We start from the raw sequence: 132,771 nt of genomic DNA, 5'->3' as shown, positions 1-132,771 counted from the left end.
AACAAATATTGGAAAAATCAAATACATGCTTTAGGGACTTTAATTAGAATCCAAGGCAATGAAAGATAATATTTAAGACTTCTTTTTTCCCACTTTGGAGTGTCCCAAAGGCAAAGGAATCGGAAACATGTGATGAGACCTTAAAAAAGTCCTCTTAAGCCATTGTTCTAGTTTTGGAAAATAAAGGGTCTTTTTGTGATCCCTCTTACCACATGTCCCCTACCTTTTTAACAATCTCTTGCTGTATGATCCCTCTAATCACATGGCCCCCTACCTTTTTAAACATTTTCTTGCAATGTGATCCTTGCTATCACATGGCCCCCTACCTTTTAACAATCCCCCTTCCCATTTTCTAAGTCCCTCCAAGCTAAAATGGGGACATGCAACCACCACCAAGGCCAGCTGCTATGCTACCCTTCATTGTATGTAGAAAATGGTGGATCAGTAAGTTTAATATGGAAAACATATTCAATTCACCAACAGGCAATTATGCTTAAGAGTACTAAGGTTTAGGAGATTGACTGCTTTGGACTCCTGTTTGTCACACCCTATTAAATTTTCGTAAAGAGTATGGCCTGAAAATAATCTTGTTCCAAATTAACATTAGTTTACTGTAAGGATATATACTCAATTTTTTTGTGCTGTAAGACATAGACCTAGCTGCTTGCATGCACTTTATATTGAAGTGTTAGAAGTTGGAACCTGTTTGAGAATTTTATATTTTAGCTCCTTATGTTATAATTATAAGAACTGAATTCAGAAAAATTCAACCAAAAACCCATGTTTGGACAAACCAAATGAACTATTTGCTTGGTGCAATCGGAAAAATCAATAAGCCAATTAATACAGATTCAGAGAAATTTGCCCCTAAACTCATGAATTAAGAAATGTGGTTTCCCAGCCAAATAAACAACTAGCAAGCCAATATTGTTCCCAGTTTCATAAAAATGCTAGAAACTTTGAACTGCTGAAATTTATCAAAAGATTATGAATAAGAACAAAACAAATACTGGGAATGGGTGAAGATTGAAATGAGACGCCAAAAAATTGAAAAATATTGGTAGAAAAGCTAGATGGAACTTCAGCAAAGTGTTGTTATCCAGCATGTGCGGTCTGTGCTAGGACAATATATGAAAGACATAGAGGGTTTTGTTATGTAATGAAAGGAAAATTTGAAATGGAACTAGTACAAGAAGATGGGGTCCTAGGCTAAGAGGGAAGAATTTTGGACACTAGAGTGTACAAATTGTCTTCAAATAGGAAATATGTAGTCCAAATGTCTCCCTCTTGGACTACACAAGCTTTAAGTAGGACATGTAAGCTGCCAAAAGAAAAACCCTAGAATGAATTTTTTTTTTTTTTTTTTTCCAAGTCCAGAAGGGACTGGATGCTCCTTGCCTGGGGACCCAGACCCCTTGGCCCTTCAAATTCAAACCTCACCCATCTCATTTCTTCCCTCTCTTCCATTCTAGTTGCACTTTATCAAACTCAAATTCTAACCATGGATTTGAGATGGGGAAAGATTTGACATTGAGATGTATACTAATCCAATAATCCCCTATCAGTACTTGCATTGAAGATAAATATACTAATTTGTGGAGGTTTCGATATTTCTAGCCCACCCTAGAGAATACTGATACACTGCTGCCAAAAAAAAAAAAAAAACACCTCGAATTTATTCTCAAATAAAAGTTTTCTATCAAACGTATTTCTTAAGTTAAAAAAATTTCAACAAATATAAAACTATTTTTATCAGAAATGGGTTTGAAACAGGCTCTGAAGATATTCCTCTCACCCCAATAATTGATGTTCTTTAAGGAGAGAGCCCTAGGAGAATGGGATATGGGGATGTTGCTCGTTCACCAATATATATATGGTGGTAGGATGACGCTCCCCCGTCCTGACAACTCCATTTGTGAATGCTAATGGCTTGATCAAATGCTGTGGGAGTACTGCAGTGAGATGACTAGATATGAACATAGTGGGACTATACTTTTTTATTTTTCAATTAAATAATGGGGGGGAGCCACCAATGATGTTGGGATATTCATATAACAAGAATCCTTAATTCCATGGTGGGCTTGACCCTTGGGTGTAAACTATCAAGAAAAACGCACATACCAAGCCACTGGTTTCTGAGGGGCCCTTCCTTTTTCACATTTTAATTTCCTTCCCAGGGATCTATGTTTTCAAGGGCAATAAGTACCGGATTGAATATCACATGCAGGGTAGTGCCTCGGCTGAGGTGGATACTCAGGACCACTGGAAGAGAGCGGGGCATTGTCATTGCTTCTGAATTCCCATTAAACTTTTCCCTCCCCTACCAAATTCAGTGTTTGTATCAACTCTGATAGAGAGAGAGAGAGAGAGAGAGAGAGAGAACAAACAAGCACTGGCATGGATTTCATTCAAGCTCCAAAGTTGCAAGGTTTTCCTCGAATTATCAGCAATAATACTTACATCATAACTTGTTTACTGGCTTGTCGTGAGTTAGGAATTTCCGATGCAACCATGGATTGGGTTTAGCATAAATTGGACATACTGATGGATAGGTTTGATTCGAGTTAATCTTTTCATCTACCCAAGCTGCAATCATATAAAAAATGCTATTGGTGATTGTATTTTGAGGATTAATTTTATTTTTTTTCTTTGTTTGTTTTCATTTTCAAAGAAAACAAAAATGTTTTTATTTTTTTGAAGAACTATGTTTTTAGAAAGAAAAAAAAAAGCTAAAAAATTAAAAGACACCACTTTACTACTATAGAATTTTATTTTATTTTTTACAAAAAATATTTTCTAAATAATTGGACAAGAAAATAAACAAAATTTACAATCATGACATAAAAGAAATATGAATAAACATAAAAGGAATACAAATATGAAAAAAAAAAAAAAAAACCCCTCTATTGAGAAGAGGCCATGTAATTGTTGTTTTCTTGTGCTAACAAGCTAATAAAAATCTCACATTTTCTTCTTAAATTGTCGTTTTCTTCCCACACAAACTCTAGGTTTGAATCAAAGGATTTTTTTAATGAAATCTTATTCTCGATCCTATCATTCATTATATTCTCATTATGTTTTTTTTTCCTTCTAATTTTGTTGGCATTCCCTTACAAAACAATCATTATCTTCCTATTAGTTTGATCAACTTTTTTTTTCCCTTATTTTGTCTAGTTGGATGAAAACTATAGGGGTAATTTTTTCACTGATCATAACCAAGGATTAAAATATCATGAGTTACTTCAATATTAGTTGTTGAAGAAAGTTTAGGCAAAAAATATAGTATGATTGAAATAAGGATCAGAACTAATTGAATTTTATAAAAATATGAAAAGAAAATTCAGACTAAAAATATCAATAGGCTAAAGTTGATTAAAGCTTATAAAATATAGAAAAAACTCTTATCAATAATAAAACAAATAATAATACATATATTAAAATTATTTTATTAAATATATATGATATAATTAGTGTTCGAGAATAATATATTAAATTATTTGTATATAAGGATATAAAAAAATGATTATATATGTATAATTATTTTTATTTTAAAAATTTTATAGTTTTATTTATAAATTTATATTTAATGAATATATATATAAGTTGTATAGGCTTTCTATATTTTTGTGAAAATCTAATGAAAAAAATTTGGGAAATAATTTTCTTTTCCTTTTTGGCTTTTTCTTTAATATAGATTGCTACCATGGCTTTGGTGTTACCCCAATTGATTTGACTCCTATTTTGATTTAGAAACTAAAAGTCTTTTCTAAGCTCAATGAGAGGCTCTATACCTATTTGACTAAATTTGTCAAAAATATTTATAATTTACAAAAAAATTAAAAATAAAATAACCTTAAAATAGAAGCTAGGCAATGTTACATCTTGTAGAAATTATATGCTAGTTTATTTAGGAATTTATTTTATATTTGACAAAACTTTTACAATAATTTCACAATAGACCTCTCAATTTTCAATAGAGAGTGGTGTCTAAAGCTTTATGGCCTTAATATTACATTTAGAGTGTGCTAGAAAACCTTTGTTCTCAAAATCATATGTCTAACCCTATCAGAGAGGAATCAATCGTCATCTTAAAATAGTATTCCTCCCATGAGTGAGTTTGCTCAAAAGAATGAGTTGAATCTTAAGGAAGAGCATGCACAAGTTAGGGCACTCTACACAAGCTATGGATATTTCATGCCTTGAGAAAGGACTTCAAAATTTACCTTACTTTGGAATATGGATGAAATACAAGTAGATATAATTGGAATACAATGGTAGTGAATACCTAGTCTATTTGGAATAATTGTTGTTGAATTGAAGTACTACTACACTACAAGGAAAAATGTACAAGATGAGTTAAAAGTAGTCATCTTCAGTTAAAGATTATCATTCTCAAAAGAGTAATCTTTCTAGTAGTTATTTTTTTAGGGAATCTTTTGATAACCATTTTATTAAGCCAATAATGACTTTTTTTTTTTCTCAATTTTATTTTTTTAATAATAAATATTTTTTTACTGTCATCTTTCTTTTATGATGATTATTTTTTATAATCACTTCTATGAAATGATGAGTTATTTTTTAGTCATTATTATTGAACAATGATGAGTAGTTTGAATGGTCATCTTTACTAGTTATTATATATTTTTTATTTAATATATTTTCTAGTATTAGTCATGAAATGATGTCATCAAATATTCAAATTTTAATTAAAAATTGGTAGACCTATTGTTATGTTAGGACCTATTGCAATATTTGGGACCTATTGCCAAATGTCATTACATCTTTATGCTTTAAATTTAATTAAAAAAAGTAGAATATAATGAAATAAAAATATATTAATCCATAAAAAAAAAACAAGGAAAAAATAAAGAACATAGAAAATGGTCTATCAACAAAGAAAATATAGCAACATAACATATGTTTCATGATTCGTAATTACAATAAGACATTCCAAACATGGAAATATGATCTATAAACCAAAAAAAAAAAATATTGTTAATGTCTCATGAAGATTTGTTGCTCTAAATTTTGCTAGATAAACAATCTACTTTCTAGAATTTGTGAAACTTGTGATCTTCCATGACATCAAGAATTTGTTAGTTAATCATTTCCCTTGTTGGAAATAGTCCAATGAAACTTTTTTACTATCGTGGAATTTGTGACATTAACAATACACAAACTAAAAAAGCATAATCAATCAATGATGTAAAAACAAAAAGTAAGTCACCATCTAGTGTTATTTGAAATGAGGACTACTCATAATATATTCATACTTGTTGCAACTATAGGAGAGACACAAAGAGGTCAGGGAGTAAAAAATAAAGGGAAAAAAAAAACATAATGAATTGATATATATGATCTATCCACTCCCAAAGTGTAACAAGGCCTGTTTCACCAATGTAGTTGGTTTAACTGTTCATGACATACAACTTTAAGTTAAAATATGAGTATTTTCTTACCATTTTTTACTTCTCTCTTGGAGCAAGTAATAAATCATTCAACTTTTATATCTTCTATAATAGCAATATCATGAACATCAATCTAAGCAACCTTTTATCGCATAGATAATCATTGAAATAGCAATTTGAACATTACCTTAATTGGTTCAATAGATAGATAGATAGATGGATAGATAGACTATTTCTACATTAAAAAAAATATAAAACTAAGACAAAACAATATATAACACTTGATTGTTGATTGCAAATTTAATAATGAACTACCATCAACTAGTCACATTTCTAATGGTAAGATTGAGTAGAAAATAAATCAGCAAAAATCTCATTATTTTTAATAGAAAATAAGACTTATTGAAAAGATGATGAAAGTACAAGAAAGAGGACTTCTCTATAAAAAATAAGTATAGGCTTGTATTTTTCACGGGCATCTCCACTTAATGGTGAAACTCGTTTTTTATTATGAAAATTTATTTCGAAAAATTTGAAACTATCAATTATTTTTGCTTATTTTTAAAGAAATAAAACTTTAAAATAACTCTTTTTTCCAACTGAGTATAAATCTAGGAGTCAGGTTACTTATTGAGAATATATCATAGCGTATCACCCCTTTAATAGACCTTGGATCATGGATACCAAGAAATAAAAATAACAAGGCATAATGATGAGAAACAAGAAATTGACGATGAATATATGGGCTATTTACATCAAAAATCCAAATGATCAGGGTCAAACAAATAAAAATAACCCAAAAGCATAGCATACATATCAAATAAATCAAACAATCAAATTAAAGAGAAAAAAATTGTACCTTAATCATTCCTAAAACAAGGGAAATGAGCTTACATAGAAAACATGGATCAGTTCACAAATGAATTGAGAGATTTAACATCAAAGTAAGGACCACCCAACATGTAGAAGATATATACAACTCAAATCAAAGATAAAAAATAGTTAAACTAACATCAAGAAAGACCGAGTTATATAAACATGCAAATAGATCATAATAGAGCAACAAACATACACTTACAAAATAAATTCAATTAAAAGGGTTAAAGGGTAATCATGCTACAAGACAGAGCTTATTTAATATATACAAGATGCATACAACTCTAATTAAAAGCCAAGGAAGGCTAAAAGTGCATTAAATAGGACTAATTTAACAAGATACGCAAGGGGTGAAAAAACAAGGCAACACACTGATGTGTGAATAGTGGACTTATTCAATAAGTCTAGAGATGAGATTAAAAATCAAGGCAAAATTATACAACATATATGAGGTGTCTAGAACACATTTAAAAGCCCAAGGAGCGCAAACATACACCAAATGCACAAATTTCACTAAACATCCTATAGCTTAAAAACAAGGCAACACAGTGAACATGCATGAAATTGAATTATTCAATAAGACTAGATGTGAGATAAACATCAAGGAAAAAAATTATATAGCATATACAATATGTCTAAAAAACATTTCAAAAGCCAAAAATCCCAAACATACATCATATGATACAAATCTTATAAAACATCTCACAAATAAAAAATATGGCAACATTTACGCATGCAAATATTAATTTATTCCACAAGCATAAAAACGAATTTTGCAACAACGACAAAGCTCCCAAGTTTATTTAAGTTATCTAGATCAAAGTCCAATACTAAAAAATATTTAAAAATGAACGAATTGAGACTGGTTCACAAAACCACCTCAACATACAAAAACAAGATAGTAGACAAGCACTTAGAAAAACCATATCATTCAACAAGCTTGCAAAATAATTTTTTAACAAGCAAAAATCTTTGACACGTTCAAAACATCTAAAACACATCCCAAGCCTCAAAAATAATATAGAACAAGTCAAAAAGTTCAATTTTATAAAAACACTTTGAGAGTAAAAAATAGGGTAACAAGTAGTCAAAATTTGGAAATCAGGATACAGTCTTAAACATAAGCTCAACTTATTTTACATAGATAATCCAACATCCTAGCCCTCGAATGAAAATAGGAAGAGCCTCATAAGGGTTGGAGATATTCTCATTATTGCGAGGATAGTTCATGTTTTCAAAATTAAGAAAAATTGAAAATGAAATATTTAAGAAATGAGTGATGTTGGCTAAAGATTGAAGTTATAGGTTAACCATAGGGCTCTTACTTCTTCACAACCCTCAAATGAACATAGAATTAGGTTTGCATAAGACATGGAAGGCCTAAGTTGCACTCAAATTTGGAAAAGAGGGATTAAATTAATGCATAGAAAACATCCATAGGAAGGGATGCTCTCATGTGGATTCAACCAGTATGTGCCAAAGAACATGACAGCCATCGATACATGTAAACTAACCATGAATTTGACCATTAGTGATCATGAAAGGGAATTCACAAGAACTGAAAAATTGTTCTCCAAAATCAGTTTTAAAATTTTTTAAAAATCACAAAAAATTAAAAAAAAAAAAAAAAAAAAAAAAAAAGAGTAACAATCCATATTTTCAAGCAAAAATGAGACCTAACATTTGGCCATGAGATCGACCATTAAAAAGAATTTAAAGTTTGGTTAAAAATAAAATGAAATTGAGATTTTACAATTATAGTTTTGAAGAAAAGGCCAAAGAAGACATAAAAAAAATGTTCAAATAGCATTTTCTAGGAAAAAGGTTTTGGCCACATATGGCTCTCAACTTTCTGTTCCAAAATCAGTAAAAATAAAATAAAATAAAAATACCTCCAAAAATTATAACAATAAAGAGAAAACCATGACCCCAACCTAAAAGAAAAAAATTGACCAAAGATCATTAATCAAGATTAGCCCAATATCATGTTTCAACTCAATGGGCTTCCCAAAGGGAAAAAAAAAACTAAGAAATAAGCAACCTAACAAGGTTTGAAAAATGATTTTGACAAATGAACAAACATCTAGCAAACACCTAAAATGACAAAAATGAAGCATAGTGTGGACCCCGCACTTCGGCTCATGTGTTTTCCACTCGATGGCGAGCTCGAATTTACTTTGAAAATGAATATTTTATTGATTAAGAAAGTGACTTGGAGTCGCCACTTATTTTTGTTTTATTTTTTAAAGGGTAAACAAAATAAGAAAGAAAACCCTAAGTGCGACTCCTTATTTTGGAAAAGGTGATCTACAAAAAACTGGATCGGGTTCGGGGGTCAGGTTACTTATCGGGAAGGTACGATAAAGACCATAGCATCCCTCCAAGTCCCCAAAGTCGGGTCTCTACTAATAAAATGAAGCTGACGTGGCAATTGACAAGTAAATCAATGAATATCTTGAATGATCATGCACACATAAGAATCGAGACATGCATAGACAACGATTAGAGGGAAAATGGGTACATACCTGGGCAACGAGCCACCATGCGCTATCAATAGAGAGGGTTAGTGCACAAATTTAGGAATAATCGCATGTATGTCAGAGAGTAGGGTAAATCAATCATGTATGATAATCAAAGCAAACAATCAATCAATCAATCATAAAGTCACCTATGTAAGGCTCCCACCACAGCCGGTTTATTTTGCATGAATTAATATCACAGATTCTATTATTCCGGAATTATGAAAATTTTGTTCATGCTTATTAAAAACAAAAGGAGCAGAAGATTGTTTGAAGACCAGAATGGAATTAAGCTATTTGAGATAAAATCGGATATTTGAAATTCATTTGAAAAATTGGAGTCTCGAAAGTTATTTAAAGAAAATTGGGATTTTAGAGTTTATTTGAAGATCGGACTTTCAGGAATTAAATGCGGGAATGAGAATTTTTAGAAATTAAATTTGAACGAGGTTGGAAACTTTGAAAATGATTTGAGAGTTCGGGATTTTAAATGAGGGGATAAGTGGATGAGTGAATAAGTAAAGGGATGGAATAATAATGATGGTGAAGTAACAAAGTTTAGGTAAATAATTGCAAAAGATGGAATTTTAGAGATTTGAAGATGTGAATTTAGATATTGAAAACTTAAGAATTTATTTAGAGATGAGATCTTTGGTATATGAATAACTGAATAAGCGAGTGGATGAGATAACATTAATAACGAGAATAATCATTAAACGGCGATATATGGACGACGGAGCTTTTGAGGTTGGAAATTAGATTTGGAAGTCGGGTTCTGATGAATTGAACTTTAACGATTAGATTAAATAGATAATATGGAATAATAATGCTACTTAATGGAAACAATATTTTAAACGAATAGAAAGTGAGTAGTGGAATTTTTAGGATTGAAAAATTAAATTAAGACATGAGATTTTTGAAGAATTAGATTTTAAATAACTAAATGAATATGGGATAATAACTCTAATGGATGAAGATGAGATTTGAACTAATTATTGAAGCATTAAATTAAGACATGGTTTCCTTGAAAGATTTAGACTTTAGATAGCTATATAAATATGGGACAAATAATTCTAAATGATGAAAATGAGATTTGAACTAATTATTGAAGAATTAAATTAAGATATGTGATTTCTTGGAAGATTTAGATTTTAAATAGCTAGATAAGTATATGATAATAGTCCTAATTGATGAAAATAAGATTTGAACTAATTATTGAAAAATTAAATTAAGACATAGGATTTCCTTGAAAAATTTAGATTTTAAATAGCTAGATAGTATATGATAATAGTCCTAATTGATGAAAATGAGATTTAAACTAATTATTGGAAAATTAAATTAAGACATAGGATTTCCTTGAAAGATTTAGATTTTAAATAGCTCGATAAGTATATGACAATAGTCCTAATTGATGAAAATAAGATTTGAACTAATTATTGAAAAATTAAATTAAGACATAGGATTTCCTTGAAAGATTTAGATTTTAAATAGCTAGATAAGTATATGATAATAGTCCTAATTGATGAAAATGATATTTAAACTAATTATTGAAAATTTAAATTAAGATATGGGGTTTTTGAAGGATTAGAATTTAACTTTAATGAGTGAGATTTTAAAATATGATAAATAGATGCGTACGGAGTAATAATAATAATTAACAATCATAATGTTTAAACTAGTGAAATTGAATAGTATAAATTTCAAGATAAAAAATATAATTAAATATAATAATTTGTCTTTTAATTGTCTTTAAGATGAGTTAAATAAATTGGTAGAAATAACAAATAAGAGAGAATGATTGAATTAATTAATTATGGATATTAAAGGTTTTTAAGAGAATTATTTGGATTTGGGCAACCTAATGGGCTAAATGGATGTGGGCATGGGCCAATGAGGGTGGCTAGCATAGGGGGCATGGGGCCCTTCATCAACATGCCTGGGTTGGGCTCCAACTCAAGCCCAAAACCGTCACCAAGAGCTTGGGTCTGGGCTCCAACTTAAACCCAAGTTCAAGGCCAACATGGGCAAGCCCAAGGCACCCATTCTTAACATCACCTTGGGTCGGGTGCTTTAACTTAAGCCCAAATCAATTCTCATCATGGGCAAGCCCAAGACATCATCTTAACATCAACTTGGGTCGAGTGCTTTAACTTATCATCTTAACATCAACTTGGGTTCGGTGCTTTAACTTAAGCCCAAATCAATTCTCATCATGGGCAAGCCCAAGGCATCATCTCCTTCATGGCTTGTCCCTCCGCCTGGATATCCTCTTCAGAGGGAGGCTCCCAATGCCGATGGCACCATGGAGAGATGGGCAGTGGCGGGAATCCCGTGGCATCCAAGAGATGTTGCCGCCATGGCGTCTAGAGAGGGAAGAAGTGATGGGGAAGATGGGTGGGGGTGGCGGCCATGCATGGAATGTGGGGTGGTGATGAAAGGGAGATGGTATATTGGTGCGTGACAGTGTGGGTATTGGGGGTGAATGATGAGCATGGTAATGGCCATGAGGAGGTTGTTAAAACAGAGCTTCATTGCTCTCCAAAAAAAAAAAAACGAAAGAGATAGCAGCATCTAAACCATAACTATGAACCATGAAACAAAACATATGCTCGGATGATATTTACTTGAAACTATTAAGAGAAAGAAAAAAAAAAGATCATATACATCAAGTGAGTCCAAGAGCCATGGTAAATATCATACCTCTCCCTTCTCCTCCTTTCTCTTTTCTCTCTCTCTCTCTCTCCCCCCCCCCCCCCCCCCCCCAAATCCTCCGCCCTCCTCTCAACTTCTTCCTAACCTCCAAAACCCCCCTGTCTCTCTCACCCACTCTCCTGTGTCCTCATCAGCAGGCATGGCTCCTCAAATTATGGCCATCCCTGCCCTTTTTTTCCCTCTGCAGCTGGTCCTTTTTGGAGAAAAGGGGTTCCCCCTTGTTTTAAAAAGAAATGCCAAAGAAGAGCCAAAACTCTCCCCCCGGGTCCCCCCCATAAAAGGGGTCTACACATAGTAACTTAGAACCCAAAGATGAAGAGAAAATACCCAAAATCAACCATATGGCTTTGCAATATCCATAACCTATATAATCATCATATCAATAATCAATAAATAGACGAAAACAAATTAAAAATAATCCCAAGAAAATGAAATAAATAAATAAACTTACCAAAAAATCTTCTCTCAAGTGAAACACTTGACTTCTAGTAAGTATCAAACTTGTTCTCCAAGCTAAGCATTCTTCAAATTTCTCAAACTTTCTTTTCTTCATCTTTCTCAAAACTTGGGCAAAGTTTTACTGCTAAAAATGAGTCACAAGATTTATAGGCCAAGGAAGTGTGGAGATTTTGATACATGTCATCATCTCCACCTCTGCCCAAATTCTTCTTCCAAACTCTCAAATTAAAGCCCAACAAATGAGACCCAAAGCCTCAAGTTTAGGCCCATAAAAACTCTCTTAAAAAACCAAAAGAAAAAAAAGAAAAAAAAAAAAGAAAACAGTTAAAGGGTTTATTTTATCCAAATAAAACCCTATCTAGGCTCCAAACATGTTGAAACTTTGGGGACTCCTAAAATATTTATAATTGAAAACTTTAAAGGCTCCTAAACTACATGTGTTTTATATAGACTAATAGATGACATTCAAACTTCATTATTTGACATAATTCCATGAACTTGATTAGAAATATACTGCAATCAATTGTGGATGGTTATTATAGTGTTTTTTTTTTTTTTAGGTAAGACATGTATATTAGAAAAAAAAAACATTAAAAAATAACCCAAGAGTACACATGAAGTATAGAAAGAGTGTCAACATTACTAACAAAAAAAAAAAAAAAAAAAAGTCTAACAAAAAAATAGCACCCATCAACAAGCTCTTAACCAAGCCATAAAATCTATGGTAGAGGAGTAGCTCAAAACTATAAACAATTTGGACCAAGCTCGCAGAGTACAAAGAAAATCTACAATTGATGATTATTAATTATTATAGATGAATATCACTTTGTGACATTGATATAAAATACATACAATCAATCATAATGCATTTAAACTTACTTTAGACAACAATGAGCACAAAATAATCAAATTTTGATAAATAGTAGGCAACCTGTTTGTGTTGAATCAAATGATTATAAGCTTAATGTTCATCTACACAAATAATTTCTTAAAATTACAATATTATCTTCCAAAATAACAAAACAATATTGAGCAATGAAAGTGTATTCCTATAATTAGCAATTTCTTTACAAATGTATCTATTCTTCTTCTAAGCTTTTAATTAATAAATAATTAAATCAATCAATCAAGGGATGAAATAATCATATTCACTAGAAGAGGAAGAAAAAAAGTACATTTCCATATATTCATGAAAAAAAATAATCATAAAATAAGAACTCGAGTTTATAAAATACAAATTTCAAATAACTATTAAAAAATAATTAACATTATATGTATTTTTTTAACAAAGATATTACTTTAACCATTAGTATCTTTTAATTAATGATAGAGGTACTATATTTAACCATATTAGGTACTACTTTGATCAATCATGAAACTTAAATAATTTTAAAGGGTCCCATTTTTATTTTTATAGGAGTACATGAAAACTCGGTTTTTTCAACCAAACAAAAAATACTAATAAGACGGTAGATCACAACAAGACTTAAATTTCAAAATTTTGACTTTTTTAGCAAATTGATGCTTGTGGGTTGTTGTGTTATATTCTCTAGCATTCATACTCTTTCCAACCTGGGGAGATAAATTATTTTGAATTCACAAGTTTGGTAGTTTTTTTCTTACTAATAATCATATTTTTCAAAATTTTAAAATAATAATAAAAAAGTAAAAATAAAATTTTGTTTTTTCTAAAAAATAAAAATATATATATATATATAATTATAGTTTGATATTTTATTTTAAAAATCTAAAAAATAAAATAAATATTATTTTATAAGATAATATACCTTATTAATATTCTAAAAATATTAAATTAAGTCAAGTTAGAGTTTCATTGTTTGAACCTCAAATGGAATTTAACCTTAATCGAATTCATATTGGACAAACTTAGCATAGATTAAACCTAACTATTTAAAATGATTGTACAACGTATCCAAATGTTCTCTTGACCCAATAAATTGGGATAATTCTCCTTCATTTCCCCCAAAAGAAAGCACTCAGGCCTGATGCACAGCACATGAAATAAGCTAAACCACCCCCTTTTTCTGAGGTCTCTCCTTTCACATCAAAATCTCCACACCTCAAGAACCCTAGAAACCCAAAATCTAAGGAACAATCGATTTCAATCATGGCCACATTTTCATTTCCTAGTTTCTCTTCAACCGTTTTCCCTTTAGTCTTGTGGTTCCTAGCGCTATCTGCGAAACCCATTTCCGCTTTCTCGTTCCAAGATTTCCAAAAGACCAGCGTCGATTCAGAAATCGCCCTTTACGGTGACGCCCGGATCAGCAATGACGGTTCATCGGTCACTCTCACGCCTCCATTGGCCTCAAGTTTTGGCCTTCTGGCCTACAACAGGGGCTTCAGGCTTCTTGAAGCGACGTCGTTTTCTACGGACTTCTCGTTCTCGATCTCGCCCGACAACGGCGATGGCCTCGCGCTCGTTGTGTTGCCTAATGATTTCGCCTCGAAGTTGGACTCGAGTGTGTTTGGGCTTTCTAGGAAAATTCGGTTTCTGGGTGTTGAATTTGACACTTCAATGGACGAAAATGTAGGTGACCCAAATGGGAATCATGTGGGAATTGATGTGGGTAGCCTCATCTCTGCGAGTGTTAGGAATCTTTCTTCAGCAAATTTGCTTCTGAACAGTGGGGTGAAATTGAGGTCGTGGATCGACTACAATGCGAATTCAAAGAGATTAAAAGTTTGGCTGGGTAAATTAGGGAGTTCCAGGCCGAATGATCCCATCCTCTCGTATCCCATCGATTTGTCGAAAATGTGGAAGGGGGAAGAGGTGTTTGTGGGCATAAGCGCATCCAGTGGTAATTCATCACAGACAAGCAGTGTCTACTCATGGAGCTTCCGGTTAAGGAGTGTTCCAAACTGGTTGCATTCTCAGCCTGTTGATCCGAGGCGTGAACGTGGCGAGCCTCTTAGGATGCAGAAGAGTAGTGTTTGTCCTTTGACAGTTCTCGCCGGAGTGATTTTTTCCACTGGGTGTTTAGCATTGATGGCATTTGTTTTGCTGTTTGTCTGGGCAATCTTTGTTGCGAGGCACACAACGGTAGCAGCAGCCGCAACAGAAGAAGAGTATCCCAAATTCCCTGTGGATTTCAGGTATCAAAAGATCGATGTTGTAGACACCAAGGATGTCAAGTAATGTTTGTGAATCTGTGTCGGTAGCCCTGAACATTGTAGTTTATGTTGTTCTCTGATGAATGAGGGCGACTTTCTTGGGGTTTTAATTGTGATCTTGAAACTGTGTTTCTGAATCTAAAATCCTTGCCATGTATAACTCTTTCTAAGCTATGACAAGCTGACAATCTAACACTTAAAAACACTTGGTTGATTCCTCTATGATTGTTATTATCATTATTATTGCGTTTGCCTGTGATAAGTGAATTATCCTCTACCCAACAAAGAAGAAAACAAGCCTGCTCTGGAGAGATTTCATTAATTGAAGTACTCTATAGCTAACCAAGGATGGCTTCTCCCCACAAATAAGTAAATAACGCTGCAACCTTGTTACAGGGAACCATTACACCTCTTTGTGTTATCTGGAGTTTCTTAGAGCTCTAGCATATACAAGAGCCTTAACATTGTCCTTGAGTTTCTGTATTTCTATTTCAAGTATAAGAATTTCTTGGAGTGATAAGCTGATAGGATTTATGCTCTGCTAATGGGGACTTAGTGTTCTTTTAAAGCTTGTAATATTCAAAGTAGCCAAGGTTCCCCATTGGTGAGGGAGAATGCTAGGATGTATGATAGAAGCACACAGTCCTGGGTTCCATTCAAGTCGTTCGTTGAATGCTCTGGATTACCCATATTTTCTGGTGGAGATTTTTGTTTTTTTTTGTTAGTTGTAAACATATTTCAGATCCCTCAACCCACCCTGTCTCTATCACAAGAAGAATATTTAGGCAGTATTTGAAATTCGAGGCCAGCTTGATGACATGATTATCCATATGATTAAACATTTTCTAAGCCTGGAATCTTGTGGCCCCAATTATGCTTACGAGTTCTTAGATGTTCATAAAGGCTCTTACAGGAAAACCATTGAAGCCTCATCCGAGTAACTAAAGGAAACACACACTTGTGTTGGTTTGGGGACAAACCCAACCCAGTCCTCAATCTCATTCCATTTCTAGTCTAGCCTCTGGCCGCTCCACTCCCCATTTAAACTCAAACATTAGGTCATAAATTTTGGTCTTTCTGTCACGGACTTAGGTGGTGTTTGTTTTTTTACTTAATTCTAAATAGAAGCTTAATACTTAATAATGTTAAAGATTAGGTTGTTTGTTTTTGTATTATTTTATTTCTATTAAGTATTAAAAAGTAAAAAAAATCAATATGTTATTTTTTCTATTTAGAAAAAGCTATATATTTTGGCTTTTTCTATCTAGTAAAAAGTTTATAATAAGTCATGAAAAAGTTGAAAAACAAACAACCTAAATTCTAAAACTAAATTGCTTTCAACAAAAAACCAAAAAAACAAACACCACCTTAGTCTTTTCTTAAGGTCGTGCAGCACTTAGACAAGTCAAAACACTTGATCTTGCTATGTTAGTTGTTTTAGAAGGTGTAGTAGGCAACTCTTGAAGAATGAAAGCTTTTATTGCTTAAAAGAAACTTTTCAAGTGCTTTAGAACTCACTTGCTTGGTTGGTGTCTTGGCTAAATGAGGCTCTCACTTATTTATAGGCACCAATGGAACTCTCTAAAACCTTGTAGGGTTTCTTACAAATTAGGAATAATCTAAAAGCTGCTACACTAGTTTATGTACAAGGATATATACGAGATGACTTTCGAAGATTCTATAACACCCCACACTATTCCAATGCTCTTCTAACCAAGTGTAGAGATGTGTGAACATCTTTAACCCTCTCTAGAAGCTTTCATGCTCTTCCACTTTGTAGCTAAGCGGAGATGTCTCCAGCATCTCTAGAAGCTTCCCACCTCCTGTATAAGCCCATGGGGAGGGTAACACTTCGCTCACTTAATTCCTGGAAGGCTGGAATTGGACCGACTCCCCTTGTAACACATCGCTCACTTAATACCTGAAAGGCTGGAATTGGACCGAACCCTAAAAGGGGAAGTCTCTTCCTGTTCCCGAAATAGGGCCTCTCTCTCAACCCTGCCATCATGTAGTATGGTGGGGTGGAACAATGATCACTGAATGAAGTTGTTCTTTTATTTTATTTTTTATCACCTGCATACACATTATTGGATAAATTCAAAGGAAGTTAACATATGTAAAAGTGTTTATCATATTCAAAAAAATTTCTGTATACTAGCTTTGCTGTTAAAATTATAAAACCCTTTCAAAATAATGTAAAACCAAAGAAAGAGTAAGCGAGCATGATTGCTGCAATTGTAATTACACTTTCCTAAGCTTCTTTTTTTAAAAAAAAATTATGATAAATAAAATTTAAATTCAAAAAATAAAATAAAATTCTTTCACATTTAGATTCTGTTTGATCACATGTTTAAAAATAATTTTTTTTTAAAAAAAACGAATAATTGTTTTTAAAATTTTCTAACATTTGACTTAAAATAATTGTTAAAAATAAAGTGAAATAGAAAATAATTTTTAAAGAATTACTCATTTTTTTTAAAATCAAAAGAAAAGCATAAAAGAAATCTTAAAAAAAATCATGTAATTGATACATAAATTTTTTAATTAAACAAATAAATTTCAAATCAACTTATACTTGATTAAATAAATTTTGAATTACATTTGATTTATATTATATACAAAGAATTTGCAGTGTTTTTACAAAACCAAAGTGAAAAAATTATTTTTTAAAAACAATTTATCAAACCCCCTTATTTTTATCAAAAACTAAAAAAATCAATTTTTATTTTATTTTTTTTGCTTTTTAACTTAAAAACGGTTTTTAAAAACAAACAGAAAACATACCTTTATTTATTTATCTATTTTGCTTTTCATTTTTCTAATAAATCAAATAAAAAAATTTTAAATTTATTCAAAAGTTCTCTTTTTCGTTACTTTAATTGGTTTCATACCATATTTATGGAATTACCATAATTTTTTTTGTAATCTCTTTATTATTGAAAGAATAATGGTTAGGCCTCTTGCTTCCCAAAAATTCAAGTTCTCTGGGTATGGGCCTGCCTGCAAGTTGAAGACTCGCATCTTTAACGTGTCTTTGATTTATTCCATGCTCCAATGTTGTCGACACTATTTTTGGCATTATTGCACGTTTATTCCATCTCGGAATTATAAAAGCATAATTTATTAATATCCTCAAAATAAATTGTAAGTATATCATATAATAAAATTTATATATTGATTAAGTTAATGTCCACACGTCACCATACCAATTATATTTAAAAGATTTTTTTTATTTTTTATTTTGTTCTTTTCCTTCTTTTATGGGCGCCATCACAAAACCTTGATGAAAAAGCCAATGAGCCTAACCTTATTGGTCACGTGAGTTGACATCAGTAGTGGTTGTAACAAAAAAAGACAAGTCACTTAGAAGTAAAATAAAAATTAAAACACGTGTCTCTCATTAGGGCATTCACAACTTTAATGGTTGTTAATGCAATTGAGAAAAATAATAGCATGGTAACTTTCCTAATTCTATAGAGGTCATTGTCGATGACAAAGCCATGCACTACCTAGGGGGCCAAATGCCCTCCCTGAGATTTAGCTCCCCTTACCACGCTACATAAGAAGTTTGGTGCTATTTTACCATCTGAAATAAGTTTCATATGATGCCCCCTCTTTGCTCTTGGTCATTGTAATCAAATTAAGATTCATGATAAAAAAAATAAAAGAATAAAAAAAATAAAAATAAAAACAAGTCAACTGATAACCTAAATCACTTCAAAGTATATTAGCAGCTAATTGTTATAAGCAAAAATTGAATGTTGATTATTTTTAAGTACTTGCACTTGTGATTAGTGAAAACCAAGTTAATTTAATTTGAATATACACTCATATTATGGGGTAATGAATAATTAAAGAGCAATAATAAGAGATCGAGAGAAGAAGATTGCAAATTCTTTTATAATGGTTCGGTAAACCGCTTATGTCCACTCTCTTCAAACTCCTGATGACGTGAGGGTTCTACTAATTCCAAAACCAAAACTATAAGCTTTCAAGGTCTACACTTGAATTCCAAGATTCTAATGGACCTTTACAAACTATTCAAGTGATATGCCTCATTGGAACAAACTTTCTCACAAAGGTTAATGAAGGCAAATTTATGAATTTCAATCATAGTAGAAATTAGGCTCTCAATACAAGGAACAATTAGGAGGGATTTGAAGATGCTCAAAAAAAGATGTTAGGATTTTAGCTATATCAACCTAAGGTTAAAACAAATAGGAATTGAGTAATCTAGGTTTTCCTAATAATAACATTCTTATAACAAGTCCGGTTACTTTAAGTCTTCATGACATCTCATATCTTTAAGGTATTGATCTTCTTTCATAATTACTTGAGCTTTCTTTATATTTTCAAAAGTGAACATAAAGTGATTAACTTAATTTGAACTATTATTAACCTTAATTTTGTTTTGTGTTCATCAAATCTTGATTAGAAGAATCCTTGGGTTAAGAGTTAGATTTGACAACATTGAATGATTATTTCTCTTGCTACCCAAAATTAGGGGAAAAAAAATTAATGAATTTTGAACAATCTACAAATTAAGTGAAAAAGGAGAAGAGAAAAAGGTTGATATATAAACTAAAAAATATTATGTATGAATTGAAACAAGCCTTATAGCATAGAACATAGATGCATTGATTTCTATTTTATTGGGAACAAAATTTAAAATGCCTTCACAAAGACACTTTGTAATTCACACTTTTATTATATTTCTAATTACAAGTAAATGATTTTGTTATTATTGATAATAATTTGAATATTTCGTGAAACTTAAAGAAGTAATAATCAACATTTGATATTAAAAAAAAAAGAAAAAAAAAAAGGCATTCCAATATATTTAATGTATTTAATAATCATGTCAAAACCAACGTCAACTTTTTATATTACATGGATAACACGACACAACCCCTTTAACTCCTTTAATAAATGTGTGAATTTGGGTTGTGTATGAATTAACACAAATAACCCATTATTTTGATTCTAACCAATAACACGATTTTATTCTGATTTTAATCGTTAACATAATTTTAACTCATTAAATCTAACATAACTATAAGCCATTTAACATATTCAAAAACTAATAGTTGCTTTAAATTTCTTGTGTTTCTTTATTTATTTTAATCTTAATAATTTATTTTTAAATTTTTTTAATTATAATGTGTTTATAACATAAAAAACAATTAAAATTCCAATTTTATGCTTATTTATTATTTTAATTAAATAATTTTAATATTTACAATAAAATATATAATTTTACTTTAGTCAATCATTTATTTATTTTTTTGACTATGTGATAGTAATAATTAATTTTTATAGTTTTCAAATATAAAAATTTAATAATTAAAATAGTCATAAACCAGTAAGTTATAAATAGATCATTTTGACATGATTAAGTAAACAAATTGAACAATCCATCTCAAATAATTATTAAATAGGTTATACAAATTGACATAATTATGATATAAATATAATTATTAAAATTTGATTATTTCTGAATCCTATGGTTTCTATATATATATATATATATATATATATATATAAAAGGAGATGCGAGTTGACATTATTATAATATGAATATGATTATTAAAATTTGTATTGTTTTCTAATCATATTATCATATGTTATGTAAAAATTGTGAACATAAGGGTCATGTACTTGCTGAGTGATTGATTTTTTTCCTCAACTTTTATGAATTCATTTTTTCTCTCTCTTCATATTTCTCCCCAAATGTAGCCAAAAACTACAAAATAAACACCAATTTAATGAAGGGGTTATAGGGAAAACCAATCAAACTTTGAAGAGAGGGTTGCTTCCGTGATAGCCAATAGGTCAGATGATGTCATGTGGATAAGTAGGATGCGTTGTTGCGTAATTCCATGCTTGGAATCTTAGGGGCACCATCTCCTTTTTGATTTCGCATTTATTATATGTTGGAATCATAAACGCATGATTTAATATCCTCGAGATAAATAAAATTTCTAAACATGTGACCAAAATAAAAAGAGGGAATCTATTGTTTGAAAAATATGGATGAATTCAAAATCTAAAAAATTTTCATGAAAAGTATATTTTAAGGAAAATAATTCATTAATTATGCATTAAAATAGTAATTTGTGTATGCTTCCAAGATTACCCTTTAAATCAATTGAAAGTGGGTTGCCACCTAACAGGTATACTTGATTATACCTTACGTAGGTAACTATCAAATCACTTATTACCATTTTAACTTCTACATTAAATATATCACTCAAAATAATAATTTTTATTTAAAAAAATAATCATATTAGGAACTAAAAGTACCACTGTGGATATAAGACATTAATTTATTTATCACTCATTATCATTTCAGTCTTTACATCAAATATGTCATTGAAGATGATAACATTGTTTTTATTTAAAAATAATAATATTAATAACTAAAAATATCATCATAAATAACATAAAGTACTAGCTATTTAGTTTTTTATTGTCATTGCAATTACTTTGACAATGATAATTAAATAATATATATAAAAAAATATACATAATACACGTTTAAAAATAAAGATAATTTTCATGGTTTAAATTTTTAATTAAACAAAAATGTATTTTTTTTTTTACATATTTAATAAAAACATTATTTTTTCTTTTCTATTATTTTTAAATATCAATGTATTATGATGAGAATTGTGAGTTTATATTAAAAAATTTAATACAAACACTCTTAAATTTTTTATTTTACCTAACTTCAAATATTAATTTTAAAATTAAATACTCTTAAAAAATGATCATTACTAATTTTTTATTGAATGAAATTTAAGGTAAGTTAGTATTTTTTTTATATTATTTTTCTGTTTTTATTTTGAAGAAAACAAAAAATTTAGTTTTAAACACACATGGATGTGTTTTTTTTATGTTTAATATTCTATAAAAAAAAATAAAAATTAAAAATATGTAGAAAATGAGATCCATAATATATATATATATATATATATATATATATTTAAGATTAGGATTAGTTAAAATGTTAGTATTTATTTCTTTATTTATTAGATTATTAATTATTATAGGTGAATATATTTTTATATTTAAAGTTAATTTGTTTTAATTCATTAATTACACATGATGTTAAAATAAAATTTTAATAAAGAAAATGAAAAAAATAATGAATAAATGAATCATACTTTTAAAAAATAATTTTTTTAATTAAGTAGATTTTTAAAAATAGGGAAAATGTGAGAATTATTTAAAATAAATCAAAATTAAAAAACGTTTTACAGCAAGAGCCACGAAGAGAAGTGGAATGGGAGAGTTGGCTTATGGAAGGAAAAAAAATAGGAAAGGAGGGAGTCAGTTGACTTTGCTTGCTTGGGTGGCAACCCACCTCTCTGGGAGGGTAATCTTGAAAATACGTACAAAATAATTATTCTAGCGATTGAAACCCAAGGAACTTTTTTGGGTTTTGAATTCATGATTTCCCCAAATAAAAATGGCAGAAATTTCAAATTAATTCCTAGAGAAACGTGCCCACGACAAGTACTTCGCAGAAATAATTGAATCTTCGTATGAAAGTAATTGAAAATGGCATTGAAGAACACGTTTCTTGGGTTTGCCTAGAAAAGTCAACCAAGGTGGATTTGAAAAAAGCGACATGCACGTGTGTACAACTTGCATAGTTACGTCTCTTGGGTGGAACAATGTGGATCAATGAAGAAGTAGGCGGACCTTTCTGTTTTTAAATTCCGTGGATGGTTGGATAACTTGGATTCCTAATTGTTGGGGAACATTGACTCTTCATTTCATAATTTTTTTAATGTCCCCTTAGGCCACAGTAAATTTTTCACTTTGTATTCTTTTAAGATTTTAAAGGTATTTTTGCGGATATTTACAAAGACTAATTACCATAAATGATTTAAAGTAGGATTAATCAATTAAAAATGATAAAAATATCCTAAATTTGTAAAACCAACCTTTTCCAATTTTTTAATTTGAAGAGTAACATATTTTTGATATAAATATCCTTCAATATTTTTATTATTTATAATATATTTTAAAAGAAATGGTTACTTTTGTAAGAAAAAGATGAGAGTACTTTTATTAAAATTGGTGTTTTTTAGGTTGAAAAATGATGAAGGATTAATTTTTCAAAATATGAATCCATTTTAATCGATTATCCCTTTAAAGTAATATTAAAATTAATCTATTTTAAAATATGTTCTCATCACATTACAAGTTTTTCCAATTTTGTAGTTAGTTTTTAGAATGCACACGGCTCCCATATTTTCTCTAAGGAGTACCTATTTTAGTAAATTACATATTAAAATTTATTTCCATTTTAGTTAATTATCCCATTAATAAATTGAAAATTAATGCAAATTCACATAGACTTTCAAATTTGTCCTTTTTATCATTTAGATCAAAATAATACCATTTTGGAAATTGCCCGTAATAAGGAAATTAAGATTTTCTATATCATGTAATCAGTAATAAAGGTGTATATTATTATTATTATTATTATTATTATTATTATTATTTAAATAATTATAAAAAAAATTTGTGTGTAGATGATCTTGGGCCCACATCACGAAATATTTATTTGCTTTTTTATTTTATATCTTTTTCTTTTTTTGGATTGGTTTGTTTTTCTCCAGCCACGGAGCCACGCAAGCGGTCTTTCTTTGTCTCCATTAGAAGAAGAGAAACGAAGTTCATCTAACAAGCCACCTAGGTGGCACTCTCTCAGCCGTCGGATGAGGAGAAGAGATAAAAGTCGAAGCACCGGCGGAGGAGGGCGATCAACCGACTCCACATCAATCGTATTCGTATTAGGAAAAGATCAATGTATTCGTATTAGGAAAATTCAGCGAGTGGCTGTGCAGCCGAACCAAAAAGGCAGATTCTGAAAATAGCGAGCTGTGGGTACGCGATTGGGATTCACTCAGGAATTTTACGGTTGAAAGTGAATGCTGCATTTAAGGAAAGAGAGAGGCGCTGGCGATGACATATCAACATATATCGGAGGCCGGAACGCTCTTGGCAGCCGAAGAAGAAGAAGAAGAGGGAGAAGAGGCTGTGCAGGAGCTTATGATGGAGGGGCCTAGCTCTGAGTCTCGGGCTCCGAAGGCAAATGGTGAGGTGCATTCGGCGGTTGAAATACCAGAGACGGCACATCAGATCAGCAAAGGTTTACTTATTCATTTATTTTTTCTATTTCCTCTGTTTGGTTGCTGAGAAAGTTCATTTTCTTTATTGCGTATTTAGATCTGGTGATGGTGTTTTCTGGTGATATGTGTGGTATTTGGGATTAAGTCACAAGGAGACGGTGCATGTGTATTGATATGAAGCCATATTTTCATGGTCAAGGCCAAAACAGCTGATAAGTTGAAGTTTTTTTAGGCTTTCTTTTAGGACTTGGTGGTTTTGTTTTCTAAGTTTTATGCACTTTTTGTTTAGAGGTGTGCTCGTGCTCGATACAATTCAATGGAAGTCAGTGAACAGATTTCTTTTGGTTTATCTTCTGCAGACCAGTAAACTAGTGAGTCCTCCTCATTGAGGCAATAAGATTGTAGCTAGTTGCTTGATTTTGAAAATTTCTCATCATTTAAAGTTAAAGTGGTTTATTGAGGTTCTAAATTCAGTGTAATTTAAAAGGATAAATTAATCGATTCTCCTAAATTTGATTTTGGATCCATGAATCTTGAAGAGGTGTGTTTTGTTACTGATCCGTTTGGTTGCTGAGAGATCAGAGGAAAGGAAAATGAAAAAAAAAAAGTGGAAATGCCAAAAGCATACTTTGAATCTTGGAAAGAACAAGGAAAAAAAAGAAACATGCTACAGATTACTTGCAAACCTTCTCTAGTTTTTGGCATTTCCCTTCTTGCTCCTCCTTCTTTCTGAAATTAAATTGGTGCTAAAATATTAACTTGTATTTCTTTTGATAAGAAAATGACGTGATCCAATCAGCTGTGTCTTGTACATTTGTTTTGCTTTTATTATGTTAAGCCTTTTGATAGCTCAGGAGCTAAAATGCAGAAAATCTCAAAACTTAAAATTTCTTTTCCTCAGTTGGATTAGTGACCACCCAGAGGCAAAGATTTTTTATTCGGTAAAAGTTTGTGATGCATGGTTATGTGCACTATTTCTTTATCTTGACCCCTCTTTCAGAGTAGTGAAGGAGAGTTTTCTTTGTTTTTGAGCGATATTTATATTTAGATTGTTTCATTTCCTATAGTAAAAATGCTGTTCAGTTATTCTCAATACATTTATTACCATTTTTTTTTTGGGAATTTACAGATTCATGGCTTCAAGTCGGTTTTGTCCTCACCACCGGAATCAACAGTGCTTTTGTTTTGGGGTATTCTGGGACAACTATGGTTCCTCTTGGTTGGGCTGGTGGTGTGATTGGTTTTCTTTTAGCCGCAGGAATATCACTTTATGCAAATTCTCTCGTTGCCAAGCTCCATGAATTTGGTGGAAAGAGACATATTAGATACAGAGATCTTGCAGGATATATATATGGTATGTATGAGCAATCCAAAGGTTCTTGCCTGATGTCTTAAACTTGTATGATTTACTTTTATTGATTTCATTTACTTTTCTCTTTCAGGTAAGAAAGCATATACTCTGACTTGGGCTTTGCAATATGTAAATCTTTTCATGATTAATACTGGATTTCTCATTTTGGCAGGTCAGGCTCTGAAGGTAAAATCAATTTGAAGAAGTTATTTTTAGTCTGATTTAACCAGATCCATATGCGCACACTAATTGACATATTTACTTCATCATCTCTTTGAAGTGGCAAATCCAATTATCTCTATTATATAGAGAGGAATCTCACTTTCAGAAGAGTTGCATCTAATAATTTCCCATGCTATCTTCTAGTATTAAAAAGTTTCCTGCCTTTTCCCTTGGTTAATGTTTAAACATTAATGTACCTAGATATGAAGAAGCTAAAAGTTTCACCAAGTCTAGAAGTGCTTCATTTATGAGAAATCTTGCTCTGTTAGCTTTTATGATATGGTCTATATTATGATTTAGGATTCTATGAGAATTTTTTCCCTGAATCTGCCAGACATTTTCTATGCAGGCTGTCTATGTTCTTTTTAGGGATGACGGTGTCATGAAGCTCCCATACTTTATTGCGATTGGAGGCTTTGTATGTGCCATCTTCGCCATAGGAATCCCACACTTGTCAGCTCTAGGGATTTGGCTGGGTTTTTCGACATGCTTGAGTCTAATATATATCGTTACAGCATTTGTGCTGTCACTTACAGATGGTAAGATCTCAAACTGAATGCTTGGTCTTGGAACAACTTCTTATTGTATGGTTTCCATGATGATATGCACTTTAAAAGACAAAGCAAAATCCAATTTTTCCAAATTACAATTTACCAGCTTCTATGGTCAGTTGGTTGCTTATTATAAAGTCAACTTATTAGTAGTTTTCTTTCTACCTGGGGCACATTTCCAAAGCATAAAGAAAATTAACAATGGTATAAAAATGGAGAAGGAAAATTTGAACATGGAAAGGGGTCATAGTTGCAACACATTTTGCTGAGCCTGCAGATATCATCACCACGGTTGAGTTTGTGAGAGAAAATAACATCCTTTCCTCAAGCCAAATCTGTTATTGACTAAACTATGTTTTCAAGTGATCCAATTTTTAGAGTAAACTATATTTTCTAGCTGTCTGATTATTGAGGCATTACCAAATCCCAATTCTGCTTGTTTGGCATATCTTATTCTTAACCATAGGATACATCATCTTATATCTCATAGTTGTATGCTATGAGAAATGGCCGAATATAAATGTTTGGAAAACATGGTTATATGATTTCATGAGGGCTATATTCAGCAACGTGTATGATAATGAAAGAAGTAGGGCTCATTTGGGACAGCGCATTGTTTTTAACATCGGCTGAAAGCTAAAGCAGAGGCAAAGTCTTTCTTTTGAAAAGGTGATATTAGTATTGTAAAATTTTTATTAAATATGAAATAACTTCATGTATTAGCCAAGATAGAGCTTCTACAAGAAGTAATATTTTCTTGACTTTCATATTAAGTTCTTTTTTAACTCATAAGTCGTTTTAACAAAATTCGGTAAACAGATCAAGAAGAAAAAGAAATGTTTTTTCTTCTCAGAAATCAATCCAAGCAAGGCCTTAGCATTTATTAACATAAAATTCCTTGATGTATACCTAATGAGGTCATGGCTACTCTATGTACATGGTTATTGGTTTTAAGTGCCTGTATTGAACTAAGCTACACCCTGAAATGTATTAGTCTTTTCTAAAATATAAATGTAAGGATCATAAACTGTTCGCTTATGTTTCCTTACACTGTTTTTTCTGTTTAATTCCTGTATTGTTAGCTTGGGCAAATATTTCTGTAGAGTTAAATTTTCATCAACAATGTTTGCGCTGCTTTAGGAATTAAAGCTCCATCTAGGGATTACAGCATCCCAGGAACAGAAGCAAGCAAGGTCTTCAGTATTATAGGGGCAGCTGCTAATCTTGTTTTTGCATTCAACACAGGAATGCTTCCTGAGATACAGGTAACCTGGAAAGCTACCCATGGGTTTCCTATAAATGTAGAAATGTCCTGTTCACCTCTCTCATTTTTCCCACTAAATTGAGTTATGTTTTGTGACTGCAAACTCACAATGCATTGTGATATCAGCAGGAATATGAAATACACCAGCTTTTACCTTTCACTGATTTAAGATTTATTGGAAGTTGTTGAATGTGGTTATAGCATAACCACAACAATCTGTTAATGACCATAGGAATAATATTTCATTCAAACAATTTTTCAAACCTTAAGTTAATTTGTGTTTCTAGGGAATCTCAAGAGCTCTGCTTGAATGTAGTTTGGTGATATAAATTATGATTCATTAGCAAGGCTAATGCAACTTGTAGATAAGTTCTGGACATTTGTTTGGAACTTGTTATTGCCTAATTACTTGGTCAAGTTGGCTGCCCCTCCATCTGTCATCTTAAATCTAAAAATCTGCAAAGTTTGTGAAGGGAGTGCTTTTTTATTAATCTTTCAGGTTTGAGAACTTTTTGCATCAGTTTTCTCTTGAAAATTGGAAAGCAAAAACAAAATTTCTAGGTTGTGTTGCTTCTTGTCTTGATTTTCTCCCAGTTCTACACCTGATATCAAATTAACAAATAAATTGGCACACACTGAACCCCTCAAAAGAACTTAAGTTTCAAATTTGGTCTAGAGTTTTCTGATTGAAATATGAAAATCATGTTTACCACCTCTGAATTCCAAAAGATAATGGAAAATTTTCTTGGTAGTACTTTTCGTAGAACTTGACAAAGACCATATAGTACACAATTTTTATTTCTCTTGCTCTGTTTTCTCTCTCAAAATTCTCAGATTCTACAGCATTTATTTTTATAACAGGCAACTATTAGACAACCTGTGGTTAAGAATATGATGAAAGCTCTCTACTTCCAATTTACTGCTGGAATTCTACCACTGTATGCTGTTGTTTTTATGGGGTATTGGGCTTATGGATCAACAACATCAACCTATTTGCTCAATAGTGTCTCTGGTCCAGTTTGGGTTAAGACAATGGCCAATCTTGCTGCCTTCCTGCAAACGGTTATTGCTTTGCATGTACGTAACCTTATCTCTTGATTTTTTAGCTTTTGATCATCTATCAGTTAATGGTTGTTAGGATTTGCAAATATCAACTATTTCTTTCTCAGTGAAATTGACAATTATTGCCTGCTTGCCTTCCATTTTTTTCATACACATTAGGAATTTCACTGTCTAAATTTGTTTTTATTTGATGGAATCTAACTTTTTCTTCCATCTTTGGACTTTCTGATCCAAAATTTGAAGGCCGAATGGCTAATTTGAGATTTTCTTGTTGGTGTAAATCAACTGGTGGGTTCCAACCATTTTGTCATGCAGTTAGATTGAGGGACTTGAAGAACATGTGAAGTCAATTATATTTTTCTTCTCTTTACTTCTGGAAGGAGAGTTTTACATTTAATACCTAAAAACCGATGCATGATAGGTCCTGTTAATTTATGCTGCCCTTGTTATGACGACATCTTGAAAACCAATAATTGTGTTAATGGACAAATAATTGGTTTAGTTTCATGAATAACCAGTATTGTTGATATGACATAATTGCTTATAGATTATTTGTTTTTTCATGTCCCCAAATGAACAGCATTTCTCCCTGACTACATTTTCACGCTGCTCGTATGTAGCTATGCCAAGTTTTGATGTCTTTCACACACCTTGTGTCCCACCTTCAATTTAATGCCATCATAACTTGGTGCTTTTTGTGACTGAAGAAGTTGCTTGTTCCTCTGAAGATCCTCACTGTATCCTTAAAACTAGAGTAAAAAATTCATGAATCTCACCGTTCTGAGTTTTTAGAAGAATTTAACAAAGAAACCAGTGATGTCTTTCACATTGTTATGCCCCACCTTAATATATCATAAATTTCTTGCTATGTTTAACTGAATAAGCTGATTGGTGTCTTATGAAAACCACAACTTACCCTTAAAAGAGGATGAAAGACAAATCCAAGGATCTCACTCTAATTTAGGTTTTTAAAAGTATCAATCTTATGACTCTAGTGTATTCTCCAAGACATGTTATAAGAAAATACGATATATATTAGCTCAGTTTCTAGGTTTTACTTTTATCATCTATACATAAACTACGCAATTTGCAATCACAAAGAACTTGAAAATCACAGCAGAGGGACCCAACCTAATCAACGATTCTTGTGAATTTGTTCAGTTTCAGTCTTTTTACCTTTATATTGCATAATTTTGTCTTCTATATCTTAATTTTATTGATACTTGTGGTTTGTGGAATTCAGATTGATCTCTATACAAAAACTATTTACCTACTTCTACTCTAAATAAATATCCTGCAAGATTTTGGTTGATTTCATGTGTATCTGAAAATTTTGAAGATTGTATCTGGGTTTCAATTTTTTGAGATCTCCTCTTTTTATGTTTTTTTTGTAGTTATATCATATTTTCCATGTTTATAAGAAGAAAGATTTAATGGCAAAAGTAAATCAGCATGGCATTCTGTAATCAGGAATCATAAGCCTTACAAAGACATAATTGCAGCTTATATGAATCCCTTGCAAGCTCTTTCCATTTAAACTTCAAATGCTTTCTTTTTGTAGATATTTGCTAGTCCAATGTACGAGTATATGGACACTAGATATGGTATAGCAGGAAGCACTTTGTCCTTTCGGAACTTGTCATTCAGGATTCTAGTGAGAGGTGGTTACCTGGCCATTAACACACTTGTGTCAGCTATGCTGCCATTCCTTGGAGATTTCATGAGCCTCACAGGAGCCATTAGCACCTTCCCTCTTACATTCGTCCTTGCAAATCATATGTACGTTGTGGCAAAGGACAAGAAGTTGAACTCCTTACAGAAACTCTGGCATTGGCTCAATGTGTGTTTCTTTGGTTGCATGTCTATTGCGGCAGCAGTTGCAGCCTTGAGGCTCATTGCTGTGGATTCCAAAACTTACAATCTCTTTGCCGATCTGTGACAATATTTAATGTTTATATATCGGCCTCCTTGTTCGCCTAGTAAGTTTTTATTTTATTTAAAGCTTCAAAGCTTTAAGCATATGCAAAGCTGTTATTAAGCTCCCTTTTAGCTTAAAAGTTTTAATGATAGAACATGCATCCATGATCCCTTTAATGTCACAAATCCATGATTCTTTAGTGGATTTATATAGTTTATATATATATATATATATATATATATATATATATATATATATATATATTTTACAGGTCAGGGGATTGCATTCTGGAAATTCTATATAATGCCAAGTAATTGAGTTCAATATAGTTGGATGTTAATATAGATTGAAAAGAAACCAGAGCAGGCGGTGACACTGTTGTCATGCCCTTTGCACTGCCTCTTTTGGAGGGACCGTTTATTCAAAACTCCTAAGCTATGGTTTTAAATTTTAACCCATTGATTTTCCTTTCCGATAATAATTTGGGTACTGCCTTTTGCTTGACCTTGATAGTCCTAGAAGCTGCAGCATAACAAAGGAAACTTTTCAAAATGACACCTGCATGTTGGCATAACAAGAGGATTTCAATTGCGGTTGTAAATTATTGTATCTTTTGAAATGCAAATGGAAAGATTTGCTAGGCCATGCCTCCAGAGAAGCTGGCGGACTTCATATCTGGGAATAATTCATAAGATACCAATGCCACTGTCATGATGAACGAGAGTGCAGATACTTTGAGTAAATGGACAGTTTTTCATCAAGATTTTATGTCCCATTGGAGTAAAGTGAGCCCAGTTGAATCATCCAAAAGTATATTTAGACAGAGTCTGCTTTTTTGGCACTTTTAGAATGGGTCAGGAAGATTTCTCAAACACAAGCAAAATCACGTTCCAGCTGGATTATCTGCCTGTACATTGTCTCAGTTTCTTATAAGAGACCCCGAGGAAATTTCATTAGTACAAATTAGAATCAATCTTGATGTTAAGCTTTACGAGAAAGTACGGTTTCTAACAAATTATTTTTAAAAACAGTTCTTTAATGTTTTATAAAACAAAAAATCTATTAAAATATAAAGAACATGTTTGATAATTATTTTCAAATACAGTTTTTTCTTATCCATGACAAAAAAACGAAAAAACATGTTTGTCAATGAAAAACAATTTTCTATTAAAAAAAATGTTTTATTTTAAAAAATAAAAAACGCATGTCTAGTTATTTTTAGTTGTTTTAATTTATTTTTAAATTCTATTTAAAAAAATAACTATACAAATATGAAGCATGATTAAAAACAAAACTTTACGTATAAAAGTTATTTTTAGAATCGATTCGAAAACAAATAAAAAAACTTGAAAACAACTCAAAGATATTATATAACAACACCATGTGTTTTGTTTTTAAAAACAGAAAACTGTTTTATGTTTTTGGATTGTCAAATGTGTTGTCTGGTTTTTTTGTTCTATAGAATAGAAAACTATTTTCAAACACAAACACCAAATAAGGCCCAAAATTCTCCATCCATTTCATCACAACATTAGGGAACATAGACTAGTCCCACTTTAATGCACTATATTTATCCATTACTTCCACGTACAAATCATAGAAGTGAAAACTTTAGGTAATCAATACCATGATAATGCTATATCTAAATTTTTAATCACAGTTAGGTACAAAAGTGAAATTAACAATACAAAAGGCCAATACATAAGGCTTCATACCTCAACAAAGTAGATGAACCAATGGATGAATAAATGTGGACAAATTGAGGCAAGAAGCAGAATAGTGATACCTCAACAAACTCACTTGCAATTCATAGGGTGCAAAAGTTGTCTCAATGGCACAAAAACTAACAACCAAATCAACAAAGTTCACACCCCAAATAAGTTGTTACAGCTATGAAAACAAACTTATAATGGCTGCCTACTGTAGAAGGCATTTCTGGCAAAGGAATTCCCCAATGTTCTGAACCAACTGCTTCTGATCTGCCAAAAAGATGTGTTAAGCAGATGCCCATCAATCTGGTGGACCCCTATGGAATGCTGAAATGATTAAATGAAACAGAAACATAAAATTTTTTATCGATTCTGCAAAGCAAACTCAAAATTCATCACATGCATGGGAATTTTTTCATTGAAGGCCATGAAAAGGAAGATGAGCACCAACACAAAACCAAAAACCAATGTGTTTCACCATGGGTGTGAGTATATTCCTGCGCCCAGTGTTTGTGTGCTAGTGTGTGTGTGTGAGAGAGAGAGAGATAGGGCGGGTGGGGGGAAGAGAAAATTACTATCATCATTGGTAGCAGAGAGAGAATTGCTGCAGACATACACTATCATCATTGGTAGAAGGGGAAACAGGGTGATAATTACTAGGAGAAGAGAAAAAACCATCAATAAAAATAAATAAATAAAAGTTCCTTTGTTTGCCATGCTAAATTGCATTTTTTCTCAGCAGCGCTTAATATTTTAGAGTAAAAGTCACACTTAGATAATTTCATGCACTTAACTTCCTGATTAATCTGTTAAAATGCTATTCTGGCACCAGATATATGCTTTTAACTGACAACCAGTTAAGGATCATATCTTGAAAATCAAAGTGAAGGCACTTTTGCTCAACACCAGATAAACATTTAGCTTGAGATCAAAAGATTAGAACCTATCAGTTACTAAAAGTTCTTTAAGATCCCCATGCAAAACAAAACAGACTAATTGATGACCTGAGACATTTTTTATGGAGCAAAAGTTTCATGGCTGTTAAAAACCAAAATTCTGAAACCCAGATAATATTGCTCAGCTCCCAAACTTAAGAAAATACCTATACAACCTGTTTGAATTTCACAATCAACAAAAAACACACTTCTCAAGTACCATAGTTAAAATTGTGATTTCACAAAAAGCCTAAAAATGGAGAAAAATGTTCTTTTTCATCTCAAACTGAAAAAGTAAAGTCCACCAAAATTAAAATACAGTCATCAGAGACAAATATGAAAAGCTCATACATGTATGTGTTGCGTGTTCATCCTACCTGCAACAACATCACCCAGACACCAACTTTATGATGATGCAAATGGAGTTCAGTAGTATCAGAGGAACTCGTAAGTACTGGGTTGCGTATATGAGACCTATAAGCTGCCCCTTAAATGACTTTGTTCTGCCCCCTGAGACTTCTGAGAAACTCCACCCTCTAGGTGCCAGGAATCGGTCTTCATTTAATATTGCCAATGCATTTGCAATGAGCAGACAGCCCTCCAGTAGAGTCCACAAACCCATATCCTGAGTAATAAAGGTTTATCAATCAATTCTGATACAACCTTCAATGAGCATCAATTTAAAGATATCCTTGCCCTTCACCAGACTTTTGTTTTATTGGGATAGGGAGAACAGCTAAAACGGATTGAGGAGTTTTCTGCACATATATACCTAACAGGGAAGACAATTAAATAAAAATGGAAAAAGTTAAGAGTACTTCTCCAAGCACTTAAAAATGAAGTTACTGCAACCTTAATCAATTTTGTTATGGATTTGGACATGAAATTCTCATGAGCAATGAACAAGTGTGATGGCTTTATGGGATGACAGTCTAACAGCAGCTACCATGGATCAATCAACCCCTTCACCATGACAATAAGCAGCACTTACTCATTTTCATTAAGTCAGCAAAGCATACCGCAAAGCAAGGATACAAGTAGTGGTTCATGTATTTATTTTATAGGCAGGAAGGAGGTAGCTTTTAAGATTCTCCTATATTTAAGTATAACTAAATTTCCAAGTTTTCTGGGAAGATGCGATATCTTATAATTATGATAGATTTACAACAATACATCATCTTGTCCTGAGCCTATCTGATATATGTGTTGGCACACATCCATATGTGTCCTTGAACATATCATAATTTGTTAATGGAGAGTAGATACGCATGTTATAAATAGGTATTCATTCACACATCTATCTAGGGATTCCATGGCTCATGTTCAATAGGCAAATCCCAATAAAATTGGAGAATCCACTTTGCATAAAAATATAGGCAAGTTATGTGTCCATGCAACACCATTTCCAAATCATTCAGTTCAATGATGTGTTACTCAGGGGATCGGTATTCATCGTACTGAGAAGTTCACCAGTTGTGTTTATTGGATCTACCTAATTGAAATGGATATGAATTGTGACAAATCCTTTCTCAGAAAGAAACCCACACATCAATCCACCATGAGGAATATAATTACCCTGAACAAGCAGAACTAGGACTCTTCAAATTTCCCTGAAAGAACAGAAATCAACACATGTTTGTGGGGTAACAAATCACCCATTTTCGATCTGTTTGCATCAATTCAGCTTTCTATGATTCCAAGACGAGCAGTTGATATATGCCTAAATTGTAAATTCACTACCAAACACATACAACTCAAACCTCTTCGCATAAAAACACAATCAATTGTATACAAATTTTATTATGGAACCCCATTCCGAATACATTATGGATATGGAACCCCATTCCAAATCAAACCTCTTCACTCGATCATCATCCTCTACAGCATAGCAAATAACTAGAATCTTCGGTAAACATACGTCAGATGAAAATATTACACCAGCAGGCACTACTAAATCCATTGATTTAAGATTCGATTTTTATGTGTTTAGTTGCTGACCAAATCTGGGACTCCAAACATACACTATAACTCAACCAATTGAGTTGGGTATTTCGATTCTCCATAAACCCCAAAAAAATAATTCAAAACCTTCCTTATTTTCTGTTCTTTTTTCCCTCCCTCTTTCTCAAAAACCAAACGGATGGTAAAGATTTTCCCAGAAGAATAAAAAAAAAAAAAAGAAACAACAACAACAGCATGTGAATGAAAGATTTCTACATACCTCAGAAATTCGTGGGAAATGAATGTAGGAACGTCTGGAATTGGAAGGAGATCCGAGTGTGGGAGAAGAAAACAAGTAGATGGCCTTTTTGCCCAACCCTTTTAACTGAGTCCCTTGTTTTTAGTGGGCTTTTTGGTAAAATCAATTTTGAAGGAAATTTCAAATTTTATTCTTTTAGTGGATGAGTCCTCCAAATTGCTCCAAATTGAAATCCAACCCCACTTTCTGGGGAAAAAGAAAATTATTATTCATTCTAAAAAAATTATAACCAGAGGCTTGCCCAAATTAATGGATAGCTTAAACAAAAATTTAAAATTAATAACTAATTTTACATACCACTTCAACTATATTTTATTTATTTAATATTATTATTTTATTTCTCATAAATAAAGAAAAATGGTAACAGTTCAATTTTTAATTTTTCACAATTGGAATTTGAAATGTAACCCAGAAAAAAGTGGAATTTAATTTAACTCCCCTGTTCCCACTATTTTGTAACCTTGTTGGATGGGAAAAGTGGAATGACGAAAAAGGGCAGTCGAGGCGAAAAACAAAATAATAACACCGTCTCTCTGCTCTCGCCGGTGCTAACGCCGACGATTCCAACTGCTCCACGTCTCTGGTCAGTCCTCTGTCTTGATCACTCTCCTTCTCTCCCCATATTGTCTCTGTACCGTATTTTTGGAGCTCGGAAAACTTATTCATCTTTAGCATCTTTAATTGCGATTAAATTTCTCAACTTTATAAGATTATGCCTTTGTTGTGATTCAAGATGGTTTTGTCATTGTGGGTTAAAATTCTCTATTTGGTTTGCGGGAAAGCGTGGGAAAAGAATAACAGGCTACAATTGTTTGAGATTTGAAGATTTTCTTTCTTTGGCAGTTAATAGACCTTGTAAATTTCTCATTGAATTCCTGTTATTTCCAAACAATAGAATGAGAATAGGAAGCAGCAGTAATTTTTTCTTGTCCTTTCTTGCTGTCTGGGCATTGTTTGGTAGCTTGGAAAATGAGAAAAGAATTAAGCAGGTTGATAGGGCGATGAGCTCAAATACATTTGATTTCTTCGCATCTCTTTGACATTTAGGGTTTTGGTCTGGTTTCACACGGGTTCAAATACTTCAGATTTGGGAAGAGCTTTGTCATGATCCCAAAGCCTTTGATCAAATTAGGGAAAATAATTGTTAAGACTTTCAATTTGTTGGATTTTTGTATCTTAAAAATGGGTCTAATGGATATGAAATTGATATTGACTGATTGAATGGGAGGAATGTGTTTTTCAAAGCAGTTGAAATAATTAATGTGTTTTTTCCCCTCAAACTCACTTCCCGTGTTGGTTGTTCAGAGATATTGTGGAGCAGAGGACAATTGAGTAAAAGTTTTTTCCCAAGCACTGGTGAGACCAATCAAACTACAGCTGGAGTCCAATTCTCCTGCGTGGTTAACTGTTCTTTTTCTTCATATAATCAAGGTTTTTTCTTTGCTAATCTTGTTTTGTTTTGTTGTTATGTTGTTTTTTTCAATGTAATATTGATTTGAGCTCTGTTTATGCTTTTGGGTTATGGTTTTTTCTTCCTCCTCCCTTTCATAGGTAAAGGATGGCAAAAATTAGAGATAGAACTGAGGATTTCAAAGATGTGGTCCGCCAAACAGCACTTTCTTTAGGATATAACGAGGTTTGTTAATTCTGTGAACATCTCTAAGATGTGTTTGTGTTTGTTTTTTGAGACACTAAATTTTTCCAAGTGAACTTGTTGAGGAAGGGGGCTGATGTTATAATGTTGTTCTGCATAGTTGACGAAGTCATATATATTTTTTAGACAGAGTTACAGATATCTGTTAGAATGTTGTGTTTGTGTTAAATCAGAACAACCTTAACATGGTGTATGGGCTATGATTATTTTATTGCAGGTTCAATGTTTGAAAATCAATTCTTTTTGTTACTGCATGGTTAGGCTATGTAAAGTCTTGATCTGTTGTAACGTACCTGTAGGGTAGAGTTCCCTTGTCTACTAAAGTATTGAATATGTCACTGATGACGGAGAAACCTATCATTCAGAGATATTTGTGAGGAAGAGTGATGATACAGCGCTGCTTATTGGTAATGTGATGATGATATGAGAAGGAATTTGATGTATTTTCATGAATGGCTGTTCTACATATTTGGAAACCAGTCATGCTGTACTCAAGTTTGTTGACTTGAAAGTAGTGATAATGTTGTATATGGTATTAGAGCCACTACCAGTTGAAATCTAAATATAAATTGTAATATGTCTAATAAACATCTAATGTCTTTATGCAATGAAAAAGCGTATTAAGTTGTTCTGATGTACTTTGAACCGTTCTGTGCATAAACTATGAAAGCTTCTTTACTTGTCCTGTTAAGAGATTTCGATGCATAATTTTGTTAGTTTGGAAACTATTTCTTCCAATATTTGCTTAACTCCTAATGTCTTTTTTTCTCTGCAATTTGATTGCTTTTGACAGTCCAAAATGGCAGCCATACTGTCGTCTTTCATTATTCACAAACCTTTGCAAAGGACATCTTTTACCAAAGCTGCCCTAAAGACGGTATATGCACTATTGCCACCATATTCTTCTGATTTTGAGGAGTTCATTGGATATCAGCTTTCCAAAATAAATAATTCAAGATTTGATTCTTCTTTTTGTGAAGAAAGGAATTGTTTCAAAACTTATGACCACTTGTTTGGCTAACATATTCTGTTTAATTTGTTAGCTTGAAAGCATCAGAACTTTGGAACAGTTCATCATGCAGCATCGGAAGGATTATGTTGATATGCACCGTACAACTGAACAGGAAAGAGATAGCATTGAACATGAAGTAAGTTTTGGAATCAAATCCTCCAGGGCCCTCTGTTTTATATGAAAGAAGGCATCATGCATTTTTAAGTAAATTTTTTTACTTCATTTATAGATACGATAGGGTATAACTTGTTTTTGCATGGGTGGATTTTTGTATGAAGCAAACAATGATGATTTCGTTTTATGGATTATGCTTAGTATGGTCAAACATAACTTCTTCTTCTTATGTTTGAAAAGGCTTTAAAATTTCACAATGGATTTTTTTTTTTTATCCCCCAAGTTACTACTCGTGTACCATAAATTAACTCTTCTTGATTTTCCCTGAACTTTTTCCTTGCATCAATTATGAGACTCTTACAAGAGGTAAGTATTGAGGGGAAAATAAGTAATTAAACTCTTCTTGATGCCTTCTGAACTGTTTCTCCTATTTAGAGTTGAATGGTTACGAATATAAGAACAAATATATTTGACATGATTATGCTAATCAATGCTGAGCATTTTTGCTTTTTGTCAACCAATTAAGTTTCTCTAGTGTTCAGCAACAAACATGAAACTGTACATTCATAGTCTTTACTAAATCAATTTTTTGCAGGTCACTATTTTTATTAAAGCATGTAAAGACCAAATAGATATTCTCAAGAATAGTATAAGTGGTGAAGAAGCTAACTCAAGGGGCTGGCTTGGCATTAGGGGTGATCATTCTAATGCTGATACTATTGCACACAAACATGGGGTGGTATGCCTTCTGTCTCTCTTATGTCTCAAGTTATTTATCGACTAGTGAATTTTTTGTTGTTGTGATCTTGACCATTTGCTTAAACTTGTTCATTGTTTTGATTAAATCAAATGTTCATTTTTCACCCTATAAGGAGCTTGATGTGGAAATTTTAATAATTCTTTCCACCTCTGATTATGATGGTTGTTAACCTGATATACATTGTTGACCTATTACTCACAAGTTTTGAATCAGATCAATAGCTTAACATGATATTAGAGCACTGATTAAATAGGGGTTCTCAGTTTGAGTTTCCCTATTTGTTTATCACCCAATCTGTAGCTTGTGGGTTGTTTCTCCACATGCGGGTGTAGGGCCTATACAAGAGAGACAGTGTTAGGGCCTATATTCTTGTTATTCATTACCTAACTGCTTAAGGTTTTGGATCAAATTAGAGTAAACTCCTTTAATTTATCTTTCTTCGGGTAGTTTTCTCATGTTTAGGTTGAGTCTGGGTGAATCTTTCACATTTTCCATGATAAAGATTGAAACTATGGTGCTTACATGGTAATATATTTCTTGTGTGAAATTGACAATTTTTTTAAATCAAATATTCATTTCTGAGCTGATCGAAGCTGTGCTTCCAAATAGCCATCGTAAGATGGAACATGGAACACTGCTAAATTGTAAGTCTCCAATTCTTCTCCTTCTATACTCTAGGGTTAAATGGAGTGCCTATGTAACAATAGCATGTGTAACAAGGCTTGCATATTTGGGAATATCCATGTCATAGAAATAGATTAAAAAAGAATACAGGGAAACTTCAATTGGACTTGTGGGGCATTAATCTCTTCCCTTCTATTTGACATGCCTGTTGTGTACGGATAATACATACCCATTCCCATTCCTTTCATATGTTGTCTTGGGTTTGTCACATGTTCAACACATTTTGAAGTTTTTTCTTGCAACACGGTTGTAATATGTGCTTCATGGTCCATTTTCGATTTCATTGATTGATTGGGTTGTAAGTAAGGTTTTTTTTTGTTTTTTCTTTCCCTTTGGCCTAGTTGCCTTGTATACTTCGTGTATACTTTCAGGTGTACTTCAGGCTTTCTTTATACAATTGCTTTTACTTATCAAAAAAAAAAAAAAAAACCCTATCAAAAGGGAAAAGAAACTGCTATACATGTTAGCAGGACATTTCAACAGTGTGTACATAGTTCATGTCTCTCATACTACTTTCTTGAACTGCAGGTTTTGATTTTAAGTGAGAGGCTTCATTCAGTAACAGCCCAGTTTGATCAGCTAAGAGCTATACGCTTTCAGGATGCTATTAATAGACGGATACCAAGAAAAAAAATGAAACGGGTGTCCAGTTCAAATGCTACAGAAATCCCTAAATCTATCAATTCAGAACTGAGGGAGCCTGATGAGCCTCAGCCAGAGCCTCTTAGAGTTCAACAACAACTCTTGGATGATGAAACACGTGCTCTTCAGGTGATGGGCATATCGGTTGGCTGAGTAATCCTTTTATAAGTTTCTCAATGCATGCAGCACCTCAATTCAATTCTGGGTGTGGGGTCCTTGTATTAAAGCTGCTTGCTGCTGTACTTATGCAGGTAGAGTTGTCTAGCCTTCTAGATGCTGTTCAAGAAACAGAAACTCAGATGGTGGAGATGTCTGCATTGAATCACCTCATGTCCACCCATATTCTGCAACAAGCTCAACAGATAGAGCTTTTGTATGAGCAGGTCAGAATCCATTTTGTTGTTTGTATTTTTGGATATTTATATATTTAACATTATCTCATGTTATTTAGAGGCCTCTGCAACAACTAGTATTTATTCAAAGGACTCGTATCCTCTGCAACAAATTTCCAACCCTCCCTGAAACTTGAAAGAAGCTTTTTTGACAATTGTAATTTGTAGATGTTAGTGTCTTCTATTAGAATTGAAAGGATTTCCAATTCTAGAACTACCATGACTGAAGAGGCAAAAGATAACAGGAAGTGCAGGATTTCAATTGGTGATTTTATGATCCCCTATTTGAACCGCTCAAAATGATAGATCTCTTTGGCTAACATTTTCTTCATGTCTGGTATTATGTTATGCCTCTATAATACACACTGTTGTTGTTGGCTGCAATTGTTAGTATAGGGATCTTACCTTATCATGTGACTTCTTGAAAGTCCTAGTCCACTTTTTGGTGCCCAACTTATCCCAGAACCTAACTGTTTCTATGAACTCTAAAAATCACTTTGGTCTGAAATAAACAATTTTACTTCAGTCCACCTGCCCACAATTTGTTATCGCAAATCTTGGTGACAAAAAATCCAAAGTAATCAGAAGCCATAATCCTTTATGAAATGTCTTCAGTTCATCTGGCATGTTCAGTATCAAAACTGAATACAAAAGATCCTACATTCAAATTGTGGGAGGTATTGTGGAGTCACTCAATATAGCCATCTTGTTGCTGTGTTAGTTTTGACTACCTAAAGTGGGAGGATGGCAAAGATGTCATGGACCTCAGGCCAGCCTATTTGCGACATTATGCTTTGTGATTCAAAACATTTTGTGGAAACCTTCTTTCCATCTTCTTGATAAAGGATCAAATGGCTGGGCCTGATTAATAACAGATCCCTAATTAGAAGTCTCCCCTAGATAAAAAAAATTTCTTAGGAAACAAAAGAAAGAATAAAAAGGGTAGCAACAATGGAAGCCCTAATTTTCTAGAGTTCAACTATAGTACCTGGGTATAAAAATATGTAAAAGCTAGTTTTCAGGTTGAAGTTTCTCTTCTTCTGTTCTACTTCATTTTATTGAGGACCCTGGCCTTAATAGGTTGAATAAAGTTGGTATATTGCATGACTTTTGTGTGGAGTCATGAAAATTGTTTTTGCTGCAGTTTTTCTTTATGGTAACTATGAGTTGATTAGAATCCAACTTTTGAGCTTTGGCATATATTTGTCGAAATATCAGAACTATGCACAAGAAGCAGGGTTTTATGTTCACACCTCTTTGTTTAACAGGCAGTCGAAGCTACATCAAATGTGGAGCTTGGTAACAAAGAGCTGTCTCAAGCCATCCAGCGAAATAGCAGCAGCAGAACCTTTCTTTTGCTTTTTCTATTTGTACTTACCTTTTCAATCATCTTTCTTGATTGGTATAGTTAAGTGGTTGATTTTTCTTGGTTTATATGTCCATCATTTTCATCTTTTCTGCGTACTCCAAGAAAAGGAAAAAGAAAAGAAAAAGGAGGAAATCCCATCTTTGCCTTGTAGTGTTCGTATAGCCCGGGGATATGATACATGGGTGGAATGAAATGGAAAATGGATCTAGAATTTAAGTTATTTCTATTTTATTTTCCAGTGATTTTTGTATTTGAGATTAATTCACACTATCTCTTCTATTGATACTCTTTGAATCAGGAGGAACCCATGGAGATGGGTTGTGAATTAATAGACCTCCAACCGGCTGTATTCTGATTAGAAATTGCTTTCATTTCCACACTGAAAATTATCACATTTTATCTTGGACAAAAAATATGGATTTATTGAAAAAAAATTATATCTCAGTATTTTTAAAATAAATTGTTTTGAATTTGAACTTTTAAAAATTCTTATATTCTACATGAAAGTTATTATTATTATTATTTATTTAAAGAGAGAAAAATAGAAAACTATTTTACATTATTTTGCATTTCTTGGTGGGATTGCTCATAAATTAAATTATTTGTAGGTTACATTTGGTTCCATCAATCTCTCTTAGACTTCTTGCTAGGGTGATTACTCTTACATAATGTCTTTATCAATTGACCCACAAATTACGTTGGGCAACCATGATTATAAAAAATATAAAAACTTTCTCAACAAAATTCATGAAGAGTGAAAAAAAAAAAAACTATTGAACAAAAACCCAACTACTATGTACCTCTTGAACTAATCTAATTTAGGTCCATCTCCCTCCCAAGTTCTGCTCCTTAGTATACTTTAAAAAAACAAAAAGAATGAAGGAGCTATAACCACTCAGTGATTTTACTCTCTAAGCAAAACCCAGCTGCTGCTGAACGAGAGAAGCGAAAATTGTCCACCCACCTCCGTTCACCTGCAACAGAAGCCATGGATGTGGTGTACGTAGTTTAATTTGCAGCAGATTCAACACGCAGGTCCATTTCCTATCTGCTCAAACCTGCTCTATAATAAGCCTTCTTGCTTGTTACATATGCACCCAGGTAAAGGATTTGCGTAAAAATTCTCCTCTTGTTTTGGTGATTCTCCAGGCATCCTATGGTATGGTGCTCCAGTCCTGTTTGCATGTAAGGACCTCACTTTGGACGAAAACTTCTCCCAAGACAGCGTACCGTTGTCCAATTTATCAATCAGTCTCACAAAATTCCGACTGCAATCATATAAAAACATGTCAGATTATCAGTTCTAATGGAACCCTTCATTTTATAAAGGACTGGAATAATGGCTGATCATTTTTGTAACCTACGTGTCAGGGTTGATCGTCTTCCGAAACCCTTCAAACCGCCTATGGCCCTGCACTGCCTTAGCCATATTCCCATCATAGGTATACACAAAGACATCGCTCTCAACTGCTACAAGATAGTCCAAGGCAGCAAGCTGATTCTGGCGGTTCTTAAGAAGCGCCAACTCCTCCTCTGTGGCTAAGTTGGAATGTGAGAGTACATTTGGGTACTTGGACTGGATTGCGGAAATCCCATTTTTACCATAAATCTTTCCTGCAACTATGTATATTTGTGTATCGGATGGGAACCCCATTGCCTCAAGAAAGACAGCAGCCTCTCTTGGGGTTATGGGGCAGCCCCCTTGGAGTCGCCTAGCCTCGCCGTCGATATCTTTCTCCTTCCAATGCTTGACATTATGCCTCATAACCTTGAGCTCCTCAGCATCTTCTGCAGTCAGATTGTGAGTGCAACCGGTGAAAGCAAGCATGTCCTTTTCATATCTGTAATCACAATCAAACCATCATGGTTAATGAAATTAAACAACAAAAAACTACAAAATTTTGAAGTCACCAATAATGCAGTCTTTTCTTATTAGGTACCTTAAATGGAGAGCTATATATGGCTTGTTATCGGTTCTAAGCCTGTCTACTAACTTCATTGCAATATTTTCGATTGTGTCAGTGAAACGGAGTGCATCATACATTGCCCGGCATCGGAGCCTTTGGATTGACTTGGAAAGGTAATTGTTTGCAAGGCGGGAATCGGAGTGTGTAAACTGAATCACCTTGTGCTTCTTCAGTAATGAAACTATTGTCTCTTTGTAATAACCAGCCTGCATAAGAAATAATCATTTTTTTATAATAGAATACCACACTCTCCATATGTAGAAGTTCTAAATAATTATTTTCATACCTTGGACCAGGAAACTGGGGGCTTCTGGAGGGGCTTCACTGCTGCATACTCTGGTGGGAGAGACTCCACTATTTCAATATCATCTTTTAGAACCTCTTGAAAGTGGTTCCAGTTGAAGATATCTTTAAAATCACTGAGAAAAAAAAATCATTTTTAGAAAACATGAATACAAAGTTTTGTTCCTCCTTCTTCTTCTTTTTCTTCTTCTTACCTTGAATCTGTCCAGAAGGAATTGTGATCAAGAGAAGGATAAACCAGGGTTGCATTCATGATTTTTGCTATGGCTACCATGTCACTTATCTACATTTCAATCGATCCGAACAAAGAGAATCAGGTGACAAAAGACAGAATGTGAGAGAATTTGCAAGGAAAAGTTTACCATGCTTACCCCAGTTCTCATTTGATTCAACCCACCATTAGCATGAATTAGAATATAGCCATTCATGACAGCATCACTTCCTGGAAATAATCAAGGAAAAAGAGACAGAAAATAGTAAATAAAAAGTGGATTGAATTGAATTGCACTGGTACTTGGGAAATATCGGAAGTCTTGAACATACTATTTTCATTAAATGGACGATTAATACATTTATAGTAGTCCCCACTGTTGGGCTTAGTCCAAACATCTGGATTCTGATCATGATCAGTAGCAGGAACAGAATGAAAAGTAGGATCGCCATCTCCTGAAAAATGAGACGCAAACACCACACAACAATAAAAATTAAGTCAATAAAAATCCATAAAAGCATTGGTCAAAAGACCAAGAAAAATCTCGCCATACATTGATTCAAGGCATTCGCTTTGAACCCAAAAAGCCATTTTTTTTTTTTGTTATTTTGTTTTCTTCAAGAGAATAACTTTGAGCATGAAGCAAATATGAGAGAGATAGAACGATTATCTGACCAACATTGTCTCGGATTATGATATTATGAACCACTGAAGATTCATACACAGGCTTCTGAGGAATAAGAAAATCATTCTCTACCACCCCACGAAAACTCGTGATGAACGACACCCTGGCCACCAAGGAGAACGACGAAACCATTATCAGGCCCCAACAAATCCAAAAGATTTTGCGCCTCTCCGCCTTAAACTCCCAAAAACGCATCCTCCTCCGATAAACAGCGGCATTGCGTATTGCAGAGCTATCGTTGACGTCATTCACATGGCCGCTTTCATCTGCAAATTCCGTCACGCGCCTTCTCGTCCCCGTCCCCATGGCTTGCGAAAGACCAGCATTGGCACCGCCAGAGCTGTCTCCGCCAGACGACATCTCCACCAAAGAAAAAAAATGGAAGAACCAGATGGAATGGAGAATTGTTTGAAAGAAAAATAAACCAGAAAGAGTGGGAAAATGATAGAAAAAGAGAGGAAGGATTAATAGAATCTTCCCAATAGATGGTAACGGTTTTCTCTCCATTTCTATCCATCTTATTTTTATCCTTTTTTTCTTTTTTTTTCTTTTTCTTTTTAAAAAAAAACTAGATATATTTTTTTCGTTGAAAACATTTAGATCTTTGCCGTCCTGAATATATGGCGAGACACTCTCTCTTCTTCTGATCTTTAGCTAAGAGAAGGAATTTCACAAACCGTTTTTTTATATTATAACAATAATATTATTATTATTATTAACCACTATACTCTTAAAATAAAGAGATAAATAATTTCAAAAATAATTGAATTATCTTTTATATAAAACCTTATCAATTTTTTTTATTATGAGAATCAAATTTTAAAATTTATGATTTTGTTATTTATCTTAAATTTGAATTTTGTGATTTGAAAGTTAGTTAAGAAATTGATGAAGGCTAAAGACTTTAAGGATGATCATTTTTGGAGTTCTTGGTAAAAAAGCTTATCTATTTTTACATGGATTTAAGAAAACTTTTAATTTAAATAATTAATGGTGTATCTTAAATAATTGGTACATCTTAAATAGTAAATAATACATTTTTTTTTAAATGAAATTATATCGATTAGTAGGAATGTATGTTATGGATAATGGATGGATATTGTGTAATTGAGAACGTGTTTGGTAATGATTCTTTAAAATGTTCTACCATTTTTAATACTTTAAAATTTTTACCATTTAAATATTAAAAATATTAAAAACACTTCATAAAATCATTATCAAACGTATTCTAAAAGCTTATTTGATAATGATTCCAAATAATATTTATAATATTTCTAATACATTATAAATACTAAAAATGGTTTTTACCATCACTACCAAACACAATTTAAATTATTATTAATAAAACATTCTTAAAAGAATTTGTTTCATACCATTTTCATAATACAATTCAGATGCATGAAAATTAAGATTCTAAGTAAATATAAGATGAGGAGTTCAAATTATCACTCAATAAAACTTCTTATTTTTGGTAACAAGATAAAAATGCACTAATTTTAACAACACTTCGTAAAAAGGGACTAGAAAATAAATTTTACAATTTTAAGAATAATAATTAGTTTTATAGTAATATGGAAGCAAAGAAACATAATAAAAAGAAAAAAAAATCGAAAAGCATATAATATCATTTGCATAACTAAAATTTTATCATTCAAAAAGCATTAAGACTTAGTTTGGTAACTATTTTCAAAAATAACTTTTGAAAGTTGTTATTTGATATTTTATTGAATAAAAGTCTATTTGGAATCTAAAATATTTTTAACATATTTTTAATATTATTGAATAAGTTTTTAAAATAATTTTTATATTCAGTACTTTATTTTTAATCATTTTATATGTTTGTATAATTATTTTTTAAAACAATCCTTAAAAGTAAGTGAAAACAATTATAAATAATTAAAATATGTTCTATAAAAACATAATATTTTTTGTTCTTAAAAACAAAAAACAAAAAACAATTTCTAATTGTTAAACATGTTTTCTTGTTTTTTTATTCTAGAAAACAAATAATTGTTTTTGAAAGCAATTGTCAAACAAGCCCTAAGAAACTCTACCTTGGAATTTTTAGGTTATAAACAATTTTTAATGAATTGTTATATAAAAACAATATGAATCTTGTAACAAATTTAAGATGTTTTCAATTGTTTTTTTTTTTTTTTTTGAAGTATTTTGAAAAACAATAAAAAATATAAAGAATAGAAAAATAATATTTATATTCCACGAAGACTTGGCTAAGGAAACAATAATTAATATTTTAGTTTCCAACAAAAAATTTTTGAAAACAATTAAAAACTATTTTTAAAAACCATTCTAAACTAATTAATAATTATTTTAAAAAATGTTACCAAATAACATTTATTCAATTCAAAAAGCCAATTATTAATGTGATCTCACCGTTGGTAGCTTAGATATTGATTAGTAATTAATTGATGTAGAATTTCTTTTAGGACAAAAATTTAAGTACCTAGGCACAAAAAATAAACAATAAAGTGAAATCTCAAATGTTTTATTTGGTAAACATTCTTAAATATGTTTTAAAAATAATTTTTATTATTATATTTTATTTTTAAAAACAATCATTAAAAAATAAGTAAAAACAATTAAAGATATGATTTAAAAATACTTAATTTTTTATTTTTAAGAAGATAAACTAGAGAACAATTTTATAGTTGTCAAATGCGTGTTTTTTTATTATAAAAATAGAAAATTATTTTTAAAAATAGTTTTATAATTGTTAAACTTGTTTTTCTGTTTTCTTTTTATATAAAAAAATAGAAAATTGTTTTAAAAAACAATTGCAAAACATGACCTAATGCTTTTAGGAAGACTAATAAAAGACTTCAAAATTATCATGCTACAACATGATGAAACTTTTCTAGAGTATAAAAAATGTATAGAAATCATAACTTAAAATTGTGACTAAAATTATTTGTATATTTTCATAATCTAAAGTTGCTATAACTTGTTATATATTTTCATTCCCTAAAATTATAAATAAATGAATTTACATATATCATGAATAAATTATTTATAGTGTAAATTTCTAATATTCTTTCATTGAACAAATAACATAATAAATGATTAGATTTAGAATGATTTAATAATGTTTTTCATGTAATAGTTTTTTGAGGGTGTCTTTATCGATCTTGTTGATTTGATTTTTGTATCCTTGAAAATATATGATAAGATTTAGATTATTAAATAAATTATATTAAAACATATAAAAAAAATTATGTTATAAAAAATAAGATTAAGATATAAAACAATAAGATCGACTTAGTTGTAAAGTATAAGACCTAAAATATACATGTGATATTTTTCTTATTAATTTTACAATACTTTAATAGGACTCTAAAAAGTGCAAAATTCAATTCTTTATTAAGACTTTAAAAAATACATATAATTTTAAGGGCAATATGGTAATTAGCTTTATCCCAAATTCCTAACGAAAGAACAACATGGAAGGAAAAAACTTAGGCTATGTTTGGTTTTCAGAAAATTTGAAGGAAAATGCAAGAGAAAGAAAATACAAAGGAAAAGTAGAGGAAAATAAAAAGTGAAGGAAAATAAAAAAATAGATTAAAAGTTGATAAATTATTTTTTTTGTTACTTCAAACTCATTTTATTTATTTTAACTCATCAATATAAAGATTAAATAATTTAAAAATATATAAGTTTTTAATTAATTTTAATCATATTTGATTATCTTTGATATTTTTCATAGGACAACCAAACATAAAAAAATCATTTTCTTTTACATTTTTTTTCTTTCCTTAGTATTTTCCGGAACCAAACATAACCTTAAGGATTAAGAAGCAAACCAACCCAAGCCCAAGTTCAATCCAATCTACTAAACCTGGGCTGAGCCAGGCCCGTGCATTGAGGTGTGGCACAATTCCCATTGGGCTCAGCCCTAGTGGACTTGGCCTGTAATTTCAATAACTGGGCTTGACCCTTATAGTAAACCTTTTTGGCACAAAATCAGCCCATTTAATCATTAAGATTTATTTGGATATGTTTATTTAAGTAATTTAACTCTTTTTTTTTCTTTTCAACTTTGAGAAAATAAAAGCTAATTTTTATAGAGAAAACACCCAAGAGGGTGGAGTGTGAATTAGGTTTTTTAAAAAATCGTTTTCAAAACACAACAATTTCAAGCAAATGAAACACAAATATAAAGAAATGAAGTTAGAGATAGCAAACTTAGATTTTATAATGGTTCAACATTTCTTTGTCTATGTATACTCTCTTCAGGCTCGTAATCGAGTGAGGTTTTCACTATACTTGAAGTTTCAACCAAGTTTTTAACACATTTACATTTAGATTCTAACTCCAATAGGTTTTTATACGATCTTTTCAAGTTTCTACTCATTTGAAGGTTTTAACACCCAAATATTGAATCTCTCAACCTAACTCAATAAATATAACTTAAATACTAGGAAGAATTGCAAAGGTGCACTAAGAAATATGCAAATGGAGATTTAATGCACTAAAGAAAAAATAAGAGTTTTTGAGTCAAGAACAAGTATGTAAACAAGTAAATGTAGATGTTTTCTTACTCATAAATGAAGTGGGACTCTCAATTTATAGGTTTTTAGTCTTGAAAGCCAAAAATGCTAAAAAAACAACCTTAATCGGTTGAGTTGAGAGTCAATCGATTGACTAATCGTTAGGCAATAAACATATAGCAGGTGACCGTTAGGCCTTGATTGGACCTTCACTGGGAAGGCATATCTCTCGACCAAGAATGCAAGGCTAGTGAAAGAAAAAAAAGATTTTTTACATCTCTCGATCAGACCTCGACCGTGAAGGTGTAACTGATTAATCGGTACCTTAACCGATTGATCCAATTGTTCAGTACCTCAATCAGTTAACCATTTTTGTTTCGAAAACCTATATATATATATATATATATATATATATATATATATATATTTTCTCTTATAACACTTAGACAAAGTTTTTAGGTAAATTAATATGTCAATTTTGAAACGATTTGTCTAAAGTTCATTTGATAAAACTCGAGTTTTGATGGAAATGTAACTTTAATGCATAAACTGAATTTTAAAAGATGTATAAAAAGATATGAAAATCTTAAATGTACCCATGCATTCAACTTACATATATTTCCTATGATTAAAAGGTCTTCAAAATATCTTAATTTTTCATCCATTGAGTCATTTAATGAATTTCAAACTAACATTTGAAAATCTCTATAATTCAATCCGATTAGTAACTTAACTATGATTTGTTATCATTTAAACGCGATTAAGAGAACCTTGGGCTAACAAACTTGAAAATGGAAATAGGAAATTGTTTTTTTTGTTATACTAAAAAATATTGTTACCAAACTTAAAAATTAAAAGGAAAAAGCCGATGTTTCTAAAGCATACCCAATTGGCACCATATTCCATCACTATTAACATAATCCGATTTACACGAAACAATAGTTTCCAGCCCTCAGCCCAGTTAACGCTGTTACATGGGCCTATCTCAGAGCCGGCCCAGACCAAACGGGTCCGTTTGCCTGAAACCCTCTCTATAAATACCTAATTTCAACATTGAGAAACTAGGGTTTTGGGTTTCTTCAAAGCAGGCGTAGCTGGTTCCGCCAAAGTGAGAGAGAGAGAGAGAGAGAGAGAGAGCTCGAAGGCTGCTGAGAAGATGGTGAAGGGACGCCAAGGAGAGCGCGTTAGGTCTGAGATCTATGGTTTCTTCTCATTTCCTGCTTCAATCTTCTACTTTCTTTATTCATTTTGCCAAAATCTCTACATTTTATTTATTTTTTGCTTATTTGTGTTGTATTTTTGTAATCTCTACAGGCTTTATGTCCGAGGAACTATTCTTGGATACAAGAGGTAACAAATAATTGCTGTTGATTTTGTTCTATGTTTGGTAACTGAGAAAACAAGGGAAGACGAAAAACAGTTATTTTTTTGGTGGAGTCGTAATTGTTTTTGATTCGTAATGCTTTCTCGGTATTAAAATGGAGGGTGATTCGTTATTGGTTGTTGTATGGTGATGACCTAGGTCGAAGTCGAACCAGTATCCCAACACCTCTTTGATCCAGATCGAAGGCGTGAACACCAAGGAGGAGGTGGCGTGGTATTGCGGCAAGAGAATGGCGTACATCTACAAGGCCAAGGTGAAGAAGGACGGATCGCACTTTCGTTGCATTTGGGGCAAGGTCACCAGACCTCACGGTAACAGTGGTGTTGTCAGAGCCAAGTTCAAGTCCAATTTGCCTCCCAAGTCCATGGTAATTGAAGAGACCTGTTTATAGAATATTGTACTGTATGCTTCTGCTAGGATTAGTTTCTGACTTTCTTCTATAATTATGTTGTATTGCAGGGAGCTAGGGTCAGGGTTTTCATGTACCCAAGCAACATATAAGGTATGTTCATTGCTCTTTCATTGTTTTGTTGATTGGGTCTTGTAATTTTATTGAACTAATCATGCATTGAAACTGTTTGTTCTTTTACCTCTTATGAAATATGGATTCATGCTAAATAGTGTTCACTTAGAAATTGTAGTCATATGATAAAATATCATATTTGCATGTTCGAGTTTGAATGGAACGTTTTTCTTTGTTCACAAAATTAATGTTTGTTTTGCATAGTAAGTAAACATTCTCTATGGCACCTATTTTGTAGGCTCTTTTTTTTTTTTTCTTTCTATAGGCAAATAAGAAATATATACACACATGATCAATGCATCACTGTCAAAGTGGTGGACACAGAACATGGTAACTATACAAGTGTGAAAGCAATAATAACTAACCTATAACCACAACTCTAATCATGAACTAAGTACACAACCACTCTATAAAATCTGTCAAGGATAGGGGACCCCATTTGACAATCAACTAGGAGATGCCCAAAACACCACAAGTAGAAATCAGAAATGAGAGAGTCCTTAAGAGCTTGGTTAGTGGGTTGCACTCCTTCAAAGGTTCTCTGGGTGCTTTCTTCATTTTGTCAAAAAAGGCAAAGAGGTGCACCTATTTGTAGGCTATGTTATTTGGGGCTTCCTTTGGGTGCTCCGCACAAGTCGGTGACGGTTTGGGACGGTATGGAAGAGAGGATGCGCAAGAGACTTGCCTTATGGAAGAGGCAATTCATTTCCAAGGGTGGAAGAATCACTCTCATTCGGAGCACTTTGGCGAGTATGCCAACCTACCTCATGTCCTTAATGCGTATTCCAAGAGTGGTTAAATTAAGAATTGAGAAGATCCAAAGGGATTTCCTTTGGGGAGGGGGAGCAATGGAGAAGAAGATCCACCTAATAAATTGGGGTATTGTTTGTTCTCACAAGAAGAAGGGTGGGTTGGGGATTAGAGACATCTCTACTCTTAATAGGGCCCTTCTTTGCAAATGGAGTTGGCGGTTTGCGGTTGAAAGGGATTCCTATTGGAAGCTAATAATTGGCACAAAATTTGGGGTTGATAGAGGAGGTTGGAGCACATGCGGGAGTAGGGAGGGATTTGGGGTGGGGCTTTGGAAAGAAATCAGCAAGGAAGGACTGTTGTTGCTTAATAATGCTTCTTTTTCAGTGGGGGATGGAAAAAGGGTGAGGTTTTGGAAAGATACTTGGTGCGGGAACACTCCTCTTTGTGAGGCCTATCCCTCTTTGTTTGATTTGGCGGTTTCTAAAGACGAGAGGGTTGCGGACTGTTGGGACGCAACGGGGGAAGAGGGTGGGTGGAACCCCCGATTCCTTAGACCTTTCAATGATTGGGAGATGGAGGAGGTGGAGAGTCTCCTTCTGGTCATTCAAGGAAAGAGGTTGATTGCTGGTTTGGAGGATAGGTTGGTGTGGAATGAGACGAAACATGGGATTTTCACTGTAAAATCCTGTTTCAATTTTCTGGACCATAGCAGTGCAGTCCCGTTTCCATGGAGAATTATTTGGAGTACGGTTGTTCCTTCCAAGGTGGGCTTCTTTGCTTGGGAAGCTTCTTGGGGGAAGGTGCTCACTCAAGACCAACTAAAGAGGAGGGGCTGGAACTTAGCTAACAGGTGCTCCTTGTGTTGTGTTGAAGAAGAGACGATAAATCACATCCTTATTCACTGTTCTAAGGCGAAGGTTTTGTGGAACCTCTTGTTTTCCCTATTTGGTGTTAATTGGGTCCTCCCGTTATCGGTTAGAGACACTCTATTAGGATGGCATGCTCCCTTTAAGGATAAGAAGCATTGTAAGGTGTGGCGGGCAGCTCCTCTTTGCTTATTTTGGATGATTTGGAAGGAAAGAAATAGGATAGTTTTTGAGAATGAGGTCCTATCTGTTCAAAGGTTGAAAAATTCCTTCATCTGTAATCTCTTACTTTGGGCTAATGCTTCCATAGTTGAAGGGCCCTTGTCCTTGTTTAATTTTGTGGACTGGTTGGGTTCTTGTTGAGGGCTGGTAAGGGGTTTGTCTTTTTTGTTTCCGGTTTTTTGTAGGCGTTGTTTGTATACTCCCTGTATACTCTGGGTTGCCTTTCGTGCCCCTTTCTAATATATTTCTGTGCTTTTATCTATCAAAAAAAAAAAATTTGTAGGCTATGTTGCATGATATATGGTTATAAGGTTGTTTCTCATTCATAAGTCTTAAATTATAGGACATATATTTTATGATTAAATATCAACATTGCTTCATCGTCTGATTGGTGTACTTTGTGTAAGGTTAAACAGTGATTTGGTGGGAAGTAATTTTATCTAAATAATTCATACTAAGTTTTTTGATGCAATTTCTTCATTTTTCTTATGTTCCCTTAATCTTGGGAGAACACCAATGAATAATAATACTATGTATGGGAGAACACCCATGAATAATAATACTATGTATACCCCACATAATTGCTTTTTTGTGGGATTTTGACTATTTGATGTGCATTTTCTAATGTTCCCTTTCAGTGATTGGGTTGTTATTTCGTTTAACTTTGTGTTGTTTTCTCCTTGCAGCTGTTTGAAATCATGGGTGGTGCCAGATAGAGCTCATTAGGACTTGATGGGATATGCAATTTATATTTGCCTTTTTTGAGTTAAGTTCAATGTTTTTGTGTCATCTGAAGGAGAACCATTTTTGTTTGTTTAGAATGTTCAATGGAAACATTACTCAATTGCTCACTAAGTTCAGTCTGGGTTATTCAAAATTCTTGCACTTGACATTGAATACTTCTCATGATCTAAACTTATTTTACTTAATATGGATTGAAGTTTGCATGAGACTGGATTGACTTTCACTCTACCTCAATGATATGTTTAGGGAGAGAAAAGTTCTTATATCTTTTAGTAAGAATATAGGGTTTATGAATCTAAATGTTCGATATGGTTCTGGAAAGGATGAAAGAAAATGGAAACCTGAAGTATAAGGAAATTTTTTAATCTTATTTGTTGTCAATGGATAAAATCAAAGGAAAGAAAATTAAATTATTAAGGAATGCAACATTTAAGCATTTTTTTTCCATGGTGTTTTTATTTTCACCATTTTTTCTTACTTTTCTACTTTCAAAATGTAAATAAAAAGGTAGTCATTAAGTTTCTGTGATTGTAAGGTACTTCCCTCTCCTAAACCGGCTTGAGATCTCGGCTTGCAGCGAGCTTGTTCTGAAAGATTTTAGAATCTACAAGAGATCATGCGAGGTTATGTGTGGGGTTATTTCCCATCCCATTGATGAAAAACAAATTATCAAATCATGTGTAAGGTGGCGCTTTGGGGGTTATGTGTTTTACACTCCGAAAGGAGGAAGGGAATTAATTGCAAAGTGAAGGGTAAGAGGTATAACATTTGGTTTAGGGAAAGGGAGAGATGAACTCTGTGGGCGACCCTCGCCTGGTAGATAGGTACATTCTAAATGGTGGAAGGAAACAACAGGTGGGGTTGCCTCTTTTTGCGAGAGGCGCTCTTCTTCTGCCAAAACAGAACAGTAGTTGAGGGTGGGTTTAACAAGATTCCCTTGTTCGCTGGCCTTGGGTATACACGGAGTGATGAAAAGGAAGATGGGAATCCGGAAGTTCCATCCTTGGTGGGCAATTTCAGCCTCTCCCCCTTAGATATAAGGTTTTGAATGGTAACTGCTTTTTTGGATCTAAGAATGTGTTCGAGAATAATTTTAGAAAGTATTTTTTGATATTTTTAACACCTATTTTTTATTATTAAAAATATTAAAAATGTTTTTAAAATCGTTATATGGGATTTAAGTTTTTGAATGGTAATTGTTTTTTGAAAATAATTTTTTAATGTTTTGTAAGATTAATTAAAAAAATTTAACTTTATTTTAATATTGTTAAATATATTTTAAAATAATTTTTATAACCAATTTTTTTTTTTACATATTTGTATAATTATTTTTAAAAATAATAATTATTAGATAATAATTGAAAGCAATTGATAGATGTTTATGAAAATATCGTGTTTTCTATTTTTAATAATAAAAAATAGGAAATAACTTTTTAGTTGCCTAAATTTACCATTGTCTCAACGCAGGAGAGCGGATGGTTTTCTGGTTACGTATCCTTCTTAATGGAGGGAGGGGATGGATTTTCTGTACTAGTTTTAACAGTCCCAGGCGTGGGCAACAACAAATTGATGTGCCCGCTTTCAATTCCAAGCCAGCCCGCCCGGCCGCTCGCCCATCCCTCCCTCTCTTCCCTTCCCCCAAGCCGATGATTCTCCATAGCCCATTAATGGAGCAGTATGTTTCTATCCTTCCACAGCCCTGCGGCTGCAAAAAGTCTTACAACTCTTACTGAAGTGATGGACCTTCCCTGCTCACAAGGCCCGAAGGCCCAATTACTTTCTTGAATCCCAAGTCTGTTGGGGGGGGGGGTTCCCTCCACGTGTTCAAGTTCAAGACCCCTTGGCTGTCTAGGACAAGTATGTAACTCATTTGAGATCATTTCGTCCAAACCAAGATAAGTTTTGTCTGGTACTAGAAGTGAGAGGGTTCCCTTCTCTTACAGGTCAGACAGAATCAACAACCTAAACTCTTAGACGGGATGATATGTCTAATTAAGCTTTTAAGACTTTTAGCATGCATGATCAATCACGCCTGACATCTGAGCAGCCGATGAGACTCCATTTAGTCCACAAGTCTACATCAATTAATTGCTACACATAATCTCAAATGTTGACAAACTAAATGGACAGACAAATGCACGATCTGATCTTGACACGTTAGCAAATGACACCTATCAGTCGTCCTTAACTGAAATGATTGTCCAACCGCCCTATGGACATTCATCATTACAGAAAAGGTTAGAGTGCATAGTCAGCACTACAGTGGTAGTGTCATAAACTCTATATAAACCTTTCAAAAAGCACGAACAAGGTAAGCGCATATATACACATTCTCTCCCACAAAATAGTTAAAGCTACTCTTGTTTGACTTAAGCTTTGAAGGGGCGTACTCGGACCATCCGTTCGAATATCCTTTTGTGTAAGAAAGAAGTCTGTCTAGCTCTAGTACAGTTGGACGAATTCTTCAAGAAACACGAAGAAGAGAATAAGTCTATCTGACTTCAGCGAAGCTAGACGGACCTGACTCCAGTTAGCTTAGCACCAACAAAGTTGGCCTAGGACATCAATTTTGAAGTGAAATGATTATTTGGAGTTTGAATGATGTGCTTTTGTTGAACATGTTCAAATGTAAGTTACTTTTGGGCTATAAAAATACTAGATTACGCGGATTTAACCTTTAACTTCACATTGCAGAAAGGCTGAATTGCTTATCTTGTGTAGGAATCAAAAGCCGCCCTGAGGAAATTCTTGATCCCCAATTTTTAATTTCACAATTTTATATTTAATTTAAAAATATAAAATTATATAGTGTATAATATATAAATATTATTTTATTAATATTTTACTTTTTATATTTTTAATTTAATAATTTTAAAATTTTTATTCCTTTTTAATCCTATTAAATTAATTGAGATTATAATTTTTATTATAAATAATTACAAATATAATATATATTATTATAAATACATATAATATAAATGATATGAAAATTACCCAGAATAGAGTATGTGGCTATGCCTTGCATAGATATGATAGAGACATATATGATATATAGGTTGTAGACATATTTCACATTAAGAATGGGTTATTCTAACTCAATATCGTTAAGAATTAGAGTTAAAAACCTTCTATTTGTCAATATAAATATTGATCAATTTCCATATTAGATATATTGTATAACCCTTTTAGCGTGTTGATGGACATGACATAACATTCATACTACCCTTTGATAGGAATAGAACTTTAAAAGGAATTATTCTCATCGGAACATCTTTTTCTCGAATTGTCCCCTACAACATGTTGTGGTCCTCACCATGTCGCATGTGACTTAGTCATCTAATCAGACAGGTTTCCATCTTCGATTTGGGCTTTCAAAAATTTTTTCCACCCCGCCTATGAGCTCGATTATTCATCCTTTGCGCCGTGCCCTAAGTATACGCTATAAAGTCCTGCACTAAAGAACAAATTAAAGTTCAACATTGATGGCAAAAGTTTGGCAATTAGATGCCACCGGAAAAGGAAATACCAGGGCTGCAAAAAACTTGGGAGTTTACTTGACAAAATGAGGTTGGCTACCATTTCACTTCAAGTCAAACCACTTGAAGTTCTTATGACCATTAGTATGTTACTTGAAAAAGCCTATAACACTTGATAACATGACTTGAGTTGATTTCTAGCGATTGCATGACCATTTCCCTTCACTTGAATTCTTCCAAAAAGGGAAAAGGATGATTGGCAACATTGCAAATCCGGGAAACTCTTTCTTCAAAAGACATGCACAAACTGGTAATTTTTTTTACCTCCCTTCTTGAGTTGTAGCAAACTTCAGAAGAAAGAAAGAATATGCAGAATGATAGGGAAAGTGACTTGGATTTTACTATGCATAATGTACGGATCCTTTATCAAAATTGGAAGCTACTAGGCTCGCTTCAAATGTGAAAAGAAGCCACTTTACGTGTATGCTTTATTAACGTATGCCTCCATTCATATCAAAATTATGGCCCCCTGAAAGCCCGACTCGGTTTCTGTACATTTGACATATTTGAAATTCCTTCATTCATTACTTTTTATAGCCTCCTGTTGCCCATCAAGCGGCAGCTTCTATTTTTTATGAAGTATCACCAAATAATCTGCATGTAGATTTTGTATACACTAAGGTGATGTTTGGAAGGTTGAAACGGAGAATGGTAATTAGAAATCAATTTCATTCCCATTTGATGATGTGTTTGGATTGTTTATTACAATGAGAATAAGAATAAAAAATTATTGTTATAAAAATCAAATTTTACTATTATTAAGATTTTGATTCCTCACTTTTATACGATACAATTGTTAGAGTGCATGATATATATCGTGAATCCAAATTTTATAAGTTTTTTAGGAAATTGGTCATTTAGCATGATATTGGAGTCATATTTAGTATTTGGTGGGAGGTCGAGTGTTCGAACCTTAAGACTATATAAATTACTTATTCAACAATAAAACAATTTTCCTTTATTTTTTGGTACTAAGCGGTCATTCAAGTCCTTGAAAAGTTATCGTGAATTAACTTTATTTTAAATCATAAATGAATTCATGAACTACGTCTTGGTCTGAAATTGGTTTTTGACTACAACAAGATTGTTATATATGCATTTGAAATCTCTAAAAGATTATTCAAGAGATTATAACTTTTATTTTTTTATTTTTTAGTCATCATTTTTCATTTTTTTTTTCAATGATAACAAAAGTCATTGTTCTTTTTTTAAAATTTTATATCTTATATACCTTATTAACATCAAATATCATGTTAAAAATGTTTTCTTTCATGATTTCACTGGCAAAGTGACAAATTTATTATTGTCAATCAATTATTAGTATCATAGTATAAAACTTTTAATTCTTTCATCGTTCTTAATTTCTTTAACAAGTTTTTTATCTATTTGAGAGATAACGGAAAACCCTAATGCTACAAACTAAGGGAATTGTTTGATTTTGTCATAATAAAAAATTTGTGATGTTTAGCTTGATTGAAATTAATATAAGATTGGACTTTTGCTTTCCTCATTATCCTTAATTTTTTCAGCAAGTTTTTCTCTACTTAAGAGATGATAAACAACAATGACGCCACAAACTAAGGGAATGATTTGATTTCCTTGGAATAGGAAATTTATAGTGTTTAATCAAACTAGAACACTAATGCAGGACTTTTTAAAAGGAATGCACGGTTTGTAAAGGTAAATCAAATCTTTTATGACATTCAACCTCAAGCCTCCTCCCCTCTAATATGACGTTGAATAACTAATTTTCTTAAAAATTTAGACTCGTAAAATTTAAGCTTATAATGTATATCATATACTCTAGCAATGATGATTCACCTTCATTCTCATCCTCTTTCAATTCATATTTCTACTTATGAAACCTACCCCTGATTCCTTTAATGGGAATGCAAAAACTGCTTCCACCAAGCAATATGTGAAACAAGATACTCCTATATATGACATAATAACATTAATCAATGAAGATGGGGGGTGGAGCTCAGCCTTCCAGGATATAACCTCTTCTGAAGCCTAGTGCACTGGGTTCTGGGCTTTGGTAGATTCATGAATGCATTTTATGAGGCCAAGAGGACCTTCAATTTGGTGTAAATGACTGAAAGACTGTTACAAGTTAAAAGCAGTGGCCTACATTGTTTATGAGGTAGCCATTTATTAATTAATTAAGGCATATATTTATGATGAACTGCAGACATATCAGGTACTCCATTCAACTGCATTTGCTGCTTCTCACACCATTTAATCTTTTGCTCATTTCTCATTTAGTGGCTTTAAAGCCATTAATTACTATCATCTGCAACAGTCATATTGCTTTGTTCCCCATGAATGATCTGACAAGATACAAATCACAAGCTTTAGAACCTATTTTGCAACTGTTTTCGAAAACAGTGTTCTGTTATTCATAACAAAAAAGAAAAAAAGAAAAAAAGAAAAAAAAAAAGAAATGTTTAACAATGTTTTCGGATAATATCTTTTAATGGTTTCTTATTATTTTTACTTGGTTTTTTTAGGATTGTTTTAACAAATAATTATACAAACATGTAAAATGATTGAAAAATAAAATATTATGTATAAAAATTATTTTTAAAACATATTTAAAAATATTAAAAATATGTTAAAAATATTTTAAATTTTCAAACAAGATTTTATTGTACCAAACATCGTAAAACATATTTTGAAAACTGATTTCAAAAATTATTTTTTAGAATTGCTTTTTAAAAGAGTTACTTAGGGTCTTAGTCTTGTTTGATAACTGTGTTTTTTTTATTATCTAGAACAAAAATAATAATAATAATAAGAAAATATGTTTGATAATTATAAAATAAAAAAACTGTTTTATATTCTAAAAAAAAATGAAAAATAAGATGTTCTTTTGGAAAATATCTTTTAGTTGTTTTTATTTTTTATGGCCGTTTTAAAAAATAAATCATTACATATAAAAGTTGCTACTAAAATAATTTAAAAATATAAAAAATAAGTTAAAAACATTATAGGTTGTAAGAAAACTTCTGTTTTATAAAATATTATGAACAATTTTCAAACACTAATCCCAAAATTATTTTCAAAAACACTTTTCAAACAAAAAAAACGTTTCATAAAATTACTATCAAACACAGAGTTCATGGAAAATAAGTTCACATATTTTACTTTAATTAAAAATTAAAGTGGAAACCTAGGTTTGGTATCATAAAAACTTTATTAAACTTAAAAAAAAAAAAAAAAAAAAAAAAAACCCCCTTTTTAGAAGTGGAACCCTTGCAAAGTAAAAAGGGTTTCAAGATTTTTGATAGATAATCCAGGGAATATAACGCAAAGCGTAAGATTGAAAAGAAGAGGGCCACATGGGCATATTGTTTATATAGCGTGGAACAAACCACGAGGTCCGTACCTTCAGAGCCAAGCTATTTGGTTCCATGATTTTGGAATGAATTATTTTGTTTTAAATCATGCCATCACATGGTTTTATTTTGACGTGACCAAAAAATTGGGCCCTTAGGGGGCGTTTGGTATGTGCGTTTAATTTAGATAAACCCACCTCCACTCCTCTCTTTTTTCAGTCCTTTTTTTTCCTCTATCCCTATGACCCCAGATCAGGCTCAATACTCCATAAATTAACCTAATTTTAAAATGCAGCATTGATGATACAACAAATTAATAATCGATACTTTATTTGAATATTAATAAAATAATTCACTCCTTAGCATATTAATTGTCAAAAATCAATGAGGATTTCTCATTAATATCTAGAAATGGATGTTATGACCATTTTTATATGATGTTTTTCAGTTTTTGTATAATAAAAGTTTGTTTGAGAATCTGAAATGTTTTTAAATATGTTTTAAAAATGATTTATATGTCTAAGCTTTATTTTCAATTATTATGCATGTTATAATATTTTTTAAAACATCTCTTGAAAAAACAAGTGAAAATAATAAAAATTAATTAAAAAATATTATTTAAAAACATCACGTTTTTTGTTTTTAAGAACTAAATATTGAAAACAATTTTTAGCCAAACGTGTTTTTTGTTCTCTAAATAAAAGAAAAAACGTGTTTGACAATTAAAACTGTTTTCTATTTTCTGTTTTTAAGAACAAAAAATAAAGTGTTTCTGATAACATATTTTAGTTATTTTATATTATTTTCACTTATTTTATAAAAACTATTTTAAAAAATAATCATACAAATATGTAAAATAATTAGAAATAAAATATTACAAATAAAAATTATTTTTAAAATATTAAAAATATATATATTTTCAAAAATATTTTTGTTTTATAAAATATTAGAAAATAATTTTCAAAAATTATTTTTAAAAACCATTTTTTAAAACTATTTTTTTTAAGACAATTACTAGACGATTTTTTTTTTTTTTTTAAGAACAAAAAATGGAAAACATTTTATGATTATTAAATATGTTTTTTATTTTACTTTTTTTTGAAAAGTGAAAAGCTATTCTTACAAATAGTTGCCAAACATACCCTATCTTTTTTTTTCTCCTTTTTTAAACCAATAAATGTGAAATCTTAAATATTAATGTTTTTTTTAGTGAAAATCATGTGAGATGTTATTCTCCTTTTTTAAACCAATTAATATAAAATCTTAAATATTAATGTTTTTTTTTTTGTGAAAATCATGTGAGATGTTATTCTTATTATTTAGATAGAATGATTCATAATGTTAGATTTTTCTCATATTCTTTAAATTATTTGCTTAAAATAAAGTAAAGGAAAAAAAAAGTAATTTTGAATAATTGATGCTAAATATGTCATTCAGTTTCGCGTTGGAGATAATATTTAAGTATTTCACGAACACTCCAAATCATCAATGGTGGTTGACTTTTTAGTCGTCTGACTCATCCTACAACCATTGGATTACATGTTTGACATCACGCACGCCCAATGGTTGGACTCATTCATGACATTTGTGGATCAAGTGGGTCCCGCCATATGCCATTTCAACTCACCATTTGCAAATAAATCACATGGCCCAGATTCACAAAATCCCTTAAAAGAATTAGACCACGTTTGGACCGTTCTTTCTTTCTCATTATTTATTCCCCACTTTCCTTCTTCCTGGTTTTTAGCTCTTCTAAGTGGCGCGAACTGTGACAACCTTCATCGTCCTCCACTTATAAATAACACAAATTTTTATTTTTTTTTATTTTTAAATTTATATTGTGGTTCACTGCTTAATCTGATAGCTTCTAGGATGCTTCCTTCGTAATTCGCAAAAACAAATATATTAAACATGTTGGAACCATTTTTGACAAAAAAATTTTGTTTTTCAAAATAAAAAACACATTTGAAGATAAAAAATTATTTTTTATTTTTTATTCTTGAAAACATAAAATAATGTGTTTCAAGATAATATTTTTTAATTATTTTCTATTATCTTCTAAAGACTATTTTAATTATTTTCTATTATCTTCTAAAGACTATTTAAAAAAATAATTGTACAAATATATAGAATAATTAAAAATAAAACGTTATATATAAAAATTATTTTTAAAACATGGTTAAAAATATTAAAAATAAATTAAAAACATTTTAAATTTTTAAACAAACTTTTGTTCTATAAAAATTAGAGAACAATTTTTAAAAATTGTTCTAAAAAACAATTTTTTAAAATTGTTTTTGGCAACAATTATCAAATAGGCACAACGCTACAATTTTAAAAGGCATTTTTCACCTTGGAAATGCTTTTGAAAAAAAATTATGTATTTTACAAAATTTAAGAAATATTTTTAAAAATATAAAAAATCACTAGTATTAAAAAATTACCTATATATGTTTGGTTCCCAAAAAAATCGAGGAAAATAAATTATTTTTATATGTTTCTTCAAACTCATTTCACTTAATTTCCTCTATTATATAAAGATTAAATAATTTTAAAATATATAAATTTATAATTAATTTTAATTATATTTAATTTATTGTGAAACAAAATACGAGAAAACTATTTTCCTTTACATTTTTTTTTCTTTTTATAGTACTTTCTCATAACCAAACATGACTTATGCTTTTTGGAGGAAAATATTTAAATAAATAATTATTTTAAAAATATTTTTAGGAAAAAACACTTTTATTAAAAAATACTTCGAGTTTGTTTTGTAGTAATTCAAGGAAGTCTTTTTAACTTAAAAAACGTTTTTGAAAAAACACTAGGTGTTTGACAAAATTTTAAAAATACTTAAATTTTTTTTTTAAAAAAAATCACTTATAATGTTGAAAAATTACTTATAAGTTGTATTTGATTCTGAAAAATTTGAGAGAAAATATGAGGGAAATAAAATAAAGAAAAAAGTGGAAGGAAAGAAAAAAAGAAGAAAAATAAAAAATTATTTTTATGTCATTCTTCAAATTTATTTTACTTATTTTTCCTCTATTATATAAATATTAAATAATTTTAAAATACATATATTTTTAACTAAATTTAATTATATTAATTTTCTTTTATTTTTTCCTAGGTGAAATGAAATATGAGAAAATTATTTTTTTACCATTTTTTTTTCTTTCCTAAATAATTTATGAGAACCAAATATAGTCATAATGTTTTCAAAAGAAATACCTAATAGATGATTTTCCTAAAACTATTTTTTGAGAAAAATATTTCTACTAAAAATCAACTCACGCCTTATAAGTCACATGCATTATTTATGATCCTTGTTTTGGACCCATTTGAAACCTTGCTTATGAAGTGCTTTTATGCTTTTAGTATTTAAAATTATTCTTATAGCATAAGCTTTCATAAACGTCTAACATAACAAAATAATGATTTTATTTTATTAAATAAATGCTTATTCCTAGTTTAAAAATCACTTATCTCAAAATCATGTCAAGTGATTATCCATATTTTTAAATTAATATGTTTGGTTTCTATGAAGTGTTTAGGAAAAAAAGATTAAAAAATAAATGTAAAAGAAAATGAATGTATTATATTTGGATAAAAACATTAAAAAAAGAAAAAGGGAAAAAATTATCCTATCATTTTTTCCCTTTTTTCTTGAGAAAATGTGGGGAAAATATATTTCTTAGTATATTTATGTTTTTCTTTATATTATATTTGGTTCTCAGAAAATTTGAGAAAAAATGTAATAGAAAAAAAAAAAGGAGGAAAAATGAAAAAAATAAAAAAATAAAAAAATAAATTTAAAATTAATAAATTATTTTTAGATATTATTTTAAATTCATTTAATTTTTTAAAATGAAGATTAAATAATTTAAAAGTATATAAATTTATAATTAACCTTAATTATATTTAATTTTCTCTAATATTTTTCGTAATACAATTAAATATAAAAAAATCAATTTTTTTAATATTTTTTTCCCTTTCACCATAAACCAAGTATAACCTTAATTTTTTGAATAATGGAATAATTTTGTTTTATATTTTTCATGTTTTTTTTTTTTTTTGAAATTCAATGGGGTTTATGTCTTTTAATTTTTAAAAAAGGAAATGATTTCAAATATTAGAAAGTGATCATTTCAAAATCATTGAAAAAATGATATTGGGTTGATTTTTAGTAATTTCCTCAATTACCAACATTAATTTATTTTCAGCTAATATTAGCATCGTATTTAAGAGTTTTTAATTATTATAATATTTTTTTTTGAAAATAAATAATTATAAAAAGGGCAAAAAAATTTTCATTTATTGGATATCGAAAATAATGATGAATTATGGTTTTGTAAAAGGAGGAGGAATAGAAGTCAACATAAAAATTTGGAAGTAGGGAAAAAAAAAGAAGGGAAAAGGAAAAATTACAGGAGAAACGTTGATAAAAATAATAAAATATAACAATAAGAGAGAGAAAGAGAGAGAGAGAGAGAGAGGCAGAGAGGGGGAGAGAAAACGAAGCCCAAACGCGTTCGCACCCGCCTGCTTAAAGAAATTGCAGATGCAAAAACGTCGTCGGTCGTCCTCAAAACTCTCAATCTCGAAATTTCTCTCTATAAAGCTCTCTCTATTATTTTCTCCTTCTTCTTCTCTTTATCTAAGCATGAAATTGTATCAGATCCATGGCTTATGAGTTTGATCAATCTTCTTCGTGAATTCGCTGAAAACCCTAACAGATCCATGTTCTCATAGTTTTCGTTTGGCTGCCTTTGACCAAAACCCTAGCCTCTCTCCACAATGAAGAATTCCAGCCGATTCTTCACGATCGGCCTCGTCACTGCCTGGTATTCGTCCAACATAGGGGTTTTGTTGCTCAACAAGTACTTGCTGAGCAACTATGGCTTCAAGTACCCGATCTTCCTCACCATGTGCCACATGACGGCCTGTTCTTTGCTCAGCTACGTCGCCATTGCCTGGATGAAGATGGTGCCCATGCAGACCATCCGATCGCGGGTCCAATTCATGAAGATCTCCGCCCTCAGCCTTGTCTTCTGCGCCTCCGTTGTCAGCGGTAACATTTCCCTTCGCTTTTTGCCGGTTTCATTCAACCAGGCGATCGGGGCCACCACGCCGTTTTTCACTGCGGTCTTTGCGTATCTTATGACCTTGAAGAGGGAGGCTTGGCTTACGTATGTTACTCTCATTCCCGTTGTCACTGGGGTCATCATCGCAAGCGGGGTATGCCAGTTTATTTAATTCTTTGACAATTTTAATGCTTTGTTTGGTTTTCGGGAATATTTTATGGGAAGGGAAGGAAAAGGATCGAGAAGAGGAAAATTTATTTTAACGATTTTGTCTCCTTCATTTCTTTGCTTCGTTTTTCTGATAGCCAAATGAAATATTTTGTTGTCTGAGTGGGTTCTGGGATTGATTTGGTTGGTTGTAGATGTTCCAATTTGGATTTTCTATTTGTAGTTTGAGTGCTATTTCTGCTGCTGAAAGGGAATTCTGGGAACTGCGGAGGAAAACATATACTTACGGTCTCTTTGATAGCTGATAAATTGCTACAGGAAATGGTTTTTTTTTTCTTTTTATTTTTTTCAAAGAAGGAAAATTTATGTAGGACCTGAGAAAAAAATTATCTCTATTCAACTGGCATAATATGATTATTGGACTAAGTTCAGGGTTGAGGTTTTTTTTTGGAGGGGTTATTCTTTTATTTTTGTTAATCGAGAGTCACTGCAAAAACAAAATATATGATTCAAAACTCCAGTTTTCTTCTTCCCCTTCAGTTTTCTGAGTTTTATTTTCAATCAAATGCCAATATTGTCATTTTAGTTTCAAATGATGAAGATGGGGATGATGATATCTTTGACGTTTTGCTGACATCTTTGAAACTGTCAATTGGATCGCTGGACTCTTCTGAATCTACCTTTTTTTTATATAAAGTAACTCTAGTTATTGCTGAAACATATAATAAAGTTTTTGTCAGAATACCACTTCCCCAAGCAGTTTCTTCTTGCTTTTGTTAATTAATGGATTTCTAAATTATCTTATGGTGATTGAATGTATTCTGGGAAAAATATCTGGAATAGGAATCCATGTTCTGTAAAATCTAGCCCCAGTAATTGCTGGAACATATAAGAATTTCTGTTGGGAATTCTGCTTCCAATCAGTTTCTTTTTGCTTTTGTTAGTTAATGGATTTTTGCATTGTTCATGGTGGTTGAATTATTTCCCATCAAACCATAATTATTCTGAGTCTTGTTATCCTTATTTTTATGTGGAAATAGGGTGAACCAAGTTTTCATCTATTTGGGTTTTTAATGTGTATTGGTGCTACTGCTGCAAGGGCACTTAAATCAGTGCTTCAAGGGATTCTGCTTTCTTCTGAGGGGTAATGACCATTTCTTGTCCACTCTTACATTGTATTCCATGGAAATTCAGGTCAAATCTTTTTATTTTACTTTTGGATCCATTATGAAATTGGAAATCAGTACTGAGAGATGTGTATTTTTTATTCAAGGGAGAAGCTGAATTCAATGAACCTGCTTTTATACATGGCTCCAATAGCCGTAGTATTTTTACTTCCTGCCACACTCTTTATGGAAGAAAATGTGGTTGGTATCACACTAGCACTTGCAAGAGATGATATAAAGATCGTTTGGTATCTGCTATTCAATTCTGCCCTAGCATATTTTGTAAATTTGACCAATTTTTTGGTCACAAAGCACACGAGTGCCCTAACTCTCCAGGTATGCTTCGGTTTCAGATCTTCTCTTTTCCCCTTTGTCATTAAACAAACACATTTTGCAGTTATTGACACCTGGTTTAGCTTCAGTATTTGGGCCATAAGAAACCAATGGTCTTTTTCCTAAAGAAACTCAAAGCTAAGGATGACTATTTACGTCCAATTGTTATGATGTCATATGGCGAAACTGCATAGTTACTAAAATCCAAATATAAAGAAAATTCAAACAGCTTTTAAGATGTCGGTTTCCATGCTTTGTTTGGCATTGTGCAGTTAATGCGTTCTTACAGTGGCGTATGTTGGACTAAGTTTTTCTTTTTATTTAAAGCAGTCCTCCATGACCTGTAAGTTCTTGTGGCTCAGCAGAGTGGTTGTGACCTTTAGGTTCTACAAAGAAAACATTGGAGAGCAGTTAAACATCTGACACTTTTGGATAATCTTTGCATATAATTTCTAAAAATATTCTTGAATAGGTGAATCTCAGAATGAAGCAAGAAATCAGAGTGAGTTATGAATCTTAGACATAGTGGAAATGAAGAATAGGAAAACCCAGTTAGTCACAAGGAACAAAACCATAAATTCCTGAATATCTGGTAGAAAGATGCTATAAAGTTCTATCCACACTCTACCTATAAGGCTAGAAATTTTTTTAGAAGCTAGAGTATCATGTAACCAACAAGTGTAAAGGAAGTGTAGTCATCACTAGGACTAGTTGTGTATGGTATTGGTTACTCAAAAACTTGTATTGATGAACTTCCATTAGTATAGAAACATTTCTTTCTGTGCCCCTTTTTGTTAGGCACTTACATCAATACATTTACCCTATTTGCATATCAGGGGAAAAAAATAGGAAAAATAATATCTTTTGAGGTGGTTATTACTTGTTAGTCTCTGAATTTTATCTGTTCAGGTTTTTAGGTTTGGACTGTTAGGGTATGAGCTCACAATTTATGTAAGTCTAACACCATTCAGACGTGGAGAGACAAATCTTTATATGAGAAACATTAAGCTATTAATTAACTTAAAAGCTTAAACTGTTAGGCAGCAGTTACGTATCACAGATAAATATAAAATAAATAGGAGAAGGGGACTTGAACTCTTTGGTTAATTATAACTCTTATACCATGTTAAGGTACTAACTTTCCTAAAAGATTAAGCTGTTAAGATATAGGCCAACAATGCATATCATGCTAACAAAAAAGATGTGCCAATAAGGAAGGGCTTAGTGATGAAACAAGGACATTTCATCTGCAATAGTGTATCATGCATGTGGGCTGTATTTTATGGGCTATATATGTTAGTTGGAATGAGTTGTGGGGTTTCTTCAGACACATCATTGGAAGTCCTTTGGGCAAATGCTGAGAATGTTATGATTTGAAGGTGGATTGAGTGTTGGAAGTTTTCGGTTTAATCTTTCTATGGTGCCCTTAATGAGAAATTTCATTTCCTAGGAAAACCATTTGGAGGCTTTCTGCTTCTCTAGGGGTCATGTATTTTTCCTTGACTATGACATAGATTAAGATCCTTACCATGAATCCTAAGAGAGGATTTGGTATAATCCCAATTGATGCATTACATATAGATGCTGGGTGGATCGATGATCTCTTTTTTCATTACCTTATGGATTTAGAAGCCTGGTTTCACATCTTGTTTCAATTTCTTACATCTTTGATTATGCCAAAATTCATGGATTATCTTCTTCTTCTTCTTCCTCTAGCCATACATTTATAAAATCACATCCTTATTCTGGTTCCATGAAATGGATATTACTGAAACAGGATTCTTTCTTCTTCTTCTTCTTCTTCTTCTTCTTCTTCTTCTTCTTCTTCTTCTTCCTGCAGCTATACATCTATAAAATCACATACTTCTTCTGGTTCCATGACATGATCTTCTTCTTCCATGAAATGAATGTTACTGAAATGTGACTCTTTCTTCTTCTTCTTCCTGTGGCTATACATCTATAAAATCACATCCTCCTGCTTCCATGAAATGAATGTTACTGAAATGGGATTCTTTCTCCTTCTTCTGGTTCCATGAAATGAATGTTACTGCAACAGGATTCTTTCTTCTTCTGTGGATATTTTTTTTTTAAAAAAGAAACTTTTTTAAACTAATGCAATCCCTTTATCCCCTCTCTGGATAAGAACTCATCTGATGTTGCTGGGGATAACTATACTTTCTATTGATGGCCTTGAGGCCTGGATCAAGTGGTAAAGGGATGGAAAGGGTTTGGGGGAGGTTCCAGGTTCAAGCCCCAATGGGGACAAAAATTTACCTATCACCGAAGAAAAAAAAAAACTATACTCTATTGATTTTGTTTGAAGCATTAGTTTGATGGAAGATTGGAATTAGTATTTGAGAGAGATATAGCTTTCTGTGGTTTGGTGAAGAAGTGCTACAGAACCTGTTTAACAGCTAAAAGTTTCCTTAGTTGCAGATTGGAATAGACTTGATGGTTTTGTAAATATATCCATTATCACTTCAGTACCTAGAATTCACTCCATTCTTCTTTATTTCTAGCTCAGAAAAAGCATCTTTTTCTTGGCTGTAGTTTAGATGGCATAAAGCTTTTCTGCCTCTTGCTACTTTCTTTTGTAACTGAAAGTTGGAGCTTACTGTCTGATTCAGCACTTATCCATAGAGATGATTTCTTTTGGATTATATATGTGTGTGTGTGTGTGTGTTTGTGTTTGTGTTAATTTTTAGACGGACTATTTTCTTCAAATTTCCTATTCTTTGGGTTTGTCGGTTCCTATTAATTTTCGTATTGTATTGAGGTAATTAAGTTAGTTATGATTACAATCGTTTTCTTTCTAGGATTTTTTAAGTTTATAAATGCATTGATTTAGTAAGGAGTGAAGAGATTTGCTTGTTGTTAATGAATAACATCAATTTTAGAATTCCTTTTAAGAATTGGAGTGAAGAGATTTGTTATTGTTGTTAATGAATAACGTCGATTTTAGAATTCCTTTTAAGAATTATGGTCACCTATTATTCTTAATGTTCTTTCATTATTATCAACAAAACTACAGATGCCTAGTTTTTTGTTATTTACTTTAAGAAAATCAACTAGTTCTAGAGGATGGTTTCCTTCATTGTTATTCAACTGTTCTGAACCGCACACAGCGGCAATTGTTAATAGTGTGTGGGGTAAGTGATATTAGAGTCAGAATGCCTGCTGCATCACCACCTGAGTTGCATTGAAATTTGGAAGTCAAGTGGGGCAAGGCAAGATGACCTTAGTTGAGGATATACAGATCTATTGGTGGCTTATGGATAGAAACAACTTACCTAGTAATATCATGCTACTCTGCATCCGTGGCATAAAATTTGAAATTTTTTATTTTATATGCAGTCCTTGCTAATATACCATTTTGTAGGTCTATAAACAGCTAGTGTTAGATTGTGGGCTGGGAGTGAATTTATGAGGAATTGTTTTCTCAGGAGAAAACTTGTTATTTAAATTTTGGAGATTTCTGCCACTGATCTTGAATGACCCCTGCTAGGCAGTTTCTATGCATGTCATGTAAAGATCAAGTAATATATTGTTTTCTTGCTAGGAACAGAAAATCAAAGTTTAGTGAATCCCACAGGGTTACAAGTTGAAAGGCTGTTGTCTGCATCACACTTTGCTGCCCCCTCTACCTTGTTTTTTAGCAAACGCCTTAGAACCCAACATTTTTTTTGATTCATGAAAAAATGAATCATTTGATTTCTGTATGAAGGCTATCCATTGTTATGAGGGAGAATACCTCGAGTAGGTTATCGGTTTAGCCATTCTGTGATTGTGTGTGTATGTGAAGTTTGTCCCTTTCTTTGTCTTTTTCTCATTTTTACCTTTTCTATTTTTTATCAAAATCTACAAATGCTTCCTTTCATCTTTTAAATTTAGATGTCTTTTTTGGGGTATCGCAGGTCCTGGGAAATGCAAAAGGGGCTGTGGCTGTGGTGGTCTCAATTTTGATCTTTAGAAATCCTGTCTCAGTTACTGGCATGCTAGGTTACTCTCTCACAGTGTTTGGCGTCATCCTCTACAGTGAGGCAAAGAAGCGAAGCAAATGACAAATTACCGTGGGAATACAAATTCTGTCTCTGTTTTTCTTTATGCAAGGACCGGGGCCAACCTCCTGGAGGCAAGTATTGGTCGGCCCTGCTCACAGTTGGTGTCCTTGGATTTTGCCCCCTCTCAGTTCTATTTTTTTCCCTGGAAGCCCTGGGTGACCGGCTTCCATCTGTATCAGCAACAGCCACCAGAGTAGCCCAGAGTAGAAAACTTCAATAAATGACTGATTTTTCTCTCTACTTCCCCAGTTTGGGTTATGGAGGGATATCTTTTTCCGTTTCTTCCCTTCTTTTTTCTTTTCCTTTTTTTTTTTCTTACTCTTTTTATTCTTTTCCAAGAAAGGGTTGTAGAATTGGGTCTCCACACAATCAGTCTGTTATTAACATTTGTCATATTGATTAATTAATGAAAGACACTCATAATTTTACCATTTCACTAATCTCATGCGTTAATGGCTATTTCCTTTTTCTTTTCTTTCTAGCTTCCTCCTTGCTCGGGAAAAAAATTACCATAAAATATGAAGAAAGGCCACACAGCAACATGGCAAATTTGGACAATGACATCCTCCAAATCCTAGAGCCCAGGCAAGGTTAGTAAAAAGAAGAGTCTAGCTGTTCTGGATATGGCTTCCATGTTGTAGAATGAGATTAACTAGATTAGGTAGAGAGACCTTTAAAATACAGGTGAAAAAGAATCTTATTCTTATTTTTCTATATATATCAAAAGGATTTTATTCACTTTTCAAGAAAAGGTATTGAGTAGTTTTATCTAAATTTTGCTAACTTTAGTTTTTGACATTTTTTTTATAGGTAAAAGAGTACATATATTACTATACATGAAATATACAAAAAAATGTTCAGTATAGATGAAAAGTTTAAGAAACAAAAAACCTCTTTCCTTACTTTATGTTCAACTTATCTACAAAATTAAATATAGATGTTATGTGGTCCTCTAGATACATCTAAGTCCAATTAATAAAAGTAAATACAAAATTGAATTTGATTGTTTGATTGGAGTGCTCAACATCATTGAAATCCCTTTTATTCCTTTCCTTTCGAAGAGTTCATAACAAGCATAAGGGAATGACGCTCCATGTTTTTTCCATTTTTTATAGAATCATGTCAACCTGACATGCTACTTTTAACTGAAGAAGACATCACCTACTCCACTCAAAAAAGAGAATAAATTAGATGTCACACCATTCATCATTGATCCTTTGTAGCAATGCAAAAGTAAGTGGTTTTTTTTGTTTACTCCTCACCTTTGTAAGAGTAACACTTAGAAGAGTCCAACACCTCATTTTAAGTTGGTCAAGAGTTAGAATTCTACCCAAGACGCTTCCCAAGCAAGGAAATTGACTTTCAATGGTGCCCAAGTGTTTTATGCTAGACTAGTGGGCAATGATTCTCTATATCCCTAGAAAAGGAACAATAAAAAGATCTAATTGACAATTTGTCGTTCTTGGATTCATTCCTATTCAGTTTGTCATCCACTTCCCTTTTAATTGACAATGACCGTAATTTTTGAAAGAAAATCTTCGTTTCATTAAGTTCTCAATCATTGAACTATCTTAAAAAATAAGGGTTTCAATCACCCCCTTTCTCAACCTGCTCCTATGTCTCCGTCACCTATCCATTTTGGTTAGAAGCAAAAGAGAATAAGTTCGTTCAAGTAGACTTCTAAAATTTGATCCTCGCTTCACAAGTCTTTCTAGAATTTAAACATTTTCCCATTCCCAACTAAAAATGGAAACCTACTTGTTATACCCTCCATTCGTTTCCTGACTCCTCTTTCTCTCCGAACTTCCCTATCATGCTTTCTAAAGTTTCCTTTTCTTTAACAAAGCTCCCATTCTATTGACCATACAAGATCTTATTTAGGATATAATGATTACAAATTCCAATGCACCCATCCTTCTTTCCCAAGCAAACGAAGTTCACCAAATAAGGTCTTTTCTCTACCACGCCACCTCCCATGAACAAGACAAAATTAATACCCTAATATAATGTAGTATTTAAGTTGAGAAATATTTGATTAAAATAGATGAAATAATTCTCAAATTATGAATATAACCGTATCCATGTTTTTCCTTGAAAAATTCTTTTTTTTTTTTTACATAAATACTTTTTACCATTTCAAGCATTTACATATAATTTTCAAACAAAATGTTATTTTTGTAAGAAAATAGCGAGGACATTTTTGTCAAAATGAGATAAAAAAAGAACAAAATATTAAATTTCAAAATTTGGGTTTTCACTTACCATTTTAATCAAATAATCCTTAAATTAAATTATTTATTTTATAAAATTAAATAGTTTATTATATCAAATTATTGTATTAAATTAATGGATTTGATATGGATGAGATTAATAGATACAATTTATTCCTATGCATAGCGAGGTTGAAACTTTTATGGGCAAACTTTCTTTAAAATTTTGTGAAAAAACTTTCTTTAAACTTTTATGAACAAACTTTCTTTTAACCTGTTAATATTTTAATTAATTTATTTATTTATTTCTTTTCCTTAGTGCAACTCAACCTAACGATACATATCCCGTCTTAATTTAAATTTTGACTTTACACCATGTAATTCATCTTATCTAACCAACTTTAATTTAACTATGTTAAGGTTGAAGTCATCCCACATCGAAAGAGGACAAAAAGGGAGAGCTTTCTTGTCATTTCCCTCCAATTGGGAGAGGGATTGTAATCTTGTTTTCATAGTAGATATTTTTTTTTCAATTTTATCAAGGTTTCCTATTTTATTTACTTATCCCATATGCCCTAATTACTCCCTTTATTATTTATAGCACCTTTAAAAAAAGAAAAGAACAAATGATAACAATAATAATAATAAAAAAAGTGTTATAGTTAAGAATGGACTTATTTGATAATAAGTATAGTAAAGAAAAAAAAATAATATATATATATATATATATATATATGGAGAGTTACGCAACTGCTTTGGTTGCTTGAGGGTGGAGCCGGCAATGCACCTGAGGCTCCAGTTTTCTCTTCTTCTATCTTAGCACACAAGTAGAATCTGATGCATCCCATCTCTGCAATTTTGTAGACCGTCATAGGTTGATTCGGTTACAAGCTAGAGTCACTCGGCTTCCCAATGGAATCGCCTTTGCAAAGGAATTGACTTATCTCAGTGCAAAAATGCCAATGCAGTTAACTCCCTTCTCCATTTCTATACTGGTAGCTTCTTCTGGCTGCAAATTTTTTAGGCCAAAAGGAATTGTAAATTTGTACTCCATTCAAACCACCCATCAGTTGCTCCTGGATTGTCTTTCCAGAGAAGATTAAACCACCCACGCCTTGTACAGAATTCAAGATTACGCTCCAGTGGTTCATGCTGAAATAGGAATTCAGATAGTCTGTCTTTTGATTTTTTTGAGAGAATGATACCACAAAAATTAAGCAGGAAATCCAACTCATTTCCCTCTGCAGGTCGGCACCAAAACGCCGCCGTTTTGCCAAGGGCTTTAACAATTCCTTTCTATTGAGCAATTCCATTGAACATTACCCCTAATAAATTGTAGCACACAAATGGCTTCAATCAACCAAACCTACCCGTTGAACGTCTGTCGGCTACGCGCGCCCACTTGGTTTTCTGTTGAGGGCCCAGTAAAGGTGGTTGGTCAACACATCTTATCTACATGATTCCTTCATCATTATGTTATTCTGCCTTTTTGTAAGTTCCTCTATTTTTTTTAGAACCATGAACCACAAACCACCGTTATAAAAAGACCCTCCTAATGTTGTACATTCGCCATCACACGAGGGCCGAAGACAAATAAATGCAAGCAATTTTTATTTATTTTGTGGCTATGGCCAACTCATTTGATACTCTTTTGATATGTATGAAACAAGATAAACCTTTGTGTTTTCCTGCTTTCATTTGTTCGTTTTTGCAACGGCACAAAACAGGAGCTAACAACAGTCACTCTTGGTAATAAAGTTCATTTCACAACTGTGGGAATGCACATTCCCATAAATCAAACACAGAGATGACAACACGGATGAGCAGAAAACAAGGACAAGAGAACAGTATCGTCTTTGACAGTTTCTCACCCTGGAAATCATGGCAAAATCTAAAGAAAACACACCCAAAAACAAAACAAAGCCATGTAATTAGAGGATAAAATATTGTTATGGAGTTCAAGCATCAGGAACAGAGGCTGCTGAGCGCTTCATTGATGCGGACTTAATTAGATGGTTGTAGCTTCCTTTCTCCTTGAAAAGCTGGGCAAAATGGTGTTTGCAATACAAAATGCCCTCAAGGGCTGCATAATTTGATGGGGATATTGGGCAGCCACCATGGGAGCACTTGAAACATGATTTGTGATAAGCCTGGCTCTCCACGGTTACCTGAAAATTTTGAATATATTTCATATAATGCTAATCAAAGCAAATGAGCATTTCCAACAATATTTTCATTTTCAAGGAAGAAAGCTTGAATAACATAATTTGCACTCTGTTCTAAAGAATATGAAACTACAGACACATTAAAATTTTCACTCAAAAACCTGACATAAGATTTGCGCTTTTTTAAAGCTTTAATCACTTCTCTTTGTATTAGTAGAAGAGATAATTTGAATTTGTATTTTTTTTTTTCAAATAAATTCTGCCCTTTATTTTGGATTGATAAGCTGGAACTGAAGATATAACAAGTTTGCAGAGCAACAGCACTCAGTTGAGCTATCATCTGTCAGTGTTGAATCAGCAAACATGTCTTTTGATCCAATTTAAAAGAAGATATATTGTGATTGCTCCATTAGCTCACTTCTCCATCACTTTGGGAGCCACTCTGAACCCATACGTCATTTTCTTAATCTAAGGACTTAGCCACTAGTCTATCAAATAAAAAAGCAGCAGCAGCATCTCCTAAGTCTTAAACTGACAATTTAGATTTGGTTACATGAATAGCATTTGACTCTATACCTCTTTTTGATGGATAACATTTGTTTTCTGGGAATTAGACCTTAATACCACTGGGTCCAAGTACAACGGTAATCATACCAAGTTTACCATGGCAAAACCACTTTTGAATATTTGAACTTGTGCTCAGCTCCTCATACAGTGAACACTATTGAGAAGACATCATCAGCCAAAAGTCCACAATCTCAACTCTCAAGTGAGGAGCAGTTTTGCGTTGAGATGGCTGGTGGCAAAAATATTTTGCTATGTATCACCTGGATCCTTCAAAAGGAAAGATGCTAACCTGAGAAAACTTGGCAAAGCCAACTTGAGCTCCAACATAAGGGAGCTACTGTAAGACTGAACCCTCATTTTCTAGTCACTAATTTTGTTGTAATGTCAACATTCTGACCTGCAACCGAAGTCATCACAACACCTAGGTGAGCCTACATCAAGGCCCTACCAATTGCATAGGCACCTAGGTTATCATTCTTGTACGTTTCATGCATTGTGTTCATTGGTTTTCTCAAGTCCATCACTAACTATAAATTTGCAAAGTAATTGTTGAACATAATGAAAATTACAGAGAAGATTATAATTAAAAAAATCATTAATAAAAGGTCCCTAAGCAACATTTCTTAGAAAAGAAAAAGAAGTCAAGATTGAAAGGCAAACATGTAAGATGAAACTCCAGCAAGAGCATCAAATTTGACCAAAATACTAGAAATAATCATAATGGACCACGATTAGTTCATTTCAATCAATGTATCCGTTTAGACAAAATAACAACTTGGAGAAGCAAAAGGTCATTTCCTAACTGAAGATATAAGAAGGGCAAAACATATTGGAAATAAAGCATGATGATAAAGATATGGTTGTCTTCTTGAGCTAGAGCTTTATCGCAAAGTTTTCTTTGATTACATTTCTTTTCTTCAACATCAAGTTTTAAGTTTGTAATGGTAAATGTTATAGAATTTGTTAAACAAGTTCTAGATGGATAAGTGGCCAGTGTCAATATTCTGATTTCAAAACGATACCTAATTGATGTTATGGTGTAACAGTAAGCTTAGGCATGCGGCCAAAGCAGAAAGGAGAACAGTGCACCTACCCAGATACAGCTCCAGGGCACAGTAACCAAACCTTCAGAAATAGCATAGCAAGCTATACGGACTAAACTTCAAAACGAGAAGACAGGGGGGTTGGTTTTGCCTAAGTGATTGTAATATGATACAAGCCCTTACTGTATGATCCTTATCAGAAGGTTTATAAATAAATATACAGGTTTAATCAGTCACAGATATGAAGGAAACTACATCAAAGTCAAACTCTTGTACTACATTTCCTAATTGGAAAGTTACTCCAAACACAAAGTATGAGAAGACTTAGACAAGTAACAATCAGGTGGATGAACCTATTAACAACAAGATAGTTTGAACCTGTAACACTTCCACACCTCAAAGAACTAAATATAGCACCCATCTCACATGAGACAATGGAAAAATAATAACCTAAAGCAAGCAAATAAAAGGAAAAAGGGAATGTAACTTTTCAAGAAGAATAACATAACATGGTAACCTCTTTTTTAGACCTTAGAACCCCACCTTCTCAAGTGGATAAGCTGTTTTACCACAGGTTGCACATTTCTCTTGTGTCCCAGAAAACATGCTGGCAGCTTTGCTGGGTGACCTTGTCTGAAAGCCACACAAGGTACTGAGAATCAGAGATGGCATTGACCAACATAATATATACCCAATCTTAAATTTATCCACTTGGAGCTAATGTACAAATGGTTGCACGGAAGATTTACCAGCTCTGGAGTTAACTTCTCAGCTGACTTCGCAGCTGTTGAAAATGAAATATATTGCACATTAAACAATGGAATAGAAACCATTGAGAAATCAAACAAAGAATCTTATCTGGTGAAACAAGAAGACTCACGTGACTGAAAATTCTTGTTGAAATTTCCAGACTCCTTAAAGAGCTGCTCAAAGTGAGGCTTACAGTAAAGAACACCCTCCATTGAGGAATAATTGCTCAGCTGAAAACATATGTATATCAGATATAATAACAATCACTTTAATTTTGCATTACTATTGTAGAGAACAAACACAGATTTTTAAGTCAGATCCATAAATTATGTCTGTTACTCAATGAAATAAAATATTTTTAGATACAAATTACTGACAGCTTGTGTGAAAACAGACCAAGATCTTCAACAGGAAAGTAACAAAAGGTAACAAAAGAACAAACAATATATAGAAGCAGAGGCCACCTTAAGTGTCCCATTGCAGTGAGAGCACTTGAAGCACGATTTATGGTAAACCACTCCATCAGCAGACAACTGCTCAACCGGATAAACAGTCTTCAGGCACGCCTTGCATTTCTGTTGTGTGCCAATGAAAGACATAATTGTGCGTGCCTTAGATCCGACTTTTTATCCGATTCGGAAATGCGAGATTGGCTTCGGAAATATATGCTTAGATTTGCCTTTCCCTCAGCTGCTCAGAAAACTTCAAGCACACCAAAAATAAAAATAAAAATAAAAATAAAAACCACAATCGTACAATGCCAAACTAAGAGATGCTCATTCACGCTCGTTTGGTTGCTAAGAAAAATCCAAGAAAGAAATAGGAAAAATAAATGGCAACTAACCGAAAAAAAATACCTGCACAACTATTTGACTCAATTAAGGTCAACATATCATTTTCAGGAGATCAAAAAGCACAAATTTCAAAATCTATTTATCTTTTCCTTTCCTACATTTTCTCTACAACCAAACGGAGGCTCAAAAGAACCGATCTGGAATCCGGAGAAACAATAAACGACCAAAATCAGAAAAACTCGTCAAAACTGGTCAAACAATCACAACAACATGAGCAAAAAAACAGAGTCGAATCGAGATCTAGCTGAAGAAAGCGGTGACAGAATCAATCTCGTTAGACCAAAAGCCGCCTACCTAAACAAGCCAGAAATCGTTGATCCGTGAGGTCTTCAGAAATGAAGGTCTTAATCAACAGCCAGAAATTAAAGATTCAGAGGCGATTTGGAGAATCAAAATCCAAGCTAACGTAAAAGAGAGCGGGAGAAAGAGGATTGGACGCTTTTTGCAGGGAGCGGATGCTGCGAAGTAGTGGATGATGATAGAGAAAGAAAGAAAGAGAGAGATAGAGAGAGGGATTAAAAAAATATCTTCGCTGGAAATTTATTGGCTCCATTTTGTCTCGTTCAACGACCCTGTACGCGGCTTTTCCCCTTTTGCTTTTCCTTTCCTTTCTTTTTCTCTTTTATTTTTATTTTTTAAAAATTAAATAAATAAATAAATAAATAACAATTTTCATTCCAAAACAAAAAATATAGAATTGAAATTTATTCTTTTAGATTATGATTGGTTATCATAGGAGGAAAAGAAATTAAAGAGAAAAAGTGAAAGGAAATAAAAAAATTGAAGAAAAATAAAAAATAAATTTAAAATTAATAAATTATTTTTTATATATTTCTTCAAACTCATTTTATTTAATTTTTTTAATATATAAAGATTAAATAATTTTAAAATATATAAAATTTTAACTAATTTTAATTATATTTATTTAAAAAAATTATAGTGAAACCAAACATTAAAAACCATTTTCCTTCGTATTTCTTTTTATTTCTTTAATACTTTCCGAGAATCAAACATAATCTTTAATCAGCGTCGTCGTATGTCGTATCACAAATCCGTTGAGATGTGATAATCTCTGTAATGATTTTTTAATTAAAATAATTTATATGTTGCATTATTAAAAAAATAGTATTATTAGACGTGTCATGGTTCAATCCTAATATTTTTCACAGCTGTGCCAAGTTATTTGATTACTTAGTCTAGCCCTTTAATTATGGCAATATTTTAATTATTTCGAGTGAAAGAAAACTTAATCTGAGCGTGGAAATAGGATGATTAAAATCTATGTAAAGAACTTTGCTTTGAAAAAGGAAAAAGATTTTCAGCCAATATGAGCTTGATACTTTGAGGGCCCTAGCCTTCTTTGTACAAATAAAGGGCGGATCTTGTAAGAGTCAAGAGTCGCAATTCCCATGAGAGACCTGGCTGTTGTAAAGGGACCATGCGTTGGGGAAAAGTTCACTTTATTCATCGACTGTGCTTTGGAAAGGCATTTACCATAACTCGTGGACTACATTATTATGTAAATCTCAAGGACATTTACAAGTCTTTCAGATTTGAAGTTGAAATATGACCTCTTGTAATCACTTTTTTTTTTTTTTTAAATATAAAACCTTTTTTAAATATTTTTATTATTTTTTATTTTTTACTTTATTTTCTCGTCTATCTCTCTTCTATTTTTGTTATTGATCTATATCTCTCTCAATTATGAATGACAACAAAACATGTCACCTTCATCCTAACTTTGTCCTATTTATTTATATTTATTTTTATCCCTGATTTAAAAAATAATAATTGGGTGAGTTGGCAAAATATAGCAAATTTTGATATGATGAATTTATAATTATTTTTTTTTAATTTTTTAATTTTTTTTATAATTTAAAATTTTATTAAAAATAAATATAATTTGTGAATAAAGGAAAATTATATATATATATATTTATGAAAAATAACATTTTATTTATGTTAAAAAATGAAAATTTTTTTTTTAAAAAAAATCAACTACAATAAATTTTTATTTAAATTATATATAATCAAGTTGGGGTTTTTCAAACATTTCCCAAACTTTATCCTATCAAGGATCACGTAGTCAGATACTTGAAAAAATCGCCTCATTATCATCCTTACACTTAATCTAAATTACCCTCTTAATTTTCTCATTTAAATTTCTCCAACTCTCTCGCCACCCAAGCCTCTACTTTGTTTCCAACTCCTTCATCCTTTCTTATTATTGCGACTTTGTCGGCCTTTTTCTTACCACCATGACTTAGGGATATTTTTTTTTATTAGGGCTTTATTGCTCTTTTTCACTACTATGATTTTATCCTTTTTTCTTATTACCCCAACTACATTTTTATATTAGTGTATGTCAACTTTAATACAATCCATTTATCAAACATTACAATAGTTTTATTTTTGACACTTTGTAACATATCTTATTCTCTCATAATTATAATAATTTTATTTATTTATTGACATTTTTTGGTTGTATAGGAAATAATAAAATTTTACATTAAATTTATATGAGGTTATTTGTGAAAGTGAGTTACATGAAGTAAAATCCATCCAGATTTAATAATTGAAATATGGATGTTACGCATATTAATTTATTTATTAATATTTGAGTACACCTATATATGTTAATTGAAAATTTAATCAGGTGTGTTAAATTCTTTATAAACGAAACTTAACATAAATGAAGTGAGATTTTTTATATTGTATCATAATTAGAATTATAATATAACTTGAAAAATTTTCACTTAATTTGCGATAAATTTCATTTACAAAGAATTTAACACATATTAAGTTATCAACCAACTAATTCATTTGTACTTAATTGTTGTTAAATTTTGACTTATAAAGAATTTAATACCTATTAAGTCTAACTTTAAATTATTAAATGTTTACTTTGCTTTATGTAATCTTTTTTCAAACCTAACCCACCAAGTCTAATTCAAATTCTCTCATTTTCTATCTAATAAAAAAAGGTTAAATTTAAAATTATTATAATTTTTAATAAATAAGATATCATTTGTTTTGTTGTTGACAATTATTTATTAATATTAATTGATATGATTAAAGTGAATTTATTATTAATAGGTTGAATTAATTAAATAAAAAAACCGAGACTATAATGTTGTGTAACTTTTTGAGCTTGTCATATATTAGGATGAAAGTAAAATTGTGATAACAAGAGGGACCAATGAAGTCATCCTAGTGAGAGGTCCAACAAAACCATGTGAGGGAAAGAGATCGAAGAAGTAATGATGATGAGAGGAAAACCGAGCTGGAAAGAAGATGAGGGATTTACGAGATAATGGATGGTGAATGAGTTTGAGAGACGTCCAAAGAAGAAAGAAAGAGCAAAGATTAGAGAGAGAGTGTTTGAAAACATAAATTAAAGGGAAATGAGAGGAAAATAGTTTTTGGAAGGAATTAAAGGAAGACGAAATGTTCAAAAGGGTCGTGTTGAAAAGAAAAATGAATGTCGAGAGCATTTTTCCGATTTCAAGATTATGTTGGCCTGAGCTCCGAATAACCCTGAATTTTAATTGGTCAATGAGAATCGACTCGCAAGACGGCCGCTTAAGAGGCGAATAATATTGTTGGTTCACGCTTTTCAGACTTTGATCCCTAATATTTCAGGAGACACATGATTACACGCGCGTCAAGTCTTATGATGAACGGCCATGATGGCCTTTTATTACCTCAAGGCACGGAAAGTGTTCTGGACCCTTGGTGGTTGTGCTTCTCCTCATTTGAAGCTACGGTACGGCTTCTTCCTTTGCTCAATTGCTAGGCTAAGGAAATAATACAGACTTAAAAAAAATAGATGAAAATAAAAAATGAGTGAAAAGGAAAAATAGATTTAAATTTAATAAATTATTTTAAATATATATATAAATTTATTTTACTTATTTTTCTTCATAATAATAAGATTAAATAATTTAAAAATATATAAATTTTAAATTAATTTTAATTATATTTGATTTTTTTATAATAAAATTAAATATGAAAAAATTATTTTATTTTTTATTTAATTTTCTGAAAAACCAAGCAAAACCTAAATATTTTTAGTTTCTAAGATATTTCTTACTATTATTATGCGATAATGTGTGATATTTTTCGAGAACCAAACACAACTAAAATATTTTTAGCTTCTAGGATATGCCAGACGATCATGGGATCATGTGTGACAGAATTGACCAAATAAACTGCAACGTAACTGCACATGATCCAATTGGTCTTGAACCCTGCTTCACGGACATAAATTTCACAACTCGATGACTTAGGAGACTTGTTTTTCGCCTGGACCCACTTGACTGAGGACTGGATTTGGTTTCCTTTACAAAATATATAATATGCTTCGGTTCTTATATACACTACAGAAACATACTTTTCTCAGGTTTTTACTAAAAAGACATTGTCTGATTCCATTATTTGTATCTTTATATCGTAATGTCATCCATTTATTTGTACCTTTATACCTTATTTTCATTCATTCATATCCTCATTGGATGACTTGGATCTCTCATTATACATATTCGGTCTAGCATTTTCCTGTATCATATGATGGGTGGTTGGGCTAGCTGAATGATTGATGGAAGGGCTTATAATGGAGCACATGCCTTCATTCTAAGGCTATTGAGATTTATCAGCGAGAGCCCATTTCACTCACACAAATGCAGTACACTCCTAGTGGGTTTAAAGGAACTTTATCTTAAATCATACAAAACATTTGACAGTAATCTGATATTATTTTTTTCATCACTTGAAAGAATTATGTTCATACAGCTTCACTGTACAACAAGTCTCTTCATTCATCTCCTCACACTTCATATGGCCCTTGGCCACTGCAAGTTAGTTCATTATATTCACCTCTGAGACATACCCTTCTTCAACCATAATCATTGACTTCTTCAAAAGCAATAGCATTGTAATTACTTCCTCTTTGATGTCCCGATTGAGAAGATTCTCAGGCGTGAATGAATAAACAGAGTTCCCAATCTCAATCCAACTACAGCCAGGCAATTTTCTGGCCTCCTGATCTTCCATCATCTTATTGATGCGATTGAAATCATCACATCTCCCTGCCTTGGCATAAATATCAGATAATATCATATAATTTTCTGAATTCTCAGGCTGTAGCTCTACGAGATGGCTGGCTGCAAGCTCGGCCATCTCTACATTTCTGTGCATCTTGCAGGCTGAAAGAAGAGCACCCCATAAGCTCGCTGTTGGTTGAAGTGACATCTGAAAAATGAAATTTCTGGCATCCTCAAAGAGACCAGCACGCCCTAAAAGATCTACTATGCATGTATAATGCTTCCCTGTAGGAATTAACCCATACTTTGGGTCCATGTTATTGAAATGTTCCCATCCTTCATTAACCATTCCAGCCTGGCTACATGCAGAAAGAACCCCTGCAAAGGTGATGCCATCAGGTTCAATCCCTTCATCAAGCATCTGGTAAAAGGAGGAGAGAGCAGTTTTGGCTCTCCCATGTATCACACAGCCCTGAATGATAGTGTTCCAGGAAATAATGTCTTTTCGATGCAGCCTCCTAAAGACCTGCTCAGAGTATTCCAGGAGTCCGCATTTGATGTACATGTCAATGAGAGCATTGGAGACAAATAAATCTTCTGAGATGATCTCATTTCTTATGATGTAACCATGAATGGATTTTCCATGGGATAAGGTTGCTGACTGTGCACAGGCTGGAAGGATGCTAGCTATAGTGATGGAGTTGGGTTTTAGTCCCTTTAATTGAAGTTCTCGGAAATGCTTCAAACTTTCATCGACTAGCCCATGTTGTGCATAGCCTGCCACCAGTGTGGTCCAAGTTATAGTATTCCCTTCTATCCCTGCAACTTCCATTTCATGGAAAATCCTAGAGGCTTTGCTGAGAAACCCGCCCTTCATGAGACATGAAATGATTGAATTCCATGATACTAAGTCCTTAGAATCCATTGAATCAAAGAGCTTAATGGCATAGCTTGCATTTCCGCTGCTTCCATACATGTTGATGAAGGCTGTGCAGAGAAACTTATTGATCTCACCGTCGCTTCTAAGTAACATGCAGTGTAATTGCTTCCCTATCATTGAACTAGCGAAACTTTCAATAATTGGAAGAACAAGATTGTAACTTTCCAGGTTGGGTCTTTGGTTTGTCCACTTCATCTCAGAGAAAGTTTCCAAAGCAGCTTCAAAATCACCAACATCAACAAATCCAGCAATTAGAGTATTCCAACTTCGAACATTAGGTTCTATCCCAGTCTTCCTCATCTCATTGAAAAGTTCCGATGCCTTATTTGCATAACCATTGTGAGCATAGCAAGCAAGAATAGAATTCCAAGAATCTAGTTCCTTTACACCAAGGCAGCTAAAAATTTCTTGAGCAGGTTCTAGTACTGCAAATTTAGAGTACATTCTTATTAGACTGGAGCCCACAGAGCTGTTAGAGATACCCCCGCTCCTTTTAAAGAACAAGTGAAGTTCCTTCACCTGCCCAACATTTTCAACATTTTCACACATCTGATCTAACAATGTATCAGGAACTACACCAGGTTTTACTCCAGCATGTTCTAGACATTTAATCAGCTTGAGAAACTTATGAATGGAAAATTTACTTTTAGAATAGTGTGGAAAGAAGCAATACCAAGTCGATTTCACTGGATGTATACCATCTAAATGCATAAATTTCAATAAACTAATTGCTTCATCACTGAGATTAGCCTGAACATAGCTTTTGATCATAGTGTTCCAGCATGATACATCCTTCTCCTTGACTCTATCAAAAACGAGGCGACCAAAATACAGACCTCCACAGTTGGCATACACATCAACTAGGGCAGTGCCCACATGCTTTTCATACTCGAATCCTGTCACAGCTGCCAAACCATGAATCTGTTTCGCCAATTCCAAGTATCCCAAATCAGAAAACAGGGGTAAAACACCTGCTAGAGTAGCAGAACTAGGCCTAACTTGAGAATTCAACATTTCTTTGAGAAGTTCTAATCCTTCTAAACCGCGACCCATCTGCATATAGCCAACGATCATTGTTGTCCAAGTAATCACATCTCTAACATCCATCTCATCGAAAACTCTCTCAGAATCACCCACCATTTCACATTTCATGTACATGTCAATGAGAGAATTCATCACAACAACATCCCCTAGAAGCCCAGTTATCAAAACTTCCCCATGAACACACTGCCCTCTCCTCAAATCCTTTACCGCACCACAAGACTTCAGAACCAAAGGATAAAGAAAACAATCTGCTTTGACTCCCGAAGAAATCATTTTCCCATAAAGCTCAATGGATTTCTCCGCATCCCCATTTTTGGAACAGGCCCCAATCATCACAGTCCAAGAAAACAAGTTTCTCTCGCCCATTCCCTCAAACACTTTGAAGGTCTCACCAAAATCTCCGAATTTCGAGTACATGATCATTATATTGTTCAGTAGAACTAAACTAGGTTCAAATCCAGCATTGACCATGTGCTTGTGGATCTCTCTGCCTTGACTGAAGGCTTTGAACTTGATGCAAGAACGTATGAGGGAAAGGTATGTTTCGGAAGATAGTTGGGGGAAGTTCGGGCTGGGGTTCGAACGGAGGATGCGGATAGCTTCGTCGAGGTGACCGCGAGAAGAGAGCAGAAGGAGCTTCTCTGCTGTCGATGGTGGTTGGTGCCATGAGCAGAAGGATTTGTGCAGTAACCTGAGAGACGCTTGCATTTGCTCACAAGGGTAAAATGGGAAATTTGAACCACATTTGAAAGTAAACCTCCTAGGAAAACTTACGGTAGTACAACAAACGACGTCGTTTGGCTCTCGGTAAACGAGAATCCGCTGAAAATAAGTAACTCAGACCTCACGAGTTGAACTGAGTCGGACATGGCGGAAGCCCTCTCAACCTTACACGACAATCTCATTCGGTAAGCTTTCTTTTCCTCTCTCTTCTTCTTCTTCAATTACGACTGCTGCTGCTTTTCTGACTCTGAGCAATCTAGGTTATCAGAAACAATCCAAGAATCTCTATCCAAAGCGCAGTACAATCCAGAAGAAGGCACAAATGTGTCCGTGAAATCCATGCTTGAGTCCCTTCTCCCACGCAAAACCTCAATATCAAATCGGACAGAAGGCCGCAGAATCACCGAAGACCAAATTCAATGCGAAATCAAAGATTTCTCATTGTGCTGTGCGGCATTAGCCTCCGCCCAAGGCTCGAACCATGCCTCGCTCTCGTGGATCCCCAAGGACCTCTCAGTTACGGCAGTTTCGGCTTTTGAAGAGCTCTCCAAAGCCTTTTCCGCCAATTTAAATGCCGGAAAATCAACAAGGATTGTTGAATTGGGCGTGGACTGTAGTTTGGTCTCTGATGACAAGAAATTGGTGGTGGAATTGATACCTTTAGTGATGCCTTTACTGAAAGCAAGTATCAAGGAGAGTTCGATTAATCATTTGGATGATTGTGATGAGGTCTCAGCTGCATCAGCAAGAGCTCCACTTGCCTATGCAGTTGTGGCTGCTTATCAGCTTAGATGGTTTGTTACACAGGTTTGCTTTTAGTTTTTGTTATAATACTTCCAAATTTTGATTTAGCTATGTATGTACTTTGTTTGCTGGTGGTGAAATGCTAGGTTGTTTTTCAGGTTGAGCAACCTCATTTAGGGAGGCTATGTTCTTTGGTGATTCCCTGTGCATTGACAGCTCTTGATCACTGGTCACCAGAAGTGAAAGTATGTGCTGGAATATATTTTTGGTCCTTTTTTTTTTCTTTCTTAGAAATTTCCAGTTGTTAATTTTGATTTTGCTTCAGCTTTTAAACATTGTTTTTGTCCTCATGGATTGTGGTTTCAATTCCTTGGTTTGAATCTCTTCAGGGGCAGGGGATGATTAGTTTTATACATCTAGGAAAAAATGTGAAAGCTGCTGAATTCAGTTGGTATGAAGATGTGATCCTTGATACATGCTGTCAGAATATTGCTTCAAGTGATGAGATATGGCATCTTGTAGTTGAGATGTCGGTACTTCTTGTGACTTGTATACATGGAAGTAATCCTCGTAGCTCATGGTATGCTTCACTTGTTTGTTGCTGTTTCTGCTTAAATTCCATAATGTCTTGCTTCAAGTGGTGTCTTGTTAATCCATAAATAATAAATGAATATATAACTTATATCAGAGATGATGTTATTAATGGAAGGGGTACAGGTCAGAATGAAGTAGGTCTATCCTTCACACCGAGAATTTTGATATAAATTCAATACTATTACAATTGCAAAATGAGTCCTGCAGAAATGATGGCTTTACTCTTGCTTGATGTCCTGGGGTGGGGCCAGGTTAGCTTTATACTGCTAGTTATTTGCTTTTTCTTATGAAAATTTCATCTTTAGGTTGACTGAGTGACTCAATGAACTTCTAAATTATGACAAGAAAAACAGGGTCAGTTTCATCTTTAGGATAATAGACTTTCAACCAACCTTGCCACATTTGTTTCTGTATTGGCAAAAGTCATCCTTTCTCCTTATTCTGGCTTGAGGTATCCTGTGAATTGAATATGTTACATTTGTGGTCAGTTGTGTGGATTATGTTGGTCGGCTGTGATACTATTACACAGACTAAAGTTTGCAGCATTTGTTGTTGACGATTTTGTGACTTATGTGGCTTAAAATGATATAGTTTTTTTATGTCCATCATGTTTTGAAAAATTTATTTGTTCATTCTTTCCTTATCATTTACTTTTTATATAGGTATGAAAGGATTCTAAATGAGATTTTAAATCACTTGGAGCGTCAGCCAAAGAATAAAGACCGCTATACGCCATGGCTTCAACACATCGAGCCACTTTTCAGTAGTGTTGGTCTTGTGCTATTAGCTCATTTCAGACGTATTTTTCCACTTTTCTTTCAGTGGATGCATTCTGATAATGATCAAACTCTTCTACTGGTAAAAGTAACTGAATCTTTCTCTATAAGAAGTAATGATTCTTTTATTTATTTATCTTATTTTATTTTATTTTTGTTGACATAACGTTCTTAAAGTGCTTATGAAAATTTGGTCTTTTTCTGGTGCATGAATCTTGGATGTAGGTCTTGTTTGGGCCTTTTTTGTCTTCTTCCTTGTCTTTAATAACTGTTATATAACTTGCAATGGAATATTTATAAAGTACACCCTTAAGAAAGCTGTTGTCATTATTATGAAATTGTGCAGTAGATGACTTTGGTCTTCTGCCTTGGTAATATTTTGTTGGAAGCTAGTCTCATTGTACCTGGCTTTGTTGTGGATATTCATTGATTTTCTTTGACATATCCTTGCTAGAAAAAGTGTCTTAGTAAGAGAAGCTTGTCTTAGTTTACTCGAAAGGAAAGGAAAATATATTGTGTTAATTCTCTCTTCTTAATTCATAGTATTACCTAAAAGGGTTGAATAGAATTGGTAGTCCAATTTTAGTTTGATTTATGGCCTCAAACTCTATTTTCTTGAACCTTAATTATTAATCAATTAATTTAACCAGACCAATGGTATCCAAGAATACGTCAAGTATAAAAGGAATAACCAATTGCAGATAATGGACACCAGATATATGTGAAATACCGCCTATAGAATATAGACTGAAACCTTTGCAAATGTAAAAAATCACAGGTTTATTGACCACAAAAACAATCTCCTATATATGAAAGAAGAGTAACAGTTTTACCTGATTCAGAGGTTACCAATTCCCATGAGACTTATGCCATCCTACACCTACACTTCTTTGTCTCCTTAGCACAACCCTGCTCGTGCTCCTCAGTGAATCACCTCAAAACTGTGTTAAGGCTAAACCAATCGAAACTTTAACCCTTGCCTTTCTATCTAAAGAACTTTCCTGATCTCTTTGGAAGGTTTCTGTGAGCTTTGGATCTAAGGTAATGGTGAATTGTTACTTTTTTTTTTCTTTTTTTCTTTGCAAGGCTCTCTTGAAAAGTTATTTTCTTTTTGTTTTTCTATGCAAGCCCTAATTTTTAGTCATGTAACTTTAGGAAACATTATTTTCGAAAAAAAAAATATTCTAAGAAAAATGTGTGGTGCTTGAGTGCCATCCCATGGTGGCACTCAAAGTTCAAGCATCCACCTTGATTTCCTCTTTTTTTGCGCTTAAAGTTACTTGATTGTTCCCAATTGCTTTCAAGCATCTTTTGTTCTCCTTTTCAGCTTGTACTCGAATCTTTGATTGTAGAGTCTTCGACTTATTCTTGAAGCTTATAAGTTTCAGTGGAAGTTAAGTAGTTTCTGGAGCAAAATTGTCAACTTAACTATTTTATTAACATATTGTTTAGCTCTACACTATTAGATTGATAAAGATTTTTATGATATCATTTGATGTAGTTTTCTATCTATTCGTAGGTTTTAGGGCAGTGTTTTTCTCATTAACAAACTCTGAGCCCATGTAATGTTGTCGTGGGATTTCGGGTGGGGGTGGAAGGATTAGGGATGGGGAGAACCAAGAATAAGTTTATGCAGTATTGATGTTTTTTGGAAGTACTAAGGGATATAGAAATCTTGCATTTTTTCCCTTGTCTTGCAGGTCCTCAAACAGGTCTACACGGTAACAAAGCTAACATGGATAAGGAATACACCATATGTTGAAAGGTGAACTTGATAATGAACTTTATCCCTACATATAGTGTTCGTTTAAGGGGGCATTGGAGTTCCCATGGAAATCAAAATGATCTTGTTATGTCTTATATAGCTTTTGAAAGTGGAAGTGGATCATTTACATCATCAGAATTGCAGTATGGAAAGCAGGAAGCAGAAAATATGATTTTTGGAAATCCTCAAGTTACTGTGTTCTTAAATACATCCTGAGAACAATTATAGTATTCACTTACATTTCATAAGAAAGGAAATATAATTATTCTAATTTTCCAAGAACACAATTGGTTGATTCTATTTCCATAGGATACCACAATGGTCCTTGTTTTTTTTTTCTACACCTTTAAGTAATTGATGCACCTGTTTTAGCTCATTGTACCAGACTATGATTATATATGATTATACTTAATCTTATGGTGCTGAGTCTTGAAGCTACTTCAGGAAGAATAACCTCTAGATAGGCCATTAGAGATCAGATCATTCTACTACCCATCGCTTGAAGTTTCTTTCAAGTACAACCTTTGTTGTTGCAACTGTTCATTGGAGTGCCATACCCACTTCCATGCTAAGGGCTCACCTTGAAACCGTTCATGTCTTCTTTCTTCCCTCCAACTTAAGACCCAATCCTTCTTTCAAGTTACAAAAGAACCACCATATCCCTTCCTGTTATTGAACCTGACAAGAATGTACTTTCCTGTTTATACAAATACCCACTTCTGAAATCACTGTTATGATTATTTATCCTAATTTTGGGTTTCAGACTGGTGGATGAGCTTGCAGTTACATATAAGGAGGCAGCACTGAGAAGGGCTCGGGAAGAGATCAGAACACATGTTATTCAGATGCTGATCTTACTCCAACAGTAAGGATTGTATTCTTTTTATTCTTCAGTATTTGCAGGGGGTTTGTTGCAACAATCTCTTTCTTGTTCTTATGTTCTGTTATTTAATTTATTTATTTTTTTTCTATCATCTCAAGATGCAAGGGTCTGCAGTTTGAGGCAGCTTGGAACAAGCACAGGGATGATCCAAACCTGACAACACTCGGTCCATCCTTCAATACAAGAAATGCTGCAATGGTAGAATTTCCGATTCTCTATTATTGTGAAAATGATAACTTGTTTAAAAATAGGACATATGATTTATTTCTGAAGTCACAGTTCCACTTGCTCTAGTCACTTTGGCCAAAACATTTGACTGGTAGCCAAAATTTTCATTGAGCACATTGTGCATCAAAGGCCACTACTCATAACGCAGGAATTGTTACAATCCATTCAATTACCATTATCATGCAGTGCTCTGAAGGTTAATTAGTTCCAATACATTGTCGTCATTGATAACTGTAAACTAGCTTGCTCAAATATTTGCACTGTGTGTCTGAACCATTAAACTCACGGCCTCTACCACCATCTTCTGCTTGTTCATTCCAATCTCTCAGCTATATTTTATTTTGTGTAAAGGGGATAAAGTGTGTTGGGTTGATACGAAGAGTGGAACTTTCTTTGTTAAATCACTTTATGTTAGCCTAGAGACAAGAAGGGTAGTGTAATTCCCTTCTAGTGTTGTGTGGAATGCATGGGTTCCTCCTAAGGTGTGCTTTTTTGTTTGGGAGGTGACTTGAGGAAAAGCTTCGACTCTTGATCAGCTTCAAAGGAGGGGTTGGTCTTTGGCCAACCGTTGTTTCCCATGTTTGTCTCATGAGGAGTCTATTGACCACATCTTTTTGCATTGTGACAAGGCAAGGGTGTTGTAAGAGCTATTATTCTCTCTTTAGAGTTTTTTGGGTGATGCGGTTCGTAGTTAGAGAGACTCTACTAGGCTAGCATGGTTCCTTTGTTGGAAGAAAGTGGAAAAACGTTTGGAGGGCAGCTCCTTTATGCCTCTTCTAGACTATTTGGAAAGAGAGAAATAGAAGATCTTTTGAGAATGTGGAACTCTCAATCCAAAAGCTGAAATACTTGTTTTTGTGTAACTTGTTAACTTGGACCAAACTGCTTATAGGTGAAAGATTGATGTCCATAGTAGATTTCATTGATTGGTTGGGATCAGTTTGAGGGAGGGAGTATCTTTTTGTTTTATCTTCCTTTTTTTTGGTACTTTTTGGCTGCCGTTGTATACATTGTATGTACTTTGGTCGCCCGTTTTAGCATTTTTAATACAAATCTCATTTAGTGATAAAATATATATATATATTTTATGTTGTCTTTTGAGTCTTTTTCCTCCTCCATGGTGGGGAAGTGTTTATGAAACAAATTTTCTTGGTTTTATCTTATTTACATTGTGGCAATGTTACGCAGGTTGTTCAATGATCATGATGGTGCTGAAGGATTTTGAGTTTTGGATTTAAGGGGTATCACTGTATAAAGGAATGCTGTGTAAATAGACGAATTGAGATCCTCACATTTGTAAGTTAGGTTTCAGGCAGTGATTAATCTTTTGATATTCAATGCTGTTGACATTCTTGGGCAGTACTATTACCTACAAGGCTACAACTCGAAGTGTTGATGTTCTTATTTACCTCATACTCGGGCCTAGAACAACAGCAGCAGTCCATGATAAACTTGTGGCCTGGAATTTTTTCCCCAAGCCCACTACCGCCATGAACTGTAGGGATCATCTTGAACCATTATAGTAATTATTCTTGTGACATGATGGAGAGCCGGGAGCCCACTGCTAGAAGGGGGAAGGGGCCAGAATCTATGCAAGTCAGAACAGTGTTAATGGACGCTAACCTGAGCTCAAATGGGTTGCCTCTCGTATTTGGCTTTCAACCGTTAAATAGCCCTTAAGCCCTCCATTTTGATGTTGGAAAATTTGGTAGAAATACAAAGAAAACGAAATAAAGCAGGAAAGAATGGAAAGAAAGAAATATGAAAGAAAAAACAAAAGATAGATCAAATCTAATAAATTTGTCTTACATATTATTAAAAAATTTATATATATTTTTTCATGAAGAATAGATGATAAAATTTTAAATGATCTTTTTATTTATTTATTATATTTAAACTTTTCTTTGTAGTTTTCATAATAATTAAATTAGAGAATTTAGTGTTGTTTTTCCTGTCTCTTTTCCTAATTCCACATCAGACAAATATTTCTTATATTTTAGTGAACTTTAGATGTTTAAATTGACAGTGATTACCGTTAAGGAGTGTGATCATGTGGTAATGAAAGAAAGTGAAGATGGGTAGGGAAGGTAGTCCACAAGGGTTTAATTCTTTTCGCTCATATTCTGAAAGGTTTCATTTCAATTATCAAACTTTTATCTTGTGACGATGATTCTTGTCAATCGTTCCTGAGAAAGAGTGTTCGGATAACATTTCAAGTTATCAAACTTTGATTTTTGTTTTTGAAAATACTAGATAAAGAATAATTTTTCGAAAACATTCGCAGGCCAGGAAAGTTTCAATAAACAAGAGCTTGCCAAATGAGAGCATCTTTCTCCCTAGTCACTAGCTCCTAGCCAAGTAGAAATAGGATGAAGTGGTAGGACTTCTTAAAGATCTTGGCTGGATTGGATTGGAGAAGGTTTTTGGGCTGACTATGAAGCCTAAGTTTGGCCCAAGCTCAGCCCTCATGCACTGGACCATCAGCTTGCTCTCTTGCTTCTCAACTTCTAATCTAACCGCCAACCAACTGTAATCAACTGTCGATCTCCCAATCCCGGCTAAAGTAAGCGGAGTGCGCACTCAGCAATAGCAATCCCACCAGAACCGCCCAAAATCCCACTGCTTAAAATTAAAACGAAACCCACATGCGCATCATAGAGCTTGTCAGTCTGTTGGATTATATTCTCACTTGGTATCTCCCTCTTCCCTCCATCCTCTACCCTCTGCATTCAACTTAGAACCCCCGAGAAACCCTCGACAAACCTTCTCTTCAAGAAAACCATGTCTCTTTCACTAAACCCCACCTCTTTCTCCTTCTTCCTTTTCTCCCTCTACTTTCTCTCTCTCCCCGTCGGAACCTCCTCGCTTCCGGTCGTTGGCATCACCTACACCCACGACCCCCGCCACGACCACGACCACACCCCACCAAGCCATGTTGCCTCCACCGTCCATTCCCTCAAACTCTCCGCCGTACGGCTGCCCGAATCTGACCCTTCCGTTGTCCGAGACTTCTCCTACTCCAACATCTCCCTCCTCCTCAACATCCCCAACTCCTTGATTCCGGCCATTGCCTCCAACCGTTCCAATGCTCTCCGGTGGCTCTACCACCACGTTATACCCTTCTATCCACGAAGCAAAGTGTCCACCATATCCGTCGGCAACGACATTTTGGATACCTCCTCCGACCTCGCCGATTTTCTCCTCCCGGCGATCAGGAACGTCCACTTAGGACTACGGGATCTTGGGATCCAGAAGATATCTGTTTCCACCACCTTTTCTTTCATCAACATCATGACGACGTCGTTTCCTCCTTCGGCGGCGGAGTTTCAAGAACCGGTCTCCGAGTTACTGATAAAACCACTGCTTCAGTTCTTGGACGACACCAACTCTTCGTTCTTGATCAATCTGTACCCGTACAATGTGTACCGCTTGAACTCTGAGATCCCCATTGGGTTCGCTCTCTTCCAACAACACCCCTTTAATTACCGTGACGATCTCACCACCGGAGTCCGATACCGGAACTTGTTCGATATGATGGTGGATTCGGTGATTAGCGCAATGGCGGTGGCAGGCCATGAGAGTATCCCAGTGATAGTGACGGAGACCGGGTGGCCTAGCTCCGGCGACGCCTCGGAAATCGATGCCAGCCCGGCTTATGCAGAGATGTACATTAATGGTCTGGTGACCCATCTGAGCTCGGGTCTTGGTACACCGCTGCGGAGAGAGGGGGTGGCGGAGACTTACATATATGAGCTGTTTGATAGAGAAACGAGGCAGGGCACTGATTCAGGACGACATTGGGGGATTATGTATCCCAACATGACAAGGAAGTACAATATCGCGTTCTCTGGTTCAGTTACAACTGGTTCTAGCAGAGGTTGGGTGCGGATGGTGGGAGGGCTTTTCACCATTGTTGCTCTATGGCTGTTGCAGTAGAATCAGCTCCAGTTTCTATTCATTTGCTTTACATTTTCCATGAATGAGTTGGGTAGACTTGTAAATGGTGGTTGTCTTGCTGTTGCATGCAGTTGAAACGACAGCGTTCTTGGATGTCCTTCACTTTTTTTTCTCTCTCCTTATTGGATTTCTTTCTTTCCTGATGGCGGTGATGTACGTGTTGAAGCTTTGATAAAATTGTTGTCATAATTCGTAGTGGGCGTGCAGCTGAATTTTCTTTGGGGAGGGTGGGTCTCTGTTTGGTTGTTGAGAAAACATTTACAAAATAAAGCGGCGTTTTCAAGGGGAAAAACAGGAAAGGAAGGAACAGAAGACGCAATTCAACTGATCCAAATTGGTGTTAGTTTTCGTCATTGTTGGCTCAAGATTTCCTCCAATTGCCCAAATTTGGAGGGAAATTTCCAATGGTGAATGAAAAGGGCATCAATGTAATTAAATTAACTAAGAATCACATTTAAAATTGTTTTTTGGCCGAGATCATTCATATAAGAACTTGTTTTTAAAAATAGCACCCGTTTTAAAAAAATTGGTAAGATTTCCTTTATAATGATTTTTCTCATCGTATAAATGAATTTCATATCGAGTCTCATTTAAAGTGTGTTTGAGAGTAATTTTAAAAAACATTTTTAATATTTCTAACAAAAATTTTCAAACATTAAGGTTATGTTTGGTTCCCAAAAAATACTAAGGAAAGAAAAAAAAAATGTAAAGAAAAATTATTTTTTCATGTTTGGTTGTCCTATAAAAAATATAAAAGAAAATCAAATATAATTAAAACTAATTAAAAATTTATGTATTTTAAAATTATTTAATCTTTATATTAATGAGTTAAAATAAATAAAATGAGTTTGAAGTAAAAAATAAAAATAACATATCAACTTTTAATCAATTTTTTATTTTCCTTCACTTTTTCTTTCCTTCTATTTTTCCTTTGTATTTTATTTCCCTTGATTTTCCCTCAAATTTTCTGAGAACCAATCATAGCCTAAAAATATTAAAAACGTTTTCTAGAATCACTACCATATATATTTTAAGAGTGTGTTTGACAGTAATTTTAGGAAATGTTTTTCGCATTTTTAATACTTGAATGATAAAAATTTTCAAGTGTTAAAAATACTTTCTAAAATCATTATCAAATGGGCTTTTAGAGTACGTTAGGAATTGATTCTAAAAAATATTTATAATAATTTCAATACTTAAATTATAAAAAATTTCAACTATTAAAAATATTAGAAGTGATTTGTAAAATTACTATCAAATGAACTCTTAATATATTAGATTTTAAAGAGTACCTTTATTTTTAAAAGTAATTGAAACTCAAAAATCGGATCTAATCACTAGAAAAAAATAAGAAGAAGATCAAAATTGGATTAGAATGGACTATGGTTTTATTATTTCTTCACACAATTATTATTTTTAAATATTTTTTTACTAGTTAAATAGATTCTAAATGAAGCAAGACTTTCTAAATGAAGTAAGATCAAATCATACAAAACTTAATGTTTTGACAAGACTTCAAATAAATTTAATTAATATTATATAAATTAAAATTTAAAAATAAAATACAAAAAATTTATTTATTAAAATGAGTTTTTGTTTTATGTTTTGATTTTTTTTTAAAAAAGACAAATTTACACATCATTGTTTTTATTGATTTTTTTTTTCTTAAAAACAATTTTTAAAAGCAAGTTTTAGGAAATATGACCAAAAAAACCTAAATATCTTCGATGCTTTTTGCTTCCTTCTTTACCTTTTTTTCCCTTTTTATTCTTTCTATATATACATTTTTATTTATTTTTAAATATAATAACATCGAGTATAAAATAATAGCAATAATAATAATAATAATAATAATTTGGGGATTGGATCCGGGCCTACTGAGAAATGAATGAAACCCGGCCCGTGGCCTACGGATACCCAACTCCAAGTCCCATCGTTTTCTGTCATATACGTAATAGTGATATACGTGGTCTCCTCAAAGTTTCGCGAAAGAGTGGCGAAACTCTCTGCCTTTCAGAAGCTCTGCTGCTTTTCCGCTCTTTGTCTTCTCATTTTTCTTGGTAACTTCCAACATATCTAGCTACTCACATCTGTGTACGCCTGTTTGCTTTTTTTCTTTTTCTCTTTCTTTCGTTTTCTTTCTTGTTTGGGACGTTGTCTTTGCAGAATTTCATGGAATTTATGTTCTATCGTATTTAGATTTTGTTTTCGATGTTCCATTTTGTCTAATTAAATTCTAATCAGCAATCTTCCTCGTTCAATTTTCCATTTATATATATATATATTTTTAATTTTAATCCAATTTTGTTGCTTCATGAATTGTGAGAATCCATGAAGGTCGCTTTCCTATGGTATTTCTATTATTCTCATTTATTTTTGTTTATTTTTTCCAATTTTGTTTCGGTCTTTTGAGTTTTGGAAATTGGATTTGATTGTGCTCTGTTTGGGCTTTAGGAATAGTTGATTCTGAGAAATTCTGTTGAGAACTTCACAACGGCGGTCGTTGTTGATGTTGTTTGCAGCAACAATGTAGATGGTTTTAATTTTATTCTTCGCAATTTTTATCAAGGTAGTGGCATAATTGTTGCTGTGTTGATGGCAATTCCGCACTTTGTCTTTGTTTGGTTCCCAGGAAAAAACGAAGGAAAATGGTTAAGAAATGCATCCATTTTAAAGTGTTTTCCTTCATATTTTTTGCGCTACAGTACTTCATAGAAATAGACTGGATTATTAGCATCATGCTCCTGTACTAATGCAAATTATTCACTGATACAGCTTAGTAATTGATAAGCAGCTTCATATGCCAGCATTTAGCCTATTCCTTTATGATTTTATTTTCCCTGGAAACAAACGGAGCCTCCAAAATTTATAGACCTTCCAGCAGTTTCTGCAACTTTTTCCCATTTTAGTTCTCGATAAGTTGGGTAATTTGTCACTACTTTGAAAGCATAATTGGTGGGTTTTGGATAAACAGAGGTTATATCTCCTGGTTGTATTCAGTTCATTTTTATTTCTTCTTTTCTTCTTTTTGTTTATAGATGCCTGCTTGAATTAGCAGATAAAAATGGCAAGCGAACAGAGGATTTCTGGCATGTCCACTCGAAAGGCAAAAGCCACTTGGACACACACATTCCACAAGATATTTGTGGAATTGTGTTTAGAACAGACAATAAAGGGGAATAGGCCCTGTACACATTTCACTAAGGAAGGCTGGAGGAATATTGTCGAATCATTCCACAGAAAGGTGGGTGTGAGATACGACCGGAAACAATTAAAGAATCATTGGGATGTCACCAAGGAACAATGGAAAATTTGGTGTAAGCTAATTGGAACTAGTAGCATGAAATGGGATTCCGCTTCTCATAAATTTGGAGCGAGCAATGAAGATTGGGACAACTATTTACAGGTATGCTAATGCTACCACTACAGGGAGGTTCTCCATGAATCCAGATTAGTAATGGAGTAATGTTTTGTCACAGGCAAACCCAGAAGCTGCTCATTTTCGGTACAAGGAGCTCCCGTTCACTGAAGAATTGGAAACCATCTTTGATGGAACAGCAGTTAGTGGAGAAACAGAACCTCCAACTCAGCGTAGGAAGAAAAATGATGGTTTGGCCACCGCCATTTCGCCCATGAATGAGCAAGGAATTTTTAAGCCTGATGGGAAAATTAGGCGTCATTTTGATGCTGTTGAATCAAGGAGTGTTATAACGGTTCAATCTGCACAATGTAAACAGAATTACAGTATTGGGGAGTGCATTGAGTGCCTGGATAGGATGGAGGAAGTAGAAGAAGGAAGCGAACTATACTTGTTTGCATTAGACATATTCTTGAAGAAGGAATACAGAGAAATTTTCCTTCAATTGAAGAAGCCTAGCGTAAGGATTGCATGGCTGCAACGGCTGCAATCGGTTTGTCCACCTTTGCATTAGGGCTCTGATTATTCTTTGGGCTTCTTTTTAATGTTTGATAAACTCTAGGTAGTTCTGGTATATGGCATGATTCTGATCTGGTTAATAGAATTTATTTCTAGTTGGTTGCTAAATGAGTTGCCTCATGTTTGTTTGATATAAGCATATTTAATGTCTAGTGTCATTAATCAAGACCTGCATTTTTACTCTATAAGATGGAACCTTGATCCCTTCATATTTTGCTATGATGAAAGTTTCATAACTTCACCAAAAGCTTTATATCCAGTATAGGTAGGGTATTCACATGTAGATGGCCAATTGTCACACCCTATTCAAAACACCTTAAAGTCTCTGACACAATGCTCTAATGGAAGCTTCAAACCAGTACTTTACTAGTCAGTTCAAGACTGATGCTCAAAATTGCAGCACAGATTGAATTCTGCTCATGAATCATGATGCTATATAATTCGACTACCCGATTTTCATGATTGATTCTAAAAGTTTCAGGGCAAGTTGAATAAAGTCTATGGTGCTATAGAATTCAAAACGGCTATAAGAAGAAGATAGAAGGATTGGTTAGAAAGAAAAACAACCAAGGTGGTCCACCTACTTCTCTTCATTGTTGGATAAACTTTTAGAATTTGTGCTTGATTCTTAAGACTTACATTGATGGATTGTGGGACATGTTATCACTTATCAATATAGCCTTCCCCATGAATTTGAGTTATTATATTGCATACTAAGCCTTCTGAAAATGACTTCACCCACAAGTGATTCCCATTGCAATAGGGAGAGCCAGAACTCACAGATATCGCTGAACAATAAGATTTTTGCAGGGAGAAAATTGCATATTGTGACTACTTGTCTAGAAACAAATAATGAAATACACTGCACTGCACCTCAGCCAACTGGGAAGATGAGCGACGAATTTCTGTAGGACATGAACTCGATTGTAACAATAATATACATATAATAGAAGACTCAAGCAGGACCAATACTTGGAATATGATAAGAGACGACTATACAATGGAATACTCTCTAACAGGTTACAATCACCTTGGAACATGATCCTACTTCAGTAGATTGGCGCTTTCAATGTGATCGTCAAACTTGTAATACATTGGATTAGGAAGCTTGAATATGCGTTTCCCTAAACTTGGGCCTGTCAGAGCATCCATCTGACTGCTAATCACAGCTGTTATTCGGAAGCCCTCTTTCTGTATTACGCCCCTTTGTCTGGAAAAATATTCATGAGTATCCATTTGCATTTCATCATCTGACCTGCAAGAATGCTGAAATCAAATTAACCTACAAGTTCAAGGTATAGCTTCAGATAAGAGACAAAGTGGAATCTAAGAGTGGAGACCATCTGGATAACATATCTTCACATGCCCTCAAAGTGTTCTATAAAGTAAGAAATGGCAAATGAAACTTGATCAGGAGGGAATAGTCTAAGACATTAAGCTCATTATCCAATATTTTAGGCATCTAAAAAGAGATATTGTTGGTTAAAAATCAGCATAAGCAAGACTTTCTCAAACACCCAAACCATTTAAATGATTAAAAGCTCTTAAATAATAAGATCTTGGAAAAATAAAATAAAAGATAAAAGGTAAGAGAAAGGAAAAGAAATTGAACTGGTTTGATGAGGTTGTGCACTACAACTATACCCCATTCAATTCTGTCAAGGTCTTGAGCAAGGAGTCATTACAAAGGGGAAAAACAATAGAAAAGGGAACATCTTATCTGTTGGAGAGTATTGACATATATTGTGAACCCAAATCTTTTATGCTTAAATTTTTAGGAAAATTTATTGTTTTACATTATCCCTAAAAGCACAAAAGTTCTAAAATGATAAAGGTGATCAGAAAAATAAACATCTGAGTTTAGCCATTAGCCTGAATGACTAAATATTGTTTGCTATACCCAATATATCTGGCTTGATGAGGTGAGGAGAAAAAACATTTATGTACCAATAACTAGAAATGTGAGGCTTTACCAGGGTACCCCCTCCATTTAAATTTTTTGCAGCTCTTTACTTGATGAATTCAATTGTCTCATTCAATAAAGAAACATGAGAACAATACCTCATAATCAATGAAGACCAATTCCGGTATCCTGCAGTAGTAAGGTGCTCTAGGGTGGCATTTCGTTGTTTCTCAGGCTTCCTTGATAGCAAAATCAAAGACCACCCACCAGCTTGAAGTTTCATGCAAAATCTTAGAATAAGCTTGTGTTTTAGATCTTTGGTCTCTTCAATGCATTCATTACATCCATTTTGATCAAATCTGTGAAAAACAAGTATTTCTTTTTTCATTTAGAAATGACAATCTAAATTCATGAATATTTTCAAGGGCAACAATATATATTTCAGACTAAATAAATTAGAGGGGAATTCATCAAAATAAAAGTAGTAACAAATCACATTCAGAAAGGGTCTACATTCTGGGTTCATTGAAAGGAAAATAGAAGAAAGAAATGTCCTGATTGACATCGCAAACTGAAATTGGGCAAGGAAAAAAAGCATTCTACATATGTCCACGCCTGTGTGCTGCACAAACATCGATTGAAAATCCAACATAGTTGAAAATAAGAAACAAATAAATTAATAATGGGATATTTCTTTTTCTAGCTTCATGGCAGATGATTGATAGCTGACAAATTTTAGATTTGAGATAGGTGGAAAAGATGAGGACAAGAAAACAGACTAGATCATAAGGACATGTGAAGTTCTAAATCAATCCTGTCATTGATCCTGGAGTAGATGTTCTTGCTGGCAAAAAAATAGCAATAGCAATAGCAATAGCAAGAAGGGAAAAGAAAGTGAGGAGATCAGAAGAATAAAAAGATAAAACTTTAACTATTGAGTTCAAACCCTTTGAAAACAAGTATTTAAGAAAGAAATCCAAAACCTTGATCCCTTACTGAGGTACCAGCACATTCACCAAAGAACCAAGTGGTTGATGGATCCTAAAATAGGCTCTTTACAAGAACCAAGCTATTTTTACATTAGGAACATAATCCACAATAACAAGTTTCACATTAGCAGGGAGGAAAGCATCGATCAAAGCAATAGAAGCAAACATGTTTTCATAAAACAGGGGGTAAATACCTGTACAGATTGTTGTAAAGAGGATTTGATGAGTGGAAATCATCTATATCCAACAAAAGTGCATCTAGACCATCACCCAGGGGTGTGACAGTACTGAAGTATTTCTCAGCTAACCACATGGTTAACTTAAAATCTTTTGCATATTGACCTTCTTTTATGTACTGAATAGCAAAATCCTTGCAAACTGAAGGGAATTCATTTACTTCCAAGCTGTTGATCTCCGCATGAAGAGTGAAAATCTTGCAATAACTGTAATAATCACTAGACTTTGACAAGTCGACAGCTCCTGACCTCTCTATTTGACAGGATTGCAACATTACCACCAATGCAATCAGCAAAGTAATTAGCAAAACCCCAATGGTAGTAAGCGCACCAATGAAGATGGTTGCAGCAAAAGATGTCATATAGATCCCCGACTCCACCACATAATGGCTCCCCATATCTATGGCCAAGAAAAATAACAGGATCAATGTAACAGGTAGCCAAACTTAATATAAAATGATCCTCTGCCTGTCAAATACAGTATATATCAATAGTTCGCCAATATCATCCACCACTGGCATACCAGAAGAAATGGAATACATGTAAATGGATGCATGCCCTGCCCAATGAATTCAATTTTTATAGCAAATAACCCAAAAAAACCCCATTTGGCAAACCCTACATTCATGACAAAAGATTTTCCTGCAATTTTTCTGGTTCTCTAAGCTTTTAAAATAACCAAAACAAATTTGAAAGCAAGTATCAGACATCTTCAGATGGAACCCAATATCAGTAGGCTCCCATTTTCATGGGAACACACCAGATGTATAAACTAGCCATCAAACCCAGTTCTTTGTATGGGCTAAATAAACTAAATCCTTCTCATGATAGTTTATGAATCAGAAAATCACCCATACAAAGATAAGATGTTGCATACCAGAACCTCCTCTACTAGAAGAAAGGCTTTGGGTGGAATACTCGCGCTCCATTTGATGAGCATAGGCGGACATTGGAACAGCCCCACCAGCAAAAGAAAAACTCAAGCAGTAAACAGGAAGAAATAGCTAGATCACCGATGTCTAATCAATTGAAGTCCAATCCCTTCTAGTTAATAGAATGGCCCTCTGCAATAGCAAGGAATTAAGTCATGGAGATGGCAAACCCAATTCATCCTCATCATAAAATAAAAAATTTTCCGAGAAAAAGGCAAACCCACTTGCAATTCTACTTTCGGGTTGCTTACATGCTGATGTATTCCGAACTGAGTCTAAATTCCACATAACCCAAATCCAAGAAAACAAACACTATTAGAGTAGAATAAAAATAAAGAAAGAAAACTGAAATTCCAAATCGAACCTAATTCTCCGCAACGTAGAACCAATAACTTACCAGCAGCATGATTTTCCATGCTAACAGTAACAGTGTGCCCAACAAAATCTAAATTATCAAAAGCGAAGAAAACAGAAGAAAATGATGAGAAGGATTTCATCTCCAACCAACAAAAAGAAAGAGGAATTCAAACAGTCATCATAATCGACACATGCGTAGTACACATGTGCATATGATAGAAGAGAGAGAGGGGACACCCGAGAACAACGCTGAAGAGAGATCTCGAAAATGCGCCCATTGGCCCATTTCTCTCTCATTCCGGAAATTTCCTTGGTTTGTTTGGTTGCGTGTACTACTCTACTGGGGAGAATTTTGTCTTTTTAATCTGACAGTGAAAACTGAAAAGGATATTCCTATCCAATAAATACGTGAGGAATGGTATCATGGGATGTAGCTTCGTGTCTGAAACCCACCACATTAATTCTTCCTTCACAAATCGCAGCTGCATATAATCCAAATTAGAGTCGTATTACCTAAATGCCCCTCTAAAAATTAATATGTTGCCCCTTTTTTCTTCCATTTTTCATTTCTATTTCTTTTGGATAGGAATAAATTTGAGTCATGTCTTGTCAGATGAATAAAGAAAAAAAAAATCTTATTTCTATTTTTATTTCTTCAATAAAAATAAATTTGATGATTTCGATTCTTTTGTTTTAATGCAAAATTAGAATAATTTGATAACAATCAAAATATGAATAGAAAAATATTTTAAATCGACAATAATTCTGTTAAATATATTTTAAAATAATATTTTATATTTTATTTTTTTAAGTAAAATATCGTTTAAGAGTTTTTTCAACTAAATATAAAATTAAGAAAAATAATATTTACTTAATAAATATAAATTAATCATAAAAAGTCACAAAGCTAATAAAAATAGAAGGATAAATAAAAAGTTAATTAATAATAGAGTTTTGTTTGGATCAAACTAATTCAAAATTACTAGACTTTATATTAAAAATAAATGTCAATTTGCTAGAAAAAATGATATTAATTCACTTGATTTTGGATTTTCAAATTATTTTTTAAAATTATTAAACTCGTTAACAAATCCATACATTAAATCTCACTTGATTTCCAGCTTATTTACCGGATGAAAAAACTCTAAAAACATATTTATATATAAAGGATAAACTAACATGGTCATTTTGAACCAATTTTAATTTTAAAAAATCACATATTAATTGACATAAGTTTCAAATTGTCTTTAAAAATTATCAGACTCATTAAAAGTTTAACACACTAAGTTTGACTTGATTTGAGATATATTTATCTAATAACAAAATTTGAAGAAAAAATATCTTATAAAACCATTTTTTTTTTAATTTCAACATCTATTTTATCTGAAAAAATATTTTTCAACCAACCAAACACAATATAAGATAATTTACCAGGTCGATACTATTTTGAAGAATAAATGAGATTTTGTTTAAAAAAAATTGACAAAAAAAAAGAGTTGAAAACTTTGTTGCAAAAAAGGTTCTTATTGTGAAGTCCTAAAAATGAGCCTAAATAATCATATAAGAGGGAAGGATTATGATTTGGGTGATAGTGCTTTAAATTTTATTTTTTTTTCCAATTATCAAATTCAATGCAATAATAAGGGGATATAACAGTGAACAATAACAAAAAGGTAATTGAATAATAAAGAGATAGAGGAAGAGAAAGTAAACACCAAATTCAACTTGGTTCAGCACAATCTTACCCATGTCTACTATTGTCTAGTTGAAACCAAGGCTCCTTCAAAGTACCAATCAACACATCCATCTCTTATCAAAACCCTCTCGTCTAGAGAACCAAATGTGTATTGAAGGTCGGTACAAAGGGTGAAAGTATACTAAAGAAGGTAGTTAGATCCAAGAATGCAAGATAAGAGTAATTGCACTCAAAGTGTATCAAAAACTCAAATAAAAAGAAGTTTTTGGAGTCTAAATAAGACACTTTTGCGCAAGTTAGCCATTAGGCACAATTTCTCACTTCATTGGTTGATTGGTCGATCCATTGCTTGATTAGATGTTGGTACTTAATGCTTGTTACAAGTGATCATTTAATCCCAACTGATCAATTGGTTAGTTCTTAGATTGCTCAACCAATAGACACTGCCAACATACTACAAACCTGGGGCCAAATAGAATCGATTGACTGACCAAGTTAGAAAATTGATGTTTTATGCTCTTAAGACAATGTTCTAGTTTTGGCTAAGCTCTAGCTAAGTTTCCCAGTGTTGAGAAACCCAGTTTTAAACTTGAGAATATGCTGGAAAAATTGGGCTTTTAGCATTAAATAAGTGTAGCTGATCTTAGTAAAAGCCTCTTCAATTTTCACATTCAAGATCTTCACTTTGAGAACTCCAGAAAAATGATTCATTCAAATCCAAAGCTTAATCTTAAAAGAACAGATTTTTATGGAGTATAGCCCCAAGATTCATAGCTCATTGAAAATTGCATACTGTTTGAGCACTTCAAGACCAAATTAAGGGTTAATCCTTCATTTTGTTACCATCAAAATTGGTCTTAAGCAACCTTGGACTGATGCTTACTAAGAAAATTACAGGCTTTTAAAATCATAGCTTTTTTACCTTGCTTCTAACAAAGCAAAGAGCACCTTACTGCACTCATAAATTGAGACACATCTTATATCTCCATTCAGAAAAACCCAAATCTATCTGACAGCTGTTAAGCGGATCGGCATCTTTCCAAATTTCCTACATACTTTTGACAATTGAATCATAAACAACTCAATTTTATAAAAGCACTTACAATGTTTCGTTTCTCCACGCAGGTGTGTTGTAGCACAATTTGGTTCTGCAAAACCAGGTTTAACCAAGCCATAACAAGATAATCAACCTTTCATGAAGCTTGTGAACAGAGACAGAATATAAGGAAACAGAAAATTCATGTCCCATTCATTCACAAAGACCCACAACCCAATTCCAAAACAACACACCTTTTGTGAAACACAGACCTCCATCAATTCACAAACAGCTTACTTATCCAGGTGACCATGTTCCACAGCAGCCATTTGATTTCCATGCATTCACAAAAATGAAGAATTCATACACAGTGAAGATGAAAAAGAAGGAAACTCAGGGATACCGCCATGGGATGATTCCCAATATATAGCAAAAAGTTTGGATACAAAATTTCAGCCTCCATTTTTTATCAAACAATGCAAGGTATCATGTAAATTTCAACCTCCATCTTTGCATTCAAAGAGAGAAGGCATAATTTTTTTATTCTAATAAACATTTGTTTAGCAGCCAACAAAAATGCTACTTTTTCATCCCCAACTGAAGCATCCTGGACAAACTTACCTGGTTCAGGAGGCTGTGCAGAGTTTTGATCTAGTAGTACAACAAACCCAAACGACAATAAATACCTAGGAGCTTTTTCTAACCATCATTGCCTAAGGCCTTAAACCCATTTACCAAATTCACAGCTCTGTCAACAGCCCTCGCTAATTCAATAGCTGCTCCAACATAAGTATGTGGGGTCAAGTTCAAGAGATTGGTCTTTGCTTCTTTAGGTAATTCCAACCCTTCAATAAACTCTCTTATGCTTTCTCTAGTAACCGCTCTTCCTCTTGTTAACTCCTTTAGCTTCTCATAGGGCTCCGGAACACCATATCTTCTCATCACCTATAAATGAAATAGCAAGTGATGATACTTATTAGGAAGATCTGATAATAGTGTAAATATAATTGAAAATAACTGCTAAGAAGCCTTTAATTTTAACTATGTGGGCTCAAATAGGGCCATGTCATCTATTACAGTAAAGACCATCATGTCTTAAAATTAAAATTGATAAATAAAACAGGCAGAAAATGTGAAATAAAACATTATAATCCCCATTAAAATAAATAAATAAATAGAATGCATTAATCACTAAAAATCATCAAACAAGGGTATCACATTGCTAGACAGGAACAATCGATCCTGAATAGGACTAGAAGCTGTACTCCACAAAGACGACAACACATACCAAAAAATGCAGGGACATGACACAACTCAACCTATGAGATTTCTAGGTTGTGAACTGTATGATTTGATCCTGTAAGATTTGACCCAGCGAGGTAAATTAAGTCCAGATGATGTCTAAGGAGAAAGCTTATAAACCATTTTCTAATATCAAAGAGTGGTGCATCAAATTTAAGGAAGGGGAAGAATTTAAAACACACACACAACTTGGAAACAGTGAATCAGTATTTGTGTATATTTTTCATACTTCATATACAATCTTCTATTAGGCCCACTTGGATCTTAAGGAAAATGAGATCATTTGAGTACATAGCATTTGAAGACAGACTGTGTGTTGTTATTGTTGTTGCTTTTGTTTTCCTCTTTGAAAAGGGAAGGAAAATATATCAGAAAGGGACCTTCACTACAATTACAGAATCAAATTACAAAATCTAGTAGCATATTTACCACTAGCATCCTACACAAGTAATTGATCCTTGAAAGTTGGAGAATCATCGAATCAATATTCACAGTTTTAAGCTTCAAACATATAGCACACAAAACCAGAAGAAAAACACATACAGTCTGTATTGGTTCAGCAAGCACTTCCCATGACTGGTTCAAGTCCTCACTCAAGCCAGCTTCATTTACCTAACGTGCAAAATAAGTTCAATTAGAAAAGTTTTGCCCCACGCTGAAGCATTTACAGCTCTTTCTTCTTGACCTCAAAGTAATAATCGAACATTAAAAGAATAGAAGAGAGAGCTGCTTGCCACAGATGATGCCAAGGTGCTAGCTATTATAAGTTGGATAATAAATGGTAATGTCATCAGCACAACAATATTAAGCTGATGCATGACAATAATGTTTTTACAGATAATCAACCTTCAATATATATTTTTTTTTTGATAGGTTAATTCCCACATCAACTAAGATAATCAACCTTCAATATTACACAGTTACTCCTGATTTCCTTATGTAAGGATAACAGGTCACTGTAATTGCACATTATCCAAGAGAGGAGCAATGTAACATATTAATTATATTGCTTACCTGAAGCTTTGCTATACCCTGTAATGAACTTTTGTAGGCAAGAAGAGAATGTCCTAATCCTTCACCCATGTTCCTTAGAACTGTTGAATCAGTCAAGTCACGCTGCCAATAAGATATAAAAGATTTTTTTTTATCAGAATGGGTAAAAGAAAAATTAGTATTCCCAAAATAAGAGGCACTCCATTCCTCAATCACCAGGTCCACCACTACTATAATTTATAGCTTGGATTCATAAGCTTCTGGTATCTAGCTAAAACTGTTTCTTTATTAGTTTATTTGCATCAGAGGAATTAGCAAAAAATCTTAACTTCCTCCTAGCATCTGTTATACAGACACTATATGCAGTATAATTTTGGTTCCTTCAACTGGTACCCTATTGATGCTACTCATGGATTTAAGATATGATGAAACTAGGTGACAGAACCTAGAACATATACAAAGATAGTATAAGGAAAAAAGTTACAAAGAAAAATAGACTAGGTGTTACCTGCCATCGGGAAATAGGCAACTTCATGCTTAGATGAGATAGACCTCCATTAGCCTTACCAAGATTACCTTCACTATTTTCGAAATCAATAGGATTCACTTTGTGAGGCATGGTCGAAGACCCAATCTCACCAGCCTTTGTTATCTGCTCAAGATTTTGAATGTTAAATGATCCACATTTTTTGTATATGAGACAAACCCAATAAAAAAATTTATTCATGTAAGATTCCTTACCTGCTTAAAGTAACCTACAGAAATATAGCTCCATATGTCTCTATCAAAATCAATCAATATGTTGTTGAACTGGATAATTCCATGGAAAAGCTTTGCCATGTAGTCATGAGTTTCAATCTGCATAACAAGGACATAGAAAGTTACTGAATTGGGAAAATATGTAAGCGCATGAACATAAATGTACTTGCAATACCATAAGCCTATATATAATGTCTACTTCCATAACATGATTCTCATATGGGTGAAAAAGGTACTAGCAAAGGATAATCAGGATTGTGGATTGAAAATAAAATAACAGAAAGTCAAAAGATAAAGAACTTAATGTGAATGATCCTATGGACCCTGAAATGAGCCCTTGGTATCTAGAAAGAAGATTAAAAAAAAGGTAAGACTGTTATGAGCCAATAATAGAGTATGTTTATGGAAGGTCAAAATGAGATTAGCTAGCACTTCTTGAAATGCAAGGCTGTGTGATTTAGAAACACAATATGAAAATGACAAAGACGTTTCATTAGGAGGAGGAAAAGCAGACATGCCAAAAACAAACCTGAGTCACATAGGGATTGAAACTTAGTCCAAGTGATTTTACAAACTCTTCTGCAATTTGAGGCCAGTTAATATCAGGATATGCAATGAGATGTGCATTGTAGTTTCCAACTGCACCAGCAAACTTCCCCATTATCTCAACTTGAGAAATATCCTGCCTTTCTCTGCTTAACCTGACAGCAAAAATTGCCATTTCCTTCCCCAAGGTTGTTGGTGAGGCTGGCTACAGAACAGTAAAGAAAAATGATTGACCAATATATAACCATATTGACCTGTTTACGGCTATACTAGTTCTGACACCAAACAATATCAGTAAGTAAACTACGCATAAAAGAACAATGATATAGCAACATAGAAACCCAGAACAATTCATAAGTTCAACTACAATGTGAATCTTATAAATAAAATTGTTCAAACAAAGAAACACCCACTATCTTTCATATAACAGGAATAGAAGACTTCAAGAAATTCTAGAGAGAAAAAATACACAAACATATAAAAAGATATAATTAAGGATGGAAGTCAAACAAGGGTGATACTTAAATTTCTTGGTGGTAAGGACACTACATAATCTATTTTTACTAGTGCAACTTACACGTATTCCTACAAGTGACACAGTGAAAAAGTCAATAAAAGGCCAGGCAAGAAGCAGCTTCATTTTAAAACACTAAAAACCTGTCTTACCTGCCCATGAGTGCGAGAAAGCATGGCAATATGAGCATTATCCTTGGCCATGTTACAGATAACGTTAATCAATTCATCCATGACAGGAAATATGACCGTGTTCATTGCTTCCTTCAGCATCAATGCATGGGCAAGGTTGTTGATGTCCTCAGATGTGCAAGCAAAATGAAAAAATTCAAGCACCTGCAGTGAGATAGATAGATAGAGATAATTGATTGATAGAGAAGGAGAGACATAGAAACATAGAGAAAATTGCTAATGTCCTCAGATGTGCAGGAAAGTGAAAAAATTCAACTGCAGAGGCAGAGAGAGAGAGAAAGGAGGGGCTCAAAATTTCAGATAATTAAAACCAAGAAATGTAGCTGTTAACTTGTAAATTGTGTTGTGTGTGTGTGTGCGTGTGTTTGTATTGTGTATCATATCGTATTATGTAACTTAATGTTTTTTACATAACAAAAAATAAATCAGAAAAAAGTATAAATGCATAGGGAGAGGAGGGAGAGAGAGAAAGAGGAGTCAAAGTTTCAAATAACAAAACCCATAAACATTGTCATCAACTCATAAATTCTATCAACTATCATGTGCCATTTTCTCTTTTTTTTTGTGTTGTATATCATAATGTATAATGTATCTTAAATGAGTCAAAACCCAGGCATTCACCAATATCATATATTATAAAAATCCATAAAATCAACTTTTTGAAGTCTTAATGATAACTTTTAGTTCCAAGTTCCAATGAGTCATATATACTTATATGTATCAAAATTCCAACTTACAAGCCCTTCATCATTCCCTCCCTAAAAGAAAGAAAATCATCCAAATGAGAAAAACTAATACAACATTTTCAAAACTCAACTTTATAATATCTTAGACAAAAGTTATATATATATATATATATATGAAGTTTTCATTCACCATCATACTCAAATTCAATAATCAAGTTATTCAATTAACAGTTCCCTAATATTTATTTATTTATCGATAAGTAAGCAAGAAAATATTATTAATAACAGGGAACAATTCCCAATATTTATCATAAAAAATAAATCTACTTAAGTTTCAATCTTTTGTATGTGTCTTTGATAACAAGGGTGTACTATTTTCATGTAGGATTATTTTACCTCTTTTTATTTTTCATTATCAATTCCGTTATTAAAGTACATTCTAACAATTAAAATAATTATTTTCATTTTCAAATTTTATTTTCCCTAGAAACTATTGAAAATAGTCAAAAGCGTTTGTATCATTGTATCATTGTTACAATGCGTGTAAGATAAGATATATTTCAGTGATACATATTGTTTCACATAAAAAAGGTTGTATCATATCGTGTATTTTTAATTTAAAATTTTTAATTTTTAATTTTTGATAAGTAATCATATCATGTATTTTAAGTTCTTACAATTAAGCCTATAAACATGAAGGAGTACTGCAAAAGCAAAAGCCAACAAATAGAGGTACAATTATGTCAAGGCTGAAGTAATAGACTATTTTAGCATCTAAGAAACCGATGAAGCGAAACAAACCTTAGCAATCTCTGGATGTGACTGGCATTTCTGTTTCAAGAAATACTCCACTGCTTTAACATCGTGGTTTGTCACTTTCTCAATATTTTTAACTTCCAAGGCATCACCCATGCTAAATCCATCAACCAATCCTTGCAAATAAGATTGAGCTTCTTTACTGAACTGTGGGACCTCCGTGACTTCAGGAATTTGTGAAAGCTTCAACAACCATTTGATCTGACAGAGATTCTCTATGTTAAAAATGAACCTTTTACATACCATTTCTATCCTAAGACACAGTATCAAGACCCATAGCCCATACACTCACAGTCCTACAAAGTAGAAGGGAAAGAGTTTGGTTTCATGGCCTCAGGACCGAGCCTTTCCCACATCCCTCTGCTCATAACCACACTTCACAAATACACTAATACATGATAACAAAGTTGACTGCTCTAACATGAGTAGAGAAGGTATCTAAATTATACGACACTAAATAGGAGGTTTTGAATTAAAGTAGTACCTCAACAAGAACTCGAAAGCGGATTAGGCCATATTCACTCATGTAAGGAGCCAAGTCCTTGACTTTACTCCAATAACGACCATCCAAAGGCGACAAAGCTGTTAAGCTTGTGAGCTCAAAGTCATGAGAATATTCTCCAGGCATCCTTTTCCCCTGAAACAGTAAATTGAAGGGACAAAGGCAAAAAAACTTTACTTAGAACATTTACAAAAACACTCTGTGGGAGATGCAAATATCTTAGTTATAACATAAATTCCTTTGTTCATACTACATTAGCACCATGAAATGGGAGTTCAGGAATATTTCTCATGATGCCCTGTAACCCAAAGTCCCTAAGTGTATGTTTTCAAATCCCTTATCATATATGTTGCTGCATTTATACATTAACTAACATTGAAGTTACAACAATAAATTGTGTGTCTTATGCCCTTCTTCCCCCAAAAAAGGATTGCTTAACAAAGAAAAGCGTGCATTAGACAAGGTCGTCACAGATACCTCTACCTAATCAGGCAGTCAAATGGAGTCCAAAGGTGATTGAACAAAGAGTCAAAAGACTCAGAATCCACCAACAAATGCTTTATGGGGAAATTTGTAAATTAGAGGGACCCCATTCAAAAAGAGATACATCATGTTGAAACTGTGTGGAATATTCAAGGGACTTATTTCAGCATAAGGAGACGTGAATCTGACTGGGGCTCCAGTTTGGAATTCTTTTAACAAATGGATTCCATATAATCTTCAGCAGCATCATAATATCAGATTGTTCATGACCATCCACTCAAGGGCATAGCATTTGTTGCCTACCCATTACACTGTTTCACATTGATTGCTTACCTATTGCAACCATATTATTTCCAGGCTTGGGATTGATCCTGTAAAAGATAAAGACTCTAAAAACGAGATGGGTGGTAATGCATTAGACATTAGAAAATCTGGAGCTTAAGAATCAAGAATCCATTCCATCTGACACAGATGCTCTATGAACTAGTTAGCCATCCCAGCTTAGTTATGCCTTTTTTGTGTTTTTTTTTTGTCCCTTTTTTTCCCCAGAAAGCACTATTACCAGCCATTTGGTTGCTTTTACATCGACTATGATATTTTCAGTTGAAACACATAGAAGCAGACATTTAACTCTGGCAATAATGCTTCCATTTCGCCAAGGGTTTCTGAACTAAAACCAAGTCTTCATACCAGCAAATGATTTTTTTTTTGTCCATAATATCAAATATTATATGTGCTATTCCGTTGTAACTTATATCAACAAGTCAAAATATATCACATCATAAATCAGGGATGATGAATGAATCACCTTTTCAGATTTAATACTGTTGTCTTTGACGATGGCTTTGCAAATACAATCTCTGCGAGAATTTGCTGCAGAAATGTGAAACGACACGTTTGAAGGATGATGAGGGTTATAGGAGCAAAAGAGGCCTATTGATTTGTGGTAGCTTGATATAGGGTTGAAGAGGGACCGCTGATTTGGGTTTAAAACCCTAGAAGAAGCTCCAAACTCCATGAATCACCGCAGTAGCTTTCTTGAATTGAAACCCTAATCAGAATTGAGATATAGCTCAATATTTTCGCGTTTAGCTAACAAATATTGCACAAACCTCAACTGGGGATTGAATATATAGGTTTATGGAGCTCCTCAGTCCTCAGTCCTCACTTCCTCATCGCTCTCGCATTCCCGCCGCCGGTGATTGGGTGGAACCACTTTCCCATTCTCAATCGGAATAAGGAGCGGTGCTGAATTTAAATTATCGCATCCAAACGACAGTCTTTCCCTACAACCGAAAATGCATCATATTCCATTAATTAATATCTAATTATCTATGACCTAGATTTAATTTACAATGTATAAGATATCCTCTGATGTTATGTCATATATTTAGATTCCATTTCACAGAAACACTTTTAATTTAAAAGATGGTTTTGAAAAAACATTCGGTGTTTTGTTTAAAAATTTTAAAAATCACTTGTAGTATTAAAAAATTACTTATAATGTTTTCTAAAAAAACAAAATCATTGAGATGGTGTTTGGTATGTAAGAATGAAAAATGGGATAGACATCTCATTTATTTTCTACCTCATTTTCATGTTTGGATAAATTTTATGAAAATAGAAATAAAAATAATAATGATTCCGATAAAAATCAAATCTTACTTATAAGTGATATTTCAATTCATCACAATGGTATTATGGTTCATTTGTTCCATAAGAAAATATTAAATAGTTTAAAATTACTATTTTACCATTGGATTTCGTTCGGATGTCTCTTCATTCCATAATAAGACTTATTTTTTTAGTCTTATTATTTAGTAATAAAAAAAAACTCTCAAAAATTTATTTATTTTTAAATGAAAATTAAAAAATTATTTTAAACTATGTGTAAGGGTATTATTGTCAAAAAAAAATTAAATTTTATTTGATTTATTCTCATTCCTATTATTACGGAACATTGTAATGAAAACAAATAATCATGAATTATAGGTTCATCCAAATACTAAAAATTAAATTACCAAATTTATTTCTATTCACCAAAAAAATAGGAATGAAAACAAAATATTTCTTTTCATTCTTTATTCTCTTGTACCAAATACTGTCATATAGTGTTTTCTGGAAAAACATTTTATATATGATTTGCCTAAAAACATTTTCTGATAAAATACCTTAAGTTTAAGTAAAAACACCTCCAATTGCACTCTTAGATTATGAAAAATAAATAAAAAGCATGTCGTTTTTTAATATTTAATATTTAAAAATTATATTATATTTTAATATTTGTTATTAACAAAAATATGAACCAGTTTACAACTCATAATTTAATAAGTAGTAAACAATATATAGATAATATATTTTATCACTCATTTCATTTAATGTCTGGTTTAATATGGTATATAATCCAACCAAATATGAAATAAGATAAGTCTTATCTCATACCATATTCAATCAAATAATATCACCAAAAAAAAAAATTGTAAGTATAATAGATGAAGTTAATTTCATAGTATAAAGTTATGGATAAATTTATTTTAGAAAAAAAATTAAAATGTTTGAAAAATAATTTACCAAGTTATTAAAACCTAAATCAAAATATATTTTTTTCTTTTAAAAAAATTTAACTCTTTGATAAGGGAAGTAATTTAAAATTGATTTTACTTATAAAAATGAAAACATTTTTAGTGTTAGGTGCTATGATATTTTATTGTCCCTTGAGGAAGAAGTTTTTAAATTTCCATGTTTGGAATGAAAAAAAATTTCAAAATTTTTAGTATGTTATAAATGCATTCGATATGATAATAGATGACCACCACCTTCTCCCCGTTTCTCATTTTTTGCTTGCCATGTTTATTACCATTAATGTTCCATTTATTTTAATTTCATTTATAGTATTTAATGAGACCTATAAAAGGCTCTTGGAATAAAAAGAAAATCTCCAATTCTATCTGGGTCTCTTAGTTGTCCTCTCCTTAATACATTTATGAGAATATTTATATGTTTATAATGTTTTCAAAGGCAGGTCAAAGGTTGAACTGAAAAAGTTATTGATTTACGATTTATTGGTCGAACAGTATTTGAATCGATGATATCATAAATATATAATTTATATTTTATTAATATATATATATATATATATATATATATATATATAACCCAACATGATTTTGATCAACTAATAGTTGATCGATTTGATGGCATGATTGTCAATTCAAACTATTTGAAGTCGGATCAATTGTTAAATGATCCAATTCGTCAGATTGAATCGAAAAGGTTGTTGGTCAATGATCGAACTAGTCGATTTGATTCAATTTTCAAAACATTGTATGTAATGACCTGCTCCCAACTGTGTAAATATTGTCCACTTTTGATCCAAAGGGGCCCTCACGACTTTAAAACTCGTCTATAGGGTTAAGAGAGGAGTCCATACTTATATAGTGTCAGGAACTTTTCCTCATATTCGTTATGGGATGTCACAAACACCCCCCCATGCAGACACAACGTCCTTGTGTCCCACAGGATTGCTGGGCCAAATAGATGAACACTCCTACAGGGCCAAACAAACCACCACACCGAGGTCGGAGATCGACTCTAATACTATTTGTAACAATCTGCTCCCAACCGTGTAGATATTGTCTGCTTTGTACCCAAAGGGACCCTCATGTCTTTAAAATACATCTACAAGGTTACGAAGAGTTCATACCTTTCTCTTCTATCCGATGTGGGATGTCACAAACACCCCCCATGCAGACACAACGTCCTCGTTGTGTCCCACATGATTGTGGGGCTAAACAGACAAACACCCTTACTAGATTAAACAAACCACCACACTGAGGTCGGAGATCGACTTTGATACTATTTTGTAATGACCTGCTCCCAACTGTGTAGATATTTTCCACTTTGGACCCAAAGAAGCCCTCACAGCTTTAAAACGCGTCTGTAGGGTTAAGAGGAGTCCATACTTATATAGTGCCAAAAACTTTATCTCATATCCGATGTGGGATGTCACAAACCCCCTCCCCCTCCCCCCATGCAGACACAACGTCCTTGTTGTGTCCCACGAGATTGTGGGGTCAAACAAATGAACACTCTTACAGGGCCAAACAAACCCCCACACCGAGGTTGGAGATCGACTTTGATACCATTTGTAATGACCCGCTTCCAACCGTGTAGATATTGTCTGCTTTGGACCCAAATGGACCCTTATGACTTTAAAACGTGTCTACAAGGTTACGAGGAGTTCGTACTTATATAGTGTCAGTAACTTTATCTCCTATTCGATGTGGGATGTCACAAACACCCCCCATGTAGACACAACGTCCTCATTGTGTTCCACAGGATTGCGGGGCCAAACAGACGAACACTCCTACGGGGCCAAACAAACCACCACATCGAAGTCGGAGATTGGCTCTGATACTATTTGTAACAACCCGCTCCCAACTGTGTAGATATTGTCTGTTTTGTACTCAAAGGGACCCTCACGACTTTAAAATGCATCTACAAGGTTACGAAAAGTCTATACTTATATAGTGCTAAAAATTTTCTCTTCTATCCGACGTGGGATGTCACAAACACCCCCCATGCAAACACAACGTCCTCGTTGTGTCCCATAGGATTGCAGGGTTAAACAAACAAACACCCATACTGGGCTAAACAAACCACTACACCGAAGTTAGGGATCGACTTTGATACCATTTTGTAACAACCTGCTCCTAACTGTGTAGATATTGTCCGTTTTGGACCCAAAAGGACCCTCATGGCTTTAAAACACGTCTATAGGGTTAAGAAGAGTCCATACTTATATAACGTCATGAACTTTCCCTCCTATCCAATATGGGATGTCACATTGTATATTTTTCTTTATTCCTCTTTACATCTAACCTTTCATTTATTTTTATTTATAACAATATAAATTTTTTTTAAAGGTTTTAATTAAAAAACATCTAGAATTCTATGAAATTTGGAAAATCATAACTTTCTCTCTTACAAAAAAAAAAAAAATCATCTCTTTATCTTATTCTTTACAACTTTTAATTATATTCTTTTATCTTTCCTAGTATTCTCCTCTTTATTTTATCAATGATCATTTTTTTTTTTCTTTACTTTTGATGATCTTTTAAGTTGATGTATTTTTTTAAGAATTTATTTCAAATAAATATGAGATTCTACTTTGAATCTAGTATGCTCTTGTATAGAATCAAAGAAAATGGGAAAAACAAGGTTTTACCATGATAATTTTATATATTATTTTAATTTTTTTTTCAATATAAATAGTAAAAGTCTTATGATAATGATTAATACATCATTTTAAATTTTTATTATTATAAATAATCTTTTAGTAAATTATAAATTTCATACTAGTTTCACTCTTTTCCAATATCCATGGTATAGTTGGTTAAGGCATAACTTCAATCAGTTGAGGGACAATTGAATATCGATGATACCTTCAATTGAGCTCAGAAACTCCAGTAGTCACCTACAAAGTATGATCAATTAAGGGTCTTTTGTTACTTTTTGGATTCGCAAGCTAGAAACCTAGAGATTGAAGAGTTTTAAAACATTTATTGATAAGAGAACAACTGCATTCAATTGAGAAAATATCATGTCTCTTATTCAAAGCTCTTCTTCTAAATTCATTGATTTTCTACTTGTAAATTCATTAAGTGCATCTTCAAATCTATCATAACTTTTTTTTGTATTGTAAGTTAAACCAGTTCCAAGATTGGAAGCATCAATTTCATTCTTTATTTACTCATTGTGAGAGAATAGACGTCAAGTTGTTTGTAAACTTGAACAGATTGCGAAGGTACATTGAAATCTAAACATCCAAGTATAAAAAAAGTTTGAAGACTTTGACTTTAAAAGTCTTAGTGATAATAGAACTCTCACTTAATTAAGAACTTGAGGAAAATAGACATAGATAAAATGTCAAGTAGGATTATACATTCTTTCTCTCAAATATCTTTAATTTATTATTATTATCTAATTTCTCTATTTAATTTATTATTGTCTTATTAATTGATTATTTTTTAAAAGGTTTTTCACACCCAATTTACCTCCTCCTTTTAAGTGATTTGCTTAATTAAATTAGCTATTTTTATAAATCAATAATTTATTTGTATAGCGTATTCTTTTTTTCTTTAATTAATAAGTAGCATTGGATTATAATAATAGGTGTCGAACCATTATTAACTACATAAGAATGAAAAAGAATTTTTCTAATTGAGGTCATTGATGCCTTAATTAAAACAAGGTTAAAATTTTAAAATAACTTTTTTTCTTATTTTCCATTACTTATATGTATGCTCAAAGTATTTATAGAATATTAACAAAAAATCAATTAGAACTAGTTTGGGAAATGTTTTTTTGGGCTCGAAAATATGTTTTGATTAATTTTTTTTTTAATTAGAAAGTAGTGTTTTGAGAACTTGTTCTGAAAATTTAAGCACAAACTAACTTTTTTCTTAGTCATCAAATGCACCCTTTGGGTCTATAAGTTCGATTCCTCTATTTGCGTTCACTATTGCTTTTTGGCATTGCAAGTGGACATGTGGTAGCATTATGGTATTTTCTAAAAAATATTTTAATTATTTTCAATTATTTTTTTTAAAAAAATGTTCCAAAAAAATTGAAAATAAAATAAAACATGTATAAATTAGTTTTAAAAAAAATATTTAAATACATCTAAAATAAATTGAGAATATCCTAAGTTTTGAGATAGTCTTTTATTCATTATAAAATTATTTTTAAAAATTATTTAGCACTTAATTTTCTATCTCGCTTGTACATGTTTAATTCGGGAAGGGAAGGAAGGAATTGAACTTTCATTTCAGCTTCATTTCCAATTCCACACTCAACCCAGCGGTTCCAGGCTGCCAGCGTAGATGATAACGGAAAGCGTATGCTGAGGTGGGCGTACAGCAACAAACTCGGGGGCCCACATGTATATCTCTCCACATAGAAGCAGAGCCACAGATACACGAGCGATAATTATTAATCCCATCACTCTATCTACTCAGCACCCGCCACGTGGCGCAGCCCAGTTCTCTGCTTATCTACCCGGACCAGTCATTCCCAGTCGTTTGAGCAGCTGAGCCAAAACCACTCCTCTTTCTACTACATTTCTTCTTCTTCTTCTTCTTCAAATCTGCAATGGAGACTGGTGTCACGTGCTACGCACGTGGGGCTTTCCTCCCCACCAGTGTCTCCTCTCAGCACTCCACTGCACTAGTTTCTCCACCTTCCATCTCTCCTTCCTTCAGCTCCAAGGTAATATACATTTATACATATATTCAAAGCTTGCATGTCCATGTTGTGAGTCTGTGTATGTTGCATGATTACTAATTAATCTTCATGCCAAAACTGGGCAAAAAGAAGAGGGTGATACAGAGAAAAATTTTGTAAAAAACTTTGTATGAAATGATCATGGCAGAGCCTGAGATCAAGCTCGCTGTTCGGGGAGTCGTTGCGGGTGGTGCCCAGATCTTCACTCAAGGTTTCAAGGACGAAGAACTCTTCCCTTGTAACCAGATGCGAGGTCGGTGATAGCCTGGTAAGTACTTGTTCGATTAATATTGTTCTAGGTCGACAGCACTACTGCTTTGTTCAGTTTCTGTACACTTGTAGCCATGGAGCTGAGTGTGGGGGTGATTGGAGAGGATAAGATTTATTGGAGCTTTGTGATTACAGGAAGAGTTCCTTACAAAGGCAACGCCAGATAAGGGACTGATCAGGCTAATGATGTGCATGGGAGAAGCTTTGAGGACCATTGCCTTCAAAGTGAGAACAGCTTCTTGTGGAGGAACTGCTTGTGTTAACTCTTTTGGTGATGAGCAGCTCGCTGTGGACATGGTTGCCAACCAGCTCCTATTTGAGGTTAGACTTCATTTTGTAATCTATTCCTGGATGTTCTTTTCTTGCACTTATGTCTGCATTTTGGGAAAGGAAAATCATAGAAAATTTATAAAAGCTTTCCTGATTTTCATGAATTTTTGTTCTTTTCCTTGGTTGTTTTTTAGATTGAAACAGAGCCTAAAAGAAGAATGGTCACAAGAAATAATTCTCTTAAGAGTCTTTTGGAATGATAATTTTGTGAAAACATAGTTGTGACTTCAAGCAAATACTTTGATTCATCTTCAATCTTCAAACAGGACACTTCTAAACTCTCAACAAGAAACACAAACTGGGAAATTGCTTGCATTTATTGAACTATAGAATCGTTTCAATTTTCAAGTGGCCTATAAAATATTTTCCCCTTTCAAGAAAAAAAACAAAACAATGAGGAAGAAACTTAGTGCCCAGACATGGAACTGCTACTAAATGGTTCTATTTACCTATATAGCACAAGTCACTGAATTTAGAACGGGGTCTTGTTTAATATCTGTGAGCATTTATGCTTAGGCCTTGAATTACTCGCACTTCTGCAAATACGCTTGCTCTGAAGAAGTTCCTGAACTCCAAGACATGGGAGGCCCAGTTGAAGGTTTGCAAATCTCATCATTCTTTTAATTTGATCAGCAAGTTTGAATACTTATGAAGAAAAAAAGAAAGACGATTTAAAAGATCACCTATGACACTTCTTTTGGTTATTGGAAATGTACAGGAGGATTTAGTGTTGCTTTTGATCCACTTGATGGCTCCAGTATAGTGGACACAAATTTCACAGTGGGCACCATCTTTGGGGTGTGGCCAGGAGATAAGTTAACTGGGGTAACAGGAAGAGACCAAGTTGCAGCAGCAATGGGGATTTATGGTCCTCGAACTACATATGTTCTTGCCCTTAAAGACATCCCTGGAACCCATGAGTTCCTCCTCCTTGATGAAGGTTTCTTTCTAACAAACATAGTCGAATTTCAAATTAAATAGAAAAAACAGCTTTCAGCTATTAATTTAGAGTGCGTTTGGTAGTGATTCTTAGACGTATTTTTAGTCTTTCTAACACTTTCAAATTTTTATTTTTCAAGTATTAGAAAGACTAAAAACACTTCTTAGAATCAAACGCTTAATTAGTCACTCCATTTCTTTATAAACCAGAGGAACCTCACTCTCTGGCTTTCTCTGATGCCCTGTTTTTTCCTTCTTTTCAGGGAAATGGCAACATGTAAAAGATACAACAGAAATTGGTGAAGGAAAGCTCTTCTCCCCCGGAAATTTAAGGGCCACTTTTGACAACCCTGACTATGATAAGGTTTAATTTTTTCCTAGTTCTATTTCCTTTCTTTTTCTCGAAGGAAGGAAGAAGTAGGGTTATTGTTTTTAAGGCCCTGAGTACTGCTAAACCTTTAAACAGATATGAACTCATTTTGATTTCTTTCATTTGCCACCAACAGCTGATCAACTACTATGTAAGAGAAAAGTACACTTTGAGATACACTGGAGGAATGGTGCCAGATGTTAACCAGGTATTCCCATTCTTCCACCCACTCTCCTTAACCTATCTTATTAGTTTAATAGACAAACTAAGTTTCCCGGTTAATATTATGCATTTAAAAATTCTCAAAGAATATAAAACTTTTCCATGCAGATCATTGTAAAAGAGAAAGGTATCTTCACAAATGTGATATCCCCATCTTCCAAAGCCAAGCTGAGACTGTTGTTTGAGGTGGCTCCTTTGGGCTTCTTGATTGAGAAAGCTGGAGGCTTCAGTAGTGATGGCACTCAATCTGTGTTGGACAAGGTGATCAATAATCTTGATGAGAGAACTCAAGTTGCTTATGGGTCCAAGAATGAGATTATCAGGTTTGAAGAAACACTATATGGGTCATCCAGGCTCAAGGCAGGCGTGCCTGTTGGAGCTGCTGTCTAATCCACATATCCCCTCTGCTTTCATGCCTCTATTTTTGTATCTTTGGAACAAAATTCAAGCTATTTTCTTATACGGTTTGTATGATATAGTGCATGAAATATTCAAGTTATTTACCCCTGGAATTAAAATGTTGAATTTGTATTAAGATGAATGGATGATCAAGCAGGAATATTGGCCAGTCTTATTTTCTGAAATATGTTCTTCTGAATTATGACTTCTTTGGATGAATGATAATGAAGTTGCGTCAAGTTTTATTGCACCTTATTTCTAAAATCAACTGATGATGGTAGGTTACTGAGTTCTTGCCATACCAGGATTCCCTATAACACTATCCACCATATGAGGCATCGGCCCGTACTCTGGTTTCAGGACCAAGAACCAATCTGTTTTAGAGTTTGAACATGGAAACTGTTATTATCTCCATATCAAACAAATTTTAATGTCCTTTGCTAGAGGGAAAGCTTGTATTTCACTGCATTTAATTACTGAAAAAGAGCATACAAATCACTGGCCTGAACTACCATACACTGTCTGGCTCAGTAGTATGCAGTGACACTAGATCAGGAGTCAAATCTTTTCAAGTGGCACTCAGGTGAATAAATAAATAATTTCACTGGTGTGTAGGAAATTGCAAATCCCTTTCATGGAGCTTTCCCAAAAACAAGGTCATCCTATTCTGTTTGGGATATTGTAAATCCCTAGGGAGGTAGGCCTAGGGATTATCCCCTTTCCCTATGCCTGCATCATCCAGAGTAACATGCCAACTTTACATAGCTTCTTAGGATTCTTTCACAATGCAAATTGATGCCTTCTTTATAATTAATATTTCAGTCTGCCAGTGCAAGATGTGGATGAAGTTATGAGTAGCATACCAATCCAAAAGGCGGTTTTTCTAGAAAGAGTTTGTTATTCAATCTGAATGTAAAAAAATCCTAGAATTATATTGTTCTTGATCTGGGGGAATTTTTTCAGCTTGTGTTGGAGAAGGAATTAATATCATCAAACAAGAAAAAGTAATCATGGTAAGGGTTCTGCATTTTTTTTTTTGTTTGCAGTCATTTGTATTGGTAATGGTGGTGTCCCTTCTGTCATCTTCCATCCTCTGTAAACTTGTTTTAAGAGTTAGCAAGTTGAGCCGTGGACCACCTCATTCGCTTGGGATCAGCTTGGTACTAGTTGAATCATCTGATCCATCCTCTGGAATTATTGCCTCCTTCTACCTCTCATTCACAGAATTTACAGATACAGTAGTCAAATGCTTTTAGGATTCTGTGTTTTAAACTTTTACCCTTTCTGCAGGCACAGGCATTAGCAGTGGGGAACGGGAAATGGCGTGGAACAGTTGGAAGCATTGTGGATGCACCCATAGACAAAGTTTGGGTGATGGTGTCACAGACTAAAAGACTACCAGAATGGATGCCAATGGTTGAAAGATGCACTGACTTGGATGGAGATGAAGGCGTTCCAGGCTATATCCGGCTGGTCTCCGGCTTCATGTTCCCTCAACAAGATGGAGAAAGGTCATGGGTCAAGGAGAAGCTAGTTTTCATGAACCCATCATCACATAGTTATGCATACAAAATGGAAGCAAGCAATGTAGGTTTAGATGGGTCTGTAAATTCATTAAAGCTTGTGGATTATGGAGATGATTCGACACTAGTAGACTGGTCATTTGAGATAAACCCTTTAGACGGTGCTTGTGAGGACAGCATTATAGACTATCTAGGATTTCTCTATAAATCTTGTATTAATAGGATTAAGGGTGCCATTGAAGCTTCGGACAAAAAAGTTTGATCAGGATGTCTCAACCCTCAAAACCCACTCCAAAGGTACGACGGTTTTTTCACACCTCAAGTCCAATGGCTCAAAGTGAAAACGACATAAGCATTCGTATTGTAACTGAAAATTTATCGATTACCAAATTCTTATTCAAAGTAGTAGGACAAAATTCTAAAATCTCCAAGTATCAACTTTAAAAAAACTAATACATCAATCAAAGTGTTATTGTCTAAATAACTTCAAATTCAAAATAATTCAAACAAGACTTAAGTTTTGACATCTAAACAATATCCAAAATAAAGAGAGTTTAAACAAATATCTTAATAAATCCAAATTTCTCTCCTAACGGTCACCCCTCGCCTGAACTGAGGTTACTTAAAAGATTATTAACAAAAGGGTATGAACTCAAAATCCAATAAGAAACATTAATACAATTTCATGGATAAAACATTTTCAATCATACTTACAAATAAGATATATAACATATACTTATTTTTATAAAAACTTTTGAGTTCAAAAATGCTAATACATTCAAGATTTTCAATAAAACTTTCTCATATCCATTTCAAAACAATTTCTCATCAAAATGAAATCGAATACATTTAAAATATTTTTACTCTAGTTATCGTATGACAAATGGTTTCTAATTAGGTGAGACTTCACAATTGAGTAACTAGTTTCAAATTTGTTTCATTCAATGTAAACAAAACCAAATGTCAACAATTATAACCGGTTGACTAAGACAATAAAGTCAATTATTATAATCCGTTGACTAAGGTCATATAATATCAACTATTATAACCCGTTGACTAGGACCGAAAATGTCAACAATTATAACCTATTGACTAGGACCATATAATTTAGAGTTAAACACTCTATTTCATTAATTCACACTTACAAAAGAAAACATCATAACTTCTCAATTTTTCATTTTTCATAAATAAAGAAAATGCTCAAATATTCTTCCCACACAAAACATATATTTGATCCATGTGTAAAGATAAAAATAATATATTTACACATTTCAAAATACAATATAAAAGGAAAATTATTATTTTTTTTTATAAAAACCTGCATTAGTATCCCTTACCTAAAAAAAAACACTCAAAATCTTAAAGAATAATCTTAAAGAGCCTACTTTTTACCTAGCATAATATTATAGACAATATTTATTTTTTATTATTTATCTAAAGATATAGATCTGACAATACTAAAAATATTTTATTTAGTATTAGATATCCTAATTAATTTTTCATGTTAATATTATCACCACCCAATATTACTTTCAACTTACTAAACAATAATAAATTAATTTAATGAGTTTCCAAATTATTGTAAAATTCATTTTCTTACCTAATCTTACATTTACTATTTATTTGTTTATATACTTAAATTAAATTAAAACCTATACAAGAAACTATTATTATTATTATTATTATTATTATTATTCCCATAATCCAATTGGCACTTAACCACAATTCCACCCTCACACCCCATTATATAAATATATATTATTATCATTATTATTTCTTTCAAAGACCTATAACACCACTACGTCAAGCCACCAACTACACCCATTATTATTATTATAATAATAACACCTTTTTTTTCTCTTCTTCTTTTATTTCTTCCTTGTTTTTTTTAAACCCTTTGCTACACAACACGTATCTACATTATTATTATTATTATTTTTCTTAATTGTTCCAAAAAATCAGGCAACTCTTATTTTATTTATTTATTTATTTATATATATTCATTTGAGTAATCAAAATTTATCTATCTCCATTAATAAATCAAGTTATGTTCATAAATTTTTAATCTTTTTGACCTATAAATTAGTTAAACGAACTCTAATCAAAATTGATATATTCTAAAGAATATCTAAAGTGTTCAAAACTAATTAACGAATATAAAATAATAATTTAGGGATAAAAAAATCTTATTTGAAAAATTAATTTTCAAACTCTAAACCTCCATATCTTCAACTTTATGCTCTTTGATTTTTCTGATCAATATGTAAAAAGGTTTTCTGAATAGAGACGACAAGAAAAATCTAATTTATACCTAGAGGTTTTAAATATGAAAAGACTTTTTTACCCTTATTAAATTACTTTAATCAATTAATAATTTCTAAATTACGATTTTATCCCTAAATTGGGTCTGGGGCATTACAAGATGGCTCATTGAAATGTATTAATATCAAATAGGCCCAACTTTTTCTTTCACGTGATCTATTATTGAATATCTTAATATGGCTATAATGTAAGGTCAGATTAGATTCAAATTGGGCGGAGTTAATTAAATTACTTTAATTAATTAATAATTTCTCAATTATGATTTTACTCCTAAATTGGGTTTGAGGCATTACAGGATGACTCATTGAAATGTACTAATATCAAATAGGCCCAACTTTTTCTTTCACGTGATCTATTATTGAATGTCTTAATATGGCTATAATGTAAGGTCAGATTAGATTCAAATTGGGTGGAGTTGCTCAAGTGTTGCTGCATTGAAGCTCCTTACTCCGAGCAGGTTCAATCTGTTTTGCCCATCAAAACAATTACGGTTCCTTACATGTTCTTCACCTTTTGGACTATAATTATGAATTGACTGAGAGAGAATGAAAGCATGTGATTTCTATGGAGTAACTGAAAATGTAAATAAAGAAACAAGATGAAAAATGTGTAATCTATTCCAAATTAATGACAGAGAAGAGATAGTTCCAACAAAATTTGCCAGACCTTTCACACAACAACAGACCAGACTTCCCTGATCCATGAAAGCCATCTCTCAACAATATCCTTTTGTTCCATTGGCCGCATTTCATGTACTTATGGTCTATGGACCATTTCCCACCAAAGTCAGCATCCCCTTATGTAAGTAATAGAAGCATACATAGTACTCTTCTAGAAGAGTAGTCCTTAAGCATCTACCAAACTTTTCTTACTCTTCTTTTCTCATCACATGTTTGCAGTAGAATTGTATTGTATGGTCTCAGCATTACATATAGAAAGTACCCCATCATCACATGTGATGTACATATACTAGAGAACCTTCTTGAATCAGTTCTCTTCCCAAGGATCCATCACTCAGAGAATCTGACTCAGGCCCTTTGGCATATTGATTCAGATCCATTCATATGGGCATATTTGGTCATGTTATAGGTATTGCCTATTGGCACTTACTGGTTTACCATCTTTTGTAAGCGAACCACTCCCTATATGAAGACTGTTTCATGCTTGTGACATCTGCTCATGGAGGGATAGTTGTGACAAGGGAGTGAATGAGACATCAAGAAACCAAAAACAAAAAATTCGGAGTTTTGCTTAAAGAGCACGTAGTTTTTCAGAATTAAAACATGTAAGAATGCATCTTTTGGAGGAAATCAATCCTAAAGGTTAGGAATTGAGACATACTAGCATCTCTTTTACATCCTTAATGAAGAAGCAGCCTGATGGACAAACGTGTAGCAGTAAAATAGCTTCCATTAAGAGAGAGAGATGCGAGAGAGATGTGCAGCTGGGCTGTATGTTTCAAGCAGCCCAGATTCTGATATGGGTTGCTGTCAATGGAAAATGGCAGCAAGAGCATAGTGGACAGATAAGTACATTATGTAACATGCAAGAAAACTCAGAGGAAATAACTGGCTGACCTTCTTCATTCACCTAACAGGCTAAAAGGACATGGCATCACAAATTTATTCCTTTATAAGGTTGGAGAGGCGTGTCATGCCTCCTACATACATAAGAGTCCCAGTAAGAGCCAAAAAGCCACGAATCCCGGGAGAGAGAGAGGTACCAAAAGAGAGGAAGAAGATGGAGTCTCGGGTAGGCGCAATGCTACTTGTGGTACTGATATTTCCAACATTGGTTGGGGCCATGGTTCGCCACTACAAGTTCAGTGTAAGTACATCCCTTCATCTTTTCCTTTACTATTGGTAGCTGTTCCTATATAGCAGACGAAACATTTAAGACTGAAAGAGGCATGCCCTGCTTCAGGCATAGGCATTGCTTTGTCAATAATAGGCAAAAGAGGAAAAATATGGCGTTTTGTTGCACGTGACCCTATTCTAAAGGTCTATTCTAAGAGTCATTATTTGAGTGATCCATGTCTGGGTTTAAGAGCGGTATTATTGCATTCAACAATTCCTCCCCTAACATGACACTCTTGTGACTCCAACCCATGATCCTTGACTCATAATTCCAATGGTTGGATCGAGTTTTAACCATTTCATCCGAAACCATTTTGAGACTAATATATTGGGCAAATATTGATGTAATAGTACGCCATATATTCCTACCAAAGCCTCCAGCCTGCATAAGTCAATTTTCAAAACTTTTACGAGATATTTGGTTCCCAAAAAGCAAAGAAAGGAAGAACAAATTGAGAAAAATTATTTTTCATGTTTAAGTTACAATAAGAAAGGAAAAAAAAGGTGGTGAACTTGAAGAAACGTGAAAAAAAATAAGTTATTAAATTTAAATTTATTTATAATATTTTTTTCTATTTTCTTTTCCTTCCATTTCCCCCTCAATTTTCTAGTAACCAAAGATTAGTATACATTCTTCTCCACTTGTATCTAAGTTTTTACCAAGCTCCCCAAAAGTTAATGAAATTTATTGGTGGTGCATATATGCAGGTGGTGATGAAGAACACGACAAGGCTTTGTGCAACTAAGCCTATAGTGACTGTGAATGGGCGGTTTCCAGGGCCTAAGCTCTACGCAAGGGAGGATGACACGGTGATTGTGAGGGTCATCAACCACGTTACCTACAATGTTACCCTCCACTGGTGAGACTTTTATAAGGACTCCTTTTGCTGAACATGGGTAATAGGGCCATTCTCATGCCCAAGAAACTAGATAAAAAAATAAAAAAATAAAAAAATTGACTACTGGTTTGAGTAGTATGATTTAGCAGAATCGGAGGGAAATGACAATTTTGTGTGTTTTGGATATGGCAGGCATGGGGTGAAGCAATTGCGGACAGGGTGGTCAGATGGGCCAGCATACATCACTCAGTGTCCGATTCAACCGGGGCAAAGCTATATCTATAATTTCACTCTGTCTGGCCAGAGAGGCACCCTTCTTTGGCATGCACACATTTCCTGGCTAAGGGCTACTATGTATGGTGCCATTGTCATCTTGCCTAAGCGGGGTGTTCCTTACCCTTTCCCCAAGCCCGATAGAGAAGTTGTTGTCATATTAGGTGAGGTCGAGGTTCTCTCTCATTTTTTCCACTAACATTGTCTTTGAATTTGAAAAAAGAAAAGAAAAAGGACAGCTTCACCCATTTTCTTCCATTTAAATATTGTTATCTTCTAATTCGATAAACCCTCATGATTTTAAAATGTATTTATATAGTTAAAAAAAAACCCGTACCCATTACTTGTTCCCCTACATGATGTGAGATATCATATTTTCTGTTAGAAAAGAAGCTTGTGGCATTATATACATAAAGCAATTTTCTTAACCACATAAACTTATTCTGAAAGTTGACTGATTGGGTCAAAGTAGATAATATCTATATGAATGGGAGTGAATTGTAATGGTTTATGATAGAAAGAAATGAGACCAAATTTGCTTTACAATGATTTTGGTTGTAGAAGGGGAGTAAGCTTGTAGACATCCTCAAATATTTGTTTTGACTGTCATCTAGTTTGATTGCAGAGAAAACACTTCAAAGAACATGAAATGGGGATTACAAACTGTCCCTGACAGATTTGCTAAATGCACTTATATTCTGTGATTATAGGGGAATGGTGGAAGGCGGACGTTGAAGCTGTGATCAACCAGGCTATACAATCCGGTTTGCCACCAAATATATCAGACGCGCACACCATTAATGGCCATCCAGGCCCCACATCAACTTGCTCTTCTCAGGGTACTGACACCGGGTATACATTGTCTTGTGTTTTTTTTCCAATCCTAATGCCCCCCTCCCTACCCATTTTTTTCCTCTTTTATCCAGAGTTCTTCACCACCCATTCATTTTTGAAAGAAACAACATTTCAATCAGAAAGTATTGAGCTGAAAAATGTTTTCAACCTGCGTAAACCAGAAAGAAAATCACAAATGATTTTGGAGGAGACAACAGAGTTGATAGTGTTGCTACCTATAACTGCATTCTCCCTGATATATATGAAACCGTGAGCAGGTTATACTTTGAATGTTGAAAGTGGAAAGACCTACATGCTGAGGATCGTCAATGCTGCTGTGAATGATGAGCTGTTTTTCAAGATTTCTGGCCATCAACTGACCGTTGTGGAGGTGGATGCCATCTATGCCAAGCCCTTCAAAACTGATACCTTATTCATAGCTCCAGGGCAAACCACAAATGCCCTTTTAACTGCAGATCAAGGCGCTGGCAAGTACTTGATTGTCGTGTCGCCTTTCATGGATGTTCCTATCCCAGTAGACAACATCACAGGAACTGCTATTTTAAGCTACACAGGCACCCTTGCTGCTTCCCCTACTGTCCTTACCACCAGCCCTCCTCAAAATGCAACCCAATTAACATCAAGCTTCATGGACTCTCTTAAGAGCCTCAATTCAAAGCAGTACCCTGCAAATGTGCCATTAGCTATAGACCATTCTCTTCTTTTCACCATTGGTGTTGGGGTCAATCCGTGTTCTACATGCGTAAATGGGAGCCGCCTTGTGTCCTATATCAACAATGTTACCTTTGTGATGCCAACTACTGGTCTCCTTGAAGCACATTACTATAACATAGGTGGGGTTTTCACTGTTGACTTTCCTGGAAACCCTCCCATTGCCTTTAACTATACTGGCACTCAGCCATCAAATATGCAAACCATGAATGGCACAAGGCTGTACAGATTGGCCTATAATTCAACAGTTCAAGTTGTGATTCAGGGGACTGCAATGATATCACCAGAGAGCCATCCAACCCATCTTCATGGCTTTGATTTCTATGCAGTTGGGAGGGGACTAGGGAATTTTGATCCAGTGAATGATCCCAAGAAGTTCAACCTCATTGACCCTATTGCAAGAAACACA

At 33.2% G+C, this 132,771-nt stretch overlaps 17 protein-coding genes and 1 long non-coding RNA gene across 31 annotated transcripts in view; 12 read left to right on the top strand and 6 right to left on the bottom strand.

Moving 5' to 3' along the window:
• LOC117927973 overlaps nt 1-2,475 on the top strand; it is a 4,141-nt gene extending 1,666 nt beyond the window's left edge. The window contains exon 3 of one of the 2 annotated variants that reach the window (XR_004653461.1): nt 2,228-2,475. This is a non-coding gene — a long non-coding RNA (uncharacterized LOC117927973). Of the gene's footprint in view, nt 1-2,177 lie in introns of both variants that reach the window. The other variant, XR_004653462.1, reaches the window with a different exon arrangement.
• Nucleotides 2,476-13,951: 11,476 nt separating this feature from the next.
• On the top strand, nt 13,952-15,331 carry LOC117927519 (L-type lectin-domain containing receptor kinase VIII.2-like). Its single transcript, XM_034847059.1, has one exon. The coding sequence runs from the start codon at nt 14,103-14,105 to the stop codon at nt 15,132-15,134; it is 1,032 nt and encodes a 343-aa protein (XP_034702950.1). The 5' UTR covers nt 13,952-14,102; the 3' UTR covers nt 15,135-15,331.
• An 8,529-nt stretch (nt 15,332-23,860) lies between these two features.
• Nucleotides 23,861-30,793, top strand: LOC117928951 (proline transporter 1). Of its 5 annotated transcripts, XM_034849100.1 has the most exons (8): nt 24,197-24,275; nt 24,353-24,626; nt 25,385-25,609; nt 25,698-25,792; nt 26,178-26,367; nt 27,520-27,644; nt 28,505-28,720; nt 30,267-30,793. In XM_034849100.1, exons 3-8 carry the CDS (start codon nt 25,462-25,464, stop codon nt 30,642-30,644), a joined length of 1,152 nt encoding a protein of 383 aa, XP_034704991.1. In that variant the 5' UTR covers nt 24,197-24,275; nt 24,353-24,626; nt 25,385-25,461; the 3' UTR covers nt 30,645-30,793. The 5 variants fall into 5 exon arrangements, with proteins under 5 accessions (XP_034704992.1, XP_034704993.1, XP_034704989.1 ...); XM_034849101.1 differs by lacking the exons at nt 24,353-24,626; nt 30,267-30,793 and adding an exon at nt 29,286-30,247 and having other exon boundaries at nt 23,861-24,275; XM_034849102.1 differs by lacking the exon at nt 24,353-24,626 and having other exon boundaries at nt 23,864-24,275; nt 30,353-30,482.
• A 1,429-nt stretch (nt 30,794-32,222) lies between these two features.
• On the bottom strand, nt 32,223-35,564 carry LOC117927551 (immediate early response 3-interacting protein 1-like). 5 transcript variants are annotated; one of them, XM_034847098.1, is made up of 3 exons: nt 35,489-35,564; nt 33,645-34,039; nt 32,223-32,602 (listed from the first exon to the last, which is right to left on the bottom strand). In XM_034847098.1, exon 2 carries the CDS (start codon nt 33,887-33,889, stop codon nt 33,656-33,658), a length of 234 nt encoding a protein of 77 aa, XP_034702989.1. In that variant the 5' UTR covers nt 33,890-34,039; nt 35,489-35,564; the 3' UTR covers nt 32,223-32,602; nt 33,645-33,655. The 5 variants fall into 5 exon arrangements, with proteins under 5 accessions (XP_034702989.1, XP_034702990.1, XP_034702987.1 ...); XM_034847099.1 differs by having other exon boundaries at nt 33,645-33,892; nt 35,489-35,563; XM_034847096.1 differs by lacking the exon at nt 35,489-35,564 and adding an exon at nt 34,120-35,454 and having other exon boundaries at nt 32,223-32,659; nt 33,645-33,892.
• A 441-nt stretch (nt 35,565-36,005) lies between these two features.
• LOC117927610 (syntaxin-81) lies at nt 36,006-42,396 on the top strand. Its single transcript, XM_034847219.1, has 9 exons — nt 36,006-36,110; nt 36,833-36,958; nt 37,079-37,163; nt 37,975-38,058; nt 38,225-38,329; nt 38,903-39,046; nt 40,280-40,522; nt 40,645-40,776; nt 42,054-42,396. Exons 3-9 carry the CDS (start codon nt 37,086-37,088, stop codon nt 42,195-42,197), a joined length of 930 nt encoding a protein of 309 aa, XP_034703110.1. The 5' UTR covers nt 36,006-36,110; nt 36,833-36,958; nt 37,079-37,085; the 3' UTR covers nt 42,198-42,396.
• Nucleotides 42,397-42,778: 382 nt separating this feature from the next.
• LOC117929170 (O-fucosyltransferase 19-like) lies at nt 42,779-45,739 on the bottom strand. The gene is made up of 8 exons (XM_034849399.1): nt 45,311-45,739; nt 44,968-45,090; nt 44,796-44,866; nt 44,619-44,707; nt 44,408-44,540; nt 44,095-44,327; nt 43,519-43,995; nt 42,779-43,422 (listed from the first exon to the last, which is right to left on the bottom strand). Exons 1-8 carry the CDS (start codon nt 45,678-45,680, stop codon nt 43,218-43,220), a joined length of 1,701 nt encoding a protein of 566 aa, XP_034705290.1. The 5' UTR covers nt 45,681-45,739; the 3' UTR covers nt 42,779-43,217.
• A 5,162-nt stretch (nt 45,740-50,901) lies between these two features.
• LOC117928776 (60S ribosomal protein L35a-1) lies at nt 50,902-54,519 on the top strand. Its single transcript, XM_034848784.1, has 5 exons — nt 50,902-51,016; nt 51,143-51,178; nt 51,351-51,579; nt 51,672-51,714; nt 54,263-54,519. Exons 1-4 carry the CDS (start codon nt 50,985-50,987, stop codon nt 51,711-51,713), a joined length of 339 nt encoding a protein of 112 aa, XP_034704675.1. The 5' UTR covers nt 50,902-50,984; the 3' UTR covers nt 51,714; nt 54,263-54,519.
• Nucleotides 54,520-65,680: 11,161 nt separating this feature from the next.
• Nucleotides 65,681-72,446, top strand: LOC117928774 (probable sugar phosphate/phosphate translocator At3g11320). The gene is made up of 4 exons (XM_034848782.1): nt 65,681-66,432; nt 67,487-67,590; nt 67,720-67,948; nt 71,860-72,446. The coding sequence occupies exons 1-4, from the start codon at nt 65,992-65,994 to the stop codon at nt 72,004-72,006; spliced, it is 921 nt and encodes a 306-aa protein (XP_034704673.1). The 5' UTR covers nt 65,681-65,991; the 3' UTR covers nt 72,007-72,446.
• A 3,427-nt stretch (nt 72,447-75,873) lies between these two features.
• Nucleotides 75,874-80,102, bottom strand: LOC117928775 (LIM domain-containing protein WLIM2b). Its single transcript, XM_034848783.1, has 6 exons — nt 79,890-80,102; nt 79,206-79,443; nt 78,872-78,971; nt 78,741-78,775; nt 78,535-78,624; nt 75,874-76,384 (listed from the first exon to the last, which is right to left on the bottom strand). The coding sequence occupies exons 2-6, from the start codon at nt 79,338-79,340 to the stop codon at nt 76,175-76,177; spliced, it is 570 nt and encodes a 189-aa protein (XP_034704674.1). The 5' UTR covers nt 79,341-79,443; nt 79,890-80,102; the 3' UTR covers nt 75,874-76,174.
• A 4,350-nt stretch (nt 80,103-84,452) lies between these two features.
• On the bottom strand, nt 84,453-87,490 carry LOC117928450 (putative pentatricopeptide repeat-containing protein At1g17630). The gene is made up of 2 exons (XM_034848331.1): nt 87,396-87,490; nt 84,453-87,312 (listed from the first exon to the last, which is right to left on the bottom strand). The coding sequence occupies exons 1-2, from the start codon at nt 87,488-87,490 to the stop codon at nt 84,453-84,455; spliced, it is 2,955 nt and encodes a 984-aa protein (XP_034704222.1).
• LOC117929266 (uncharacterized protein At2g39910) lies at nt 87,422-93,747 on the top strand. 2 transcript variants are annotated; one of them, XM_034849538.1, is made up of 9 exons: nt 87,422-87,529; nt 87,605-88,151; nt 88,247-88,333; nt 88,478-88,668; nt 89,345-89,540; nt 91,159-91,223; nt 91,987-92,088; nt 92,205-92,304; nt 93,523-93,747. In XM_034849538.1, the coding sequence occupies exons 1-9, from the start codon at nt 87,489-87,491 to the stop codon at nt 93,532-93,534; spliced, it is 1,341 nt and encodes a 446-aa protein (XP_034705429.1). In that variant the 5' UTR covers nt 87,422-87,488; the 3' UTR covers nt 93,535-93,747. The 2 variants fall into 2 exon arrangements, with proteins under 2 accessions (XP_034705429.1, XP_034705430.1); XM_034849539.1 differs by having other exon boundaries at nt 87,446-87,529; nt 87,613-88,151.
• Nucleotides 93,748-94,811: 1,064 nt separating this feature from the next.
• LOC117928099 (glucan endo-1,3-beta-glucosidase 12) lies at nt 94,812-96,600 on the top strand. Its single transcript, XM_034847934.1, has one exon. It carries the CDS (start codon nt 95,116-95,118, stop codon nt 96,268-96,270), a length of 1,155 nt encoding a protein of 384 aa, XP_034703825.1. The 5' UTR covers nt 94,812-95,115; the 3' UTR covers nt 96,271-96,600.
• A 1,692-nt stretch (nt 96,601-98,292) lies between these two features.
• LOC117928101 (L10-interacting MYB domain-containing protein) lies at nt 98,293-100,375 on the top strand. Its single transcript, XM_034847938.1, has 3 exons — nt 98,293-98,351; nt 99,350-99,697; nt 99,771-100,375. The coding sequence occupies exons 2-3, from the start codon at nt 99,356-99,358 to the stop codon at nt 100,221-100,223; spliced, it is 795 nt and encodes a 264-aa protein (XP_034703829.1). The 5' UTR covers nt 98,293-98,351; nt 99,350-99,355; the 3' UTR covers nt 100,224-100,375.
• Nucleotides 100,376-100,982: 607 nt separating this feature from the next.
• Nucleotides 100,983-104,969, bottom strand: LOC117928100 (uncharacterized protein At2g39920). 3 transcript variants are annotated; one of them, XM_034847935.1, is made up of 6 exons: nt 104,686-104,931; nt 104,513-104,563; nt 104,234-104,420; nt 103,315-103,756; nt 102,290-102,490; nt 100,983-101,483 (listed from the first exon to the last, which is right to left on the bottom strand). In XM_034847935.1, the coding sequence occupies exons 3-6, from the start codon at nt 104,304-104,306 to the stop codon at nt 101,273-101,275; spliced, it is 927 nt and encodes a 308-aa protein (XP_034703826.1). In that variant the 5' UTR covers nt 104,307-104,420; nt 104,513-104,563; nt 104,686-104,931; the 3' UTR covers nt 100,983-101,272. The 3 variants fall into 3 exon arrangements, with proteins under 3 accessions (XP_034703826.1, XP_034703827.1, XP_034703828.1); XM_034847937.1 differs by having other exon boundaries at nt 101,327-101,494; nt 104,686-104,969; XM_034847936.1 differs by lacking the exon at nt 104,513-104,563.
• Nucleotides 104,970-107,754: 2,785 nt separating this feature from the next.
• LOC117928098 (adenylosuccinate lyase-like) lies at nt 107,755-115,437 on the bottom strand. Of its 2 annotated transcripts, XM_034847933.1 has the most exons (11): nt 115,282-115,437; nt 114,978-115,206; nt 113,669-113,821; nt 113,170-113,385; nt 111,644-111,826; nt 110,961-111,182; nt 110,414-110,530; nt 110,181-110,324; nt 109,694-109,795; nt 109,223-109,291; nt 107,755-108,322 (listed from the first exon to the last, which is right to left on the bottom strand). In XM_034847933.1, exons 2-11 carry the CDS (start codon nt 115,185-115,187, stop codon nt 108,077-108,079), a joined length of 1,662 nt encoding a protein of 553 aa, XP_034703824.1. In that variant the 5' UTR covers nt 115,188-115,206; nt 115,282-115,437; the 3' UTR covers nt 107,755-108,076. The 2 variants fall into 2 exon arrangements, with proteins under 2 accessions (XP_034703824.1, XP_034703822.1); XM_034847931.1 differs by having other exon boundaries at nt 114,978-115,437.
• Nucleotides 115,438-121,257: 5,820 nt separating this feature from the next.
• Nucleotides 121,258-124,170, top strand: LOC117927457 (sedoheptulose-1,7-bisphosphatase, chloroplastic). The gene is made up of 8 exons (XM_034846941.1): nt 121,258-121,438; nt 121,602-121,721; nt 121,859-122,044; nt 122,570-122,651; nt 122,772-122,993; nt 123,256-123,356; nt 123,499-123,570; nt 123,693-124,170. The coding sequence occupies exons 1-8, from the start codon at nt 121,322-121,324 to the stop codon at nt 123,972-123,974; spliced, it is 1,182 nt and encodes a 393-aa protein (XP_034702832.1). The 5' UTR covers nt 121,258-121,321; the 3' UTR covers nt 123,975-124,170.
• Nucleotides 124,171-125,044: 874 nt separating this feature from the next.
• LOC117928449 lies at nt 125,045-125,778 on the top strand. Its single transcript, XM_034848330.1, has 2 exons — nt 125,045-125,143; nt 125,226-125,778. The coding sequence occupies exons 1-2, from the start codon at nt 125,045-125,047 to the stop codon at nt 125,766-125,768; spliced, it is 642 nt and encodes a 213-aa protein (XP_034704221.1). The 3' UTR covers nt 125,769-125,778.
• Nucleotides 125,779-129,514: 3,736 nt separating this feature from the next.
• The window catches only part of LOC117927974 (laccase-4-like), a 3,898-nt gene continuing 641 nt past the window's right edge, over nt 129,515-132,771 (top strand). The window contains exons 1-5 of the mRNA XM_034847714.1: nt 129,515-129,655; nt 130,393-130,544; nt 130,716-130,960; nt 131,507-131,635; nt 131,909-132,771. The exon at nt 131,909-132,771 is cut by the window's right edge and continues 55 nt beyond it. Of these exons, the coding sequence (XP_034703605.1) occupies nt 129,569-129,655; nt 130,393-130,544; nt 130,716-130,960; nt 131,507-131,635; nt 131,909-132,771 (1,476 nt within the window). The 5' untranslated portion in view covers nt 129,515-129,568. The remainder of the gene's footprint in view (nt 129,656-130,392; nt 130,545-130,715; nt 130,961-131,506; nt 131,636-131,908) is intronic.

Source organism: Vitis riparia, chromosome 13 (assembly GCF_004353265.1).
Source record: "Vitis riparia cultivar Riparia Gloire de Montpellier isolate 1030 chromosome 13, EGFV_Vit.rip_1.0, whole genome shotgun sequence".
Taxonomy (NCBI): domain Eukaryota; kingdom Viridiplantae; phylum Streptophyta; class Magnoliopsida; order Vitales; family Vitaceae; genus Vitis; species Vitis riparia.
Note: the sequence above shows the minus strand (reverse complement) of the source record. Positions and strands in the feature narration are given on the sequence as shown.

Bases quoted from the DNA above. Each gene is read 5' to 3' on its own strand.
- LOC117928449 (XM_034848330.1), top strand. From the start codon at position 125,045: ATGGTGGTGTCCCTTCTGTCATCTTCCATCCTCTGTAAACTTGTTTTA. The intron at 125,144-125,225 runs GTACTAGTTGAA...CAGATACAGTAG, and splicing joins ATTCGCTTGGGATCAGCTTG to TCAAATGCTTTTAGGATTCT.
- LOC117928101 (XM_034847938.1), top strand. From the start codon at position 99,356: ATGGCAAGCGAACAGAGGATTTCTGGCATGTCCACTCGAAAGGCAAAA. The intron at 99,698-99,770 runs GTATGCTAATGC...GTTTTGTCACAG, and splicing joins ATTGGGACAACTATTTACAG to GCAAACCCAGAAGCTGCTCA.
- LOC117928099 (XM_034847934.1), top strand. From the start codon at position 95,116: ATGTCTCTTTCACTAAACCCCACCTCTTTCTCCTTCTTCCTTTTCTCC.
- LOC117929266 (XM_034849538.1), top strand. From the start codon at position 87,489: ATGGCGGAAGCCCTCTCAACCTTACACGACAATCTCATTCG. The intron at 88,152-88,246 runs GTTTGCTTTTAG...GTTGTTTTTCAG, and splicing joins TTAGATGGTTTGTTACACAG to GTTGAGCAACCTCATTTAGG. The intron at 89,541-91,158 runs GTAAAAGTAACT...CTTGTCTTGCAG, and splicing joins ATGATCAAACTCTTCTACTG to GTCCTCAAACAGGTCTACAC.
- LOC117927457 (XM_034846941.1), top strand. From the start codon at position 121,322: ATGGAGACTGGTGTCACGTGCTACGCACGTGGGGCTTTCCTCCCCACC. The intron at 121,722-121,858 runs GTAAGTACTTGT...TTGTGATTACAG, and splicing joins GCGAGGTCGGTGATAGCCTG to GAAGAGTTCCTTACAAAGGC. The intron at 122,652-122,771 runs GTTTGCAAATCT...GGAAATGTACAG, and splicing joins CATGGGAGGCCCAGTTGAAG to GAGGATTTAGTGTTGCTTTT.
- LOC117928098 (XM_034847931.1), bottom strand. From the start codon at position 115,187: ATGGAGTTTGGAGCTTCTTCTAGGGTTTTAAACCCAAATCAGCGGTCC. The intron at 113,822-114,977 runs GTGATTCATTCA...TTACTGTTTCAG, and splicing joins ACAGTATTAAATCTGAAAAG to GGGAAAAGGATGCCTGGAGA. The intron at 110,325-110,413 runs GTAAGGAATCTT...AATCTTGAGCAG, and splicing joins CTGTAGGTTACTTTAAGCAG to ATAACAAAGGCTGGTGAGAT.
- LOC117927610 (XM_034847219.1), top strand. From the start codon at position 37,086: ATGGCAAAAATTAGAGATAGAACTGAGGATTTCAAAGATGTGGTCCGC. The intron at 38,059-38,224 runs GTATATGCACTA...TTAATTTGTTAG, and splicing joins CCAAAGCTGCCCTAAAGACG to CTTGAAAGCATCAGAACTTT. The intron at 38,330-38,902 runs GTAAGTTTTGGA...AATTTTTTGCAG, and splicing joins GAGATAGCATTGAACATGAA to GTCACTATTTTTATTAAAGC.
- LOC117927551 (XM_034847096.1), bottom strand. From the start codon at position 34,149: ATGTCCAAATCCATAACAAAATTGATTAAG. The intron at 33,893-34,119 runs GTTGCAGTAACT...TTTATTACTCAG, and splicing joins CCATAACAAAATTGATTAAG to GATATGGGTTTGTGGACTCT.
- LOC117928951 (XM_034849097.1), top strand. From the start codon at position 24,089: ATGACATATCAACATATATCGGAGGCCGGAACGCTCTTGGCAGCCGAA. The intron at 24,276-25,384 runs GTTTACTTATTC...GGGAATTTACAG, and splicing joins GGCACATCAGATCAGCAAAG to ATTCATGGCTTCAAGTCGGT. The intron at 26,368-27,519 runs GTAAGATCTCAA...GCGCTGCTTTAG, and splicing joins TGTGCTGTCACTTACAGATG to GAATTAAAGCTCCATCTAGG.
- LOC117928450 (XM_034848331.1), bottom strand. From the start codon at position 87,490: ATGTCCGACTCAGTTCAACTCGTGAGGTCTGAGTTACTTATTTTCAGC. The intron at 87,313-87,395 runs GTAAGTTTTCCT...AGCGTCTCTCAG, and splicing joins ACGTCGTTTGTTGTACTACC to GTTACTGCACAAATCCTTCT.
- LOC117927519 (XM_034847059.1), top strand. From the start codon at position 14,103: ATGGCCACATTTTCATTTCCTAGTTTCTCTTCAACCGTTTTCCCTTTA.
- LOC117928774 (XM_034848782.1), top strand. From the start codon at position 65,992: ATGAAGAATTCCAGCCGATTCTTCACGATCGGCCTCGTCACTGCCTGG. The intron at 66,433-67,486 runs GTATGCCAGTTT...ATGTGGAAATAG, and splicing joins GGGTCATCATCGCAAGCGGG to GGTGAACCAAGTTTTCATCT. The intron at 67,591-67,719 runs GTAATGACCATT...TTTTTATTCAAG, and splicing joins ATTCTGCTTTCTTCTGAGGG to GGAGAAGCTGAATTCAATGA.
- LOC117928775 (XM_034848783.1), bottom strand. From the start codon at position 79,340: ATGTCTTTCATTGGCACACAACAGAAATGCAAGGCGTGCCTGAAGACT. The intron at 78,625-78,740 runs GTAAATCTTCCG...TGTGGCTTTCAG, and splicing joins AGAAGTTAACTCCAGAGCTG to ACAAGGTCACCCAGCAAAGC. The intron at 76,385-78,534 runs GTGGGGTTCTAA...CAAAATTTTCAG, and splicing joins CAGCTTATCCACTTGAGAAG to GTAACCGTGGAGAGCCAGGC.
- LOC117928100 (XM_034847935.1), bottom strand. From the start codon at position 104,306: ATGTCCGCCTATGCTCATCAAATGGAGCGCGAGTATTCCACCCAAAGC. The intron at 103,757-104,233 runs GTATGCAACATC...TCTTGGCCATAG, and splicing joins TTCTAGTAGAGGAGGTTCTG to ATATGGGGAGCCATTATGTG. The intron at 101,484-102,289 runs GTATTGTTCTCA...GCATTCTTGCAG, and splicing joins TGGTCTTCATTGATTATGAG to GTCAGATGATGAAATGCAAA.
- LOC117929170 (XM_034849399.1), bottom strand. From the start codon at position 45,680: ATGTCGTCTGGCGGAGACAGCTCTGGCGGTGCCAATGCTGGTCTTTCG. The intron at 44,867-44,967 runs GTATGTTCAAGA...GATTATTTCCAG, and splicing joins TCGTCCATTTAATGAAAATA to GAAGTGATGCTGTCATGAAT. The intron at 44,328-44,407 runs GTATGAAAATAA...TTTCTTATGCAG, and splicing joins CCCCAGTTTCCTGGTCCAAG to GCTGGTTATTACAAAGAGAC.
- LOC117928776 (XM_034848784.1), top strand. From the start codon at position 50,985: ATGGTGAAGGGACGCCAAGGAGAGCGCGTTAG. The intron at 51,179-51,350 runs GTAACAAATAAT...GTGATGACCTAG, and splicing joins ACTATTCTTGGATACAAGAG to GTCGAAGTCGAACCAGTATC. The intron at 51,580-51,671 runs GTAATTGAAGAG...GTTGTATTGCAG, and splicing joins ATTTGCCTCCCAAGTCCATG to GGAGCTAGGGTCAGGGTTTT.